At 38.9% G+C, this 144,179-nt stretch overlaps 6 protein-coding genes and 1 non-coding gene across 14 annotated transcripts; 2 read left to right on the top strand and 5 right to left on the bottom strand.

Annotated features, from left to right (window-relative positions):
* Positions 1-25,906: 25,906 nt before the first annotated feature.
* tmtc3 (transmembrane O-mannosyltransferase targeting cadherins 3) lies at positions 25,907-52,918 on the bottom strand. Of its 2 annotated transcripts, none has more exons than XM_085412963.1 (14): positions 52,812-52,918; positions 51,628-51,841; positions 51,260-51,478; positions 47,995-48,094; positions 44,319-44,434; positions 43,706-43,878; positions 39,699-39,951; positions 36,719-36,867; positions 36,389-36,509; positions 36,109-36,220; positions 32,130-32,233; positions 31,286-31,455; positions 30,819-31,045; positions 25,907-28,900 (listed from the first exon to the last, which is right to left on the bottom strand). In XM_085412963.1, exons 2-14 carry the CDS (start codon positions 51,814-51,816, stop codon positions 28,002-28,004), a joined length of 2,832 nt encoding a protein of 943 aa, XP_085269089.1. In that variant the 5' UTR covers positions 51,817-51,841; positions 52,812-52,918; the 3' UTR covers positions 25,907-28,001. The 2 variants fall into 2 exon arrangements, with proteins under 2 accessions (XP_085269089.1, XP_085269088.1); XM_085412962.1 differs by lacking the exon at positions 52,812-52,918 and adding an exon at positions 52,512-52,650.
* cep290 (centrosomal protein 290) lies at positions 52,650-96,176 on the top strand. Of its 6 annotated transcripts, XM_085412961.1 has the most exons (52): positions 52,805-53,085; positions 53,527-53,604; positions 53,813-53,882; positions 53,972-54,018; positions 54,543-54,677; positions 55,012-55,065; positions 55,761-55,907; positions 56,188-56,370; positions 56,748-56,837; positions 58,346-58,468; positions 61,402-61,525; positions 65,074-65,246; positions 65,617-65,779; positions 65,913-66,013; positions 66,105-66,171; positions 67,816-67,937; positions 68,180-68,255; positions 69,282-69,397; positions 69,830-69,994; positions 70,905-71,054; positions 71,148-71,263; positions 71,348-71,450; positions 71,866-72,096; positions 72,361-72,534; positions 72,636-72,747; positions 74,810-75,015; positions 75,360-75,511; positions 76,006-76,117; positions 76,410-76,865; positions 76,951-77,115; positions 77,713-77,820; positions 78,250-78,384; positions 78,491-78,760; positions 79,085-79,192; positions 79,487-79,686; positions 83,252-83,465; positions 83,908-84,045; positions 87,307-87,528; positions 87,998-88,120; positions 88,618-88,760; positions 88,926-89,081; positions 89,751-89,874; positions 90,346-91,119; positions 91,364-91,498; positions 92,311-92,397; positions 92,549-92,713; positions 92,820-92,942; positions 93,102-93,271; positions 93,595-93,736; positions 95,447-95,520; positions 95,623-95,717; positions 95,911-96,176. In XM_085412961.1, the coding sequence occupies exons 1-52, from the start codon at positions 52,972-52,974 to the stop codon at positions 96,153-96,155; spliced, it is 8,076 nt and encodes a 2,691-aa protein (XP_085269087.1). In that variant the 5' UTR covers positions 52,805-52,971; the 3' UTR covers positions 96,156-96,176. The 6 variants fall into 6 exon arrangements, with proteins under 6 accessions (XP_085269083.1, XP_085269082.1, XP_085269085.1 ...); XM_085412957.1 differs by lacking the exon at positions 90,346-91,119 and having other exon boundaries at positions 52,650-53,085; positions 67,828-67,937; positions 95,911-96,155; XM_085412956.1 differs by lacking the exon at positions 90,346-91,119 and having other exon boundaries at positions 52,650-53,085; positions 95,911-96,155.
* On the bottom strand, positions 95,808-103,155 carry rlig1 (RNA 5'-phosphate and 3'-OH ligase 1). Its single transcript, XM_085412965.1, has 7 exons — positions 102,948-103,155; positions 99,365-99,482; positions 99,169-99,264; positions 98,738-98,854; positions 98,367-98,564; positions 98,027-98,196; positions 95,808-97,856 (listed from the first exon to the last, which is right to left on the bottom strand). The coding sequence occupies exons 1-7, from the start codon at positions 103,035-103,037 to the stop codon at positions 97,686-97,688; spliced, it is 960 nt and encodes a 319-aa protein (XP_085269091.1). The 5' UTR covers positions 103,038-103,155; the 3' UTR covers positions 95,808-97,685.
* Positions 103,156-103,566: 411 nt separating this feature from the next.
* Positions 103,567-106,608, bottom strand: lyve1b (lymphatic vessel endothelial hyaluronic receptor 1b). Of its 2 annotated transcripts, none has more exons than XM_085411135.1 (6): positions 106,458-106,608; positions 105,754-105,922; positions 105,173-105,312; positions 104,538-104,939; positions 104,315-104,393; positions 103,567-104,196 (listed from the first exon to the last, which is right to left on the bottom strand). In XM_085411135.1, exons 1-6 carry the CDS (start codon positions 106,540-106,542, stop codon positions 103,986-103,988), a joined length of 1,086 nt encoding a protein of 361 aa, XP_085267261.1. In that variant the 5' UTR covers positions 106,543-106,608; the 3' UTR covers positions 103,567-103,985. The 2 variants fall into 2 exon arrangements, with proteins under 2 accessions (XP_085267261.1, XP_085267262.1); XM_085411136.1 differs by having other exon boundaries at positions 105,754-105,903; positions 106,458-106,596.
* A 2,646-nt stretch (positions 106,609-109,254) lies between these two features.
* On the top strand, positions 109,255-116,098 carry LOC146665349 (uncharacterized). Its single transcript, XM_085412964.1, has 8 exons — positions 109,255-109,647; positions 110,325-110,465; positions 111,366-111,566; positions 112,576-112,763; positions 114,737-114,950; positions 115,250-115,348; positions 115,458-115,525; positions 115,704-116,098. The coding sequence occupies exons 1-8, from the start codon at positions 109,255-109,257 to the stop codon at positions 115,861-115,863; spliced, it is 1,464 nt and encodes a 487-aa protein (XP_085269090.1). The 3' UTR covers positions 115,864-116,098.
* A 72-nt stretch (positions 116,099-116,170) lies between these two features.
* On the bottom strand, positions 116,171-132,216 carry eif4g2b (eukaryotic translation initiation factor 4, gamma 2b). The gene is made up of 21 exons (XM_085410935.1): positions 132,102-132,216; positions 131,433-131,541; positions 129,170-129,235; positions 127,670-127,795; positions 123,860-123,962; positions 123,597-123,728; positions 123,202-123,268; positions 122,950-123,101; positions 122,703-122,813; positions 122,209-122,391; positions 121,844-121,985; positions 121,589-121,752; positions 121,324-121,437; positions 120,751-120,879; positions 120,461-120,565; positions 119,786-120,001; positions 119,303-119,561; positions 118,466-118,670; positions 118,061-118,269; positions 117,776-117,897; positions 116,171-117,602 (listed from the first exon to the last, which is right to left on the bottom strand). The coding sequence occupies exons 1-21, from the start codon at positions 132,214-132,216 to the stop codon at positions 117,537-117,539; spliced, it is 2,895 nt and encodes a 964-aa protein (XP_085267061.1). The 3' UTR covers positions 116,171-117,536.
* LOC146665348 (small nucleolar RNA SNORD97) lies at positions 120,976-121,149 on the bottom strand. Its single transcript, XR_014912883.1, has one exon. It is a non-coding gene; the product is annotated as a small nucleolar RNA SNORD97 (small nucleolar RNA).
* Positions 132,217-144,179: the final 11,963 nt, after the last annotated feature.

Raw genomic sequence — 144,179 nt, 5'->3', positions numbered from 1 at the left:
TCGACTGTAGCTTTGTTCGTGTTTTCCTCCGAAACAATAAGATCCGTTGGAGCAGCCTTTCAACGCCTCTCTCGGTCTCTCGCAAGCAGAGTTGACCCAGACAACAAAGTAAAGCTATTTTTCGGCTACGAGCCCGACACGGAACCCACTGTATTAGCCAGAGGTCCCTTTACTACGGTTCGGAGCCGCGGACCTTCAGTAATAGTAATAAATCACACAGCAATAGTACATTCACATAGTTGTAAAATGCATGATAATATGTTAAGTAATCCAAAGTATTCAGAATACGTTACTCTCATTGAGTAATGTAATGGAATACGTTACAGAATACATTTTAGGGCATGTATTCTGTAATCTGTAGTGGAATACATTTTAAAAGTAACCTTCCCAACACTGTCCTAATGTAATATTTAAGTAATGGTTTTCATATTGTTGTGGTTTGTTTTAGCACTAGTTGTTGTAATTGTAGCCAGTATAAAAGGTGGACGTGGCTTCTGTGAATGAAAACTGAAGCCACTGCAGAAGTAGTTTAAAGCAGGAGGACGACTAGTTCCAAAATATATATGCAGAGAGGTCGCTTTGCAGGGGAGCAAAACCAAAACAACCCTTTACTCCTCTGCTCCAGCTGTAATCCACAGATCCAGTTTCATCATGTCCAGTTTCAAAACACTGAGATGGCGGCAGGAACAATGCTCAGCTTGAGACTTCATAACTGAAGAGTCACGTTACTCTGTGGTCATAATGTAAACAGTGTTACATGCAATGCCGAGATACAAGCTGAGATACAAACAAAAATCTATGACAATGACCACATGTTAAGTTTGGCTAAGTTCCTACAGTGGAAATGTAGTTAGTTGTCAGCACTGGAGGCCTGAGAGGTACAGATGATTGGTCAAAATTAATATTGAGTCTCTGGTTAAAGAAAAAACAGGAAAGGAAAATCTTCTGAGAAATTCAGCTCGTTTTAACACAATTCAGATGTTTCATCCTCCCATTAGTCACTGGAAGATCAAACAAGAGTCACTCATAGCAGATTTTGGTTGTAAGGAACGTCAAGCATGTGCTCCAATTTTAAATAATGTTGTTTGTGTGGTGTGTTTTCAGCAAAACAGTGTGGGATTTAGAGTGATCTCTGTTGTGCATCTTCTAAGTCTTATCTGGGATTAAGAATAAAAAATCTCCATCAGATTACTTGCCACCTGGGCTCTCTTTATTTTTTGCAGTCTCAAGATTGCATCTGCTTTTGCAGAGAACTGAATAGGAATTTCAGATATGCAAACCTACCATCCCAAGGGCTGAGGTTTTACAAAAGTCTAATATGTTGTTCCAAACAGGAAGCAAATTAAATCAAATCTTCTGATTTAAATAATGGGTTGATTCATAAAGCTGTCATACTTGTGATCACAAAATCACGAGAATGCCATTTGCTCACAGCTCAAAAATAAGCAAAAGGCATTTACATCAAAACATCATTGTGTACGTATACAACAGGCATTGTATGTTCATTTTAGATATATGGTTTCTTTGTCTTTCTCAGTTATCCATAATGAATTAAAGTCAAGGGAATTTAATGAAATTGGTGCTGTTTCCTTTTTATATGTCTCAGCCTTTGCAAACTCAATGAAAAGTGGTTTGTGAATGATATGTGACCACAACAGCAAACTGAATTCTATAATAACTTTTTACCCCTCAGCCGTAAAAGGCTGATGAGCTATTGTCATCACCCTGACACATAATTGTGTGGATGCTTTAAGCATCCACACTATTGAGTTCCTCTTGGGACTTCCGTACACTTTTTGGCACTTAACTACTTCCACAATTTTCAGCCGATTTTCACCGTTCAAATTTTAAAATATTCTGCTATTTCTGCTAATTCCTGCTATGTCTTTTGGTATTTTTCACTATTATACTTTTTAAAATATTAAGCTTAATTTGTCCCATTGAAATGAATGGGAAACTTCTGCAATTCTGCTAAAATTTGCTTGTTTCTGAAACTTAACTACTTCCTCATATTTTCACGTAGAACAACCATTCAAACTTTAAAATGTTCTCAAATTATTGGGCTATTCAGGTATGATTCAGCTTTTTCAAATCTTTTACCGTTTTACCTTTATGCCTCTTAAAGTTTTCAGTTGCAAAATTGTGATTTTTCACAAAATACATGCGTTGTTATGGTTGCTATGCACTTGGCTTCCAGTCTGCCACTGAAGGTTTTGCAGTCTTCTCTTCATGTCCGAACAACTTCTTGCTACTTGCTCAATCTTCACTCAACTTCCACAAATTATACATCAAAACGTAGGTATTTTTGCTGGGTTTCCGAAAATGTCACTATCATTGTTGTGGGATTTATAGAATTTTGGCAAATCTCCTCAGACCAACACAAAGTCGCAAAACTCTCCATAGAAAGTCAATGGAGAGCTTGTTCAAAATCACCGCTTGATTTCTGTAATGAGAGGCATATTCGAATCGTCATATCTCCTCAACGAAGCAAAGTTAAGACATAAGGCTTGTCCCAGTATATCTTCAGACACTCCTGACGCTCACAATTCAAGAATTATTTTCTCACCTATTACCGTTCTGAAATGAGTTAGACTTGTTTGAGGGTAGGAAATTCGTCCTTCGCTCAGATTTCTTCAGATTTCAAACTCTGGAAATGAACCACTTTTTTCTCTCGTCATATCTTTTTAATGGATTTCCACAGAGACCTGAAAATTTCCATGATTGTTCACCAAAGCCTGCTGTCTCTTACGGTGAAAGAATGATATTGATACTCCAAATAGATTTAGAGTTAGAAAGCGTTGTTTGAGGGCAAGTCAAGGCAGTTTTTGCTTTGCTCTACTCAGTTATGGTGCATTAGAAGTCAATTATCTTTAATAATTCATATTTTAATGATAAATTGTCAACACTTTAAGATTCCCCCATCTCTTCTGAACAAAACGGTGTAAGAATGACCGTTCTAGCCCCTACGGTTAGGAAATTATGGTCATTTGTTTGAGGGGAGTCGTCATTATGAGAAATAGACTGCAAAAATCCTGTGTCTCTCTGTGCTGCATGCACCTGTTTTGGCGGGAAAAAGTGCACAGGCTCTCTGATTGGTGGATTCAAATTCAGCAGCTCCAAGGCTGCTTGACTGAGCTAGAAACTTACTTCTCTCTGTGTGTGTGTGTGTGTGTGTGTGTGTGTGTGTGTGTGTGTGTGTGTGTGTGTGAGAGAGAGAGAGAGAGAGAGAGAGAGAGAGAGAGAGGAAGCCTTTTTATGGGATGATCTCATTGTAAGATTCAAATTCAATATATTTAGACTGGTTGACTGAATTGGATCTTGTGTGTGTCTCTCTCTGTGCATGTGTGTTTCCATATGTGTCCATATTTGTGATTGTGTGGCTGTTATATTTTTTTTTGCCAATTTTTTTCATTTAACAAGTATATTTGAGGGACCCTCAGCATGTTCAGCATTTTTTCAGCTGTCCATTTTGCTTTTCCAATTTTTCTGTTTAAGTTATTACTATTGTGCTAAATCATACTATTTCTGCTATTTTATAAGATTTGTGCTAAATATAGTATTTCTGTCAAATTATAGTATTTGTGCTAAAACATAGTATTGATTTAAAATTACAATATTCATAGTTCATCACAGTGTCTCTGGTAAATCACAGTATTTCTGCTCTGTTGTACTATTTTTCTAAATCATAGTGTTTCTGTAATGCTTAAGTATTTTTGGCTAAATATATTCTTTCTGTTATCTTATACTATTTCTCCTAAATTCTTGTATTTTTGAGAAGTTATCATGTTTCTGGTAAGTTACAATATTTCTGCTAAGTTCTGCTATGCTATTGTATTTCTGCCAAGTATTATGTTTCCTCTAAGATATTGCAGTTCTGCTAAGTTATTCCATTTTAGCAAAGTTCCTTTGCTTCTGCAAAGTTTTTACAATTTCTGCAACTTTTCAGCTTTTTCAGCTAGTTTTTGCATACAGCTTCAGCTTTAAAGCATCCACACTGCATTTTCGCAGGAAATGCAAATCTTTCTAGTTAAAGATCAGCTTGGACATGACATGACTGACAAGGGCATTTTATAACAACTGTCATAATTTTAAAAAACACTTGAAAATGAAATTACTACATGTCAAATTCTGTGAGCCTAATGATTGCCATCCTGATCTTTGTACTCCTGATGAATATTTTTCTGAATTCGCATGAGCAAATTAAAGACCAGAATGGATTCCATTCTTGTAAGTAGACAACTTATTATAGAGCTTATTAAATACAATAACAATTCACTTTAGTTTGACTTTGACTTTGTGTGATGCTCCGGCCTTGTTATTGGCATCCTGCCTGTTTGTTGGGGGGTTTTCCATGCAAATTCAGTCATCACCAGCTCAATTATTCAGCGGTCGAAAGGAAAACACTGGCAGCTATTTGTGCATTGACGTTTTTCTGAAGTGTATGTTGGATCATCACTGCCAGTAACTGCGTACATAGATCATAACCTGTTAACATTTTTATTTAGCATGCACAACAGCAATCAGAGGCTTATGCATTGGTTGTTGTCCTTCAGCCTCATACACTGGAAGTGCCTTGTTGGCACCTAACGTTTCTGTCTTTCAGCTTTGGTTTTTGGTTCTGTTTGAGTTCTTTCTAATTTCAGTCACATGTTGTTTATAGGATAGCACCTAGTTTTCCTTTGTTCTCTTTGTTCTCAGTTTACACTCAATAAGTGAACCTAGTAAAACTGTCTCTGTATGACTCTCCCTTCTTTGTTATGCCCTGAATGAGCCAGGCATAACATTTGTGATGGTGGCTACTTGCCTAACAACACTGTGAAGTTGATTTACTCTTTTGTATACACTCAGTTAACCATTGCTGTAGCTGTTTTTCAAAATAATGACCCAATTTAAAATTTGAGGATACTGTAATAAATTATAACAGAAGGTAATGATTTTCAAATGACGGTGCTTAAAAGCTCTGAGCACAGAAACAATACTAGTGGGGTTTTTATTTGCATTTATGACTGCAGCAATAAGCAATGTGTACTGACAATGGGCTTTGGAAATGTTCCTGAGCCTGAGTTGCCGTGTCTTTCAAGCATTCCAGCCCGAGGACACAAAGATCACAGCCAGATCCCACATTTGTGCAGTTTTACTAGAATTATTTCTCCATGCAGCCTCTCACCAAATCATAACCTCCTGCATTAGTACTGTATGTGTTATGGTCTCAGGATGTTGTGTTGTTGTGCTTTGACTCTCTGTTAAGTTTGTACGTTTATTCATGTTAAGTGCTCAAAGTGTTGGATGAGTTTTCAATTCCTACCTTTTTTTTGTCCCTCTCCTTTTTACAGAAACTTTCAAAGACTCACATTAAAGTCACCATATGACCTTAATCTACTTCTTCTTTAGCCACTCATTTGTTGCCTTGCCAGTATGTTTTGAGTCATTGTCATGCTGGAAGACCCATCCCAGACTGATCTTCACTGTAAGGAAGGAGGTTGTCACCCAAGGTTTTACAGTACATGGCACCATTTGTTAGACTCTCAATTCACTGAAGTTGTCCCGCACTTAGAAAAATCCAAACCTCAAAGCATAATGTTTCCACCTCTGTGCTTGACTGTTGAGATGGTGTTCTTAGGGTCATACTCAGTATGTCACTTCCTGCAAACACAATGGGTCAAGTTGATGCCAATGAGCTCACTTTGTGTTTGGGGTTTTTTGACCACAACACTTTCTCCAATGCCTTCTCCAAATCATTTAAATGTTCACTGACAAACTTAAGATAGGCCTGTACATGCATGTGACTTCTTGAGCAGGAAGACTAAGTGGGCACTGCAAGATTTCAATCATTTACAACACAGTCACTGTGGTCCCTGCTGCCTTCAAAATGTTAACAAATGTAGATATGAGCTGGTCCACCACCTTTCTCATAATCATCCTCATTTCAAGGGGAAGACCAAAGAGGAGAGTGATTGATGGTCATTTTATATTTCATCAATTTTTGAGTGATGCCACCAATCATTATCACCTTGTGACTAAGTTTTTTGCTGATGGTCTTGTAGCCTATTTCAGCCTTGTGCAGGTATACACTCATGTCCCGAATGCGCTTTGAGAACTCTTTGGTCTTGCTGGTGGAGTGTTTGGAATTGACTGACTGATTCCATGGACAACTTTGTTTTCTACATATAAAATGGTTGTCTGAAAGGGCGCGGGTTGGATAAGTTTCTCTCTTCTCCATGTTAATCATGGTGACAGGGGTGAGAGCATGTGCAGCTGTAATTAAATGATTGTAATCTGTGGGCTACGTGGGCACACAACCAATCTGTGGGAGGCAGAATTCTGGCTGGGTTGCAGAGGATCAAATACTTCTGTGATGTGTTTTATGTCACGTGTTTTTTCTGGATTTTTGGTTGATATTCTGTCTCTCTGTGTTAAAATTAAATTACCATAAATAATGTTCACTTCATTGAGCAAAGTTACAAATTCGTCAATCAATCAATTCCCCACTGTGAATGACTATTTTTGCCAACGCTCCTGTTTAGCGTCTGTGCAATCTTGGGTATCAGTTCAGATTGCCTTACTCTTCTAGTGTTAGTATAGAATTATTTGGTTTTTGGTTTTCTATTAAGATTCCTATTTTCTCTTGATTCCTCTTTTTTATCCGTAAAGTTTTTTGTTTTGTCTCATTATAGTTTTAATTTTTGTTTGGCTTTGTCTTTTTTCCTAACAGCATCAGGAAGAATTTGAATGCCAGCTGTGAGCCAGGCTTTTTCACACAACATTGTTGGTTGACCTCAGTGGTTAAATGGAAGCAAATGTCTGTAGCTGGATTCCAAACTCTTGTAGTCAGCCCTCATCTGAACAGCCCTAGCAGCAGTGTGGTGGCCATGGTTTTCAAATTACATATTAAAATATGTATATAGGGCCCACACTTTATGTTTGCAATCAGTTAATCAAATTGTTCTTTTGATGCAATTCATCAGCATATTACATAACAGTGCCCCCCCCCCAAAAAAAAAAAAAAAAAAAACCCAAACAAAAACAAAATCCCTTTAGTAAGGTCTGCATTTTTTGGTTTGGTGTTGTAAACACCATAAATCTTGTTCTGCCGGGTATCTTCACTCAAAGTTATAGTTTTTATGGGTTTCTGGGTGAGGTGAAAAGTTGTCTGCAAGTAAAAACCCAGCAGATGTTGTACAGTTTATTTCTGTCATTTCTGTCAGTCACTTGACTGACAAGTTAGTCGTCAGAATGATTGTTTAATAACAATGCCAAGTCCTAACCTGCTGTCTTCAGGGGCATTTGTTTTTAACACAAGGGACTATAAAACTTCCCAGCACACATGTTAAACAGGTGAACTAAGCAGAGTTACAATAGATGACTGATAGTCGCTCTCCCTCTTCTACAGCATCTGGTCTGTCATCTTGCGGATTCACAGTGAAACAAACGTAGCAGCTCATTAGCAAATCCTTTTCCTATACTATCAACATAGCCAATAAAGGCAATAAAATATGTTTCTGAAATACATTTAAGGCAAATAACAAGCTATCCAGTATCTGAATCTTCCTGAACATGTATCTACAGTGGGGCAAAAAAGTATTTAGTCAGCCACCGATTGTGCAAGTTCCCCCACTTAAAATGATGACAGAGGTCAGTAATTTGCACCAGAGGTACACTTCAACTGTGAGAGACAGAATGTGAAAAAAAAAAATCCATGAATCCACATGGTAGGATTTGTAAAGAATTAATTCGTAAATCAGGGTGGAAAATAAGTATTATTATTATCATTATGTTTCCACCCCCATGCTTCACAGTAGGTATGGTGTTCTTGGGATGCAACTCAGTATTCTTCTTCCTCCAAACACGACGAGTTGAGTTTATACCAAAAAGTTCTACTTTGGTTTCATCTGACCACATGACATTCTCCCAATCCTCTGCTGTATCATCCATGTGCTCTCTGGCAAACTTCAGACGGGCCTGGACATGCACTGGCTTCAGCAGCGGAACACGTCTGGCACTGCGGGATTTGATTCCCTGCCGTTGTAGTGTGTTACTGATGGTGACCTTTGTTACTTTGGTCCCAGCTCTCTGCAGGTCATTCACCAGGTCCCCCCGTGTGGTTCTGGGATCTTTGCTCACCGTTCTCATGATCATTTTGACCCCACGGGATGAGATCTTGCGTGGAGCCCCAGATCGAGGGAGATTATCAGTGGTCTTGTATGTCTTCCATTTTCTGATGATTGCTCCCACAGTTGATTTTTTCACACCAAGCTGCTTGCCTATTGTAGATTCACTCTTCCCAGTCTGGTGCAGGTCTACAATACTTTTCCTGGTGTCCTTCGAAAGCTCTTTGGTCTTGGCCATGGCGGAGTTTGGAGTCTGACTGTTTGAGGCTGTGGACAGGTGTCTTTTATACAGATGATGAGTTCAAACAGGTGCCATTCATACAGGTAACGAGTGGGGGACAGAAAAGCTTCTTACAGAAGACGTTACAGGTCTGTGAGAGCCAGAGATTTTCCTTGTTTGAGGTGACCAAATACTTATTTTCCACCCTAGTTTACGAATAAATTGTTTACAAATCCTACCATGTGAATTCATGGATTTTTTTTTTTCACATTCTGTCTCTCACAGTTGAAGTGTACCTCTGGTGCAAATTACTGACCTCTGTCATCATTTTAAGTGGGGGAACTTGCACAATCGGTGGCTGACTAAATACTTTTTTGCCCCACTGTATATATATCTGAATCATCATATCTTTAATCATCCATGTGTTCCATATCTTGATGTTGAATTTTATTAAATGTTCTCCGGTTCCAGTCCAAAAAAGACTTGGAACATTTTTATTCATGTGTAGTTGAATATTTGGATATCAAATCATCCAAATTCTGTGAATGTGTTCTCTGAACAGCTTTAATTCATGCTACAGATTCTGTGAGGTGTTGGAAAAAACACACTCCATATGTGCGTGTTTGCATCACACTATTACACCCTATTTGTCAGCTGCAGCATTCAAACTGCCAGTTTACTTATTAATCAGGTCTTCCATTTCAAAAGTGTTTTTTTATAGTAGCAGTTGTAGTAGTACATATCTGGTATCTGGTGAGGCCACTGAACTCATTGTCATGTTCACAAAACCAGTCTGGCAACTTTGTGGTAAGGTGCATGGTTGTGCTTGAATTGTAAACTGACCATAATGATATTCAGATGGTCAACAGCTTGTCTGATGATGGCCAGCAATAGTCTGATACAACGTGTTGTTTAAATCATGATTGACTGGGTGTGAAGTTGGCCTAGAAGACAAACTCCACACTTTATACCACCAGCAGCCTCAATTTTTAGTACTTTTATCAGGTTAGGTCCATTGTTCACAATGTTGATACTACAGAGACCTCTCCCCACTCTCCTACCTCCCTCGCTTCCCCCCCTTCCTGACACCATGACACCCCCCTCCTCCAATCCCTCTCTCAGCAGCAAGACATTTCCCCCCCTCCCCTCCTCCCAAACATCTCCCAGTGTCACAGTGGATCAGGTCAGGAGACAACTGAGGAAGCTTCGCCCCAGAAAGGCAGCAGGCCCAGACAAGGTGTGTCCTAGGATGCTAAAGGCATGTGCTGCTGAACTTGGGGAGCCGCTACAACGAGTCTTCAATCTCAGTCTGCGACTGGGGAGAGTGCCCGCCCTATGGAAGACATCCTGCATCGTCCCGGTCCCCAAAAAGAACCGGCCCAATGAGCTGAATGACTTCCGACCGGTGGCACTGACGTCACATCTTATGAAGACTCTAGAGCGGCTCTTCCTCAACCTCCTCCGACCACAGGTACAACATGCCCAGGACCCACTACAGTTTGCATACAAGGCGGGTGTCGGAGTGGAGGATGCCATCCTGTACCTCCTGCATAGAGCCCACTCACACCTGGATGGGGGAAAAGGCACGGTCAGGATCCTGTTTCTTGACTTTTCCAGTGCCTTTAATACCATCCGGCCCTGTATGCTTCAGGAAAAACTGAACAGGATGGAGGTGGACCCCTGCTTGATGGCTTGGATCTCCGACTACCTCACCGACAGGCCACAGTACGTCAGGCTGAAAGACATCACGTCTGACACTGTGGTCAGCAGCACAGGAGCACCACAGGGAACTGTGCTGTCCCCTCTTCTCTTCACCCTGTACACCTCTGACTTCTGCTACAACTCTGAATTATGCCATATTCAGAAGTTTGCAGATGACACAGCCATCATGGGGTGTATCTGGGATGATCAGGAAGAGGAGTACAGAAGTCTGGTGAGGAACTTTGTCGCATGGAGTCACACAAACCACCTGCAACTCAACACCTCAAAGACTAAGGAACTGGTTGTGGACTTCGGGAGGTCCAGAGAAGGTCCACTGCCGGTTCAGATAGAGGGGGAGGAGGTGGTCAACAAGTACAAATACCTCGGGCTGTGGGTGGACAATAAACTGGACTGGTCATGCAACACAGAGCACCTGTATAAAAAAGCCCAAAGCCGACTGTACTTCCTCAGGAGGCTGAGGTCTTTTAACATCTGCAGGAAGCTCCTGAGGATGTTTTACCAGTCAGTGGTTGCTGGAGTACTTTTCTATGCTGTGGTGTGCTGGGGGAGCAGCACAGCAAAGAAGGACTCATGCAGGCTGGAGAAACTGATCAGGAAGGCTGGCTCTGTGGTCGGCATGAAGCTGGACACTCTGGTGACAGTGGCAGAGAAAAGGACACTAAAAAAACTGCTGGACATTATGAACAATGCTGGGCATCCTCTGCACACAGCCATTAACAACCAGAAGAGTCTGTTCAGTGACAGGTTGCTTCTCCCCAAGACAAGAACTAAAAGACTTCAAAACTCCTTTGTCCCACGCGCCATCAGACTGTTTAACTCCTCTCTGGAGGGGAGAGGGAGGGGAAACAGGAGGACAAAGGAGGGGGAACAACTAAGCTGTAGTGCCTCTTCACCTCACTGTGCAATACCTTTGTAAATAGTCAATGGTGCAAATAGACCTCAATACTTGAAATGTGCAATTCACTTGTATTTTTATTTTTTATTCCTATTTATTCTATTTATCCCCTTCGTATATTTTATTTTTATTTTTATTTGTCTCTGTATTTATATTTGTCTCTGTATTTATATGTGTGTGTGTGTGTGTGTGTGTGTGTGTGTGTGTGTGTGTGTGTGTGTGTGTGTGTGTGTGTGTGTGTGTGTATATATATAACATTCTGTAACTGTAACTTCTGTCGGTGCTGTGCTTTTGGAAACCGAATTTCCCAGAGGAACCCACCCGAGGGATTAATAAAGTTCTATCTTATCTTATCTTAACTTAAGTTCAAGCAGGAAGGAAGTTTCAATGGGCAACACTATATTCTCCCAGTTTGCAAATGTTCATCACTGATAAGAAGCGAGGCAGAAGAAGAACACCTATCATGTGTAGTGCCTATTGTGAAAGCCTGTGAGCTCGGGTCAGGTCTGGGTTCAGCAGTGTTGACTACCAGAATATACTGATTTGGATTTTTTATTTATTTTTTTATTCCTAATGGCACAAGCATATTCCAAGATGATAATGCCAGGATTCATCAGGTTCAAATTGCAAACGAGTGGTTGTGAGAGCATGAAACATAATTTTCACACATAGATGAGCCACCACATAGTTTTTATTTAATCCCATTGAGAAACCTTGGGATGCACTGCAGATGACTTTACACAGTGACCTGACTCTCCCATCAAAAACACAGAAACAACAAGCAAAAGCAGTGCAATAACATAGAGAGCGGCATAGACTTGGCAACCATTGGCTGTAAGCCACTGCCATGACAAATTACTTTTTGTTCCACGAGAGTTACATCAGGAGTTTTTACTTTTTTTAACAATGAGCTACTCCTATAATCTGACTTTTTTTATACACCACTTCATGATTCCCAGATTTATCAACATGCCAGCATCCGACCTCACACTTAACTCCTGTCATGTGAAATGGCCTCAGTACTTAACTGACTCATGACTGTTAAATCATAAGTCAGTGGAAATGAACAAGCTTCTTAATTATTTCATTAAACTTCAACCCAATGAAATACTAGACAACATGCCCCCTTGAAAGGAAATGTAACTGATTGTGTACAGTTGTCAGCCTCTAACTAGCTCTGGTTCTACAATAACATAGAAAATATGATCTCACACATACAATAAGCTGAAATAATTGGTGAAGAATGTCAAAGGTTGTACACTTTGACTTTAAACCGTACTTGAGGTAGTTGACCTGCTTTTAGCCATATGGACAGCATTACTGCATTGTTTATGCATGAGGCCTGAATATCACTGACAAAATCTTTCATATTTCTTACAACTGGGCAGTAAGTATTTACTGAAAAAGTCTTTATTTGAAATGTTTAAAAAGAGTTACATTTTAAAATAAGGTAGCAAAAAGTGTTCGGATTTATCCTTGAAATATAAATGCAACCATGAACAAGTTTGAAAGTATATGAAATATTTAAAATCACCTTGACCAGATAATTATTGATTGTAGTAAGGTGCATTGTTGCTTTTTAATGTTACTTACTTTTTAATGGTTTTTGTATAATTATGTGTGAGCAATTTCGTTACACTTTTAACCCTGTTTGGCCTCCACCAACTCCCTCAGGGAAATATCTGACTATATAGCAACTAAACTCTAGACTAAAGTTATAAGCTACTGGCTCAGCAGAACAGGTTTGTGAGACTTTTTTTTGCTAAAGAGGTCTCTGTTTCTTTTGGAAACAAGAAATAAAAGGATAATGAGCTCAAACCGTTCTGTTTCAAACAGTGAGCTGAAGGCTCTCTTAAAGTGTGTGGAACTCCACAGTTAAGTGATATATTTTTTTCTTCACGATCTACCACTTTTACATTGTATTTATAGCAATTAAAATTATTCAAAGGATAATTAGTTGAAGTAAATTTGAAATAAACCTATTATGCTTCTCTTTATTTTCTTTATATACTGTTAATACTGGGTGTTCATATTTTTATACATTTAGCTCTGTGGGGCATCATATGGTTATATAAGCACATTCGCCTCCTTTACCTACTGTGTTTGTTTGGAAGAGTCTACCACAAGAACCTATTAGGTTGTTGCTATTGTTTGTAAAGACTCAAATTGAGCAGCTGCACAAATGCCCAGAGTAATATTATTAATATTATAAAGTAGTGCATTTTTTTTAACCGTGGCTCATGCAAAGTGACTCAAATGGAGTCCATAAATAAAATTACAAAGTTGATAAGATAAGCATAATCAATTCCCTTGTAAAGATTTAGATTTTTCTCTTTATTATTAGCTTTCCCAGCATTATTTTTCTATTTATATCACTAGAAGCTTTCTAGTGAGACAGCAATGAATTTAGGATATCAATCTATTAATCTATTCATTTGTAATTGTATGATTAAGTAAGTCAGGCGTTCTATTAGTATGGTAGTCATATTTTGAGCCTTTCAATATTTCTTCAATTTGTTAAGCTCTTCAAAATTTGAGGTAGAATAACAAAACAAATATATGACAGTGAAATGTAAAACTTTATCTAATTTTATTCCATTCTACATGAATCTTGAGTCTTCACTGAGGCGCTTAACTCTACTGTGGTTAAAAGATTATATCTATGTGATAAACTGGGCACATGAACATCTGCATCCATGTAATTTAAGCCCATCTGTTCTGGAAAAACTGCAGAGATAGAAATCTAACATGAAAAATGTGTTGAACATCCTGCGTAATTTAAACCTCGGCACTATGTATCAGAGTCCACAACTGTTTCTCACAGAATTCAAGGAAGTCGTTTCTGGTTCAAAATATATTTAGATGTGTGGTCAGTAGCCTGGTCTGATAAAAAAAAAAAAAGTGCCCCAAAATAAATATAGGAACTTCAAGAATACAAGTTGGAGCAGAGTTTCTACACTCATGTATCGCTCAGAATGCATGACCAGGGGTCAAAGTACTTCATTCACTGCTGCCAGAAGCATCTGATGAAGTACTGCTTCATTCACACAAACACATTTGTACTTATTTAGCTACAAGAAAAATCTCCTTGCTTGCTTTACTACAACAGAACGTGAGAATGTAATGATTGGTCCATTATTTGTCCCATCAAAAGAAAAAAAAATTAAATCTCACTTTAACTTTATTTAGGTTGGTTAAACCATAATATCTTTTAAATAGCAAATGCTGAGTTGTTTTGTGAGGGGTTTTAAACAGCAGTGTAATCATTTGCAGGCTTTTCCTGCTTTACATAGTTCAGAATAGAATATATCTGGATTTGAGCTCTGAGCAAAACAATTTATGTAATTACAGCTTTAGGTACATTGAGCCTTTCTCATCATTGATAAAGAACAGAATGTCTGCTTTTGCTCCACATACATAAGATCACACTTTGTCCCCATCACTGTCTCCGTCTGAAAGCCTTAACTGAGCTCCAAGCTGGACATTGACAGCTTTTTGCCCATGTTCTCAAAAACAGTTATTCTTGAGCTTAACAGTTTCACTTACTGGGCGTTTTCATGTCTTCATTCCTTGAAAATTAAAAGGGAGACCAAATGGGCATGATCAGCTTTGTGTTTGATAGCAGTTGGTTTAGTATTAGAGAACACTATTAGTTTCTTTTCATACTTTCAAGTTCCCTGCAAAATTTTGGTTGCGAAGAGTAAGAAAAGCATAAATTGATGATACAAGTCATGTTTTCAGGTCAGCTCATGTCTTAAGAGGAGCCAAGCTCTCATTTGCTTCTGGCAAGTTCAAATTTTGACCTTCCCAGACACTAAGCTTTTGTCCAAATTTAAAAACGCTATTGCATGAGTTAAAAACAAGACATCAAATAGCTGGGAGGAAAAAGCTATGTGAGAAAAGATGCAAAAAGAGAAGTAGGATTACTACTAAAAGTAAACTAGTGACAAATGAAATTTAAAATATAAATGCAATTAATCAAATAAATTAATAAAAAAAAGTCACTCTAATTAAAAGCCAGGCTAAAAGTCAGTTATGCAAAAAAAATTTTAAGATATCTCAGATTACGAATAACTGGAAAGTAAAAACGTGGTCCTTTGATAAATGAATTCAGCCTGAAGAGGGAACGTGTAGAAGTTAACTTAATTTAACTTCTGATGTTAGCATTTAGTCAAACAGAGTAAATGACTACTGAGTGGAAATCTCCAGTATACTCCAGCCCACTCTCATTTTAACAACTGTTATCTTTAGTGGGCATAGTTACTATGATGATATCACTATGATGATGAATTAAAAATGGTCAGTATTGTAGGTCCCAGAAACACTGGTTAAAAAAAGCAGTTGGTTGAGAAGCAAAACTATATCCACTTAAGCATCTTGGTGTAAAAAAAATCAAGTGTTGTTGTATCTAACCTCATGTATTTATCCACAGGAAAAAGACCACAGTCTGTGTTTGTATTTATTGCTAATTGCCAGAGAAATATACAGCTCTGGGAGCAGGCAAATATTGTTTGCAAGGCAATAATCACTCTTGCAATGAGCTGGAAGAGCTAGAAGAATAACTTTCATTAAACTTTTATGATACATTGAGCAAATATGACAAGCTGTAACACAAAAACAAAAGTATCAGACTGTTCTGTTAAAAAGGTTAACAGGTTTACAGATGGTTCTCTAAGTTCCAATGGTTGTCTGTCTCTATGTGTTAGCCCTGTGATGGATTGCCCACAATGATCCACAATGATCAAATTTTAGAATATTTCCTGCTCCATCAACTTCTATTTGCTTAAAACATCTATGTCTGCTGTTAATTTTTTCCCTAATCATTTCCAATGGTTAGAGAAAAATGCAATCTCTTCTCTGAGCCAGATGTTTCTTCCTGTTAAAAGAGTTTTTCCTTCCCACTGTTGCCAGTCATAGTGGTTTTCTTCTAATATTGTAGTCTATACCCTACAATATAAACTGCCTTGAGGTAATTGTGGTTCTGAACTGTCATTACATGAAGAAAGTCCTAAAAGCCCCCACTCGTCCACATTCAGTGACTCAAAATGATTTAAAAAGAAACAAAAACCAAAAAATCTTTAGTTTAAGAAAGTTTGTTGGAAATTTCTTAAATTATAGGTACAGTTAGAGTAGTTCTGTTTTAATTCACATTGTACAACTGGATTTGGATAGTTTATACAATTCTATCAAATTTACAAAGAGCCTGATTTCTGATTTATTATTTCAAGTTTGGAACTTCAAAGATATTATCTACCCTATGCTTTGATGTTTCCCCATAATAATTTTTCATTCTGCACTATTCTAGGACACATGGGCTCTGTTCTCTGACTTGATTTTTCACCATCATACAGTTTGATCCTCTGAGTAAACAGCGGTCACATGGATTCCCACTAGACATGTTTTACTGAAACATGTAAAATTGAAAATTTTAGGGTGTAATACAAAAAATCTAAACAAATACCTGCTTTTATAGCCATTCATGATGTCAGTGAAGTTGTGAGACAGGTAGAAATTTGATTAAAATTAACTGGTATATTTGTTACAGAGGAATAACCTTTGAACACATTTCATTTCATTCATTCATTTATTTATTCATTTCAGGCACAACAAAATATATATATTGAACATAAAGTGCACAAAACAAAAAACAAAAATTACCTGAAAAGGAGTGGGACGAAGAAAACTTATTAAATCCCACCCCTATACTCACTCATCAACAAAAAAACAATAAGCTTCCCACAGCTACGCCCATCGTTACAACCAAACAAACCATCAAACCATCAACAGCCCCGGGCTGCCGGGCACATGCAAGCATCTCAACGGCAGCTCGCAAACAACAATTAGAACCATCATAACTAAATACAGAATATATAATAATTATAAATTGCGTTACCACAGGTAACAGGCAATAATAATTACATAGTGACAAGCACACATACATATACATACATACATATATATCTACACACACATGTACATATATGTGCATACATACGCACATACTTTTTTTTTTTTTTGGAATCCATACCAGCAATGGTAAGAGAACAGACATTACAGAGCACACTAAAACATCATTGAGTATACTGTGACCAGATCAACTGTTTGTAGAGGAATTTAAATCTATGAATATTTTTGCATTGTTTCAGTTGTAAACTCAGACTGTTCCAGATTTTCACACCACATACAGACACACAAAAACCTTTACGGGTTGTTCGAGTTCTGGATAATTTGAATTCCCCGAAGCCTCTCACATTATAAACCCTTTCTCGAATTTCAAATATAATTTGTAAATTTGTAGGTAGAAGTTTATTAAAGGCTTTGTATAAGATTATAGATGTATTGTAATTAACCAGATCCTGGAATTTAAGTAACTTTGCCTGAAGAAAGAATTTGTGAGTATGATCTAGATAACCAGCCTTGTGAATAATACGCAGTGCTCGTTTCTGTACTGTGACTAATGGATTAGTTGTATTTTTATATGTGTTTCCCCACACTTCCACACAATATGTAAGATATGGAATAACCAGGGTACAGTACAGAGTACGAAGTGCATCTTTATCAAGGTATGGTTTCACTTTGTTCAAAACTGTGAGGCTTCTGGAAATTTTGGTTTTTATGTGTCTGACGTGGGGTTTCCATGAAATTTTGTTATCAATTACGACCCCCAAAAATTTATTTTCACTCACATTATCAATTGGTACACCTTCAATGATAATTGGTAATTCTATATTATATTTTAAATTACCGAAAAACATTGCTTTAGTTTTATTTATATTTAATGATAATTTATTTATATCCATCCATTTTTTTATTAATTTTAGCTCCCTGTTTACGGTCATTACAAGATCAGTATAATCATCGCTACTGAAAAATATGTTGGTGTCATCTGCGAACATTATGAGTTTAAGTACTTGAGAAACATCAAAAATATCATTTATGTATACATTGAAAAGTTTTGGTCCCAACACTGACCCTTGGGGAACACCACATGTAATACCAAGTTTCTCTGAGTGGTAATGCCCTATGCTAACATATTGTTCCCGACCCGTTAGGTAACTTTTTAACCAGTTACCAGCTTTCCCTCGAATACCATATCTTTCCAATTTATCCAATAAAATTGAGTGATTGATTGTGTCGAAGGCCTTTTTGAGATCAACAAAAATACCAACTGTATATTTATTTTTATCCAGTGCATTAGTAATTTCTTCTACTGCCTCAATTATCGCCAATGAAGTGGTTCTTTGCGTTCTGAAACCATACTGACCAACATTTATTATTTGATGTTTTTCAAGGAATTTTTCTAATCTTGAATTAAAAAGTTTTTCTAAAATTTTTGAGAATTGAGGCAGTAGAGAAATAGGCCTATAATTGGTAAAACTGTGTTGTATAGTGGTATTACTTTCGCAATTTTCATTTTTTTTGGAAAACAACCGGAATGAAATGATAAATTACAGACATATGTTAAGGGACTAGCAATATTCAGAATAACCTGTTTAACTACAGACATATTTATGTCATGATAATCCATTGAAGACTTACTTTTACATTTTAATGTGATATTTATTACTTCTTGCTCATTTGTAGCTGAGAGGAACAGTGAAAAGGGATTTGATTTTATATTACTGATATTTTCATTTTTTTGACACGGGATGTCCGCTGCTAGTTCAGGGCCAACATTTATAAAAAATTTATTGAACCCATCTACAATGTTACTCATGTTATGATTTTCACCATTTGCATCAATGAAACATTCAGGATATGATGTTCCAGAAGATCCTTGTTTAATTAAGTTGTTTAACACATCCCAAGTTCCTTTTATATTGTTTTTATTTTCATATAATCTTCTTCTATAATAAAGTTGTTTACTTGTTCTTATAATATCAGTCAATTTATTTCTATATGCTTTATATCTTTGTTCCACTTCTTTTGTTTTTACTTTGATGAACTGCTTATACAGATTGTTTTTCTTTTTGCAAGCATTGATAATTCCTTTTGTGAACCAAGGACTTTTTATCTTTTTTTTTCTTTGTCTTGTGTTCATTTACAGGACAATGTTTATTGTACAACATAGTGAAAATGTCTAGGAAATTATCGTAAGCCTTGTCCACATCTGACTCTTCATACACCGAACTCCAATCTTGTTGTGCTAAATCGAAATTGAAGGCATGAATTGCTTCTTCATTTATTGTTCGCTTTGCTATCGTAATCTTGGTATCTATTTTTTTTTTTTTTAAATCACAGTCACACAAAGTAAAAACTGGTAAGTGGTCAGTTATGTCACAGACAAGCAGGCCACTATTAATTTGGAAATCCATGACATTAGTAAAAATGTTGTCATTAATAGTGGCGCTATGTGATGAGTTTAACCTTGTTTCTTCTACTTTTAGATTTAGGAATGTTGTAAGTTGGAATTTGTTACATATTGCAAACAAAATAAATATGTTTTTGTTTCCAAACAAACAAATACCATGCACAGTGCTTTATAGTGTATCCACAACAACCTCAATGGTCTGCTTTCATGATGGACAGATAAAAAACAGCAGAGTGTTCAGAAAATGGAATTGTATTTAGCTGACTGTATAATCGTAAACAGTCCTTGTTTTCACCCCAGCCCCAGACACACACACAACACTGTTTGACATGAAAAGCAACAGAGGAAGCTCTACTTGGGCACATGGCATCATGAAATACAAAACAGGTGCTCCTGGTGGATGAGTGAACATGTTTACCAATAAAGGGAAACCAATTTTCCAGGAAACACGCATGGCTGCTTCAGATTGGGAGACTGTGGGAGACTGCGGCACCCACGGTGTGGGACGGAGAGATTTCGCAGGTCTTTCCTCCCCACTGCTGTCAGACTCCACAACAAAGACTTTAACTGAACAAACACACACATCCACACATGTGCAATAACACTAAGTGCAATAATCTTTTCTGGCATCGTTGTATTTTTACTCAGTTGTATATAGCATTCGTATTCTATTTTTATCTTATTGTATATTTTTATTCTATTTTATTCTACTGTATATAGTATATTATTTTATTCTATTCTGTACAGCTGTGTACTGTATTTATTCTTATTGTATTCTAATTTTTGCGTCATAACTTTTGCACTGTCCACTTCCTGCTGTGACAAAACAAATTTCCCACGTGTGGGACTAATAAAGGTTATCTTATCTTATCTTATCTTATCTTAGATTATCTTATTTATAATCATTACTAACATTAATGATAGGACTTTGGGTATTTTATGTACCTTAATAAATCAGTTTGTCCTAACATTAATTGATACCCTCTTTGCATTAATGTTGGACATGAGCTATGAAAATAGTTAGTCACACCCGATTGGGTTCAGATGTGGCTTTTTCCTGTAAACAGAGATTAATTTTACACACATGCACACACATATATGTATTATATGTGTATATATTCCACACATAAATATATATTGTGCACTAGCCCTACACTAGCTTCAGCCTCCCAGGAGCTTCCTGCGCATTATCTTTGCTATTCCTAGGACTATTCTCTTCTGTACAAACATCTCAGATGTCATTCTTTAATCTGCTGGAGCAGTGGGCGAGTTGGTGCTGCTGCCTTCGTCCTCCACTTCTTCTCTAGCTCATCTCTCTCATCTCTTAGCGCTTGCTTGGTATTTCTCAAGCTTCACATGATCTTTCTTCCTGATGTTGCTATTACTACATCTATCACTACGACCTTCTTCCTCTGCTTGCCCACTACTACTGTGTATGGTTGGTTAGCCATTACCAGCTTTCCCTTATGTATCTGGAAGTCCTACAGGATCATTCTGAACTCTTTGCACAGCCTGCAACTGGGGTCTTTCTTGGTATGGTAGACCCCAGCCTCTATTGTAGTGGCTGGCATTTGCTCCATTTCGTAATCGGTATCCGTATACAGTCTTGATAATCATCTGGCTGATGGGGTGCAGGACAATGGAGGACAGCAGTGGGGACAGAGCATCTCCTTTTAAATCCCACACTTAATGGTGACTTGTGCAATTGGATTGAAGCTGGCCTCTAGTGTTATTCGCCATATTCCCATGGAATTCCTGATGAGGGCTCCTAGGCTCTTGTTGAGCTTGTTTTAGGCATTCCATGTCTGAGGCACTGAGTCATAGACTTTCTCAATCCAGATAGTGCACAGGTTGGTCAGTCAGGTCAAGAGAGCTGGACAATCTCAAGTGACTGCTCTGTGTACCTGTAGCCTCTCTGGTGTCTCTGCCTACTTCTTTCAAACAAACAAAGCTGGAAAAAAAAAAGAATTCTACTAACAGATTAATAGAACTGATTAATTAATAATAATTACAGAAAATTGTGAATTGTAAGCCACAGAAAACTCATACAGCTTTGTAATATACTTTCACTACATATAGGGATCATGTAGGGAAATACGCCAAACCAAGTGCTTTTTGTTTAAACAGGGGTTCACTAACATAGCAATTCGTCATCAGTCCAGCATTAGCATCTTTAAAAAAACTTAACTGGCGCTCCGTCTCTGGGCTGGGGCCCGGGCCGGGCCTCGGGGGCTTGGGTCCTGGTTGGTGTGTTGCCGGGGTTGTGGGCGGGTGGGTGCATGGGGGCCCAGCCCTGGAGCAGGGTGCCGCCGGTGCATCGAGCCACCTGGGGGGCTCTTCAACTGGTGGGGGAGATTGTCACATCTTGCAGGAACTTTCCTCTCTTCAGGAACTCTCTCTGCAGGAGGGGGAGATACAGGAGAGGTGGAGGAAGATCTCAGCTTGGGTGTTTATTGTCTTATGTAGTCTGGAAGATGAGTGGATTGTGGGGTGGGTGTAGTTTTCTCTGTGGTGGGGTTGGGTGGACTGTCCCGGGCTCTGTGGGGCCGGGAGGCGCTGCTGCACTGGGCCCCGGTCTGGATGGGCCTGGGCCCCCTTTCCCTGGCGGGTCGTGGAGTATGGGGGTGCCTACTGGGGTCAGTGGGGGAGCTGGCCCCAGGGAGGGGTCACTTGCCCCTCCCTTCCTTCTCTCCCCATCTCCAGCTGCCTCCCCTTTCCCGCTCCACCACAACCACCCACACATGCAGGACCTTGGAGTAGGGGTATGTCACCAGGGTGCAGAGGAGGCTGGTGTGTCCAGGTACACACCAGCTCACTCCTTGGCGGCCGCTTATCGGGGCCTGGAGCCTGGGGCTCGCTCGGGCCACTTCGGAGGTGGGGTGCGGTCACTCAGGCACGGCTGGCTGCCGGCGGAGCTCACGGGCGCGTCACTGCAACTCCCCCTGGCTTCTGCTCCGCGGCTGCTGAGTGAGCCCTCATCTGGGACTCTCCTCAGCTCTTTCTGGGACAGTGGCGCGGCTGCCCCTCTGTTGGTCTTCCTTGGTCTCTTGTGTTCTGGGGGCCTCTGGATGTCTGGAGTTTTGATCTCCTCCATACCTGCTTCATACCCTGGAGGACGGGGCTGTGGCCCCCCCACACCCTCTAGCAGATCATTACATGAAGGAACCTTTTAAAAAAACAAGCGCGTCCATGCTCACAGGTGTACACACGGGTGATCACACGCACAAACTACACCCTTTTTGGCTCCTACCTCAAAGCACACTGTGTTCTGTTGATCTTATGTGCTGCACAATAATGTTTAATATTTAGTATTTACTGTCATATTCCCATATATCATTGTGATGTTGTTTATTCTATTACTCTTGTTCTCTTCTGCTTGTTTTCTTTTTTCTTTCTCAGCAGGTGACCCAGGTGATTGATATATGCATTTTTTTATTTTTTTTATTTTTCTGCTCACTCTGTTGGTTTTTGTTTTTTGCCCTTCTCCCCCGTCCCTCTTCTCAGCTGTTTCTCTTTCCCTCTTTCTTTCTCCCCTTCTTTCCCCCAGTCAAGTCTGTCCCGTATTCAGTAAGTGAAAATAAAATAAACAATAAAAGGTGAATCAAATGGACCATTACGGCAAGGCTGGGATGGTCAATTTGGTAAAGTAAATCCGTTGGGCATCTTTCTTTGCCTTTAGACAACAATTCTGATGACAAAAGAGCCAAATAAATAAATAAATAAATAAATAAACTGAACATCATGTTATTTCATCTGTGCAACATTTTCTTAGCCTTTGTGTGTCAGTTGTACTGTTTGGGAGCAACTGGAAGACTTTCTTCGTTGCACTTCCTGTTGACAGTTTTGTGGGCAATTAAAGTCAAATTATGTGTGTTGTTTGTGTGTACTCTCATCATGGTGGCATCAATCAGTTTACACAGTCATGTAACAGCTATGAGAGGAACTCTTCTGAAGATCCCTGTGTTGTTTTAGTAGTATCCCATGATGAAGATTTTTCAGTCACTGTCTGTGCATGTGCCATGTGCAGAATACCTCCCCCTCTAGTTTTTGGATGGTAGTGCACACAACGTGCCCATGGCCCCCGTGTGTGGGGCTGCACGGCGCTAACGCGTTCACGCCGTGCAAACAGTGTTGGGGAGTAACGGAATACATGTACCGCCGTTACGTATTTAAAATACAAAATATGAGTAACTGTATTCCGTTACAGTTACCGTTTAAAAAGGTGGTATTCAGAATACAGTTACTTTGTTGAAATAAATGGATTACACTGCGGTACTTTCCTGTTTAGTATTGTCGCGGGTCAGGACTGTTTGGGTTTTGTTTGACAGCTACATTCTTTGTTCCAGGCGGCAGCGTTACGGTTGCCATGGTTACAGGGCGATGCTCTCTCTCTCTCTGCGACTGTGTGTTTCCTGGGTGAGAGAGCGCCTTTTCGTTGTTGTTGTTGTTGTGCTAAGCTAACAGGCAGAATGCTACAAGCATAGCTCTAAAGAATGTAGCATCATGGGCAGTGTAGTCCGTGCTGCAGGGAGAATGGACTGCCATACACGTTACGGGTCTGTGAGCGCGAGGAGGGAGAAAAAGGGGAGTGGAAAGGTACGAGTTGTCATCGAGCAAAAACGGGAGCTGGAAGCATGTAAATATAATAATAACCACTGCAGCCAAGAAGAGTGCCTGACGAGCCCAGTTGTAAGTAAGCTATTAAGACTCGACTGTACACCGTGTTCGTGTTTTCCTCCGAAAACAATAAGTTCCGTTGGAGCAGCCTTTCGACGCCTCTCTCTGTCTCTCGCAAGAAAAGTTGACCCACACAACAAAGTAAAGCTATTTTTCGGCTACGCGCCGACAGGGACCCCGTCGTATTAGTCAGAGGTCCCTTTACTACGGTTCGGAGTCGTGGACCTTCAGTAATAGTAATAAATCACACAGCAATAGTACATTCACGTTGTTGTAAAAAGCATGATAATATATTAAGTAATCCAAAGTATTCAGAATACGTTACTGTCATTGAGTAACGTAACGGAATACGTTACAGAATACATTTTGGGGCATGTATTCTGTATTCTGTAATGGAATACATTTTAAAAGTAACCTTCCCAACACTGCGTGCAAAATATATGAAATAGAAATGTTTATTTTGCTTGTTTGTTTTGTTTTAAGTGAATGTGTGAGAAATAAAGAAAAACTATCCCTAACAGTGGAAATGTTTGACTTGTAGGTATAATATGGATTGGAAATCTGACAATAAAGCACACATTTTTCTAATCCTTTGTGATTCCTAGAATAATGCTTAGAGAAAAACAATCATATGACCTCCTATGAGCAAGTACTTTGGCAACAGTGGGAAGGAAAAAAACTCCCCTTTAACAGGCCATCTGCTGCAACCGGTTGGGGTGAGAGAAGGAAGACAGAACGAATGACATGCTTGCTGCTCCTGTTCTCTGCTGTAGAGTATCTCGCCTGGCCGCTACTGAAATAGGAAAGACATTCCTGCATTTTAACTAATTGGTGCGTGTTATCTGGCTTCATGGATAGATAAAGTTGTGTCATCTGCATAGCAGTGAAAATGTATACTATACCTTCCGATGATACTGCCTAAGTGAAGCATAAACAAAACTGGTCCTAGCACTGAACCCTGTGGAACTCCATAATTAACTTCAGTGTGCCCTCTAGTGGAGGAGAATGTAATTGCTTTACCCGTTACTCACGCCGATTGCTTAGAGTACTAATCAGGTGGAACCAGATAATCTTCCATGGCACACCTGGTCATTTCTCACAGCACACCTATGTGCCACGCCACAGTGGTTGGGAAACACAGATATAAATCACTCTTAAAGGATATTATGATCGACAGTATCAAACACTGCACTGAGGTCTAGCAGGACAGTGAATCCACCGTAAGAGGCCATAAGACGATCATTTGTAACCTTCACTAAGGTCACTTTCTGTGACATTATGAAAACCTGAATGCATATGACTTTGCAGTCAGTTTTTATGGTTGAAAAGAAAAGTTCTTGTGAAAAAAAAAATAAATCTCAGAGTTTTTCACGTATCTTTTGACAAGATAATCTCAAAACCCACAGCCGGTATATTTGGACAGCACAAGGCTTTGGGGCCAACAGTACATCACACTGAATGAAAGGCACATTTTGACTGGCAGCTACTGACAGTTACACTCTGTTCCTCTCAGGCTGACAGATTTGGCCCTGGCACAGTTCAAAGTGTTGAAGAATTCTTGCTTTGTTGTCATGTGATGTTTTATTCCTACACTGTACAAAAGTTGTTTTTTTCAACCCCAGGTCAGACTAATTGACTTTTGCTTCATACTGTTGTGGTGAAATGTTATGAGACCGATCAAAACATCTCCTTGCATGTCACCCTGCAGTTAAATTCAACAGCAGTGGGGAAAAAATAAATTACTCTTTAAATTTTGTAATTTTTGTTTACTTTAGACTTCTACACAACCTTGAACCTTTTTGCAACCACAGGACTCCCCCCCCATTAGAAGAAACAGGTTTAAGGCACCTCTAGCAATAGCTTCCTTTTTCAAAGACTGAAATTTTCTGCAGCAAATCAGTAGGATCAATCCATTTCAAGAACATTTACTGTACGTTAGTAACACACACAGAAGAACAGGCACAGAGTTTTCAGCTAGTTTTATTTAATAACCGACACCCCCACCACCAACAGATAAAATAAAATAAAAAAACCACCAAAAAAAAAAAAAAAAAAAAAATCTTACAAAAATTTACTCAAAATGAGGCGAAACAGAAGTCGTGGCAAACTGGATGCATCCTTGTTCCAAACTGTACTTGTTTAACTGGACAGCCAGTTGAATGATTTCGTACATGTTTAACACTGACATGAACTCTACTGAAATACAGGACTTTAAAAAACAAACAAAAAAACAAAAAACAAACATGTGACGATACACACAAATTTGCAGAGACTAAATAACGCACCTTGAAATGAAACAATTACCAGTGGTAAACAAAAACATCTAGCGCATACCAAAATAATAAATAACACTGGATACAATATCCTGTAAATGTATGTACATAGGGTCACGCAATGCATAGCAAGATTTTGTAGTACCACTACAATACTCCTAATCTACAGTAATCAGATCTCCTATTTGAAATTTAAAAAAAAAAAAAAAAAAAAAAGTACCAAGCAAAACAATTTGCTGAAACAAATTACAGCACTGTGAAGAGGAAACCACATGTAGTCAATAGGCTGCTCTTCATGACTATCATGGCTTCTGTAGATGGCTGTGACAGTAACAATTTGCAGTACCAGGTAGTATTCAAGCTTGTCACTTCCTCACCATTACTGATTTAAGCATCAGACCTCTTGAACAGTAGCCAATCAGCCACAGGGTTTTATAGTGGTGTAATGACAAAAAATAAAAATAAAAAGAGCCAAGGACACAAGAGGGAGAAATCTGTGCACTTTAAAAAAAACAAAAAGAAACAAACAAACTAAAAACTATGTGCGCATGTTCACCAGCAGATCAAGTGTAGTTTTATTGTTGATACTTCGGGGCATTTTTGATCCGACTGATCACATAGCTGTAAATACTGGAAAAACAACCCCCGCCCCCCTCCAAATACAAGGTCTATTATCAAAATTTGAAAATGTTGAATACCTCAATGTTTCAGTCCCAGCAAGATAAAACAAAAAAATAAAAATCATGACTGCAGAGAAGTGTGTCGGGAGATCCATTTTTGGATGGATTTTCAAATGTGCTCTGAAAATCCCCCCCTCCCCCTTTCTTCTGATGTGAAAGGACCTTTGGCAAATGAAGAACGCATGACGCTGAGGATGACCGTGCGTCACTGTTGACGGTCATATAAAATGGGTCTCGCCAATGTCAAAGCAATGTCTATGGGAGTTTACTGGGAAAGACGGAGGGGGAAAAAGCAAAAAAAACAAAACAAAACAAAAAACCCCAAGACATCCAAAACATCTCTAATGGGGCCATGGTGTCTGAAGCATAGGAGCCAGCTGTAGAGATGTTAGGGGGAGGGATGGGTAATGTGACAAAAGGAATAAGATAAATATCTTTAGATAGGTTCACAATGAAATTTTGAGGTAAAGACTGCAGTAGCAGGAAGTACTGAGTGAGATCAATAAAGATTAACAAATGTTGCTGCAATGGAATACACATATGTAGATTGATGTCAATGTAGTATGGAGTCATTTTGTTCACTGTATGTTTTATTTTGAGGGGGCAAACTCTGCAGATATAATCCTGCTTTGAGGAAATCTGCCAAACATGTCACTTCCCTTAATTGTCCACGATACAATCATTCTGTTTTTAAAAACAATAGCGCAATGACTCACATCTTGATGAGACCAAAAAAAAAAAAAAAAAAAAAAAATCCAGTGATAAACAATGATTACAAATGAAAAAACAAACTACTACCGATCTATGATATGTGATCCCATTCAGATAAAGCACATATGCACACATAGGCATCTACATAAGCTTTAAATAGATCATCCCAAGTTTGCTTTGTGCTTAATTTTACTGTTAATGTTGTGAATTTCATGTGCAGATCAAAATTTCCCTTAAATAATTAATGTTAAACCAGCAGACAATACTGAGTGGCCTGTGAAAGCAGATAAATCAAAGAAATAAAGTGATAATTGATTATGATTACACATTGCTAAAGGGGAGAAGTCTTAGTTGGAGCATTAAAGAGCTCCGGAAAAGTAGTCCAGCTAAAAATGGCAACAATGTCAATCACCACTCAATATGCGCTCAATCTCCTCTAGTCTCTTCAAGGCAGCTGCTCTTTTTTTCTCTATATCTTTAATGTCCTTCGTGGACTTACCCTTAGTCCGCTTGTCAGACTGGCTATTATCTAAAGATTTTGATTGGTCCACACCCACACCTCTGACACTTTCTGTAGAGGATTTCCGCTCATTCTTCTCATCCCCAACCTCCTTTCCAACTGCATCAACACCCCTCCCTTCCTCTCCACCCGCAGCAGCCTCTTCCGTGCCCTCCTTAACACTCTGCAGCACTTCCTCCTTGGATGATGCAGCTACCCCCTCCGTGGTTGCTCCTTCAGTGGTAGCTGAAGACAGTGGTCGGCCTGCTGCACTCATGGCAGCCATTTTACTACGTACAATACTCAAGTGGCGACGCACATACTCCTCATTTGGTGCCAGGTCCAGCGTTTCCTCCAGGCATCGCTCGGCCCGTGGCAGGTCGCGCTCCTCAAAGTAGACCACGCACAAGTTGTGCTTCCCTTGGACATTGGTGGGGTCCATGCGTAAAATACGCTCAAAACAGGCCTTAGCACCACGGGTGTCCTTCTTGTGATTCATGAGGATGTCACCCTTAAGGATTAGGCCCTTGATGTGCTCTGGATGGTGGTGTAGCAACTCATCCAACACAGGTAATGCGTCGACTTCACGTTTTGATTGAGAGTAGAGCAAAGCTAGGTTAAACAGAGCACTGCGGAAACCAGCCTGCAGACCAATGGCTTTGCGCATCCACTGCTCAGCTGCTGCATTTTCATTTGCATCCATGGCCAGCATGCCAAGATTGAAATAGCCATTGGCATCGTCAGGCTCCTCCTCCACATAGGTGAGGAATCGACGGTTGGCCTCAGGCCAGAACTTGGGCTCACCTGTCACAGGAAACAGACACAAAGCACAGGGTGAATTTGGGTAATCAAACGTTGATATTCAACCACAAAAGGTGCTTTTATGTGCATTGTGCAAGATTTTGTTTACCCTTAGCTGGTATGAAAAAGTTTAAAACAATAATGGCTAAATGTGACAAAATCCATTGGAAACAAACTTTGTAAATCATGTTTACTGCAATCTTTTTTTACAGTTTGAGGTTTTGTGATTTTGTTATGTCTCTTTTCCACAATCACTTAAGGGCACTGAGTGGATAGTCAGCACCACCAGTGATTGAACCAAGGTTTTTCATGTATTGAAATGTGGATTAATTGACTTTTCTCCCCCAAATATTTGCTAATATTGATATATTAGTATGGAATCCACAATTCAAAAACCTGAGGGATGGAGGTTTGTGAGAGTTAATATGTGCATGGGTTTTCAGCTTATTTAAAAATCAGACTGTAGAATTTATGAGAGACTGTACTGGATGCTAGGACAGTCTATTTTACAACAGCACACTGTTAAGCTAACCTTTATTGAAATTAATTTGTCTTACAATGCATGTCTATTTATCTACGGTAGAAAAGATTGTGGACTTATTGGTCTTGGTGTCAGAACTGACAATGGATCGTATACAGAGCTATCCATCTGTCCATCCTTGCATCCATTTATCCATGGTAGCTGGGATAGGCTCCTGCCAACTCGCAACTCTTACACAGGGAAAATGAATATTTGCCTCCTTCTGGATCTTTTGTTCTTTTTGCACATTTGCATAAAACTAATCTTAATATTAGACAAAGATACTCTGAGTAAAAACAAAATGGAATTTTTTTAAAATGACAATCGAATTTATTCAGGAAAAAAAAGATTATCTCAACTAATCATAATGCATCCATTTTTTGAAAAGCTGAATTCGATTTCATTTGCTAGAGCCAGGCCGATTATTGCCAGACCTGTTGAACCAAGAATTCCCCGAAATACAAACTGTTTGACAAGGTGAAACAAAAGGAAAGTGGAAACGTGCTCTGATGAACTTAACTAATAAAGTAATTGCTAATGTTTTTCAAATAATTTTGCACGAAATATATATATATATTTTTTAAAAAGTGCTGTACTTGATATGTTTAGCCCCTTACAATCAGTAAGGCGTTCTGATTGACCTGCGGCAGCAATGTTCCAGCAGCAGTTTGGTGGGTCATTTAAAAACAGAGGTGGGAAGTAATGATGTACAAAGACAGGAGAAGAGAGGAAGAAGAGAAGTTAGATTTGATAAAATGGAAATTTAAAGCGCAAGTCCTCATGTTTTAAAATCAGATTCTGGGTCGTACATGTGACATTGTTTTTTTTTGTGATATTGTGAAATCTGCTGCAAAACAAACAAAGGTAGATCAACTGTGTTATTTAACGGTTGAATGGAAATACTCTGCAAGTTGGTGCAGGATAAACAGGTTAGTTTGCTGTTCGCTGATGGATTTAAAGTAAATAACAGTGTTTATGACCAGTACACAGTGTCTGTCTAGTATAAAGTTAATATGACCAGCAGGTCAGCTAATCACCTGTACACTAAGAAAACCTAATGGAGCTCTCAATAGAAATTATTGTGAGTTGTGTTTCTTTTCCCATGCTGAGTCATTACAACTGATATTATGGTTTTGCCATCTGTGTTTAAAAAAAATAAAAAATACAGGGGTGGAGAAACTAGTAAACACTTTTATCACTGAGCTGATGAAGGATGAATGAACAGAAACTTGGCTAAGAACATCTGTCAGTACATGCAGTGTGCGCTTCAAAATAAGCATCTGGTTACACCCTAAAGGTAATACAAGGTTATTTCCTTTAACAAGTGACAAGTAAGGCTCTCCTCATTCCTCTTATGAGGAACAATCATGCTTAAATTATTTATATCTTCATTACACTCACCAGACTCCTGCATGAGAAGTGCTGAGTTAAAGAGTGCCAGCTTGTGGCGTGGGTTGAGCTCCAGAGCATGGTTGAAGTTCTTCAGGGCTTCAGATGGGTCTTTCATCTCAATGTAGACGATGGCCAGGTTATACCACAGGTCAGCATTGGTGCGATCAAGCTCCAAGGCTCTGAGATAGGCATCCCGGGCTTCTGTAAGCTTGTTCATCTTGAGAAGCAGTTCCCCTCTGAGTCAAAAAGAAAACAAATAAATAAATACATATAGAGGTGATAATGCAAAAAACACTAACACATTACTACATTACTTGACCAACAAAATTTGAGATAAGGGGAATGTCTCAGTACAAATCTTTGACAGTAATACATTTAAGATCAAGATTTTATTCATTTATTAAAGACTATGTGTGCCATTTTAACTCTTTATCTGACAGATAAAGAGTTTAAAAAAAAATCAAAACAAAACTTGCCTGCTGATGTAAGCTTGTTTGAAGTCTGGTCTCATGCTTATTGCTTGCCGGTAGAGCTGATCAGCCTCCTCCAGCCGCGAATCATTGGCCCGGATCAGATTTGCTAGGTTTATGTAAACATTGAGATGGTTTGGGGCAACACGCGTCGCATACTTCTTACCAGGAATAACCTAATGTGTGGACAAACAACATTTCATTAGAATCAAAGCTTGTGTAACATCAAATAAAGTAGAGAATTTGAAGGGAGTGGAAAAAAATCATCATATTACAGTCTGTTATGAGAGATTAGATTTTAATGCAGATTTCTAGTCCCTGTTTTTTGGCTCAGGCCTTTCTGGGTAATGCAACTTGCAACTATACCTCTTATCACTATCATTGCTTTTATCCTGGGAAGGTTGTTTTCCTGAATAGAAGAACTTGGTACCCCCAGTAAAAGTTTGCATTATAAGAAAGTTATTTTTGCTTTTTCAACCAGTTTTGTTAATTGTTGTTTACTTATTTACTGAAAGTGGAGTTAAAATAACAAGGATATTTACTTAATGTTTCTGCCATGTAAGGTATAGTCACCCCAGAAACCCCATATCTGAGCCAGGAATAATCCTGTAAGTGTTGATCCTAACATTGTAATTAAATAAGCAAAATAACTATAATTCATCAACATCATGCCCACGTTCGTTATATATAATTAAAGTTTTCCATGATATGACTGAAAGGCTGTTGTATGCTGCATGATCTGCCACCATCAGGTGGTAAACAGTGACTACAATGAACCTTACAGCCAGGAATGAGTAACAATTGCATAAAAGGAAGCAGAAAAAAACAAAAAAAGCAAATGATTAAATACCTGCGGCATGAGGGATTTGGCAACCAAGTAAGCCTCTTCTGCCTCTTTGGACTTGTTCAAATTCTTGTAGGTTCTTCCAACATTCATGTGAGCACCAATATCATCTGCAGCAACAAGAATGAGAAAGAGCAGTGAGAAAACAAAATCCTACTCCATCTGTTTATGTGTGTTTTAACACATTTACTAAACATGACTATATTAAATACCAACTAATGCTAAACATGACTAGAAAATATAAATGATTTTCAACTATACCATCAATAGTGTAAGACAAAACAAGCAACATTATTTTGAGGAGCTTATTTAATCCTTCTAGGAAGACGTAAGAAAAATTAAACTTTAAAAGAGGTCAGTTTGTAAAGCCAGAACTGATGCTTGATTAGCAGAGCAGGAAATCCTCGCTGGGAAAATGTGTTTACATTGCTAATCTTGGGGAAACACTTGTGGGTGATGAACCGGCAAAGCTGTGGATATCTCAGTTTATGGTAGGCTTCCTCTAAACTAAGGCATTAAGCACAAATGAAAAAAAAAAACAAAAACACAGAGATGCCCAAGATATCGAAATGATACACTTTAGATCATAGGTGTCAAACTAAATTTGGCCTGCAGCCTAATTACATTTGGCCCGCGAAGCCATACCAAATTACTATTAGAGCTGGCCTACTGGTATTATACAGCTAATATATATATTGTTTAGTATTAAGCTTTGCTTGTTCCATATTCATATTCAAAACTTATTTGAGTCCATAAGAAAAGATTCATTCTTATATCTGGAGGAAGATTTTTTTTTCAATAAATATTAACGTTAGCCCGCGACTTTGTTCCAGTTTTGAATCTTGGCCCACTGTGTATTTGAGTTTGACACCCCTGCTTTAGATAGTAGGATTATACTTTTGGCCTGTTTGACTGCAGTCATGAGATCTTAGAGTAAAATGAATGGACTCATAACAACTGACTGCCTATTAACTACAGTGGGGCAAAAAAGTATTTAGTCAGCCACCGATTGTGCAAGTACCCCCACTTAAAATGATGACAGAGGTCAGTAATTTGCACCAGAGGTACACTTCAACTGTGAGAGACAGAATGTGAAAAAAAAAATCCATGAATCCACATGGTAGGATTTGTAAAGAATTTATTCGTAAATTAGGGTGGAAAATAAGTATTTGGTCACCTCAAACAAGGAAAATCTCTGGCTCTCACAGACCTGTAACGTCTTCTGTAAGAAGCTTTTCTGTCCCCCACTCGTTACCTGTATGAATGGCACCTGTTTGAACTCATCATCTGTATAAAAGACACCTGTCCACAGCCTCAAACAGTCAGACTCCAAACTCCGCCATGGCCAAGACCAAAGAGCTTTCGAAGGACACCAGGAAAAGTATTGTAGACCTGCACCAGACTGGGAAGAGTGAATCTACAATAGGCAAGCAGCTTGGTGTGAAAAAATCAACTGTGGGAGCAATCATCAGAAAATGGAAGACATACAAGACCACTGATAATCTCCCTCGATCTGGGGCTCCACGCAAGATCTCATCCCGTGGGGTCAAAATGATCATGAGAACGATGAGCAAAGATCCCAGAACCACACGGGGGGACCTGGTGAATGACCTGCAGAGAGCTGGGACCAAAGTAACAAAGGTCACCATCAGTAACACACTACAACGGCAGGGAATCAAATCCCGCAGTGCCAGACGTGTTCCGCTGCTGAAGCCAGTGCATGTCCAGGCCCGTCTGAAGTTTGCCAGAGAGCACATGGATGATACAGCAGAGGATTGGGAGAATGTCATGTGGTCAGATGAAACCAAAGTAGAACTTTTTGGTATAAACTCAACTCGTCGTGTTTGGAGGAAGAAGAATACTGAGTTGCATCCCAAGAACACCATACCTACTGTGAAGCATGGGGGTGGAAACATCATGCTATGGGGCTGTTTTTCTGCCAAGGGGACAGGACGACTGATCCGTGTTAAGGACAGAATGAATGGGGCCATGTATCGTGAGATTTTGAGCCAAAACCTCCTTCCATCAGTGAGAACTTTGAAGATGAAACGAGGCTGGGTCTTCCAACATGACAATGATCCAAAACACACCGCCCGGGCAACAAAGGAGTGGCTCCGTAAGAAGCATTTGAAAGTCCTGGAGTGGCCTAGCCAGTCTCCAGACCTCAACCCCATAGAAAATCTGTGGCGGGAGTTGAAAGTCCGTGTTGCTCGGCGACAGCCCCAAAACATCACTGCTGGCAGAAAAGTAAATAGGCCTGAGGACTGTTATGGGTCTTTTTGGCTACACCATGGGTAGAGCACTAATGGGCTAGAGCAGCGGTCCCCAACCTTTTTTGCACCACGAACCGGTTTATGCCCGACAATATTTTCACGGACCGGCCTTTAAGGTGTTGCGGATAAATACAACAATATAAAACTAGTACCGGTACCGAAAAAAAGAAGATTTATTCATAACACACGTGAACAGACCCAGGAAAACAGAGTAAACGATAAAAACGATAACAAAATAACGCCGAAAACCAATAAAAACCCTGAAAACCATACATTTCACACCTGAGCCTCAACTCTCGCGGCCCGGTACCAAACGACTCACGGACCGGTACCGGTCCAAGGCCGGGGGTTGGGGACCGCTGGGCTAGAGCACAAAGGCTAATTTCCTTCATGTAGACTGATAGATGGTTTAGTCTACCATAAACAATAGAAAGAGCAGCTGAACAATGTAAGGGATTTTTCTTTGATTCTTTTTCAATCAACAAACATTTTCATGCTCACCATGGTTAATGGCAAGAATAGGATCTCTCTCTCTCACTGAAACATATTCTAATTACAGTTATATAGTGGACATGGACACAGTTTTCCTTTGAGGGTATCCACATTCAAATTGGACGAAGGGTTTAGGAATTTCAGCTCTTTAACATGTGCAACCCTCTTTTTAAAGGAACCTATAGTAATTGGACAGTTGACTCAGAGGCCATTTCATGGGCAGGTGTGGGCAATTCCTTTGTTTTGTCATTATCAATTAAGCAGATAAAAGGCCTGGAGCTGATCTGAGGTCTGGTGCTTCCATCTGAAAGACTGTGCTGTGAACCGACAACATGCGGTCAGAGCAGCTCTCCATGCAGGTGAAACAAGCCACCCTTAAGCTCTGAAAACAGAAAAACCCATCTGAGAAATTGCTACAATATTAGGAGTGACAAAATTTAAAGCTTGGTACATCCTGAGAAAGAAAGCAATTTTTAGAGCAGTATTTAGAGACCTATTGTCTGCCCAAAATGAGCTGAATGAAGTTAAATAATTGGGAGGCATTTCACAAGATACAGCCAAAACAACCCAGGAGTTTATTAAAGCAAAGAAGTGGAATATTCTTGAATAGCCAAGTCAGACATTTGATCTTAACCCAATTGAGCATGTATTTCGCGTGTTGAAGACTAAACTTCGGACAGAAAGGCACACAAACAAAAAGCAACTGAAAGCTGCTGCAGTATAGACCTGGCGTTAAAATGGAGGAAACCCAACTAAGTATTTGAAATGAAGTTTCATTAGAAATGAAATTTTATTTTTAGTTACTTAAGTTGAGTCCCTGAAATGAAGAGATTGTATTTAAAAATGCTTTAGTTCCTCACATTTTTATGCAATCTTTTTATTCAACCCACTAAACTAAAGCTGAATGTCTACACTTCTGGGTCTTTTTCATTTAATATTAGTGTTTAAAGCAGTTATACTGTATTATACGGTGTTTCTGTTTTTGTATACCTGTTGGAACAGGTAGAACAACAAGTAAAACAGTTACTCTCAACACAAAGAAAAATACTGTAACCTCATTTGGTATCCTCCACCAAAAAAAACAAATAGTTTGTAAGAAGATCAACTATTTGTTGATCTTCTTAAGAAAGAATTTTGCAAACTGTAGTGGATTTTTCATCACTTCCATGAAACCATCCTTCCTTTTTCAATGATTTATGAATGACATCAAAGTGTCTCACCTGGTTGGACTCGAGTAGCCTGGAGAAAATACCGCAAAGCCTTTGCATAATTGTTCTGATTTTCTAAAGCGTGGCCAACATTATTCCACAACTTGGCATTGTTCTTGTTAACCTGAGTAGATGACAAATTAAAAGAGACATAACGATAATAAACATTCGTCAGTTTTGTGAGTGGATGATTAATTCTGGTTTACTCAAAATTTTTAATCACAAGGTGTTTACAGACATTGGCAAACTGACATGACACTCTGCCACCACAAAAACAGCATTTCCATCATACCTTCAAGGCAGATGTAAAGAGAGTATATTCTGACTCCCAGTCCCAATTTCTATGAAAAGTTTTCACTGTGTACGTAGTTAGCAGCAGTCCAATCATCAACCAGGAAATCTTCTTCAATTGTCTACAAAGGACATTATTAAGCAGATCAATGTAATTTTAAATATACATTTTCACAATCTTCACAAAACCTAAATATCTGCACCAATATTAAAAAACAAAAAAACAAAAAAGGGTAAAAGTGTAACCACAAACAGAAACTCATAATTTCACAAACAGTTTTGCACTTCTGAGGGATTCTTCTTTTAAACGTCATTTTGGACAAGAACCTACCCTTTATGTGAGATCATCTTGAATCCATGTGCAACAAGAACACAGAACCCCATACTGGGAACATAAAGTACTCTCTCTGCTACGACAAACCCCACAGGGAAGAAGAGGTTGGATGCTGGAATAAAAGGCAGGACAATCAAAGACAGGGCCTGCAGGACACACACAAACACGCACAAAAGAAAGAAATAATATGTCAGTTCATATGACAAGCTCAGAGCTCTTTTTTTGAAATACTTGAACACTCAGAAATTATCATGGAGACGGACCTAAGGGGAAAAAAAAAGTCTGTCTAAAAACAAGAAAACTGGATTTTGACGTGTTCAATTTGGCAGCTCTTTTGATGTTTAAATCTCAGAAGTTCATTAATACTTCATTCACTTGTAGGTAGCAGGTGGTTAGGTTAAAATCTGTAATTTGTAAAACTTACAATAATTTGCAGGATTTCTCATCTTTGTATGACAAACAGGTTAGCTTCATGTTCTTCACCAGTGAACACCTAAAGCACTCTTTAAAAGCTTGCTACATGACGATATAGGAATGACATTTACTGTCTGTCTATCTACAAAAGGATTAATTTAAAAAACAAAAACAAAACAAACAAAAAACCCAAAACCACCTCCCCCCTCAAAAAAACCCACCTAAAAGGTAAAACTGATGTCACATTAGCCACAATGCCACCAAGTTCACACACTACATCTCTTTGAACTCAGCCTTAATTTTGCTATCAGCTAAACGCCTACAAAATTTGTCTATGATTTCATCTTACAAATATGCAAAACTACTGGACTGACCAATCTCCAAAATATCAAACAGAATTCCAAATAAAGACGGGCTTCAGCACTAAAAACTGACTCTGTGATAGTTCCTGCAGCACATCTACAATCTAGAATGGGGCTCCTCAGTGGACAGTGGTTGTCTAAAACTATTTATTAATATCTCATGCTCCATGTTAGACAGCTGGCAACCTTGTAGTGATGCAGTATGTTAATGTGTTGTGATATTGTTATGCAACATTTTCCAAAAGGCTCTTAGCAAACCAGAATAAACAATGCAAAAGGTCATAATTCAGTGTTTTGTGCTGACTTGTGTTCCCCTTTCTAAAGCTGAAGCTTAGAGCAATATTGTGAGCAAGTTTACTGACCTTTAAGCATGAGAACAATGAACCTATTGCACAACACATGCTAATTTGTTTCTATGTACCTCTGTAAACATTCACCACCCATTCATCCCTTCAAAGCTCAACTAAGAACTTGTGTTTCATTGCTCATTTCTGCTGGCCAACTTCATTTGCTGAAAAAAGCTAAATATACACAAAGAGTGGTAATAAAAATTGTCTTAAAAGAAAACAAACAACAACCCCCCCCCCCCACACACACACACACACACACACACACACACACAAAACATAATGGTAAACTATTGCATCAGGTTGTATGTTGAGCCACTACCCAATTTAGCAGGATAAAGTATCGTTATCTGGAATGTCTACTAAGCAGTGGATATGACCAGTGGACACAAGGAACCACTTTAGCTTTTTATTCTAAAGTCAGGGCTCTTCTATGGTACTTTGCATTTAAAAAAAACAAAACAAACAAAAAAAAACACACACACACAAAAATGAGTTCTAGTACTTAGAATCTGTTTACATCCCATTAAGCTATGCAAACTGTATGCAATGTGAACCCAGGGCACTACAGAGGGGGATAAAGGGCCTACAGTTAGAATGTAGTAGAAAGTAATTCAAGTCAGCATGTTATTCTTTTCCCCACAAGCAGACAGATGCTATTAAAACAAAAAAACAACCCCCCCCCCCAAAAAAAAGAACAAAAAAAACTAAAAACTATTTTGGCCAATGCAGATCATATGCTTAGGCTATTACAGATACTCAACTCAAAATACTGTTGTATTTTGAGTTGAGTACAATGAATACTGTACAATATAAAGCACTTTGAGGCAACTGTTGCTATATAACTAAAACTGAATTGAATTGAAGTCAATATTGTGCAAATACTTCAAGAACCTTGCTATGTTCCCCAAGAAAGGAAACCACATTTTGTTGGTCATATGTCTCACTAGTAATACTTTTGATTTTTCTTTTTACTGACCTCCAAACTTTCCTAAATACTTAAGAACAATGGTTATAAAGAGTGCTGTTCAAAAGTCTTACAGTACTGAAAATCTATTATTTTGTTGTGTGTTATTTTGATGTAAAGCTAGAAATAAGGATTTGGGAATGTTTAAAAACAGAAGATGTGAAAAGGAGACATTTATGATCCTATACATTTCCAATTCCATTCAAATCCAATTGCCATTTCACTATTTTTCAACAAAATGAAGGAAAACATAGATATATTTGTGTTATGTGTTCTATTAAAGTTTTATATGTCAAAGGGCTTCTGCTTTTCAGCAACAAATAAAAGCCTGTCACTGGTCAAGGCCACACCACCAGAAGACGAATACCTTAAGCTTTGTTTACTGGGAAACAGAAAAGCTCTCTTATCACAGATACAAAAAATAATGAAGGCCAAAATCCAATCAGCAGAAGTACTGTCAAAAGACGGCTTTTAGCAGTGGTCTCAGGAGAAAAAAAAAAAGGGCCAAACACTTGGGGTTGGACAAGACATTAATATTTCACAGTGGGTGGCTAGAAATAATATAAATAATTACAAGTTTTAGATTTGTGGCAGTAGCAGAAGAGTTAATGTAAGGAGACTAACAAAACAGAATAAAATGCAATATATCAAACCCACAGTGAAACAGGACGGTGGGTATATTTAAGTCTGGGGCTCATATGCCCACACTGGATGTGGAGATGATGCATCAAACTGATTACAACCTGACCAAGCAGAGGTAACACTTTAGTTTTCAGAACTGCCTAACTGTCTGGTTTATTTTTGTGAAAAAAATAAAAATGTACATGCACGCGCACACGCGCGCACGCACGCACACACACACACAATTTAACCACATTTTCTCTCACCATGATGACTGTCTTGGCAGAACTGTGTCTGTATCGCAGACTGTGATAAGCAAGCAGTCCTAGAAAAATGTAAAATACTAGTGTAGCCAGGTTACGCAGATCTACAAGTGATTCCACCAGGGGGATTGTGCCCATAGTCCAGTCACAACAGAGCTCTGAGGGATTCAGCAGGAGCCATGCATTTACAGGAAGTAGGTAGTTGAAAGTCAGTTGTCTGGTGGGTGTAGTGCTGACTGCTGCAGGGTTATCAAATCTGCAAGAACATTACATAGGGAGAGAAGGAGATGATAAACATTACATATTATCCACTTTCCCTTTCCTTGGTGTTATCATGAAATTCTTAAATCATGAATGCTTTATTCTATCTGATTGGAAGGATCAAATTACTGCAAAACAAGTAAAGAAAAATGATTCAGAATTTATATTTTATTTTTGATATCAGATGCTGTGGATCACATTATATTCTTCTTGAAATAAAGTATATAATAAATGTGGAGGGTGAAAAAAATAAGGAAAACCATAGATGTCATGAAATGTGGGAGTGTATATAATAGTGTGCAATACAATATTATACTGTAGTGTATTTGTATTGTATCTAAGTTTAAGTGTTTTCTATCTGACAAATGAAATTCTTCCAGGACACAACACAAATCTACATAAATCACTACACTTCTGTCGTACGCTGGTTGTGCCATAGTCCTGCCCCCCTTGACTTCAATGCATACAGAATTTAATACAGAAACGGTTATCTAAGAATATAAACAAGGGTGATTTCGTATATTTTAAATTACATTGTATTTTGTTACATTCATAGTGTTACTCTGGCCCTTCGAGGCCAACCATTATGTTGATGTGGCCCTCTGTGAAAATGAGTTTGACACCCTTGCTCTAAAGGAATCTCAAAGTGTTTATAGTTCAAATTACCAATATGATGAACAGTCGCTACTGGTGGTGTGATCTCATAACAAGATGGTCTCTGGGTTTATCTATGCAGCTGCCAGTAAAGACGCTACAATAGGAACCGCAGGAGTGTTTTGTATCTGAACTGTTTGGGCAAAGCACATTGCCCAAACTTGCTTTACAGAGGCGTTTCAGTCCAAAATAATCACAGCTGGGGATTTTATAATCTAAAGGTGTGGTATTGTTATGGCTTGAACACAGAAATCGTCTCAGACAATCGGAGACAGCTTGAGGATTATAACTAGAGGATTAGGCCCTCTAGGAACTGGATCTTATCTTTCCTGTCAAATGGCATTAGGCTCAATCCTGTGCAGACAATTCCAAGACAGTTTAGGCTCAATAAATGCATAATCTAGTTGAATTATTACTAATCTGGCATTTTTATGGTGTTCTAACCTCTTAGAATATCCCAACAATAGCTCCATATTATAGGAATTTGGGCATTAAATATCTGTCATTCATCTGGCTCTGTGTTTTAAAGAGATTTACCATGAAACTTCTCAGCTACATTACAAAGGACCTATTGTAAATTGTGTTTAAAAATAGTTAAAAACCTTCCAATGATGACTAATAGTTCTGTGTGTTACATTTAAGGTACATCAGCTAAAGTTTAAACAACTTTACGCAGCACATTCATGTAATACAATTAAGTACCACAAAAAGGCTGTTGTTCAGATTAGGATGCAGTCCCCAAGTTCAACAGTGAAGCATACTAATGGCAGGGTGGAGGAAACACATGTTAATGCTGAAAATCAGTTAAAGGTAAATGGATTGATTCTTGTATAGCATTTTTCTACTGTTCAATATGATACTAGATGATAGGTTGGGATGGGAAGTTCAATTGCTTGGAATTGTTAGTCTGCCTTTCTATCGATTCCGCTTATCGGTTCTTGCACTCTCGTTGCGATCGGTTGATTTCTCCAGTGTTGGAGAAGGAAAATAGTGGCGCAGTTTACAGTGTGGATATGGACATTACTTTTATTTTTATTGCATTATACTGTTAACACAACTTTAGCTCTCTGCAAGCACAGCATGCTAATGCTACATTAGCCAAGAGCCCAGAGTGATGTTAAAGCTGAGTAAATGCTGACCCCAGCCCAGCACCGTGATAAGGCGAGCTGGCATTTGCGGTGAAGCCAATCGCTGCTGAACTTCAACGAGTAACAAACTAATGACCAGTCAGGCTGCAGCCTCTATTTCTACCTGTTCATGTTTCTACAGTAGAATCACCGTAAAGATCGCTTTAAAGTCTCCTTAAAGTCTCTGGTTTTCATCTTTGATTTATGCTGTCAGCTTTGTGTTCATATTTAAATACTTAGAGAAAGGTCACGTGTCCTCATTAGGGGCCGTAGCCTCTAGGCTTATATTTTTAATTGGTAATTATGAGACAGTACGTTACATAAGATTTTACAGAGTAACATGAAAGTAAATAAGCCAGTAGTATAACGGAGTGTTTCCCAACCTTTTGGAGCCACGACACACACCCCCAAAAGTCCCAATATTGCTATTACGCGCTGCCTTGTCTCACAACATGACTATGGCTACGTTCACACTGCAGGTCTTAATGCTCAATTCCGATTTTTTGACCAAATCCAATTTTTTTGTCTGCTCGTTCACACTACAAATAAAATGCGACAGCAAACGCACTCTAGTGTGAACGCTCAAAGCGGCCCGCATGCGCAAAAGAAGACGTCATACACAATGCGCTCTGTTTAGACCCAGAGCAAACAGTATTGTTTGACTGATGGCCCTTAATATAAAGACTTCGGACTTTACGTTTCCCAATTTTTGCTTTAAGTTATTTTGTTATTTACATAATAATGTGGATAACCTAATAATCCTAATAATAATAATTATCCTTATTGCTGTTTTAGAGGAGCGGTGCTTCAAAGGATAGTTGCAGATTTCTGTCAGAATCGGCAGATTATGCAGTACAAATAAAATGTTAACGTTTCTCCAACATTGTCCTCCCAGCAGTTTCACCGGATGGCCAGGAAGCGGTTTGTAAAAATGCTGCAACTTCAGTGGTGTGGAACTGGTTTAGCTTTCGTCCGTCAGATACACAACAAAGCACTATTTTTGGTAGAGCATGCTAGCGGGCCGTCATTATTACCGTGTTTTTTGGAAAATGGCACACTTAAAATCGATCCTTTGATTTTTCTGAAAATCGACAGTGCCCCTTTATAATCCCGTGTGCCTTATGTATGAATTCTGGTTGTGTTTACTGACCTCGAAACGATTTTATGTCGTACACGGCGCTCGAAAATCTGTCAAATGTTTTAGTAGGACTTTGCTAAGCTGAGCATCGCAGAGTGATATATATATATATATATATATATATATCAGAATCAGAATACTTTATTGATCCCTGGGGGAAATTATTTTTTGTTACAGTGCTCCATTTTAAACCAACATTAAGACAAGACAGACAATATGCTAACTAAGAATAGTACAATATATACATATATATACATACATACATACATAAGTCACTTATAAATAAATATTTGGAAAAGAAACATGTGTAGTTGTAGCAGCAAACAGTGTGTTAAGTGGATGCGTTGTACAGGGAGATGGCCACAGGCAGGAATGATTGAGATATATATATATATATATATATATATATATATATATATATATATATATATATATATATATATATATATATATATATATATATATATATATATATATATATATATATTTTAGTGGCAGCTTCTAATTTATTTTTCTTTTGTCTGGAGAGGAAAAACAAAAGATTTAATGACAAATCAATTAAAACAAACTGAAAATTCTTCAACACATCTTTTTGCTTAGAGAAAATATATTTTTAAATTGTGAAATGTGTGCCTTTTAGCAGGTCACTAAATGACTGAAACTGGGCTTTTCCTTCCCCATGAAAATGACCTTTGAGCAGAACCGTCTGCCATTCTTGTTATTCCTGTTATGTTCACTTGGCTTAGCTTAATAAATAAATAATTAACAAAACTGGCTAAAGTTTATTTTATTAAAATGCTGGTGAGTTTTCCATCCGTAACACTGCCTACCTTGTGAAGACAGGAAGCTGCGACTGAATGACTTGGACCCTGATTATAACGAGCAGCAGGGTGCTGATGACTAGAACAATGAGCTTCAGAAGAGTTTGCAGGACAGCATAGGGAAACCCATCTTTACCCTGCAGAACTTGCCATATCGTGTCCACCAGCATCGGCAATGTAAACTGAGAATGGCAAAAAAGACAGAAACAATCAACTTACCATCATCATGTAAAGCAATACCCATATGACATATACATTTATTCCAGGAAGCAACCTCTGAATAATGAAATCTATGCCTATAGAAGAAATAAAAAACAACAACAACAACATTATGAACACTCAAAGATAAAGCATTGATAGAAGACATGTCAAGATCTGAACAGTCCACTCTTGAAGTTGGTGCACTTGGTTCTAAGGGTCAAACTGTTTATAGCTTGATAACTGAGTGTGAGTATCTCCAAAGCAGAAATCTTGTGGTCAGCATGGGTAAATACAAAAAGCTGGATGACTGTGATACAGTGTGTGTGTGTGTGTGTGTGTGTGTGTGTGTGTGTGTGTGTGTGGTCAGATGTAGATATAATTTATAGAATGTTTTATGACACAAAAAGTTTCTGATCCTTACCCCCTGTGCAATAAAGATCTCGTAGACACAGCAGACACCAACAACCGTGATTCCCTGTTCCTTACACAGTGTTGCCGCTGCCACTAAAACTACTGTCAGAGCAATGGGAGGCCAAACTGAACAAAAGAAGAAAAAAACAAAAATATATATATTAATATATACACATGACAACTTATTAACCTTGTAGCCACTGGTGCATTGGTAACTTAACAAATGCAACAAATTCTCTTGATCCATTATGAACATAAAAACCTCTGAGATGTCATATTAACGTCTCCATATAGCACCAGTTACAAGTTTAGAAACACTTTTGTCTTCAGTGATAATAAAACTGAACAGTAAAAGGTGGAAACCTCATAAAGAAGATTCTATAAAAAAGTAATTTGAACGATTGAATCCACTTTTTACTTCATAATTCTTGGTGTGTTATGTTAATAGTTTTATATTTTCAGTATTTGTCTAGACTGGGGAAATGGGAAAACTCATACATGTTAAATTGGGTTACTTTAATAGTTTGATTTATTGTGATACATATAAACAGAAGAATGATTAAAAAAAATAACATAACAGCTCACTGTGGATACAAGTTAAAAACCTGAGGCTACTGTTATAACCAATTACTTGATCTTGCATCTTCAGAACTAAATATTACTGCCTCACAGTTATGTGTGTTCACCAGCAAACATGCAGGTCCAGACTCGCACACAGTGATATCTTCTTTGAAAACTAGAGCAATTTAAAAAAGGAAGTACCACAGATGAATACAACTGGACAACTGATACAAACTCAATATCTCAACAAAACAAACATTTTATCTCCTCCTCTGCTCCTAAGCTTTAGTGTTGAATAACTGCAGAAATTGTTTTTTTCCAGAACATTATGATGTTACAATAAAGTTTAAATTTGAACTCTTGGATACAAAATGCTATCACTTTCTAATTTTATCCAATAAAACATTTGACGGAAATTGTGTGCGTGTTTACCAAATTCAACTGAATTCCAAATTTTAAGAGATTTCTTCCACGTGGTCTAGAGAAATTTGTTTTGGGAGACTGGTGAATACATACAGCTGCATCATCTAGAGGCATCTAGATGAGCATGGTAGGTGTAGCCATACTAAAAAGAAAGTACCCTCTGTTAGGGCTGGGCCATATCATGCCGTTCGCGGTATAATGTTGGGCAACGATAAGAAAATAAAATATCGCGATATAATATGGGTAAAATGCGCATGCGCAGTGCCTTTGTTTTCATATGCACATGGTGAAAAAAAGCATGAATGAGAAGAGCGAAAGCAGATCGGTGAATGAAACAGATGAACCAGAACTGGTTTGTAAAAATGGTTCAACTTCAGTGGTGTGGAACTGGTTTAGCTTTCGTCCATCAGGCACACAACAAAGCACTATTTTTAGTAGAGCATGCTAGCGGGCCGTCGTTATTACCGTGTTTTTTGGAAAACAATGGCACACTTAAAATCAATCCTTTGATTTTTCTGAAAATCGACAGTGCCCCTTATAATCCCGTGTGCCTTATGTATGAATTCTGGTTGTGTTTACTGACCTCAAAACGATTTTATGTGGTACACGGCGCTCGAAAATCTGTCAAATGTTTTAGTAGGACTTTGCTAAGCTACGAAGCCGCACCGCTTGATGGATTGTCGGAGCATTACGTCTATCATAGGCAGGAGCCTCGCGGAGTGATACGTACTGTGCTTCAACATAATATTACTGTATTGTGTGTGTATAACCTCTTTTTAAGTTTTGTGGATATTATACATGGTTATGCTGAGGATATGTCGGCCAATTTCCACTGGAAATGCCTTTTGGTTAAACTGTCAGCAAGGAATTTGCATTTGCACCGTTACATTTTTATATAACTTTAATGCACATAAAAAACAACTGCTTAATAATAAAGTTGTAGAGTTGTAAAGTATTTTGTCTAGTGTCAATTATATCATTATCGCAAATTCTCAAATGTATATCGTGATAAATATTTTTGGTAATATCGCCCTGCTCTACCCTCTGTCATTTCCAAGGTTTTACATATCAGGACATCATAAAAACTGACCTAGTCTTAAAAATACAACCTGAGATGAATATTATACAGCGTCATTATTATTTAACAAAAACTTTCCAAAACATATGCAGAAGCTGTGTGTGAGAATCCAGACGCATCCCATAATTCAGCAGCTTTAGAGCTACCTTTAGCAGCAGCAAGTTAAAGTCATACAGAAAGCAATTACTTAATCAGTCTTTTACATAAGATAATTGAAGATTGCAAACACTCATTTATGCATAGCTCTTACCACAACATTTCAATCAGATTGAGGTCTGGACTTTGACTAGAGCATTGCAAAAGCTGGATTCATTTCTTTTTCAGCCATTCTGTTGTGAATTTGCTGCTGTACCTCAGCTCAATGTCCTGCGGTGTGACCCAATTTTGATTAAGCTTTAGCTGTCAGACAGAGGGCCTTTGACTCTTGAATACTTTGGCATATAGAGGAGTTCAATGACTGGAGAGTACCCAGGTCTGTGGCTGCAAAACAATCTTAAATTGTCACACTCCCATCGCTGTGCTTGACAGGCAGTATGGGGTATGTTTGCTGAGGTTTTCTATATACAGCACTATGCATCATAACCAAACATCTGCACTTTGGATTTTTCCGTCTAAAGGACATTGTTCCAGAAATCTTGCGGTTTGATGCCACTTTGCAAACCTATGCTGTGCTGCCTGGGCTTTCTTCTAGAAACCATTCCAAACAAGCCACACTTGCTTCATCTTTTTCTAATTGTATTGTCATGGATTTGAACATCTAACTGACATGAGCTGGAGCGCTACAGTTTTTTGATGATGATCTTGGGGTAAATTTCCTGAGACATCAACTCCTGGGAAGATTGCATGTACATGAATCATCTTTCTTACTATAGAACTGTAGACTTCAAATTGCTTGGGAATAAAAAAATCTTTGCCAGATAGATTACAACAACAATTGCTTGCTTAAAGATCATTGCAGATACATTTTCTACTTGGCAATGACAGGCATGTATTCTACTCTAATACATGCCCGAGTGCTCAAGATCAGCAGACTACCAAAGGTACTGCTTTTACACAGGTGGTAAAAACCTGCTGATGATCATTTAATCAACTGCATTTAATTATTACTCCCTTAGTTCGAATATAAGCAGCGAGAGTGCACTTTCACACACCACTTCCATATTTTGGCTTAATTTTGGATACATAAATAATGAAATATATCACAAGTTGTAGTATAGCTAAAGTTTTATTTACCTAATTTTAAGACCTGTTAACAATCAGGTCTGGATACATAAAACCTTATACTTGACAGATTTATTACCATGACTATAAGTAATAAGTAACACTGAACATTCCATATTAATTACCCTCAAAGGGAAGTGTTTATTTATATCAAAACATTGGTGGAAAAAAATTGGAAGTTAACACCCGAATAGCCAGGTGTTTGATCTTATCCGATCTGTTGCCACAACACTTCCACTGCCTCCATCTTGATTTTTTTGTATTTGCTTATTTTGGCAATTAAAATAATGAAATAATGTTAACAGACAACAGCATGTTGAAAATAAGTTCATACTTAACGACCCAGTAGATTTTGCACATGAGACAGAAATAAATAAAGGCCAGGGAAGAACATTATACTTACCAATGGAATGGTCTGGTCCAGTTGACTTTGTATACGCCAGGAAAGCAGCCAGAAGAAAGATTGATGAAAGAAGTTCAGCTCTGCCAACCACACCAGTGACCTGATGATAACAGTCGATCAACACAAGCGACCCAACCATAAAGATTTGGAAAGATGATTTCTTAAAATATACTTAAATGTTCATTGTTTGGTAATTCAAGTTGAAATGTAGATAAAAATTTCTGAAATAAGTTTGTAAAATAATACAGAAAAGTTTACTTTTCCTATTAGGAGATGCTATTCTATACCCATGCTACTTTGCCTCGACTCTGAAGCCACCACCACATGACCTCCATGTCTCAGACAACATATCTAATAACTCTGAGAACATTACACATGTGTCTTTGACTGGCACGAACCAGAGCTCATGGTCTAAGGCTCTAAAAATAAAAATAAAAAGTTCTGTTCAACCCAAATCAACTGATGGGGAAGCAATTATATGTAACATAGTCTCTCTGACAGCAACGTCTGTCATTTAAGTACATGATGACTGCCCTCATGCGGAAGAAATATCATTATTAAGTTCTTGGAAAGAGACATACTCTAAGAACATAAAGGTCCCACAAATAGTTCTACAAAGCACTCACTAAAAGAAGAGGGGATTGTTTACACTTTAAGAATTCAACTGGCATCATGAGAGGGCTGCAGCTTCCAATAAATAGGGCTTGCCATGAAGATTCAAAACAAGCACAGGCACTGTGCTCTGACTGACCTATTTGTCAACTGGTGGGAGAAGGAAAAAATGCTGGCAGCATTCAAGAGCCCCCTAAAATGTCTGATCAGTGCAATGTTACTTCAACAGAATCTTAGAAAGACTGATTACAGTTGGCTCAATTTCTTGAAAATATTCAAACTACAAATTTAACTTTCCATCTATACAGAGTTGGCAACTCCATCCATCCAGATGGATGGAGTTACAAATTAGATACAAATTATTTAGTGTCATTTGTATCTAAAGATGTTTGAAGATATATATATATAAAAAAACTGAAGTCTTCATTCAAAAAGACAGATCACCCCCCCCCCCCTCCCCCCAAAAAAAAAAAAAAAAAAAAAAAAAACCTACTGAAAAAGACATGGGACACACAGGCACTCTTTGTATAAGCTTATAATGTAGGGACCTTCAGTGCTTGAAGCATAATTCAAAAAACAAATGATCCGTTCAGTGAGAGATTCCAGACGGTGATAACATGAAGGGCATTTGCTGGACTAACACTAAAGGCTCATTTGTGAGGCAAATTGTTTCCATTCAAGAAGTCTGAAAGACTGTGCATAGATTAGAGAACATGATGAGGAAGATAGGAACAGTGATGCATGCTGTGTAACAGTAGCACTCCACACCCAAGAAGCAGAATGTTTCCTTTGTTTTTTTACTCTGGTCAAGGCCTGTCTGGTCATCAGTTCAGCTATGTTCAAAAGGATGAAATACAAGTCCTAATTGGGGAAGAGGCTTTTCAGACAGTAGAATGAGATAAAGTTCAAATAAACAATAAGCTAAAGGGTTTTGATTTCCTATTAAGTTCAATAAGCTTTGTGTTACAGACAACATCCATGATAAGCTATAATAACTATCTTTATATTTCAAGAAGGAAAAAAAATGGAAGCAAAAATTTTAAAGCATTTAAAGAATGTTAATGCAGCCTTAAATGACAACAGTAAAAACAGAGGTTTAATGTAACGTGTAGCACAAGTAAGTTAATGTCATGAGCATGAACAAAAGGGTTTACTTGAATAAGGTGGAGTTCCTTTTTGAGCAAGCCATAACAGGCAAGATGTGACAATTCAATTGCTGTTTATTGTCTGGTTCACTCTGACGCAATTTTAACAATCACTGAAATGCATTCAGATTGTATGCCACAGTGGACATGTTGGTGCAAAGCTAAGTTTCTGATTACTCTTAATGTCCTACAACGCTCCATAAAGACACAAAGTCTTTACATGTAAAAACTGTTTCTATATTGAAGTCTCTTTAACACCTTATTGCACATGTAGATTTTCAAACTTCAAATGATCTCTGACCCGTTCCTAATTTCTTTTAATGCTTTTGACTTAATTCATATTTGTATTAGATGACCTAAATAAATAAAACATTCCACTATTAAATTACAAACTCATTTATTAAGGGAAAAATTTATCTAAACCTGTCTCTATGTGGAAAAAAAAAAATTCCCCCCCAAAACCGAATAATTTGTTGTACCACCATTGTAGCAACTGTTTGCAAGAACTGGTTTTTTCCATCTAAAGGAATTTTGGCCCATTCTTCTATGCAGAATTCTTTTAATTCAGCCACATTTACAGTGCAGTGAAAATACTTCTACAGCACTATCAAGTGAATTGCTCAGCTTAAGTTGGAATATTACAGGGCTACTCAACGCATTTCACAAAGCCAACTTTCTTGTTTTAAAGGAAGAGTGAAGGTGCGGCTAACATTACTGCTTATTTGGTTTGCGGTACTAGAGATCAAGTGAGACATCCAGTGGTTATAATTTCTGTGGAAAACCCAGTGCTTAGCTAGGGCAGCTTAGCTGGCTATGTTACCTCATAGCGAGAAGGACCTAGCTTCCAGTTCAGTGTTAGCACATTGCATGCTTGTATGAGTTCTCTCCAGAGACCCTGGCTGGATCCCACTGTCCAAAGTTTTGAAACTCTGTACCAAAGACAAGCATATGTAAGTTTAACTGGCAATTCTAAATTGGCCAGAAGTGTTTATTTAAACTAGAACGGTTGTGTATCTGTGTTATCCCTGCAACAGATTTGTGAACCATCCATGACAGGTCGTCCATGATAGCCAAGTGGAATGCTTAGTTATACAAACCCAGACAGATGTTCCTAAAGTTTAAAAAAAAGTTAAAAAGTGACCTTGTATTCTATCTCATTTTTCCTAAAACTTTGCCTAACAAATGCTCATGAAAATGGTTAAAATAGCACATGAGAATGTTGAGGAAGTCAAGAGTTGGATTGCAGATGGGACTCAAGGACCACCTAACCAATGCCAATCATTTGCCTATAATTCCCAGTGGGTCTGTCCCATCCGGTGGAGCATAACTTGATGAGATTACTTTAATTTAGAAAGTGAAAGATAAATTAGGAGTATTTCCAGTTACTTCTCTCACTAATTTACACTTTTTCCATGGACTTGTACGTGAACATAATTCTCAATTAGGCCAAATTAAATTTAATAAAACACATTTTTTAACATTTGCTCACAAAGCAATTGTACACTTACAGCTTCAGTGTGAATGGGATGCACAGCAAACAGTAATGCTGCCACTAAGCTGGAAGTCTTGTCCAGGAACAATCGGCACACTCGCAGGAAAAGCACACATACAACAGCATGTAAAATGACATTGAGCAGGTGGTAGGAAGCTGCGCTGAGTTCACTGAAGAGGTAGTTCAGTCGAAAGGTGAGTACTGTCAGGGGTCTGTAAGATTTATGACTCCGTTCCTGTAGTGGGACACATGTTGAAGGTTTATTTCTTTCTAAATTACTTTGAGTAACGACAAATGACAATGAGACAAATTTGATCCATAATATAAAATTCTAAAGAGAAATTACATAATCCCGTATTGAGTTTGAGTCTTCTTAAAGCTTACCTCAGCCATGGGTGTTCCCCAGAAATCATTGAGAAAAAGGTTGTGGATTGGGGTTGATGGGCGCAGATCCTTGTTGTCAAGGATTGCTGAGACATCATCAAACACAAACCCGCATGACAAGCTGTTCCAGTAACACCCCACCACCAGTCCACTCAAAAGTAAAATCTCCTTCCATGACACAACAGCCATTGCTGACCAAAGCCTTCATTGATCACTGTGCAGGACAACAAAAAATTTAGTATTATTACAATTTTGATGGCATGACGATTTGTGAAATAGACACGTATGAGTTCAAACTTATTTCATCATTGGACACATATTTTCACTTATAGTGCAACTTTGTGATGTACGGTGTATGTAAACAAGTCTTCTTAGCCCGATTCCTCATCACAGCACCCAGTAAATTAAATAGCATGCAAGCATTACTTCTTAGAGTGTGCCTCCCTGGTTTGTAGATAAAGCTACAGAGTCAGATGTAACTGGAAATATAACAGCTAAATTATAGAACGAATAAAAGTACAAGTGAGTAAATTTGTGCTTATTTGTTGAAAAAACGAATAGTTACAGCTGGCAGCAAAAGCAAAGGAGGGCGTACTCCAACGCGCTGTCGTGGCCAGCTAATATTACTTGAGAGAATTAGCTACGAGAAATCGAACACCAGGTGTTTGATAAATGAAATTCAGTCGGCATTGTGACCAATCATTAATGGTTACATAATGGCACAAAAAGCCCAAAACAGCATGTAATGACAATTTCAGAGCCACCGTAGCTGCAACATAACATTAGCTAACGATGAAGCTAAATTAGCGGCTACAGCTAACTACCTTGTCGCCTGTGTTTAGGCTGGATAAGGTGGGAAGAGAAGTAGCTTAGGTCTTTCTCACCGTGTCTATAACAGGGCTGGCAGTTGAGCTCATAAAACACACTTTAGCTGACAAAACGTAGACGGAATACACAGTTCATCAAGCGGCGTTCCATATGTGCTAAGTAGCTTTGGCGAATACCCACTATAACTTCCGGTGCAGAGGTGACCGCGCAAGTTGAACCTAGCCAAATTTGATGCTTTTTGTGGACTAACTGACGTAAATGTGGACAGTACCGAATTGCAAAACTGCGACGATACACTTTAATAACTTTATATTCACCGTCTCGCTACGGTTTAGTTAAGTTTCCGGGAACTTTACCGATTTTTTTGTAGTTTTCTTCTGGAGTAGCTTCATTAGCTAACTGTTGTTGTCAGCCGTAACCTAGCAGCCAATGCGTCTCTATTCTATAACCGTAAATTTAAGTGCCACATCGATGTTATATCAGTTCCTATTTAGCTAAGTCTTTTAAAAACACATCATGGCCAAGATGCCTGCAGCTCTTAATTGGGATAAAATGTTGAGAATTGACCCAGAAACCCTCAATGAACGCGACAAAGACGAAGTGGATAAGGTCTTCGATCTGTTAGTTTTGGTAATGGCCCGTCGATGACATTATGCTATTTACTTCTGGACAAGAAGCAATGTTTTATATTTTTTAATTTGCAAATTCCATCAGCTCACTGAATGTCTGTCTTTGATGGTCGATGGAATAAAGACAGACTATAGTCCTGCTCATATTATTTTGAGTATAGCAATCACTTGATGATTGGTCAACAATTATGTACTTATGTATGCTAAATTTTTCATGCCTTCGGTGACCATTGGATACAACACATAACAATCTAACTTATGCTGAAAGCTCTTGATGAATTTGCCGCATAAGCCTGAGTACTGCGATTGAACCTTGATCAGTCTTTGTACACCTCGTCATATTACACGTATAAATATAGATTGTTTTGGTCTAGGCAGTTGTGTCGTACAAGCATTGGTATTATGAGGTTGAATGACTCTACATTTGACTTTTCCCATGCAGACAGAAGAATGGGGTGTGAAGGATAAAGCTCCAGAGAACATTATTCAAGTCCTCAGGGTGTTTCAATCCCTCCTGAAGGTGTTCAGTTTTATTGTTTTTATATTCTGATCTCTCCCACGCACATCTGTGAACCACCCTACCAACATCTGTAATGTATTTTTAGGAAAGAAGAATATTCATAAAGGAGTCACACTACTGACCTTGGTGCTTTTACCTGTTTATGCATGAAATATTTCCTTTGAAATAATATTTGTTTCTCAACGTCTTCTCTACGTTTCTGTGTTAGATTAGAGATCGAGAACTTTCTGTTGCCTTCGACTTTATCGATGACATTGGTGTAAAACATGCTAGAAAAGGTTAGTATCATATAAAGTTTGTTAGACATTTTTCTTTTTTTGTCTGTGAGGTTAAAAAACAACATCTGCATTATTTTTCTGTGTTTTAGAAAAAGAACTCTTGGCTAAAGTGTCACAGTTGGAACAAGAACAGAAGGTAAAACAAATCTAGTTTATATATATATATATATATTTAAAAACTGTATATGTTATTGCTTACACATTATATATTGGGCATTTTTGTTGATCTGCTGAACTGTTATTTCTTCACATGGTTGAACTCAACCATCATTATGAATGTTTATGTTGTTGATATCACTTTCTATGCTTATTTACGTCCTTTCAGCAGTGCCAACTCTTTCAGCCAATCATTGAACGTAACCCTCCTTATGAAGGGATTTGCTGTAGTGACCCCTAAGAAGATTACAGCTAATTCCTTGCGCACTCACAGAAATTGCTTATCGTTTGGAATTGTTAACCATTTTCAATTTTCCCAGGGTTGTGGATTATCACTACTTATATTCTGGTTGTTTTTATGCCTTAAAACGTGAACAGAATGTTGTTTAACAACTTGGTCATGGAAATGAACACATATGAACAGATGGAGGTAATAAGACACTAAGAGATTTCTTTGTGGGGGTTGTTTGGGTGTGCATCTTGTCTCCTGTTTATACTACTCAGCTCCACAGCACTGTGCAGAACACCGGCTTTATTAGAGATCAGATTTGGCACCTTGAGACCCAGTTGGAGCAAAGGGAGAATGAGGTGACCCAGTTAAAGAAAGAAATGGGGAAGGAAAAGAAAACCAATGAGGAGGTATGAGCACTTTACTTGCCGTAGGTAGACTTGCAAATGTTAGCTTATTAGTTTGCACATGTTATGTTGACAAAGCGCTGGTAAAAAAAAAAAAAAAAATGCTGGTGAAAAGATTGAATGTTACGTTAAACTGAAAATATTTATGTATGGACAAATTTATATACAAAAACAACCAATACAAGAATACGATACAAATGGTTTGACTCATCTGTTGCTTTGCTAATCTTGTTTGACATTGTTTGCTTCCACCTTTCTATCGTTTTCTGATGGTTACAAGGCAACAACAGAACGCTTTCGATGTTTCTACATTGTAAAGTTGGTTTTGTCTTTCTAGTTGGTTGTGCAAGTAGAGAAGGCTGAGGAAGTCATCAAGAAGCTGAAAAGAGAGGTATTTGATAGTTGACATTACACTCGTCATTTCATTTCATCCCTTGTTTAGTTATGATCCATTCGCACTTCATTTAAAACTTTTGTGTATTCATGCTTTACCTTCATTTTTTACTCATTATCTCCTTTTAATCTAGTCTTTTTTTCTGTCTCCATCTGTTCCGTGGTGTAGTTAGAAAAGCTTAAGAGGAAGGTAAGAAACAAAGGTAGTGTAGTTAAGTAAAATGAGGAATAGTTTGTAGGTTTTGTAGCAATATAAAGGTGTACATGAGGCTTTTTTGCATCACAGCTTTTTATAAATGTACATACAAAAAGTGAATAGGATGATGATAAGAAGTATATCATATGCAATATGAGATCCTTAACATAATGGAATTTTAGCAGAATTTAGGGTTTTTTAAAGGGTTTAATTTTTGATTTTTGTGCACAAAGTGAACTTGACTAACCTGATAGATTATAAATTATAACACATTTTATATTTAATATAGCATAAGGTGACACCTTCTAGACTGTGTGTTTTCTTATAAACTATCATAGTAAAATCCATCGCTGTTCAAAGTATACTGAAAAGCAGGACAGGCTTGTATTTCAGGGGCTTCGAAAGTCAATTTAGTGTTTCCATATTTGTGAGTGAGCAGAGGAAATTTTATTTGGTTCATTTTCTGAACTGACGTCTGTGTTGCCGCATCACATCAGAATGAGCAGCTCCAGCAGGATGTGGACTTTTATCGCGGAGAGCTGGACCAGAAAGAGCCTATGTCTTCAAAAGATGAGAATGCTGAGACTCAGAGGAAGCTCAACCTTGCCAACCGCCAGCTTTACCAATGTTTAGAAGACCTGCAGGTACTGAAAATCTGTTTGTTTACTATAAAATCTGGTCAACTAGGCAACAGACTATTTTGTGCCAAGCTTGGCAATGGTGCCATGTATCGGATGCCCAAGGCCATCTTACGCTGCCTCATACATGCAAGATTAGTGCTGTTTGTAATTGTTAATTAAGACCTTTACTGCATATATTTATGGCTTTCATTTTTTTTATTACATACTCTTTGTACTGCTGATTGATGTGTCTTAGACTACGCCCCCTAAAATGATGTTTATTGAATTATATTGTGTTTATTAGCGAGCAGAAGATGAAAACACACATCTGAAGACTGAGAATATGCAGATGCAGAGAAGCCTGGAGGAATCTGTGAAGGAGATGGAGAAGATGACGGATGAGTACAATAAGTTGAAGATTGTGGTGCAGCAGACTGACTCCATTATGGACCAGCTTAGGAAGGAGCGAGATCATACAAAGCTTCAAGTAAGATCCTTCTCTTCCCATATGGAAAAGATATATATAAATCTTATAAAGTTTTTATCTGTCTTGTATGAAACTTGTATGAAAAGCATACAAGAGTGAAAACACATATAAGATCCATTGAAACATTATATAAGGAAACTTGTATGTTTGGTATACTTACTAAAAAAATATATGAAAGTAATGAGAAAGTGGCCACTTTCATGAGTAAATCATATATGTTTTTACTATTTCTTTTCCATATGGGTTCACATACTGTTTTTTTAATGGAGATAAGTTACCTGAATCCATTTATTATGTCACACTCTGCAATTTTTTAAGCTGATAAAATAATGTTTGCGTGCAAGGTACAGAATCATGGCTCCACTTTTTATGTGCAGGTCAGAGAGTTAACAGATAAGATTCATAGCATGACTGAAGAGAACGACCCTATTATGGCAGCTGTCAATGCCAAAGTGGAGGAGTGGAAGGTAAGCATTTAAACTTACTCTCCAAAGGGCAAGTTTTATTTGTTTAGTTTATTTCCTTTAAGCAGGTGCATTCAAGGAAAAACCTGCAACCTTAACCCTTACACCAAGGGGCTTCTGGTGCCTCTGTTAATCTTCACTTCTCCGCTTAAAACAAAGGATCACTGAACATTAATACTAATATTGATTAATACAACATTTACCTATGGGTATCCCTACATATGGGACTAGTCTCTTCACTGCCTCTTCACATAGTTTAAAACTACAACCCAAATTGTAGAAAAGACTTACAAATCTCATTGATCAATGTTTTACTCACAGTAGAACACAGAAAACATATCAAATGGTTAAACTGAGAAAATGTAACACTCGGAAATAAGGCAATTTTGAACATGTTGCAAAATATTAGACAGGCCTATATTTACCACTGTGTAACAGTCATTTTCATAAACATCTGATAATTGAGAAGACCAGTTCCTGGACTCTGGGAAAGTAATATTGTCTCATTTTTCTCTGATAGAGGATTCTAGCTGTTTCACAGTTAACAGCAGTTTATTTTCTCATTTCATAATGAGCCAAATGTTTTTGGCTGGTAAAAAATCGTTCACTCTTTGGAGTCTTCAACTTCAAAGTTATAACAGATGAAGTATGGGGCTTAGCATTGTCTTGCTGAAATGTGCAAGCCCTGTGTTGCTCTATATTTTTTTTAATGCGGTGCTGTCTGTGGGGCTGAAGATCAGAGGCACCCAGTACTGGTATTCAGCCGTCTCTTCTGGATTTCTCCAAATTTTCTGAATCTTTTGATGATGGTATGTGCTGTAGATATTTAAAGTATTTAAACATTTTTCTGACTTCCACAATTTTTTAGACAGACTGGTGAAGATCTTGCCCATCTTTATTTCTGAGAAACTTTGCCTCTATAAGATGCTCTTATAATAGTCTGGTGTCTCACTGACCTGTGGCCAGTTAACCTAGTTAGCTGCAAAATGTCCCTCCAGATGTATCTTTTTGGTACCATTTCAAGTTTTTTGTTGCACTCATCCCACCTTTTTAAACATGTGTGCTGCAATTGAATTCAAAGTGAGTTTCTATTTTTCGGGAAATACTAAAATGTCTAACTTTAAACATTTGATATGTTTTCTGGTGAATGAGATATGGGTATGTGAGCTTTGCAGATTCTGTTTTCATTTAAAGTTTGAACAGCATCCTAGCCTTTTTGAAATTGTGATTGTGAATAAATACTTTAGCTATGAATCTTTCATCTGTTTTATCTGGTTCTTACAGCTGGTACAGTGTTCTCAGGTTTCAAAGTCTCACCTTTACTTTTCCAAGAACACTGCTTGTCAATGTGGCCAGATTGCTCAGTCTTTCTCTTCTCGCACCATTGAACCTTCTTCTTGAAGGCATTGTCCATGTGGGCACCTGCAAATTTCAGTCACTGAGTTCATCACTGAGTTTTGTTAAACTATTCTACAGGACTAACATGAGTTTACTTTTGTTGTTCCTGATAGCTAGTGCTGTCTGGGAAGGACGATGAAATTTTGGTGTACCAGCAGATGATTCGTGACTTGAGGGAAAAGCTGCGTTCAGCACAGCTGGACTTGGACAAAAGCAACATTCTGGCCTTGCAGCAGGTCTGTTCAAAAATAGGGATGAAATAATCTCATTTGTGTATAAACATTTCTGACTTTCATCTCCTGCCATTGTGGTGCACTGAATGTAGGTGATTGTGTAATCATGGCGACAGTTTTGTTTACGTGAACACAAAAACCCGAGCTCAGCATAGGAATGCAACTTTTACCTTATCTTAACCTTCCTCTCGTGTTAGCTTTCTGTTATCATCTCTTATGTTAGCGGGTCGGTTTTGACCCGTGAATTAAATCAGCTATAAAATATACTAAAAACAATAAGTTCTCATCCAATTTGTTTCTCATCTCTTGGTTACCTTGTTAGGCTTCCTTATCCATGAAAATGTTGGTTTTAATACCTTTGGCGTGGGCCTCTGGGTCTTTTTTTGTCACTATACCCCTCGATTTCAATAACAAAAAATTGTAAAATTAACCTCAAGAGAATCATATTAATAAATAAAAGTTTTCTGTGTTACCTGAGTATTACTGAGGGGTATAGGACACACCTCTTAAATAAATCTGTTTTATTGATTTTTTTCATTTTAAGATTAATAACTAAAATGACATCTATGGTGTTACGGGTCAATTCCGACCCATAGACATTTACATCAAGAAAAGACAAAAAAAGTTTGTTTTTTTCAGCAGTAGACCTTTAATATAAACTGGAAAAAAAAGAAAAAGTCCTCTCCTCCTTTGTTTTGGTTATAGCCGTGGGTAATTGTGGGCTTTTTATCACTTCCCAATGATACAGCTTCACCTCAGTTTCCTTTGTGAAGTTCTTGTCCGAGGTCATATCTGGTAAAAAATAAAATAAAATATCACAGCTGATATTGTGATCCTGCAGTCCAGTGGTCATATGGAGGACCACACATTTTCATTGTTTCTTCTCAGGAGTGCCACTCACAGCTTTGACTGTGAAAATCTGTACATTCCAGGCATAGTTGGTTTTTGCATCACAGGCTTCCCAGATTTTTCTGCTGTTTTTCCCTGGCTTACTGGGTATATATTGCCGGAAGGGGCATTTTCCTGAAAAAGTGGACAAGACGTTCATCCACTGTCACTGGCCCTGGGATGAACATCAGTGGAAGAAGCTGCACTCATCTCTCCCAGACATCCCTGATGGGAGCAAGCTTGTCAGACCTCGGTCTGGTCTCTCTGTTGTCAAATCTGAGGACTCTTGAATCAAAATGATATCAAATGTGTGAAGTGACATCGTTGCCCAGAAAATATTTCTGCCTGTCGATGCATCCCATAGACGATCAGTGGCCTCATTGCAGCATCTGTACACTCCAGCAAGAAGAACACCAATGAAAGCATCCAGGTATTCCTCATCATGTCGCCACGGACTTTTTTCCCTTCAAGGTTTATCATAGTAATGATGATTCTTTCTAGTGACAATGGCATAAATATCTCAAAACATCTCTTGATGTCACTGACTTTGGTCAGAGCAAACCTTGTGATTCCAGGGGTCATTTTGATGACATTTGCAGCAGCTGCCCTGCCATGTACATCATGAGGTACTGAGCTCCAAAAGATCTTACCATTTTTGGACTTGAATCTTTCAGCAGGAGTAGCTTCAGCACCAGCGACCTCCACCTCTGATCAGATGTGTCTGTGTCTTCTGGATGATAGTCCACATTGCCTTCCTCTGTAGAAACCTGCCCATCTGAATCGCTATGCTGCTCTGTGTCCTCTCCTTCATTTTCACCAAAAATATGATCCTGAACTTAGCTCACTGTGAATCTTCTTCTCATTTTTTGTATGCTGCAAATTGTAAATGTGCACTCTGGAAGTCAAATGGCCACTCAAATAGTGAATTCACCTCACATGCCCGTGTTTATTTTGTTTTGTTTTTGTGTGGGTATACTGCAAAAAAACATGCAAAATAAGAATCCCCTAAAGCTCATATGATTAGGAGAGGCGCTTGCTGTAAGTGTTTTAGCTGACAGTGCACTTATGATTTCAGTTTTGACTTTAATTATTGCTTTATACTCATAATATTATACCTGGGTCGAAACCGACCCTAACAACACAAAGGTCATAATTTCAACTAGGGCATTTTATAATTTAGTGAAAATATTTTTTTTTTGTTTTATTTTGTAGAAATAGAGGTTCCTGACAAAGTCAAAAAGCCTTGATACAATAAACAAATGTCTGTGATTTTTTTATGCATTTGAAATTTAAAATGGGTCGGTGCCGACCCTAACACGAGAGGAGGGTTAAAAGTGATTTGGGGACGTTTTATAACACATTTCACCACAGACTTTGTTATTAATGGATCTGAGTGTTGTGCTTGGATATACATCTATGTTATTTTATGTCACCTTATCATAGAAAAGATTTTTATTTTACCCACATTTTTTTCTGAGGACGTTTGCTTAAATAGAAAGAAAAGCATACTTTTACTTCACTGTTGCCAAAAAAGTAAAACTAAAACAAAACAGTTTGTTACAGATATAATTCTTATCAACCTTATATGCATAAATAAAATACTGTGATAAAATAACCCTATGTACATCTTAAATGCTCGGGGGGGGTCATTGTTTATACGTTTATTTTTATTCTTTGGAACAGGGGCATCCTAATTTGGAGGTTATAGTCATATCTTGTTTTCCACCTATCTGTATCTATGTGTATGTCATGTTTCTTCTTTTGGTTCTCTCTCTTTGCCCTGTCTTTACATATAAATCTATCCTTCCTTCCATGTCTCTTGCTGCCCTGGGTCAGGTCATATATGAGCTCTGCGCTGTAAGTTTCATCCATCGTGGGCCTCTTATCTTGTAACCTCCCGTTGTTTTCGGTCCATAACGTTCTCCAACAATGAATGTGTAAATATTTATGTGTGCCACAGCTGTGTAAAATGTGTCTAACATTGAAATCCTGATAATTCTGTGTTTTGTGTTGTGTTGTGTTTTGATTTTGTGGTGAATATCCTAAAGGTTGTCCAAGAGCGTGATAATCAGATCAAGATGCTGAGTGAGCAGGTGGAGCAGTATACAGGGGAAATGGAGAGGCACACCCTACTTATTGAGGAGCTAAAGACATCTACGAAGAAAGACAGAGGTTTATACATCCCTGTTTAATTTATCAAATGTTGTTCATTAGCCTCTCTTCTGACAGTTGTTGATTGCAGACATTTGTAGTTACGGGGGAATGCCCAAAAAGAGCAAACTGTAGACCAACAGGTTAAGTTAACCTTAAAAAAATACCAAACATCAAAATATAATCATCATAAAAGATATATGTTCTGAATATATCTGAATTTTTGAGATAGATGTTTTGGTTTTATGTTGTTTTTTTTTGTTTGTTTGTTTGTTTTTTACATTTTTGAGATTCATGATTAGACTAAAATTTAAACTGTTTAAATTAGAACTGATAAAACATGGTTGCATGCCTAAGAAGGTAAATGGCTCAGAACTTGCAGGTGCCACTGAGCAGTTTATGTATTTTAATGTGAGTCAGATTTTTCCCAAGTGTTTTTTTTTTCTTTAAACAGAGCAAGGGATTTTGGACATAACATTTCTTAGCATATTAGCTTTTTGGATTTTTTTTTTTGTTACCAGTGTCAGTGTTATTAGCCCCCAAAAAACTGACCTTTTAATGAGACATAGGAGAAACCACAAACCACTGATGTGCAATGAAGAGCTTAAAGCTTATGCTCAAAGCTTGTAACATCGAGTTAAAACTGAGTGTCATCATCAGTGTTTCCAAGTATCAAGAACTGGAGTAATCATCAAGAATTCCAAGGAGTTGCCACAAAGCCTGGAAGTGAAAAATTTCAAAGAAAGAAAACTAGTGAGAAATGTGCTCAGACATACAGTGGGGCAAAAAAGTATTTAGTCAGCCACCGATAGTGCAAGTTCCCCCACCTAAAATGATGACAGAGGTCAGTAATTTGCACCAGAGGTACACTTCAACTGTGAGAGACAGAATGTGAAAAAAAAAAAATCCATGAATCCACATGGTAGGATTTGTAAAGAATTTATTCGTAAATCAGGGTGGAAAATAAGTATTTGGTCAATAACAAAAATACAACTCAATACTTTGTAACATAACCTTTGTTGGCAATAACAGAGGTCAAACGTTTACTATAGGTCTTTACCAGGTTTGCACACACAGTAGCTGGTATTTTGGCCCATTCCTCCATGCAGATCTTCTCGAGAGCAGTGATGTTTTGGGGCTGTCGCCGAGCAACACGGACTTTCAACTCCCGCCACAGATTTTCTATGGGGTTGAGGTCTGGAGACTGGCTAGGCCACTCCAGGACTTTCAAATGCTTCTTACGGAGCCACTCCTTTGTTGCCCGGGCGGTGTGTTTTGGATCATTGTCATGTTGGAAGACCCAGCCTCGTTTCATCTTCAAAGTTCTCACTGATGGAAGGAGGTTTTGGCTCAAAATCTCACGATACATGGCCCCATTCATTCTGTCCTTAACACGGATCAGTCGTCCTGTCCCCTTGGCAGAAAAACAGCCCCATAGCATGATGTTTCCACCCCCATGCTTCACAGTAGGTATGGTGTTCTTGGGATGCAACTCAGTATTCTTCTTCCTCCAAACACGACGAGTTGAGTTTATACCAAAAAGTTCTACTTTGGTTTCATCTGACCACATGACATTCTCCCAATCCTCTGCTGTATCATCCATGTGCTCTCTGGCAAACTTCAGACGGGCCTGGACATGCACTGGCTTCAGCAGCGGAACACGTCTGGCACTGTGGGATTTGATTCCCTGCCGTTGTAGTGTGTTACTGATGGTGACCTTTGTTACTTTGGTCCCAGCTCTCTGCAGGTCATTCACCAGGTCCCCCCGTGTGGTTCTGGGATCTTTGCTCACCGTTCTCATGATCATTTTGACCCCACGGGATGAGATCTTGCGTGGAGCCCCAGATCGAGGGAGATTATCAGTGGTCTTGTATGTCTTCCATTTTCTGATGATTGCTCCCACAGTTGATTTTTTCACACCAAGCTGCTTGCCTATTGTAGATTCACTCTTCCCAGTCTGGTGCAGGTCTACAATACTTTTCCTGGTGTCCTTCGAAAGCTCTTTGGTCTTGGCCATGGCGGAGTTTGGAGTCTGACTGTTTGAGGCTGTGGACAGGTGTCTTTTAAACAGATGATGAGTTCAAACAGGTGCCATTCATACAGGTAACGAGTGGGGGACAGAAAAGCTTCTTACAGAAGACGTTACAGGTCTGTGAGAGCCAGAGATTTTCCTTGTTTGAGGTGACCAAATACTTATTTTCCACCCTAATTTACGAATAAATTCTTTACAAATCCTACCATGTGGATTCATGGATATTTTTTTTCACATTCTGTCTCTCACAGTTGAAGTGTACCTCTGGTGCAAATTACTGACCTCTGTCATCATTTTAAGTGGGGGAACTTGCACAATCGGTGGCTGACTAAATACTTTTTTGCCCCACTGTAAGTGAACGACTTAAAAAAAAAGTGGGAATTGTAGTCTCAAAGAAGACAGTCACTAGAACCTTGCACAGGAGTGAACTCCTAGGTTGCAGTCAGCCTGGAGAAAGATTATGCACACTGGAAACTCGGCCTTTGAGACGAAACTAGAGCTCTTTGGCCTCAGAGATGTTGTTTATGTTTGGAGGAAGAAGGGAAAAGTGTAAAATCAAAAGAAAATCACAGTGCCATATAGGGTGCATCTGGCTTGTCATTTTGTCTTCCAGCACATCATGATCCCAGCACGTAGTACACTACTGGAACTTTAACATTATGCACTCCACACTGTATATAAATGCCACTTGTTTTGCACATATTCAACTCTGTATATTTTATATATTTTATTATTATTATTATTATTATTATTATTATTTTTTTTTTTTTTTTTTTTTTTTTTTACTATTTAATTTGTAAAAATGTGTATACACACACACACACACACACACACACACACACACACACACACACACACACACACACACATACACAGGAAAATATTTAGTATACACATCCAGAAATGCATACACTATTATATATTGTACATATATTTATTAGTTTCAGGTTGGCCATTCTTGTATTTTGCTCGTTTGTGTTGTTGTGTTTGCACATCTCTGTTGCTTGTGGGGCTCGCACACAAGAATTTCACTCGCATGTGCTGTGCCAGTGTGCCTGCACATGTGATGTGACAATAAAAGTGATTTGATTTGATTTGATTTGACGTAGTAGCATCCAGAAATCCAAAGTGAACTTTACTGTATGGCTTCCAGAAAGCCCTGACTTGAATCCCTTTGAAAATGTGCATTGTAAACTGAAGACAAAATTTCTGCCAGAAAACCATCAAATCTGGAGGAACTTGAAAGATTTGCCAAAGAACAATGGGCTGAAATTGCTCAGGAAACATGTGCGAGACTGTTGTTAAAAGGCTGTTTATTCAGCAAAAAAAACCCTGGTGATTGGGTTCATCATTTTGACCCTGGTAGTTTTAGCTTTTTGTAAAAGAATTTTGCCTCATATATCTGTCTGTCTATCTATCCACACACACACACACACACACACACACACACACACACACACACACACACACACACACACACACACACACACACACATATATGCATAATTGCAATTACATTTGTCATTTGTTCTTGAAGGCCTCCCACCTACCTTACAGCAGAAGAAAATGGAGGGGCTGAAGTTAAGGCTAGAAGCTGCAGAGACAAGAGCAACGGAAGCAGAGCATGCGGTAAAACTAGCAGAAGCTCATGCTGAGGAAAAAGACAAAGCACTTATTGAGGCTTCAAACCGCTTGAGCCAATATGAGTCTGTAAGTCTGCAAACATATTTTTTGTTCCTCATTTTTTTCTGTTTTATTTTGGCTTTCAGTAAAATGTTTGCAGCCAAATTAAATTATTTGTGACTTAATTTCCAGGAATTGATGCATGTGATTTTTTTTTTTTCCTTTCCCCATCCATCCTCACTTTTAATAGAGACATTGAAATGACAATGTGACTATGGTGTGATCCACGTGCTTTTTTTGGTCTACAAACATGGTGTTTGTTTTTCACCATGCCAAATCACATCCTGATTTCCACAAAAAGCATATGAGTTAAAAACAAGGAAAAAAGACATTTAGACAAGACTTGCTTTTTGGTGAATGAAACACTTTGAACAACAACTTGGTTTCTGTTTTACAGGGCACTTATGGCCTGGAAGCAGCCATTGCAGAGATCAAAGAGTGTAAAAATCTAATTAGAGAGAGAGAATGTGAGGCAGAGGCCATGACCAAAGAGATCAACCAGCTTGAGATGAGAATCAATGACCTCATGGACGAAAACGAAGGTTTTAGAGAAAAACTAGGTCAGATGTTTTTTTTTTTGTTTTTTTTTTTTAACTTGAATGGTCACATTGCTCAGTATATTTAGACAACACTCACTGACGTGGAACTATAAAATTAATTTAGCTTTTGTTTATACTGATCTTGACTCCGAAGGTCTGGAACCAAAGCAGGAAGTGGATCTGACAGAGTTTAGGCGTGCCACAGATCTCAGACAGCGCCGGTACAAAGCAGAAAACCAAGTGCTCACCAAAGAGGTATAGTGGGAATTATACTGGTTAAAGCCAATATTTTTATATGTAATTTTGCTCATGAGCGTCTTCTACTAACACCCTGATTATTTTCTAGATTGAACGACTTGAAGAGGAAAGACTGGAATTAAAGAAACAAATCAGACGCATGGTGAAGGAAAGAGGTGACATTAAAATCACTCGGTTTAATTCCACAGATTGTTCCTTTAAAAAGTATATTTGTATATCAGCAACTCTTTTCACCCATTCTGAAAAGCTCATGTGTAGTTGGTTCACCACATCTATCGTGTAAGGCAGGGGTCGGCAACCTTTCTGATGATGAGTGCCATCTAAAATTTTATCAGAAGTCAGTGTGCCATATGATTGCATTAGCAATAAATGTAATAATGCTCTATATGAACAGTTACACACTATATAGAACCACTTTATAGAATTATATTTGTTCGCAGATGTTGGCAGCTATCAGTGAATAGTTATCAGCTATTTTGAAACAAAAAAAAGACACTTTTTATCCATAACAAGAACTCCATAACAGCAAATGAACTGTACAACAGAAAATGTGTGTTTGTTAATACAGGGATACACATGTTAATGTGATCTCTCGTCTCCCACTCAGAGACACAGGTCTCTGTGTGTCCAGCATTCAGACGGCTACCTGAGGACACTCATGTGAGAGAAAATCTGTTCACACAGATATGTAGAGCCAAGTACTCTCAATAAGGCCTCTGCAATGTTCTGAAGACAGTTAAACTTGTCAGGTAGTGATGTCCAGCAGGTGAAAATATAAGCTCCATGAACACGCACAGTTGTGGATTCCAGCTGCGTTTGTAGTTCTGCAAACTTTGACCCCCACAGAGTCGAGCTTTTCAGTTCAATCAGCTGTATTTCTATGTCCTCTGTCCAGCCAGTTAATGCGAGACAAATCTAGCTGCTCATTAAAGCTTTCTGGTTTGATCAGAAAAGAAAACATTGGTCCATACACCTGAAAGTCCTGAAAACGCATTGTGAATTCTGTCTTGAGTCTACGGCTGTATTGGTGTATTTCTGCGGTGCTGATGCTGCGCTGAGCGGACAGCTCCTGAAGCATTTCAGAATCAGAATCAGAATACTTTATTAATCCCGAAGGAAATTTGAAGTGTTGGAATGTGGAAATTTCAACATCGCTTGAAAAAACTGCCAGCTAGCCACATCCCTGTTATTTTTAGCCAACTATAAGTTGAATCTGGTAGTTGGGGTTGTTAGCTAAAATACCGTCATTAAGAATTGGCACAACTATGCGAGCTCATTTGCGATGTGCACCACTGGCCTGGCCAATAATTTTTTAATGCACCTTCTCAGATTAATTCACTGTGCGTTGTGCGCCGTGCCATCAGTTAACCCAGCTGGCGCACGTGCCCAGGGTTGCCGACTCCTGGTGTAATGTCTCCACAAACAGGCACATAGGCCTCAGTAAGGAGCCTTGTCCACTATGTTAATGTGAAATTTATGTCTCTCAAATCCAGTTGTCCCCTATTATATACACAGACATGAAACCTACAACACTCCTTTAAGGTTCCCGGTCAGACCAAACTCATTTTCATCCTTTTGTGACACTTGCTGTCAGTTTTAATGGAAGGGACATATGAACACATTGGCCCGATGATATCTTTTCCTTGCAGGGTTTTTCCACCTAAAATGTATTTGTTTGAACCAAATCTATTGGTTTAGCTTGTACAAAAGGAAGACATTTAGCTATTTTTCTCCTGACTTCTCTTGAATTTTGAGTTTTGTTTCAGACATACATTTTAAAAAATGTTGCTCTTAATCAGCTGTGTCTACAGGGATTCCACAGTCAAGCTTACTGCTGGAGGAAGATGTTAGACCGAGCAGGGCGGCACAGCTGTCGCTCAATCAGAGTGGCATGTACACAGATGAAGAAACCAGGCGCAAAGTAAGACTCTCAGTAGTGACATCACCTCTTGCCACCTGACTTAGTGCCCTATATTAAAAAAGAAACATTCTCATCAAACAAACTAAGTGAGAATTATAATTTTATTTCATATTATTCAGTGAAGAATGCACCCTTTGTTGCATATTGCTTCCCATGGAATACCATGGTATACCATGGGAAAGGGTTATGTCAAAGTTTTCAGGGTTTTTAATTTGAAACGTTACGTTAACACTGCATTTCAGAATGAGTACCTTGAAAAAGAGTTAAGCAAAAAGGAGCGAGAGCTGGAACTTCACCGGACCCAGTTTCAGGTCAAATGTAAGTGTAGTCCTGCTCTGACTTCCACTTAAAGTTCACACAGATGTTTTTACACTTGAGTCACTGTAGCATCTGTACATTATGTAATGAGACGATGATCAATGCAATATATACTGTATTGCCAAAAGTATTCACTCACCCATCCAAAAGATTGAATTCAGGTGTTCCAATCACTCTTAGGCATAAAGACTGCTTTTACATATGTTCATGAAAGAATGGCTCGCTCTCTGGAGCTCAGTGAATTTTAGTGTGGGACCGTGATACAATTGGCAGATTGTGATTGGCAATCCATAATCTGATGTATGAGTCTAGGTTTGGCGGTTGCCAGGAGAACAGTACTTGTCTGACTGCATTGTGTCAAATGTCAAGTTTCAAATCTGGTGGAGAGGGGATTATGGTGTGGGGTTGTTTTTCAGGAGTTGGGCTCAGCCCCTTTGCTCCAGTGAAAAAAAAACTCTCAATGCTTCAGCAAGACATTTTGGACAATTTCATGCACCCATGCAGTCTTGTGGGAAGAGTCTGGGGACGGGCCCTTCCTGTTCCAACTTGACTGTGTACCAGTGTACAAAGCAAGGTCTGTAAAGACATAGAAGAACAAGTTTGGTGTGGAAGAACTTGACTGGCCTGCACAGAGTCCTGACATTAACCTGACAGAACATCTTTGGGATGAATTAAAGGGGAAGCTTCTGAAAGAATGGTAAAAAAATTCCCATACACACTCCTAAACCTTACGGAAAGCCTTCCCAGACGAGTTGAAGCTCTTACAGCTGCAAAGACATCACATTAAACCCTTTGGATTAAGAATGAGATCCCACTCAAGTTCATTTGTGTGTGTGTGTGTGTGTGTGTGTGTGTGTGTGTGTGTGTGTGTGTGTGTGTGTGTGTGTGTGTGTGTGTGTGTGTGTGTGAAGGCAGACAAGCGATTACTTTTGGCAATATAGTGTATTTAAAACATTTTTATCTGAATGATTTATCTCTGGGGTACTGCTTCCCCATTGTTATTCATTCCTGTGCATGAACTCTTAGTGGAAGAACTTTCAAAGGTGAAAAAAGATCTGGAGGCTGCTCTGAAAGATGCCCTTCAAGCAATGAGGATTAATCAAGAGGCTGTTTCTGTTCCTAATCTGGAAAGGTTGGCCAATGTAAGTATGCATGAAAACTGATGTGAAACAGTGCTTAGTTTAAGACGACATTTGATTAATAGATAGTGTTTTTCAACGTGTTTCACACGGGCTCACTTTACATCATGCCTTTACACGTAGATAAGCTGAAAACTATGGACTTTGTCACTCGTCTGCATTTTACCGTTGACCTTGTCATTTGATGAAACACAGGGTTTGCCTCATAGCAACCTGATAAACAAATGTGGTTAGCTTCAAAGAAAAAGGCAAGAAAGCCATGCAACATACCAATCAGCAAGGAAGTAGCAGATGCTAGCACACACCAAACACATGAAAATCAATCTTGGATAGTGGCATAAATGTATTTTTATCCTCTACAACTGTTGCATCGAGGATTTGAGAATAGCTGGGGGGTTTTGGGGGTGGCAGTAAACTTTACTCATTCTCCTACAGGCTTTAGATGTCAGTGGCATGGGTGGCCAGTCTGAGTCAGCCCCACACTTCAAGTCCCAAATACACCAGCTGGTGGGGAGAAATGAAGAACTGAGGCAGGAGCTAAAATCAGCTCGTGAGGAGGCAACCGGCAGCTTGAGTCAGCTTGCCAGAGCCAAAGAAAAGGTAGATTAATATGATTTAAGTTAATTACACAAATTAATAATGTGGTGGACTGGCAGCTTTATTTGGCCATATTTCTGTCTTTAGCAAGAAAACAAAGCGGTATGATTTCTCAACTTTCTCAAAGCCAAGCATGTATTAAACTCTAGTTATGGAAGCCCAAATCCCAGTGGTAATGGTTGCGTGTTTCTTCTCCAAATCAAAAAAAATTATTTTCTTATGTAAAAGTTTGTAACCACTGAAATATAAAGATTTATGAAGATAGCTGCATGCCTGGCATGGGCTCCATGGCGGAGAGTCATTAACATGTCTAGAAGATATTTTTTTCCTTTTTTTTTGGCCTGGTCAGTCGCCTGTTTTTGATATCTGCTACTTCTGTTTCATATAATGAGAGAAACGAGGTAAACAAACTTCTGTCTCAACTGTTCAGCATGCATTCAGTTTCAATTTTCAAAATGATAAAACTTTCTTACAAATAACACTTAACAAAAGCCACATTATCCAGAACACAGACAGTAACAATTTTGTTTAAAATGGGGAAGCCTCCTTTACAGAACTCCTCTGCCATTTCTCCAGTTTTATTTTCAAATAAGATTTTCTCTTTTTGTTGATTATTCTTTTTCATTATTTATTCCTTTGTCTGATAATTTTTTTCACAAGTAGTGTAGTGTTATTTTAATCATCTATGTATTACTGCCTTTAGTCTCAATAATGTTTTGTTACCTTATGTTTGTGGTACATTACAATGGCCTCCTCACATTCAGTAATCAAGCAATCCATGCCGTATTGTCCCAAACTGTGCTAAATAATACTTTGAATCTAGAGACAAATGCAGGAACTTTTTGATAAACAACACAACGTTTAATAGCCAGGTTTTGCTTGTGATTTTTTTTAAATTATCTGTGCCTGTTAGATATGCCAACTTGAAAGTGAGTTGGAGTTGCTCAGGAAGTCTGGCAGTAATGGAGTCGTCCTCAGACCTCTGACCCTTCCCGAGGGCCTGGAGCCCAGCAGCACTGAAGTCATCAGTTCCCTGAATGAGTACGCCGTTCGACTCCTTCAGGTTAGTGTCGCTGTCTTCCAATAATAAGGTTGGGAAGAACTATAAACTAATTGTTTCAAGTAAAATCTAAATAAATTGATCATAATTATTTAGGAGCTCAAAAACAAGGAGGAAAAAATGCAGAAACTTGCAGGTGCTCTGGAAGAATACAAGGAGAAATTTTCTGTTATTAGCCATCAACAGGGACTTCTCTACAAAGAGTACCTGAGGTGGGTTATCATGAAAGGTTTTGCGCATTGTGGGTGATTTATTTACATGTAAGAATCTCAAATATTTTCCTGTGTTTTTCTCAGTGAGAAGGCAAAGTGGCAGAAGGAGAAGGAGACATTCACAGAGATGAAGAACAGGCTGGACAAACAAAAGCAGGTGGATGACGTTAAAATCAAAGAGTTCAGTGTAAGTCAGCTTTAAAAGGTTAATAATACTTAAATGCTACAAGATGCACTGTGTTTATTTTGCAAACACTTTCAATGTGGCTCTCATTCACTCACATAGACATATGGTTTACGATGATTCACTGTTAAAGGCTAATAACATGGAACTAAATGTGTCTCAGACAAATTACTGGAATATTTTCCTTTAACTCAATAAACATAAAATGCACATTAGGGGAACAGACAACTTGTTCTGGTGTGTAGTGTGCAATATCAGCAAGTCGACCAGCAGCTCTTAAGTGATTAAATAACTATGTTTTGACATTTTTACAAATTTGAGATGTACAAATATAAAATATCAGGGTAGAATTTTGCTGTGCTTCTTTTTCCTTCTGGTGTCAGTTTTATTAAGAGCAATTATTCACCTTATCTATCAGGATCTGCTGGACACACTTCAGAAGGATCCAGAGGACATCAGAAGACAGCTGAGTGAAGCAATTCGTAAGCTGACAGTGCTCAAAGTTAATGAGAAGAAACTGGCGCGACGCTACACAACCCTGCTGGAACAAGAACAGCACCTCCGCAAGGAAAACGGCAAGCTGAGAGATGAGAGCAGCCAGATGCAGGTTTCGGTCACTCAGAGGATAGGTTACCTTCGGAGATACAAGGTACCAAGAAGCTAAATCCCACCAAAAGCCTTGGGGGGGAAACCGATTCTTATCTATTGTCTTTTATCGCAACTAGGTGAGACTATATAAAACATTTTACATAAAAGTTTCTCACTCAAAGTTTTCTTTAAATAACAGAAAATAATTTATGAAATATTGTGAACATTTCTATCAGAGAGAGTGTAGCAAAAAGTTGTGTTTTTAGCACTACTGTATGTTCATTCAGCACCTTTCTAACGTCATTGCCTTTTATTTGGTCTTTAGGAAATGGCTGCATATAAAATAGCAGCACTACAGAAAGCTTTGGATGATAGTGTGCCCTCATCAGACCTGGAGAAGGCTAACAAACAGTACACAGAGCTAACAGTCAAATACAGAAACATGCTACAGAGAGACAGCCACCTCATACAAAGAACCACCAACTTAGAACATTTGGAGGTATTAAAAAAAACATTTCCTGACCAGGTTTGTCCCACATCTCATGTTGTGTTCTTGACTAATGATAACACTTTATTAATCTTTTTTTCTTTTCCTCTCAGAGTGAGAATGAGTCTCTCCGAGAACAAATCTCTGCCATGAATAAAGAACTGGAGATCACGAAGGAGAAACTTAATACTTTAGAGCAAAGATGGGAGAACATCCCTTCAACAGGTAAACTAAGGATATTGATCATTACAAACAGTTTTGTTTGTAACAAAATTCATCATATAATGATGTGAGTGTTGGCCACAAGTACAACATTAAAAACTGATTCCCACCTTCAACAAAAACAATGGTGGGTGGGGTGGGTAGAAGAATCAAGAATCACATCTGAACTGCATATCTGAAATAAATTGGTCTGAAAGAATTTTGGTTCAACCTCAGTTTTTATAAATTTGATCCTATTTTTGTCCATAAAGAGGTTTAAGGGAACATCTTGTAGTTCAATATAAATATTTTGAAGTTAGAATAAAAGATGTTCCAGCATTCTTGGATTCACAACAAGGTATCACAGTCTATGAAGGCTTTTACAAGCTGAAGTTTCCGCCATGAAAACATTTACTGGGCTGTGGTAAAACCGCTGGAATAAACCAAGGGCACAGGCTTCCCACAGGGCCAAAAATTACAGTTATTTATGTCTACTGCTTTCTTCCTGAGCTTTTATCTACTGTATTGTCCTGCATGCAGTGTTGTAAGACAGCTTGAATACATTTAGTGCTCATTGGATCTGAGCCATAGCTAGTGGGGTCATTGCATTCCTGTCTCAACAATGAGGAGGTTGGGTAAAATTCATCATATAATGATGTGAGTGTTGGCCCGGCTGCAACATTAAAAACTGACTCCCACCTTCAACATAAACAGTGTAGGGGTGGGTAAATTGTATAACAATCACATTTTTGAATTTCATATCTGAAAGCAAATTGGTATGAAACAATGCTCGTAGACAGTTGTGTATCATTTTTGCTGGATAACTGCTTGAAGTTTTGCAAATCCTCAGTTCACCCCACAGTTTGTCAAAGAGATTTATGTCAGGGCTTTGTGCAGGCCATTCAATAACATTCACTTTGGTCTTCTGGACATAGTTCTTGACCATGTTTTGGGTGTTTGTCATGCTAGAAGACAAAACGATGACCTAGACCCAGTTTTGCTGCTGCTTAAAGTTTTTCTCCAGATTCTTCACGTATCCTTCCTTCTTCCTGATTCCTTTCACCTTGACGAGATTCCCAGTTCCAGGCGTACTGAAACATCTTAACAGCATAATACTCTCACCTCCATGTTTTACTGTGGTATTCTTTAGGTTGTATGCTTCTCCATTCTTTTTCCAAACTATGTTTTAACGGTCTGTTTTTAATCTCATCTGATGAGCGTCAAGTACACAGAATCTTTCTCCAGGTTGCCTATAGCATGCTTCAACATTCAATTCATTCCTGTGCATGGTTCTAGTGATTGTCTTCTTTGACACTACAATTCCTAACTCTTTCTAACTCATTCACTAGTGTCTTGGCAGTTCTTTTGAATCTTCAGGCACATTTCTCATTAGTTTTCTTTCCAGAGTCTTTGAAATCTTTCACTTTGTACCTCTGCCAGGGTCACTCTGCACCGTGTGGCTCTTCCTTGAATTTCAGTTTCAATTTTCAGTTTTATTTGTCATATGCAAGTTAGCACAGGGTCAACATTGCAATGAAATGTGTTTGACGAGCAGCAGTCACTCAGCAGCATGAATTTCTTGATAATAGTTATCGTTCCAGTTCTTAACACTCGTAAACGCTCAAGTTTAAAGTGGTTGTTTTTGTTTTGGGAGTGTTGTTTTTTGCACGTGCCTAGTCAAAACCTTCCTGAGGTTTTTCTGCCTGGAAGATAACCCTCAGTTTTAACGTGGTTTTACATGCTTTGAGCACTACAAAGTCACAGCAGTCAGTTTTTCAAATAACTAATAATATTTGACCTTGGTCATTTTTGTTTGTTCTGAAATCATTCTGTTATCGTGTGCCAACAGAAGTAACTTGTGCTTTCTAAATAAAATTAGTATGATAAGAATTTCTATGTCGAAGATTGATTGCTCTGTTAAAAAACGCACTCAGGAAATTTTTGGCTAATAATTTTGTCCTTATCTGTATACAATGCCACAGTTTAACGTCATTTAAGTAAATTTTGCATATAATCTTTATATTTGTATTTAATATATTGTGTGTGTTAAATTATCATTCCACACTGTTTATTATTTTATTATCAGGAGAAGAAAATGAGATGGATAAGGCAGAAAAGGCATCACTCAACAATGAGATGATATCTGCTGCAAGACGAATCACCACTTTAGAGATGAAGGAGCTGAATGAGAGGCAGAGAGCTGAGCATGCCCACAAAATGTATGAGCACGTGAAGAACTCACTTAAGCAGGTGGAGGAGCGCAATGTGGAACTGGAATCCAAGTTTGTGGAAGTATGAGACCAAGGAAATAGACAGATATGTTTTTCTGTGGCACATGAAATGTGTTGTTTTCCCAGCCATCACCATGACCATCTTTTAACATATCTAAAAGGCTATTTGGTTCACCTGACACATAATGTTACAGTGAGAGAAGTGAATTCATTTTGATTGGACTGGATTTGCATTTTTATGCTATCCAGAACCTGCTCAAAAAGAATTTTTTATTTCATTATCTTAACATTTTAGTTCACAACCTTTGCGATATATCTCGCTTGTCAGTCTCTATCAGGTTGTGGGTGTTCAAAAAAGAATTTATATGACTCTTATCAAGAAGTCTTACTTCTGTTTCTCTTTAGTTGACTAAGATGAATGTGGAGGCCCAAAGGCTTGAGCGGGAGCTGAGAGATGAGCTGGCAAGCAGCGTGAGCAAAGCTGCGAGCGATGCAGACAGAGCCAAGATTACAGAGCTGGAGAAGGCAGAGGCTGAGCTTCGCAATGAGGTTTCTAAGTGCGTCTGACAGCGACTATGCCTTAGATTGATTTTTGTTTTTGTTTTGTTTTTTGCTCTCTATTGTGTGCTCTAAGTTTTGATAAGCACTGCAATCACAATCATCCCGTGTGTGTGTGGAGGGGGAGGGGGGTGGATTTATAGAAGCATAGGTTTTGAGGTCACAGCATTGTATTCAAGATCAAGCATCAGGATCCTATCAAAGATAAGCTTGTCCTTGTCAGGGGGGGTTCAAAATATTACAAGCAAGTTTGATTTTTATGATTGTTTAGTATTGATTGATACCACTACCACCATTTATCCATTCATCAATAATTAAAGACAATGATCACAGTGTTTCACTATAAAATACCAGATCATTAACAAAAATTAAAAAACACCTAAACTAATACGCAGCTGTAATGTTGGTATTTAAAGGGATTCATTATTTTATTTTAAAAACAAAACATAAAACATGTTATGTTGCAATTTCTATGCTTTTTTCCCTTTGGCAGGCTTCAGGAGGTCTCTGATGTGGCTGTGACACAGGTGTCTGCTCTACAGGCCAAACAAAAAAGCAACGAAAAAGAAGTGGAAACTTTGAGGAGGCAAATATTGGACTACCAGGTAACTTGGTTTTGCTTTCAGCTTCTTTACTTGAGTTTACGTTGTTTAACCTGATGACTGTGTTGATAAAAGAACTTTCTCAAGCAGGTCCTTTACTGCACTTTCTGTTTGTTGCCATTTGACAGTGAGAGATACTTTGAAATCAATCATTGCAACTTTTTATGGTGATTTGTATAGATTTTCAGATCTTTGCTTTCAACAAAAAAGTGGAACAAATGTCAGTGGTTTGTTAAATTCTCACATGTCTGCGAGACAAAAATCAAAGAGAAATCATGCTTTGTTTTTCACTCAGTCGCAGTCAGACGAGAAGGCCCTCATTGCAAAGCTTCACCAGCACATTGTGGCTCTGCAGCTCAGTGAGTCAGATGCTTTGGGAAAACTTGAGGCTGCCACCAATCACATCCAGCAGTTGGAGGCCTACAAGCTGCGAGCTGAACAGCGGCTCGATGCAAGTGAGCGTACTCTGTTTCTCGCTCGCCAAGAGGGCAGAAACCGCTCGAAGCACCTACGGCAGACTATCCAGTCGCTCCGTAGGCAGTTTGCAGGTGCGTTGCCACTTCCTCAGCAAGAAAAGTTCTCTTTGACCATGCTGAGCCTCCAGGAGGACCGAGCAAAAGCTCAAGAGGAGAAAAAGAGGGCAGAGCAGGAGAGCAAGAGAGTGGAGGGAAGGGCAGAGGAGCTGGAATTAAAGCTGCAAGGGCTGGAAGAGCTCGTCTCAACCCTAAAGGATGTGAAAGGGGCCCAGAAGGTTAGTGGGGAGTAATATTCTTGAGATCACATCTTGTCTTGTTTTGACAGTTGCCAAAAACCACACTGTCTATGACTTAAACCAGGTCACTGAGTGGCACAAAAAGATGGAGGAAACTCGCCTGCAGGAGCTCAGGAAAGGCAGGGAGCTGGTGGTCCAGAAGGAGGAGATAAAATATCTCTGGAACCTTGTAAAGGAACAGGAACAAACCATCCACTCACTGGAAGAGGATATTGTTCAGCAAAAGACTGTGAGCGAAAAATTTATTCTTACACACACCCAAATTTGCTCATTTCTCAATCACTATAAAATTCAAATTTTATTTGTCACATACACAGTCATACACAGTATGATATGCAGTGAAATGCTTACACAACTGCTCGTGACATAAAGAAAAAAAAAGGCTATGAATAAGATAGGAAATAAATATGAAAATTAAAAAGGGTAAATTTAACTAGGAAGGAATAAAATATATAAATTAAAGTTGAAAATAAAATAACTGTACAACAAAATACACAATACACAAATACACAGTATAGAAATATATAAGAATGTATGAAGAAATATATATATATATATATATATATATATATATATATATATATATATATACACACACACAATAACAGCAGCTGTACAGTATTAAGTGGAAATGAAGAAATATAATGTCCAGTGTTGTGCAATCCACACATGAGAGTTACACAGAAATTGAAATGATTGTGGGCTGATTAAACTGCAATGAGTGGAGATTTTTTGTGAATACATATTTAGGAAACTTATTAATGAGGTTTTAGGTGCATAAGCGCTTCGGGGTAATGCAGTAATATCTTCTCATTACTGTATAAAGCTTCACGAAGAATGCCAGCTTGCATGGGATCAGCGAGAGGTGGAGATGGAGCGTCAGCTGGACTATTATGAGAAGCATCAGGATGAAATTCTGAGCAATGCAGAAAAGGTAAACCATTGTTTAACTAATTAAAAAAAAAGAAAACACTGAAAACAAAACCAGCTGGATTTCCAGCTTTTTCCATTTTTAATCCTCAACTGTAAAAGGCTGATGGACCGGGCATGGTGGACATCCATCATGTGAGAATGAGGCAAAGTGATATAGAACAAGTTCATGCGTTTCCTTAAAGTCTCAGATGAATATTGGTGATCTTGACCTCATGGTGAGAGGTCAAGTTATCTTAAAATCTTGTGTACATGATAACTTGAAAGATGTCACCTAAGATTTTCGAATTGATACCATAAGTGTATCTACTAGGAGGCTGAGGGGCAGCACTGGCAGTCCAGTTTTTGATTATTTAATGTGCAATTTTACATGTAATTAGTTTCTTTAACATGCTATTGCAAAGGTAATTACTCTATTTTTGTCTGTTGTAAGCTTGATGAAGGTAAAGGATGGCTACCAGACCCAAGTCTACCTCTTGCTCGTCAGTTAGAGTTTACCTTGGGAAAAATCAGAGAGCATGTCCGCACCATTTTGGAGACACAGGCCACGTGCAGAAGTTTGGACAAGGCACAGTATTTTGTCCCTGTTCACATACTCAGCAGTCCCTATAAGTATATAGCAATATTATTTTTTATTTATTATTGTTTTAATTTGTTCATTTGTACATATGCAGAAATTGAAAGAGAGGGAAGCAGCTCTGTGGAAGGCAGAACAGAACATCGTGTCAAGGGATAAAGTAATCAACGAGCTGCGTCTGCGGCTCCCAGCTGCTGCCGACAGAGAACGGCTGCTAGCCGACCTTGCCAAACATGAAGAGGGGCAGTCAGACAGACAGTCTGCCCTCAAGCTGGCTCACCAGACCATCAAAGACCTGCAGGATCGACTTGACAAAAAAGAGGATATAATAAAGAAATACCAGAACCAGCTGGCTCAAGCTAGACAGGTACAGTGATATAAGATGAAATATTGGCTGTGCAGTGATTTTAAGCACAGCAAGTCTCTGATGTTGATTTCTTTTCTATGGGCTGAGGAGAATCATTAGCAAGTCAGTAAGATTTTATTAGTGATTAATTGCAGTGTTATAGAATCTTCAACAGGTGAAAAAATTAAAATCGCAGATCTTAAACAGGGTAAATATCACTGGTTAACTCTATACATGAAGTATTTCAGTTATTTACTTCATTTAAGGCACCATCACAACAGTTTAAACATGTTTTCTTTTTTAACCATTTATTTGTTTAATTGTCCTCAATGGTGTTGATACCAGGACCAAGAGGAACTGATAAAGAGACATCAGGAGGAGATGAAGATGTTGCACGAGAAGCTGGACTTGCACACAGACACCTCGCTGGATCGCTTCAGACAGACAGCGATGGTACTGGTGCCCTTGTTTCAGAACTTTTTTGTTCTGTTTTTGTAGATTTTGATCTTTGATGTAAGGCTCACAAGAACGTTAGACCACTGCAGACCAGATAAGGCATTCAGATTCATTTCTTGAAGTGTATTTCCACAAATAACTGGATGTATTTCACACCAATTTTCCCAACGTAACAAAAGATAATCAACAAAGGATGTGCTGTATTTGTATAAAGAAAGACCAGCAGAGAAAAACATGTCTCTAAGAGTCTTTGAGCTTATAAGGCTTCTGTTTAATTCTCTCTCTGTCCAGGAGTTGATGAAAAAGCCCACCTTAAGGGTACCAACCTCCAAACACGTGGAGCGTCTGGCTGAGCTAGAGCAAACAGTGGCCGAGCAAGACATTTCACTTTGCTCTCTCACTGAGAAGCTGAAAGTGACCACTGCTGAGCTGGAGCGACTGAAAGCTACCATGGAAACAGAGGCTAAGAGACACGCTGGCGAGACGTCAAAGTGATTATCACTTTTAGTTGGTTTTTTTGTTTTTTTTAAATGTGTGTTTATTTCAGTTTTTTAACCCAGTGTTTGCGACTAAAAGTTATATTAAAGCAGCATCGGAATGCTTAATGTTTCCTTAATGTAGTCTGTAAAGTAAATATTTAAGTACTTCATGGATGTAGCTACTCATATTGGTTGCCCATTTGTTAGGGAAGTCCCACGTGAAGGCACAAGATGTACATTTTTGCTTTTATTATCTTGGTTCACTGCACATTCAAATAATAGCACCTTGTGCAAGCAGAGCCTGTTTTATCCTTCTTAATTACTTTAATGAGAAACATAATTTATAAAATAAATATCCTACTGTATTCAGTATGGCTTAAATCTATCAATCAAGACCATAAATGCAACAGGAAAGAGTTTACTGGAGTCATTTATCCAGGAAGTTGAAGGATGTTTTAGACTTCTGTGCAATCAGACTTTTTCTGCAGCCAGAAGAACCACTTGCTGGTGGCCCTTCCAAAGAAACAGCTGTAAGACAATTTCTACATTAGCTTCACTATACAGGCATAACATTACAAGCACAGATTAATTCTTCTACATGGCACCTTTTAGTGGGTGATATATATTAGGAAGGAAGTGAACATTTTGTCTGTAAAGTTGATCTGTTAGAAGCAGGAAAAATTGGCAAGCATAAGGATTTGAGTTGTGATGGCTAGACGACTGGGTCAGAGTAAAACTGCAGCACTTGTAGGGTGTTCCCAGACTGCAGTGGTCTTGTATTTGCTTTGTATCTATAAAGGAAGTGGTCCAAAAAAAGAACAGCGGTGAACTAGCAACAGGGTCATGGACGCTAAGGTTCACTGATGCACGTGGGGAGTGAAGGCTGGCCCGTGTGGTCCAACAGACCAGCTACTGTAGCTCACAAGGAGCACAACAACAAGTTTGAGGTGTTGACATGGCCTCTAAATTCCCCAGTTCTCATCTGTGGGATGTGCTGGACAAACAAGTCAGATCCATGGAGGCCTAATAGGACTTAAATGATCTGTTGCTAACATCCCAGTGCTAGATACAACAGCACACCTTCAGGGCTCTAGCGGAGTCCATGCCTCAAAAGGGTCAGGGCTGTTTAAGCAGCAAAAAGGGTGACCACCAGTGCTGTGGACATGGGTTCATTTTAATGGATTCATTCATAACTATCCAAGAAAATGAGCATTGCCAGAAGTGTGTACCCATACTTAACCAAAACATTCAATTTACTGAAGAAGGACAGCATCAGTGTTGTGACTGAAAGGGTTTGGCTGGCTTAGTGCATATGTAAGAGTTTCTCTTTCAGAGAGCAACATGTTGGAAGGAGGGTGCTTGAATTAATGATGTAAATTTGATTTGCACTACACAGTTTAATGGAAATTGCAACAAATTTAATGCTAAAAAAACATGTTATACTGTGTCTGATGTGGTTGTGATAGATGCGTCTACACTCTATCAGAGTGATGGCTCAAAGCAGTGACCATGCCAGTGTCTTGTAACACATTGAGTCCTCATTCTGCCTGTTTAAAACTGAGCCTCACATATTTCTGCCCCTCAGTCATGCTGGTATTTTGATGGAAGAGTGCAGAACTTAATTCTGTTACTGAGTTACTTTTTATAGTGAGCTGTTGTGTCTGCAGTGCTTTAGATGTTCAGTCACATTTTGACACAATAAAAATGTCTCGTGCTGAGTGTGTCTCGTGCACGCACATGATAAAGTAGTTTGAAACACTGCTCTCCTCTGGGTACATCGAGTCAAATTAATACAGTGGACAGCTGTCCACACAAGAACTTCTAACAAAAGAGTAGTAAGAGCAGGTTTCCTGAATGTATGTGCTGTGTGGAATTGGAAGCCAAAAAATACATTAACGATAGTCTAAGGGGCTTTTGGGAAAAAAGCATCTGGGCTTCTTTAAGTTAACGTTTCCAAGTTAAGTTTAAGTTTAAACTTAAAGATGTCCAGACGCTTTTCTTTCCAAGCTCCTTAGACTATGATGACCTGACTGACTGAGAACCTTCACAGACACACATTAACAATACATTTCTTAAACAGAGGTGGTGAGATGCACAAATTATTGCGTAAATGATATCACTACGGCATTCTTCAAAGCAGTCATATGCTTTAGTGAAATGAGTAACTCACAGTTGTGAACAGATATAAGCACAGCCTTAATCTTGCGTGGGCCTCTTCAATAATGCAGCTGCAGTTAAGACTCGTGAGGTGATGATGCAAATATCTGGAGGCTGTGGTGGTATTGAATAGTACCGTGTTGTATTTTATAAGTATTTAAGCTATGGGTGCGTCCACACAAAGATGCAACTTTTCTAGACTTTTGTTCTCAAAAGGCCTTTAACACTACAAGCTTTAGCCATTTGCTCACATGTTCATACAGCTCTTATTGTAGACATATGACATTTTCCTTATCACACTCACATACCAATAGAAGCTTTGTTTTGGGATTCAGAATATTGCCCAAGGACACTTTGAAAATGCACACTGGATTAGCCAAGGATCGAACAACAGACCTTCTGATTAATGGGCAACCCAGTTTGTGACGTTTGATTCGACATGCTATCTGTAGAAATTAAAAAGAATATCTATGCTTGTGTCAAACTCTGACTTATCAACATTAGGTATTTCAATATTATTTAAACTCACTGAGTTAGAAGATTTAAAAGAGTAGAGATTTTTTTCAGGTTTAAGGATATGAAGTGTGAGACTACGCCCTAGAACTGGCATTAGACCCTGTTAACCCTTGATATGCTGCTATGTTGCTTTTCACACAGTTGATGCAATGGCTGAGATCATTATAAGCCTGGGATCAGAGCTGCATTAGTGCCTGACAGATTCTTTCCTTAGTTTACAAAGCATCATTCCACAGCTCCTTTGTCCTGATCTTGCAGACTAAAATACTAACGCCTACACGGTTATATCACTGGCGTTACTTCATATCAAAATGGCAAGTTTTACTGACCACCTTAAAGTACTTTAGAGTAGAAGCCACATTTAACAACAAAGTCTGTAACTGTGGGCACTTTGTCTGTCTCTTATACATGGGAAATTTAGAATCACCAGTTAATCTAACATGCATGTGTTTGAAGTGTGGAAGGAAGCTGGATTACTCAGAGGAAACCCAAACCAGTCACCAGGAGAACATCCAAAAACAGAGAGGCCCCACTTGTGGTTCAAACCAGTAATTTTCTAACTTTATGGCTGTAAAGTAACAATGCTAACTACTGCCCAGAGGGGAAAAAAATGTTGCTTTCAATAGTCCAATATTTTTTTTTTAAACTCATAACTAAATCCCTTTTAATGCCACAGACACAGCCTTAATCTTGCGTGGGCCTCTTCAATAATGCAGCTGCAGTTAAGACTCGTGAGGTGATGATGCAAATATCTGGAGGCTGTGGTGGTATTGAATAGTACCACAGACACATGTTGATCACATTTTTTTAAGTCATTATTCTCAAACTGAGGCAAAGTAATCCCAAAGGTATCCAAAGCTAACAAATTTCTTGTCTTAAAACTGATATGGGGGATTTGTTGCAGGTTGGAGGAATACCATGTCAGCCAGGTGAAAGCTCTGACTGCGGAGAATGAGGATCAGAGGAGCCAGATGGCCCAGATGGAGAAGGAGATGAATGATCTTCGAGCTGAACTGGAGGCCCAGAAGGAGGCTAATGTCCGCTCCCCCAGTAACACCATGAAAAATCTAATGGAACAACAGAAGGCACAGCTCACCCAGAAAGAGAAACAGCTAAAGGTTGTTGTTTTTTTTCCCCCCCAGTTTTTCTTTGAAAGTTGTGCACACATGTAAAGTGGTTGGCACTCAGTTTCAGCGTACTGAGAAAATGCTTTCCACTCATAGTTGGTATTTTCCCTGCGTACCGTAATTCCTGCCTACTCCAAATTTTGTGAAATAAATCTTGACTGTCTTCTCTCTGCACTGGCGGTGTGATGGAGTGGAAGCCTCACCTGAATATTTAGAGTTCACCCAGCATAATGTTTTTGTGACTAAATGATTTGGATATCTGTTACGGCTGCAGAAAGTCTTTTAAATGATACATTTATAATTACACCACACACATTGTAAAGTCAGATGTTTTTGTTTGTGTCAATTTTGCAGTTTGCTTACCAAAATGATGTGTATGGTAGAGGGCAAATAATCTGTTAATGGATGATGATGCATTGCGTATGCTTTAAAGGCTCTCAGTAAGGTTCTGTTGAACCTGCGTGCGGAGATGACGTCTGCTGCAGAACAGCAAGTTATAGCAAGTGCTGCACAGAAAGAGGAAAGTCTGAATGTCCAGATGCTGATTGACAGACAAACCAAAGACCTTAAGGTAAGAGCCCACAGTCATCAGAATGTAATCATTTCTGTTTTGGTTTGTTTTCTGTTTTGTGTGGGGTGTCCGTGTGTTTGTGTATGTTGTATTTCATCAGCTGTTGAGCTAGTTATTCAACACCACAAAATATGATTTATTGTTGGTTCTATACTTGCCAAAAACCTGCTTCTAGTTTGTAATGTTTTACAATGTTGTTCTGAGAAGAGTTGGTACGCTGTTTAAAAGTGAAAAACAAAAACCCAGAATGCAGGGATATGTAATTTATTTCAACACCATATTAAAATGAAAATAGTACAAAGACCATAAATCAAGTACTACTAAGACTTTTTTATTGTTCCTAGAAAATTAAATGCTCACTTTGAATATGAGTCCAGAAAGTTACAAAAGGAAGAAGTTAAATTGGCCACAACAGATGGTAAAACAAACAATGAAATGAGCTTTCTGGAGATGTTGTTTGAGGCTGTGTTTCAGAAGTAAAAAAGGAAAGATTTTTTGTCAAGCATGGTAAATAATATTAGAAAAGTTTGAGAATCTGGAGAAATCTTAAGAAACTGGTTATTAAAAGAGTTTCTGCAATCTTCTGGCCTCTCAGGTGGAAACAAGAAACAATTAGAGAATGCAAACGTCTGCCAAGACAGCTCACTCTCTGGGCAGAATTTACTTTTGAGGGAATAATTTTTAAAAGTAAGTTTAGTAGTGTAGTATAGATCAGACAGGGCAGCATGACAGATGTTTACTTTGATTATTTAGAATCTCCATATATCGTTCTTATATGCCTTTATGTTGTCAATGCAGATAATGGAACCAAGAAACATAGTTTTAAATAGCTCTATATAACATTTTCAGTTTGACTTACAGATAATTTGGTTGACGTTGACGGAGAGGTCAAATGTGCCATATTTTAAATATTTATATGATGCTTTTATTTATTGACAATAAACACCACATTTGTAAGATTCACAGTTTTATTGTGTTATAAGGCTTTTTTGTCAATATTTGACCAATAAATCATTAAGTTGACCTTGAACACTTTGGTGGGTGTAAGGCAAATTTTAATGGATTGTTAACATTACCCCACTCTACACCCCTACATAGCCATTGTGTTTACCAACAAACAGAATAACATGCTACCAAAAATATATCCTCCTAGATGGAAGTAATCACAGCATGGCTCATGAACACTTTTGAAAACCAGTGTTAATGATCAAAGTTTGTTTCTGCATCCGCAAATTAGACTCAAAGCAATACTATGCAAAGAAAGATATACTATATTACCAAAAGTATTCACTCACCCATCCAGATCATTGAATTTAGGTGTTCCAATCACTTTCATGGCCACAGGTGTATAACATCAAGCATCTAGGCATGCAAACTTGTGGCCTTCAGATTAGCAAAGAGCAGCATGCACCTTCATGGAACTTGTTTCATCAGATGCAGCGATGTAACGCATGCTGCAACTGGACTCTAGAGCAGTGGAGACGTGTTATCTGGACTGATAAATCACATTTCTCCTTCTGGCAATCTGATGGACAATGATCATTTCTGTATTTTTTTATTTACCTTAACCAAAAATGTATTACTAGTTTATATTGGTGAAGAGAAAGAGTATCACTTTAATACTTTTAATATTCTAAAGGTTCATAAGATTAGATTTTAAAAAAAGGAAAAGATATTTATAAATTATGTTTATAAACAACATCCTAGACTGCCTTCATGTTCTCTGAGCCTGAGCTCATTGAAGATGGACTGGGAAAGAGAGGAAACTGTCCCGTACTGTCACGGTTCTGGGTCAGTTTTGACCCAGCATTTTGAGTTTCTCATGTTTTGGTTTAATTTTGTATTTTGTATTGACTCTTGTGCATTGTTGATTATTATTAGTATTCTATGTTTTAGTTTATGTTTGTTAGGGGATTAGTTCTTAGGTTCTGCGTCTAGTCTCCGTCTTTGTGTGGTGGTTTCTTGTTTCCTGTTTTATTGTGAAGGTTTGTCTCATGTCAGTGTGTCTAGTTTTGCTCCCCCTGTCTCGTTAGCCCTAATCTCTCCCAGCTGTGCTCCCCTTCTGTGTCTCATGCCCTCGATATCCCAGTGTGTATTTAAGCCCTGCGTTTTCCCTGCTCTGTGTCGGGTCATTGACGTCCACTTCCTCCCTGTGCTGTGTTTGAAATTCATTCATGTTCTTGGTTCTGTTCCTGTGTGTTATCTTGTTTTAGGTTCCAGTCTAGTGTCTAGTTTCGTGTTCACCATTTATTGGTCGTGTTTGAGTAATGTTTATTTCTCTGATGAGTCACCCCAGTGAATAAACTGCACTTTAAGTTAACTTCTTGGTTTTGAGTCCTGCATTTGGGCCCTCTATCCTACCTGCATCACAGCACACTGCTCCGTGACATGTACCCTGACCAATCAAACGGATTCTGGAAATAATTGGATGCCAAGTATTCTGGCCATTTTAGGGAAACAAAGCCAAAGAGATTCTGCGTGTATTACAACAGCATCTCTTTCCGGTCTTTACTTTCCAGACCTGTAACCCATCACCAACATTTAGTATCGTATGACACATTATCAAGCAAATATGGAAAAACAATTTGCTTTTAGAACTACAATAACCAGATACCAGACAGTGGAAACTATGTCCCTGCTCCAACCTTTTTTAAACATGTTGGTCTTAAAAAAACCAAAAAAAAACTGTCAATTTCATATTTAATATTTGGTCCTGGTTGTATTTTTATATGGTATAGATTTGTAGATGATCTCAAAATCATTGCATTCTGATTTGATTGCATTTTTTATCATTCACTCAGTTTTAGGAGCCAGGCTTATACAGTCACAACCTGATGCTTTTGAATAGGAACTAACCAAAGATCAAATTGGTGAACAAGCTGCTTGCACTGGGCTTATTGCATAAACAGCATGTTTGACATCTGGCTAGCCTCAACCAACCCTTCCTCCCATCATTAATTACCATTAACGTCCTCATGGGAGGCTCAGTGTGATTTATAAAGGTAGTAGATAGAAAAAAGTTGGTCGTTATTTACACTTAAAGAACATTGTGTGTGATTGACACAGTATTTGTGGTATTAAAGTAAACTTCACCCAGCACAACACTATGAAACCTTTATGTGTTTTAATTGATTTGAGGAAAAATGTTGCTCTATAGAACAAAACAAAATGCTGATTTTGGCCACAAAATCAAGAGAATGGAAATAATATCAGACTTTTTGAATCGGAAAAGATTTAAAATTTCTTTTTCTTTCCCCAAAGGTGCGAATGCAAGAACTCAGTGAAGAACTTCAAGCTGCAAAGGAGTCTGCCAAATCAGCCAGAGGCCGCGAGAGCTCCTTGAAAGAGGAAGTGGACAGGCTGAACCAAGACATCCAGAAAGCTCAGAAAACCCAAAGGCGTCTGCAAGCTGAGAAGGAGGCGCAAGAACAAGAAATCGAGGAACTCAAGCAGCAAATCAAAAGGCTCACCAGCGCTCTTCAAGTTAGTGCCTCCAGAAAGTGCGAAATCACAAACCACATCAGGTTGCTTTGAGCCGCTACTTGTTGTTGTTAGAATCTAAGCTATGTGTTACATTGAAACCTCATGCTGATGTGCGACCACATGCTTTCGTTTAGGCGTCATATTCAGACCTTGCAGGTGATAAAACACGAGATAAGAGACATCCAAACCCTGTCGTGCTTATCTGTGGCAAAAACTGAAGCATTCATCAAGAATGGAATCTCACATGTCACAAAGCTCGTATGTCAGAACTGATTTAATTCTTTAGATATTCTCGTGGATCAGTACCATGTAGGAGTTTTTTGTAAGTTAAGTTTCAGGTTTATCTCAGGACTTGGGCTATAATTTATATTAACCAAAACTCCCCACCGTGACCCTAACCTAAACAGAAACGTTTCCATCTCCATTTATGTACCTGTCTGAGAAAAGGTGCTTTCGTGTTTGTTTTTAGAGCCAACGAGAAGCAGATGGAAAGCGACCAACTATTGAGAATCTGCAGAAGAAGATCTGGAGACTGGAGTCTGACTTGGAGAAAAGAGCTGAAATAAAACATGTCAAAAACGATCATGGAAAGGTATGAACATCAATTCAGTCGGCATCAAATATTTTGGGCCCTGTTTTCAAGGTGGTGCAGTGACCGGTGCCAAATAGTACAGCGATATTTTGCTCTTTTCCTGGCTATACACATCCTGAAAAAGAGGCACATATTAGAGAAGAGTCACTTGAAACTGAGTCAGTATAGTCGTTGTGGTTTTTCTTTCTTTTTTAGTGCAAAATAACATCAGTTTGCAACCAGCCCTGTTATTTTATCAATAAGCAGAACAAGATATTTGGAAGAAAGCATTTGTTTGTAAGGGTTGCACTGATCTCTGAAGGAACTTCGACCAAATCTGCTGCCCAAAGTTGCCGTTTGTCATTTGAAAACCTTCCCTTGCGAATGTGTTTAATCTCAGTGGCTCCCCGATGGCCTTTTGGGACACGACTGAAAAGGACTGTTGTTTTCTGCAGCCTTTTAATATATTATTAATATTAATATGGTGTACATGTAGTGATTTAATGCATGTTGGACAGACTAAAGAAGAAATTGTGCGATGGGAGGAGGGCAAGAAATGGCAGGCCAAGATGGAGAAGGTCAAAAATTCACTGAAGGAGAAGGAACGAGAGAATGAATCCCTCTCAAAACAGCTCAGCACTCTTAAAGACCTCTATGCCAGGTTAGTTTGGACATCACACACAAACAGGCTTTGCTGACCTACTTCTCTTCGTGTTTTCTGTCTAAAACCCAGAGGCACTTGTGTGGATGTAGAAGACGTTAATGTGTCAGTGGAACTGTCACTTAATTCATTTTATTTGCTTCTTGTGTCTTTTTGCGTTTATAGGCTGGAACAAGAGAAGAGTGCACTGCAGAAAAAGCTGAAGGCTCGAGGGGTCACTGCTGATCAGGTGGTGGGCGTGCGATCCACTGAGATGGAGAAGGAGATGGAGGAGCTGAAGAAGAGGAATTCAGACCTGGAGACAGAGATTCTCACTATAAAGTATCTGTCAGGCTGTTCAAATGTCCTAACGTGTAGATTGCATTAATGCGGGCATGTTTATAGTTTTCTAGGCTTCGTCTTCGTCTCTTTCTCTTCTTGATGGAGAGGAGGCCGTTCTTGGAACATGATAACTTTACGAAACAATAAAAGAATCTGAATCACATACACAAAATTCAATATTATCTGTAGTGTGCCGTTAAATTACATTTACACAAAAGAGGCAGTACACATGAACTAATTGGAGAATTAAAACTCACAATGAATTCTTTTAGTAATAAATACGCAGTAATAAACATAATAATATAATAAAACTAATTACAAACATACACTGTAAAGATTGACCAAAACACCAGTGGATTAGTTATGAAAAAAACATGCTTACACTAATCATATTCAGATTTCAAGACTATGCAGCTGGATGTCGTAAAGTTAACCACAAATACACTCTTTTAATTAAGAAATATCCAGGATTAATATGGCAAACCTAAATCAAGTTCATGTGTGCATGGATACATAAAGATGATGCCACTCGAGCACTGATGTCCTTGCTTTTGCCTGTACAACTATACGTTTCAGTGCTTGTAAACTGTTGGTAATTGTAGATTCTGTCTGATAGAGCAGCTTTACATAGTCCAAACCGAGGCTTTTGTTTTCTTACTCGATGTACAGACAGCAACAGGCTTTACCGCGTGACGGTGCCATTGAGGATATGATGCTGAGAAACCGCTTCCTGGAGGAGAGACTCCGTTCCTTAGAGAGCCAGGTTATCAAAGAATCTCCATCAAGACCTTCTGTAAGTATTTATTTGACTCTGAGATCAACAAATAAGATAATGTAAGAATTTCATCAAGCGAAAGGGCAGCTTCCAACTTTGAAATATGGAAATTTGTTGGTTTTACTCATTTTATGTCATTTTAAATTCATTATTCTTAACTTTGCGTTTGTTGGCCACACAGAACATGGGATTTAATGTTAAGGCCATTATTTTGTCAATTAATTTCTTTGGTCGCTATTCATAAGGGCATGGGTGTACAAGTAAACATCTGTTTATATGTTATTGTCATTGGCAGCTCTAATTGGAAGATTTTTTTACTCTTATTTATGAGTATGGACCTTAAGCAGAAGCCGAGGTTTGCCTGTTACTTTTCAGAAATAACATAATGAAAGGGGGTTTGTTAAAATTAATTTCATTTCTGCATTCACCCTTTTTTACGTCCAGTTTTCTTAATACACGTCTTTCATTTAACTGTGTTTGTCCACGAAGGGAAAAAGCATCTCTTCTCAGACTCTAAGAGAGATTCGTTCTGCTACTTTTGATGTGGACAATGGGTCATGTGAAGAGCATGTAGGTTCCTGTCCTGTCGAATCCTGCAGAAGCCTTCTTAGCACTGAAACTGCTGAAGATACCTTTGACCAACAGAGGGAGCCAAAGCAGCATTGGGTGAACAGAGAAACCCAGACCAGCTGTGCAGAAGCAGATGATGTTCACAGTAAACAAGCGCAACCAAGCTCTGAAGCTCCAGGCTATCTCGAACCAGATGTGACCAGAGAAGTAGATCTTAGAACTGATAATGCTGAAGATGATGAGAAACAAAGCGAAGGTGACAATTTAGAAGGCACAGAAGAAATTCATTGTGGCTCTAAAGTTCATACACCTGAAGACAAGGAAGAAGAACAGGCCACAAAGGCAAGCGAGCCTGATGAACTGTCAGGAAGACCGGGATCGGTTATATCACCTCCTCCAGCAGAGGCAGTTACAGATGATGAAATGAGTGAAGCGCCAAATAAAGAGGCTGTTGGCGACCAAGACTATCAAAATACAGATGATAATGATTATGATGTGGGAATCGCATCAGAGAAGTCACAGCAGGTGGACGAATGGGTTACACAGAAACATGAAACAACAAAGAATGCAACTGTGGAAAATCCATTACATGAAGATGAGGACCCCAGCTCTATTCATACCAAACACTTCATCAGGAACAAGATGGATCATGAAGTACAAAAACGTGAAGGCAAATCTGTGAGCTGTCGAAAGGTATCTGAAGGCTTCTGTAGTCACCCTGCTAGAGTGGTAATGCTGTGATAGCATTAGACATGGAAGAGCAAAGATTAGGCCATGGCTTGCTTTTTAGTGTGCAGTTGTTTCTTTCCCTCACACTGTCGATCATGGACTCGATGTTCCCAGTGGTTTCTGCACTCCCTTTGCAATATTTTGTTTCAGTTTAATTTGATAACCTTTATTTCCACCTGGCTCACTCTGTGCCCTTGCTGTCCTCTAGACTTCAGGACGAGGCACCAATACTCCATCAGAGAGAGAGCAGGACCGCCAAAAAGAAAACCTCAAGCTGGCCTCTGAGAACCTGGAGCTGCGCTTTCAGCTGGAGCAGACCAACAAAGACCTGCCGAGGCTCAAGGTAGACATTACCCAATTAGACTGAGGTAGCTGATCAGTTCAACACGAGCGCTATGGATATATGAAAACATACATACATCCATAATATATATATATTTTTTAATAAATGTTACAAGCTGAAGATCTGGGAGAGCCAGTTTGGCAGAAAGCTCTGACTGGAAACATTTCCTGTGTGAGAACTATAATTTTAAAATATAAAGAATGGTAAATGGCCTGTATTTATATAGCACTTTACTAGTCCCTAAGGACCCCAAAGCGCTTTACATATCCAGTCATCCACCCATTCACACACACATTCACACACTGGTGATGGCAAGCTACATTGTAGCCACAGCCACCCTGGGGTGCACTGACAGAGGCGAGGCTGCCGGACACTGGCGCCACCGGGCCCTCTGACCACCACCAGTAGGCAACGGGTAAAGTGTCTTGCCCAAGGACACAACGACCGAGACTGTCCGAGCCGGGGCTCGAACCGGCAACCTTCCGATTACAAGGCAAACTCCCAACTCTTGAGCCACGATCGCCCCGTGGAAGAAGACTATTGATGGCACCTGGAGAGTTTACCTCTTCATTAAACGCATTTGCCTTAATTGCTTTAATAATAGACCATTTACAAAAATACATAAAAAGTATGAAAGTTTGCTTTAATAAAAAGTGATTTCATCTGTAGGATAATTTTTTCTTTCAGCACCACATTAAGAGGTTTAAAAGAATGGAGCAAATCTATTGAATTAATACTTTGATTTGGAAACCCTGGAAGTAGTTTTTTGGGGGTTTTTTGCCAAAGGTATTTTGTTTTTTTGCTCCCTACAGAATCAAGTTGCGGACCTTAAGGAGATATGCAACGCACTGAAAAAGGAAAAGACAGAGGCAGAAAAAAAGCTGGCTCATATACGTGGAGTATGTTTTTTTTCTTTGCCTACACAATCTTTAAAACAACTGAAAATAAATCTGTACATAGGAATTAAAACAGAATCACCTTGAAACACAGTTTACAAAAAAATGAACTAGTTCTGATCTAATACGTTATTTATTCTGTGATCCTCATCAGGGTGGTCACAGTGGTAAAACGGTGCCTGAGCTCGAGAAGACGATTGGATTGATGAAGAAGGTAGTGGAGAGGGTGCAGCGGGAAAACGAAGCACTGAAGAAATCCAGCGCCACTGTGAATCAAGACAAAGTCACTGCCCTGGAGAAAGAAAATATTAAGCTAAAGGTTGCCAACGCCTGTGTCACCTTACACATCACAAACGTTATTTTGGGAAGGTTTATTTAGCATCTCTGTTCCGTGACTGCAGCTTACAGTAAGCGCTGTTTTCCAGGCCGACTTTGAAACACTGAAGCGTGAGGCTGAAACTGAGCTGAATTCCAAACTTGAATCCAAAACCAAAGGACTGGAGAAAATAGTGATTGAAAATGAACGTCTTCGAAAGGAGATTAAAAGGGTAACGTCTTCTATGACTTATTATAAGTTCGTTTTAATGAAGTTGGGTCGGGGCAGAATTAATTATTCCAAAAAAAAAAAAAAAAAAAACCAATCAAAAAAGTCTAAATGCTTGTTTTTGTCTCTTGGCTATGCTTGAAAATGTGTGTCACTGTAAAAGGAAATGGAGGCTGCAGAGAGGCTGAGAGTGACCAAGATGACACTAGAAGTGACAAATGAGAAGCTTGAGGCAGAGCTGGAAGACATCAAGCAAAGACTGAGGGAAGCTCTGTCCAGGCCCATCACAGAGGGGGTGGACACTAAGACCATGAGGTCATCTGTGGTAACCAGGTCAACAAAACCAATAGTCTTCCAGAAAAGGGCACTTAAAAGTAATTTGTAAGCTTTAGGGTTGTGCAGCAGGTTAAATCAGCAGCGTGTGACTTAAATGCACAATCATTATCATGCCCATGGGATTCAAACTCTGGTATGCTGCGAAATAGACTGTCGCTAACAGGCTTAGTCAACATTATGCAAACTCTTTGGTAATAAAGGCTGCTCATTTACGTCAGTCTCATGCTCAAGCTTTAATAAGACAATATTAACAAACAGCATGTTTATTTACTTTGGACACAATTTGAGATCTGATGGTCATTTGACTTCTATTTGTGCAGGATGTTTGAGAACAAGATGAAGGAGCTGGAGAAGGAACTCTCCCAAAAGAACATCCGACTGTCTGAACTCAAACAACATCTGAAAGAGATGACAGAGCGGGAGGAGAGAGCTCAGATAACAATACGACAACTCGAGGATCAGGTGGCAAAAACTTTAAAATGTGTTCCTGTTATTTAAGATAGTGCTGAATCTAGAAGTCATGACAATCTTTGGTAAGCAGATACTGACCAAAAATGTCCATTTTTCAAACTTCTTGTTGTTACCCAGGCTGTTTTTAATCCAGCATCTTATCCCTCTACTGCATGACTTTTTAATTTTTGGGGAGCTTTAGGGTCCCTAATAATATATCAATCATAAAATTTGACACCTTGCCCCCCAAACAGATATTGGTTTGTTGCTTCAAGGCAACACTGTGCGACAAGGGTAGTAAAACGCCAAGTTATTCTATAATAAGTTGCATTAGTACAACAAGGATGAACAAATAAATAAACAACAAATAAACTATGTAAACATTTCACAGAACAATAAAACACCAAAATACATCCAACATTTGACCCTAACCCCATGCACGCACGTGCGCACACACACGTTGTTTCTCCATCACTTTTGGGGACCTTAAATTAACTTACATTAATTTCCTGGAGACTTATCCTGACTCTACCCATCACAAGTCCCTGCCTGAACTTTACCCTAACCCTGACTCAAGTCTTCACCCTAAAATATAATGATTTACCTTGCAATTTGTCCCCATAAAGTAGGCGAGACCTCACAATGTGAGTGTGTAAACAAATTTGTGTCCCCACAACAATAAATAATACACGACCACACACACTAACACACACACACAGACACAGTTACTTTACCAACTGACCCCTGAGCTCCTAAGTGTCCCTTAAACCTCATTCAGGCATCCACTCTACTTCACTGTCACTCCCTGAAAGCTCACTGTCCTCACTTTCTGAGGACAGAAAGTGCACATTCCCTTGGTTTCCTTCCATAAAAGGTATTTACATCCATGTCCTGTAATTATGAGTAGATTGTGAAGTAAAAACATTGACTATGATCATATAAATGCACACAAACACATCTCTACACACATATGCAAATGCATTATATTGCCTGAAAAAAATTGGGCTAACTGTGCAATGTTGCCTTGAGGCAATGAATGAAAATTAAGTTTTACTGTATAAATGAAATTTAAAAAGTAGAACAATCAAATATTCTTCTTCACATATTCATGCACATACAAGTATTTTTAATATACATGTATTTCACTATAAACATGTAAAATAGTGATCTTTATCTTGCCTCCTAATGAGATGTCTCATGTAGTGCACCTTGCAGAAAGCCCCCCCCCCATGAAAGTCACACCACCTTCAACTCATTTTATTGGAAAGAGATGTGCCTGGTAGCATTATTTGAAGGGCCAGTGTAAAGGATGAAAATGTGGTTTGTTGCCTCAGGGCAACGCTATGCAGTAGACTAGAGGGTTAAGTTAATTTGGACAGCAAATTCTTTTTGTAGTTTTAATCATATTTTGACAAAAGCATCATTTAGTTTTAATGTCATAAAATTATAGTACATGAAATCTAAAGTTGCTTCAGTGAAATAAAATATAAAGTGTAAAAGTTTGTGTTTTTAGAGTTGCTCCACAGTTCATAACACGTCTTATTTTCCTTGACATTTTGTCGTGTTTTCAAGGGAAGCTTTAGTTTTTAGTAGTTATCGTTCTTTTTTCTGTGGAAAAAAGAGATGACAAAATCTATGATGTAACACGGTTATGTCTGTGACAAAATGTTTTGTCTTTTTAGGTGCTGTATTTGATTGATACTATCAGTTTGTCATTCTTAGGCTGACGTGTTAAAAACCTTTCCTGCTGCTGGAAAAGGTGATGCAGGAAGCAGCAAGGCCTTCCAGGAAATCCGGTACGTTAAACTTCGCATGAAAATTTTTTTTTTTTCCTTTGTCTGAAACATTCAACTTTACATTTTGCTTTTGACTAAACTCTACATGTCATGTATGTGAAGACTGGCCAGCACTCAGCTGGGAAAAGAGAATGAAGAAATGAAACGAAGGATGCAAGAATACAGTGAACGATACGGCGAGACGACATCTAAACTAGGCGAGTCTTCCAGCTACACTGTTTTGTCAGCGTGAATCTGAGGGAGGTTGGGACTTTTTTTTTTTAATATATATATATATATATATATATATATATATATATATATGCGCCGTCTTAACAAACACCTTGATAGGTATGAGGTACAGTACTGTCTAAGGAAGAATCATGATGGTTTCTCTTCTTGTGTCCATAGATTATGGGAAACTCAAAAAGCTTCTGCAGGCAGCTGAAACTGAAAAAACCAAACTTCAAGCTGAGGTCACGAAGCTGAAAAAAGAACTGGAGAACTTTGACCCAGCATTTTTTGATGAAATCGAAGACCTGAAATATAACTACAACTTAGAGGTGAAGAAGAATGTTCTGTTGGAGGAGCAGCTGAAAAAAGTGTGTCAACAATTTGGGGTAAAGGCAGAAGTGCCCAGTGTGTCTATCACTTAATGTGTGGTATGTAAGTCATGCTTTTACAGTCACATTCCTTGGAAATTTTGAGGAAGGAGTTTCCTTTTAACAATGAAATGACACAATATTTTTGTGTTAATATGTGAATACTAACTTATTGTTGTGAGAATGTAAATTTGTACGTAACATGAAAGTTTTTTTCTGTGTACTGTAAGTCACTTTTGTATTCTGTCAAATAAAAAATTGTTGAATAAAATGTTAATATTTATTCATTCATTCTTCACTTAGCAACAGATGAGTTTTGGGATACAGTATATATAAAGTGGTCATTTTTAAAGGGAACCCCGGCTATTAAGACATGTTTGTGCTAAAATATGCACTGTGCTTTCAATAACATATGTGGTATTAAAATATGCCAAATGTTTTCCTTTTAAGCACATTTTATATAAAACCGATTTACCAGTAGGCCGCCATTGTTATTTACTTCTCAATGTACTCTGGGTAGTGACGTCACACGGTTGCACCGCATCGAGTTCAGTTAGCAGCGCACTGGAACTGGCTTCAGTTCAACGTTTCCAGTTTGAACCAGAACAATCCGAGAGAGAGAGAATGAAAATAGTCAACCAGTACTTATTTTAGATGAAGATGAAAACAATCCGTCACACGAGGACGCGAGAGTGAGGGAAAACTACTGGTGTCTGTGCGGCTACTGAGAGCGTTTGTTGTAAAGAGCTCAGTTTTATGGCAGCAGCTATCCATGGCATCGCATAACCGCGTGATAAAAACATTAATAGAATTCTAATTTTTATTATACAGTGAAATTACGATTGGCACGGGCAAGCAGTAACCGCACAGACACCAGTAGTTTTCCCTCACTCTCGCGTCCTCGTGTGACGGATTGTTTTCATCTTCATCTAAAATAAGTACTGGTTGACTATTTTCATTCTCTCTCTCTCGGATTGTTCTGGTTCAAACTGGAAACGTTGAACTGAAGCCAGTTCCAGTGCGCTGCTAACTGAACTCAATGCGGTGCAACCATATGATGTCACTACCCAGAGTGCATTGAGAAGTAAATAACAATGGCGGCCTACTGGTAAATCAGTTTTATATAAAATGTGCTTAAAAGGAAAACATTTGGCGTATTTTAATACCACATGTTATTGAAAGCACAGTGCATATTTTAGCACAAACATGTCTTAATAGCTGGGGTTCCCTTTAATAACTTAACTTGCTAAAAAAAAAGCCAAGTTGGTCAGTTATTTTTACATTAAAGCAGTACACATCTCTGCAAAAACCATCTTAAGTTTTGATTCACTCCACCGTTTCTTTTGGGTGCCAAACGTTAAACTTTGGCAGTCAGTTTTCTCCTTATTTCTTCCACTAACAGCTCACTCACTGTAAGCTACTCTTAAGACTTTCATGAATTCAAAAAGCAGCAGTTCTTAACTGGTTTCTGTGGAATAAATTAATCTATATGAGTATAGGATTGTAAATCACTCGCAAGGAATTACAGATGAAATATCAGGGATCTATCAGCGAAGCGGCAGATCCTCACAAGACCGCATGGACTTATAGCTCAAAGTGAATGTCCTGAAGCCGGCTGAAGCAGTGTCCATTTAGTGCTACAAACGATGTAAACAACTCCGTGCTGCCATAAGCGTCAACACGGATGGCCGTCGGCTTGTTACCAAGGCAAGTGTTCGCTTCTGGCCACTTCAGTCCCAGGTGATGACGATGGACCTAACAACACACACAGAAGAGCTTGGTGCCTGATTTCACACTATTTAGAACACTGAAGCATGAAAGCATTGCTCCCTGTAAACTGCTTATGGCAGCTCAATCTTTTAATACAGATACTTAAATCTATTTTATGTACTGAATAATATATATATATATATATATTATCCCACCTTGATGAGAGTGCCGTCACTGCAGTGCCAGACTATGCCCTCAACTCGACCGTCTGGATTCTCATGAAACCAGGAGCACAGCTGCTGGAAGTCCACAGGTGGTGGGTTTCTGATTGGGACACTCCCATGTGTAACCAGGCAGTGGACAGGCTGTTTTTTGCTGCCCAGCCCTGTTTGTACAATATTAATGAACCTTGGTTTACTTCAGTTTTTCTTTTAAATCAATCACCCAATGAAGTTAATTAATCTTAATCATTTATTAACATAACAACATAATTAATTCCTAATTCCTAACCACAGCTTATATAAAAAAAAAAAAAATGAATGTAGTTTCTATTACCATAGGGGTTTCCATTGACATTGGTTCCAATAAGCTCCAGTGTTTGTTCCTGGAGCTCAGCTAATGGGACTGATGTGATTTCTAACATGTCTTCGTTGTCACGTCGAGGCCTGAGAACAAGAGCAAGCCCAACGTTGTAATCCACCACAGAGGAGTGCCAGCAGTACTGCTTGTTGTCTCTCTCCACTGGAACCCAGCCTACATATTTATAACAACAAAGAAAAGTACTCGTCATGCTGATGGTTTCCATGTGAAGGACGATACTTGCTGCTTATCATCACTTTGACCCTTACCCCCATTTTTCTACATAAACTCTTTTACATAGACATAGGTGAATTCACTGCACACAAACTAAAATGAGAACTAAGAACCTGGAATATGTCCATGTTCATCGGGCACTGGACGGCCGCTGTGATGTTTGACTCCATGAGCTGGGATCCATGTTTCTGGCACCGGTTTAAAATCTTCCTCTATGTTCCACGTGAAACCTGAAAGAAAGCCCGGAAAAATAAAACCCTTCCCCACTGCTAAATGTGTTATGTATTAACATTTTCCAGGCCTTTTCTTTTTTGGTCCACACTCAATATTATCACAATTAGCCCCATAGGTTTCTGGTAATTATGCTTGTGTATACCAATACAGTGGATTTTTAAGTAATACTGTTATTAAACCCTTTGAATTGAGGCTCAGAATCTGCTTCAGTCACTAAAAACCCACTGTGGTGATGTGTAGAAGCAATATTACCAAAAAGAAAACGTGTTCAAAAATCTTGGGGGAACTGTTTTTGACAAAGTTAATCTACCTTTACAACTTTTGTGAGAATGTTGGTACTTTTTAAACCTCTTCTCTGTTTGTTTGTTTGGTCTTCTGTCAAGTCGAGCCCACAGGTAAGGCTGCCCTAAAGAAAACAGATCAATTCCACTTAGAAAACTACAAAGTAGTAGCAGTTTGTAGATGCTGACTAGGAAATGATCAGTGTTATTCTGAGATCTTCTCACCTTTATAAACTGTAACATAGCAACAGGTGCCATCAAGTTTTTCAGTGGCAAGCGCACTATGTATGTTAGCCTGCAGAGCAACAGGGTTCACATTTTCTGTGGCAACAACCTGAAATTGCTAAAGAGAAGCAAAACCATGTTTGATCAGTGCAAGATATAAATGAAAGTGACTATACCCAACATTAGTAACGGTACCATGAATGCATAAATCAGTTATCTACATATTATATAGCATCAAACAGAAGCCCCACATTATAAACCACCACTTTTCAATTATAAGTTTGGGCTTGATTAAAGAACCAACAACAGACTACATGACTGTGCTGACACTGAATCAGCTGCACAATTCATCTAATGCAATTTGAGAATAATTTCATGACTGCAAAGTTTTAGCAACCAGAGAATCAATTACATGAAATATAAGTGAATCCCATGAAAAGCGATTCTCTTAAAGTATATCTCCTATATATCTATTAACAGGTGCTGATTCAAACAAATGACGTTTCAGTTTCTGGCTATTTTCAAAAAACACACATGACTACAAGACTACATTTATCACAACATAAAAACATAACATTAAGGAGATACAAATGAGGTGCCAGTGATATGAGGCCCATGATCATCAGTATAAAGTGTCATCATTATGCCAAGATTAAAGCGTTCTCTACAGCTCTAGATGGATGGATGAAGTATATCAGTTTGGCAAATGATTCAAAAACACTTATTTGAAATCTATCACTCCACTGAAAGCGAAATTATCTTCAAGTGGTGTAGAGTTTGAACGAATGCCAATGTGCTCACGGCACATATGACATGAATTAGCTGGTTGCTCCAGCTAATTCAGAGAAAACCTGTGCAAAGGAAACAGGCCTCCAAGAGCCACAAACTTTAATCCCAGGCTCTGCAGGGAACTCTTGCACCTGGTGGTTTTAAGGCACATGCATTTAAAAATCAGAGAGGGGAAAAAATTTGAAAAACATTACAGTTTGCCAGTTAGCCTTATATCAAGTGGATAAGTGGATATGGCATGTTGAGGCTTGGGTGTGAAATTTATGGTTTTCCGGGGTTTTATCGTTAACTCGGTTATCCTGGGTCTTATCCCGTGTTGTAGTTGTGTGTCTTATTTTGAAAGAAATATTTACGCGTTACCATAGTGACCAGAGAGCATTAAGGGGCAGAGAGGAGGATGTTACTCTCAATGTTGTTGCCGTATTTCACGAGGACGCTGCTAATAAAGTTACACAATTACACAATGAATTTGCGTTTATTATTATAATTACAAAATATCATTGTTTTTGTCTTGGTTGTTTCATTTTATTTTGCTGTGTTTATCTGAGACACCTTAAAGGCCGGTCCATGAAAATATTGTCTGACATTAAACCGGTCCGTGGAGCAAAAAAGGTTGAGGACCGGCGTGAGTAACGGGCAGAACAATTACAATCTCTTCCACTAGAGAGCAGTACAGCTACCTGCTCTAATTAAATAGGTTGCCAACTGCCGGGAAAACAGAAGATGATGAAGAAGAAATTAAAAAGTCATGCTGTGAGACGACGCAGCACATCATAGCAATAGATAAATATCTGAAAAGAAAAAGTAGTCAATCTGACCCAGATGAAGGCCCTAGCATGAGTAGTGGTTCTGCTGTACCTGGTGCACAGGAAAAATGATCAATATGCTTTTTGTGACATTTTTGTTTGGTGGTGTGCCATGTGATTTTTCTAATGTGAAATATGTGCCGTAGCTCCAAAAGGATGGTAAACACAGCCATAAAGTAATATGGTGGTAATTATATTTCTGTTCCATCAATAGGGTAACCATTCTGAACAAATCAAGTCATTTCTATGTTGTTTGGGCCTTGGACAGGCTGGAGACCTATGGATGGATGTTGTTTGATGCATCGCTGTGGAGAAAAATCTGGGGGGCCAGCTAGCATCCTAAAAGACACTAACAACACTTTTTCATCTTCTGCCTCCATTTCAAGCATCCTCCTCTGCCACAAATAGCCTCTGCATGGCCTTGTTCACTCTGGCCGTCCCCTTTTCTTCCCTGGCTCCATCCTTCTCTCTGTCTTCGAACATGCCTTCCAACTTTCCTCTTTGGCCAGCAGCAGCACAACTTCCATCCACACCCTGTTGGCCAACAGCACCGTAGGCGGTCGTTCTTAACCCAGGCCTCAACTGATCTGCTATGGAAATCTCATTCTTGATGATTCACATGGTTGATTTACACCAGATGCCCTTCCTGACACAACCCTCCCCATTTCTGCTGGGTTGAGAACGGCACTAGCACTACATCGGCTTGTGGCCCCCCTGTGGTAGGGTTCTAAAAGAAAAACTAAACAACCGCTAAAAAATGAATAAAGAAAATGATAGTATTAAGTTACTGATTATCTAGGGAAATGACTGAAATAATTCTTTGCAACGATTTAACTTAAGGGTAAACAGCTAATGTGTGAAAACAGACTTTTCCTGTTATATGTAGTCCTATCCTGACACCTGCAGATCTCTCCTTTGAGCTGTGTATATTAACATCAGATAGTAATACCTCTACAAGATCCCTCAGAGCTCAGTGAGTGAATAGTAACAGTGTCTAAAGTCTTTCGGTAATGAGCATCAGTAATTAATATCAATTCTCAGAAACAACTTTATTCATTGATTTTTTTCCTGTAGGGTTTTAATGTTCTACAAGTCTCACTGACTACAATCCTGAAACAGGCCATCTATTTGCACTTCCTTATATCAAACTTGCAGTTAGGTTTAGCCTACATTTGAATTATGTAAAGATGCTCTCAGTCTTACACGTTATGAAACATTAATTTAATGTCAGGTTCTTCCATGCCCTTAACGATAGAGCTGAAATGTCCATAAGTCTTTTAACTGGCACGTTCTTCCTCTCTTCTTCTGCTTTCAAGTAGCCCGGCCAAAATTTTCTTCATTCCAGAGTTTGTTTGTTTGTTTGTTTGTTTTTTCCAGACTTGCAGTGACTAAGCCTGCAAGAGTGGTCTGCATATGTCTGTGTGTTACCTGACAAAGAAGATTTTGGTGCTTTGGTAAAGCTTGAGTAAGTAGGAAAAACCCTTCATTCAGCCATGCAGGTATTTGCTCTACTCTATTCATCACACAGCACTGGCTCTACTCGACTCACTGTTAAAAACTGGAAAGTTGGCACAGCAAATAACTGTTTGATGCCAGATTGCACCACATTTACAATAAATAAATAAATAAATCAGACAGAAATTTCTCTGCTGTTGAAACCAGCTGCACAACTATTTGTCACGACGACCATGTGTCAGTTAATTTGTTCAACCTGTTGTCTACATTATGCAAATCAGTGTGGTCCTCTGCCGAGGAAGACCTGAGGTGTGTCCTCGTGCTACAGGCGAAAGGACAACAGTTAGCCACCTCCCCCTGCTCTGGCTCAGACATTTACTCTGCTTACATTTCATTTCCAGTAAAAGATAAAAAAAAAGACACGACTAAGAACTTGTTCACGACGGGTGCTTCTCCGTGCTAACAACTGTAGCAGCAAGAGATACCCATAATAAACCTACTGCGCCTGATAATGTGTCTGCAGATGCATTCACCTGACAGTCGCGTTTTCTGGACTGTTCTTCCATCACGTCTGTCAGAAACACACACGGTATCTTCTGCTGTACGGAACCCAGGCGTCTCATTTCGTGTGCTTTCTACCAAAGCTGTAACTTAACGTTTACAAACATGGATGAGCAAAGCAAAAAAAAAAAAATCAACAACGGTTTGGCTCTGGAGTTGTCGTCTTCTTCGCTGGTTTTATGTCGGTGAGTAAATACCGAAACGATTCATTACCGCCGCCATGTTGCTGCGTTGGTAACAACATGTACCCATGTGTATTTGGAAGTATATATTTTTTGCTATTTTACGTGAAATAAATGCAAATAAATGTACTTTTACTGGATTGGCAGAGAAGATTTGGTAAGTTTTTCATACTCGTCTCTGCTGCACAATCCACACATGCATTTCTTTGGGAATTAAATGGCGCCCTTTAAGAGGAAATAAACAGGCTTTGCAACAGTATTTATTGCCAAGATGCAAAGTTACAAAGAAATATTTGCCCAAACACAAATTACCCGACTTTTTGTGCTAAATCTAGATATGCATATGTCTATGTGTGTGTGTGTGTGGGGGGGGGGGGGGGGGGGGGGGGGGGTAGAAGACACTTGTAAATAACATTAACACAATTTATTTTCATAATAAAAGTAATAATAGTATTACTTTGAAAGCTTGTTTGTTAGTATCGGTTGTCTGTAATACAGAAATACAGGTCACACAATTATTATTGTATATTTTCAATATTATTTTACAATATGGTCTGTGTCAGTTACATATTTGTATTGTTTTTTTCTCCACCACCAGGAGCGAAGCATATGTTGGCTTCCACCTTCATTCATGTGTATATGACAGCAAGTCTAAACATAGAGCCAGAGTCAGTTGTCTGTAGCCAGAAGAGTCCTGCATCTGGCTGTATAAAGGATTTTTATGAGTACAACAATCAACCGAAGAGTTTATGACGTAAATGATCTTCTAATCTTGTTTTTATCAGACAACACAGCTGTGTCTACAAAAACTTGCACAAAATGGTCATATTACTCTGAAGAGTTTGCTTTGATGTCTGATTTCACACACAGAGTGATATCACTGGAGTACTTGTGGTCTGATTCTTCTTCATCGTCATCATCATCATCTCCTTGCGGTCCATACTGGCCGAGTTGGTTCATATCATTATCAGTAAAATTCCACATCTCTGTCTCGATGTTATCCATCTGCTGCCAGTGAGACAAGCACCTGAAAACATTCCTTTTCCAAAAAGACAGAGAAAAGTGTTTTTAATAAAAGACAACATATGTGGATTACACCACATTATTGCAAACAAAGAAACAAAAGTTGTTCCTTAAGTGCTGAAAACATTACTCACACTTGAAAGTACCACATAGCGCTTGCTGCAGTCAGGAGCAGAAGAATGATGCCAAGAACAATAACTGTTACATGTAAAGCTGATAAAGAAAAACAACAACAAAAGAAAACAAGTAAATAAGTTAATTTGATTAAAATCATTTATCCAAATGTTTGGGTTTCTTTTTGCTGAAATGATGTTAGCAAAATCAAACAATGAAAAAAGAAGATATTGCAGAACATACCTCCTAGAGATGGTTTTGTGGGGCTCTCAGTCTGTGGCAGCACCGACTCAGAGGAAGCTGGGAAATTGAAGGCATGAGTGGAAGCAGAAAAGGTAAAAGTGGTACCAGGGGGGTTCAGAGTGGTAATCGGAGGCAAGGAAACAGGAATATGGGTTGAGAACGTTTTAAAAGAAGGGGTGGCAGAGGAAGAAATCCTTGCTGACTGCGATGTCTTGACAAGCACATCAGAAGCTGAAGTTGAGGGTGTGGGCTGAAGTGTCGGCTGAGATTTTCCTGTTATTGACTTTTTTGTTGAGGACATGGACTTTGTTGTTGATGTGACCAAATGTGTGGTTTGAGTTGTCAGTGGAGTTGGAGATGTGGGGGATTGTGGGCTGGCTGTTGTCTCCAAATCTGTTAATGCTGAGAAAATCAATGGTTCAGTTCTATTTAAGTGATCAGATGCTGTAATTACAGGCAGTAATTAGGCACAACATGAAAACCACTTGCGGGTCACAATCACACTGATCATGTCATTACATTGTTATGTGCCACTCAGACACTTTGGTCTTGGCATTAGACATTTGACATCTGTGATGGATGAATTGACGTTTATGGCATATATTAGTCTCATAAACTAAGAAAATAAGTAATACCGGATGCATTGAAGCAGAAGACGCCAAACTCTTTATCTGCTGATGTCTTCCATGACACTACCCCGATATTGCCTTGGCCACAGTTTTGTTTAGGGGAAATTCGTGGGATGACGGCAATCTGTTCAGCTATCCAGCCATATCTGTTAAAATAGTAACAGTAATATAGTAATGGTTTTTATCCACATATTAAACAACAATCATTATGGTTAAAATTAGGTCAGTCTGTCCAATTAGTTTTGAGCCACAGAAAATCAGGGATTGTGTGTAATTTATAAACAGGGAATGCAAATGTTAAACTCCTTGATTTAAATAATCTTTGGTTTAATTTAAAGTGTGATGGTGTAAGAAGGCAAAATTACCCCAAAAAAGTGCCACTAACCAAATATATATGGACCCAAGTGCTTATGCAATACATCGATCTTGTGTATTTGGGACAGTTAGTTGTGTTTTCTAAAATATTTTTATGTTATTACTGGGAAACGCATTCGAGTTAGTCGCCTGTTTTTGTGCATGATTTATTAATATGAAAAATGCATATGGGTCAACATGTATTAAACCCTAGTTAAATGCTTTCTGCTTACTTGCACGTTTCCAGTCCATGTGTGATTGCTTTTGATATCTGATATTCCGTCGCCATGGTGACATTTAGTGAAAGACAGGCATCTCTGGCAGCTGTGAAGTTCAAGGTGTAGTAGGTTCCTCCTTCAATAAGCAGGAAGACTCCAGTGGCTCTGTAACTCTCAGAAATTACTAACAAAAAATTTTTAAAGCGAATTTTCTTTGTAAATAAATTACATTGAAAAGATGGATGGATGTAAAAGAAGAACTGACTGTCCTGTGAAAAGCCTTATGATCTGTTACTTATGATGTAAAGTATACATATTAATATACAGGTAACCACAGTGTGTACATCTACTTTACAAAGAAATAAACCATAATATGAGCACACACACACACACACACACACACACACACACACACACACACACACACACACACACACACACACACACTCCGTGTGCGACAAAGAATACTCAGAAAAACATTTTAAAAAATCATTTTTTTAATCTTTTGCTAATATATTAAAGTTTAATATCACAGAAGGAGCCAAACATCTTCGTCTTCTTAACAATAAAATCTGATGGCAGTCTTAAAAGACATTTCAAAAACACAAGTTAAACTTCTTAACAACTATGAAATTTTAGAATTTGAAACGCTAAACTTGTGGGATATCCCAGGATTAAATCTAAAAGTGAATGAAGAAATAAACATACAAAAACCTTACCTCTATTTAAAGTGGATTCGCAGGTTTGTAAAAACAGGGCAAACATCACAGGTAATACTGATGGCAAACAACAAAGTCTTGCCATGTCTTGTATGACAAAGTATACCCAACGTGGATGACGGTGGAGGATCAAATAAACTGAAGCAGAGGGAGAAGCCCAAGAACAAATGTGACAGGGAAGAGAAGAGGAAACAGGAAAAACAAGGTCAAATCTGCTTTATGGCCTGTTAGGAGATAGGACACGCATCCTCATGAGAAAGACCTTCACAGTAACTCTCTAAACGTTATTGTTTGGGTGATCAAATTGCAGATGCATGACATATATGACATTTAAAGCACTAATCTTGTACTAGTGATAACATATTAATGATTTCCAAAGCAGAGATATAGGAATATGGGTTTCATAAAAGAATCAAATAAAAGGATGTAATAATCTAAACTGTCAATTGGGTGAAGAGTTTATTCATTTTTAAAAAATCAAACTTTACAAGTGGATATGGTTAAAGAAGCCTTCTTAAATGTTGTTTTGTACTATTTGTATGAGTTTGAGCTTTTCTGCTTCGTAAGCATCTCTGATGAAGGTATTTTTTCACTCCATAAGCTGTAGGAAAAGGAATTTCCTCCCAACTTTTCCTCTGCTGTCCTCACTCTTGCTGTCTGCTATTGGAACCAATTTTATACGTATAACCAAGTTTCCTCTGTGTTTATATTATGTTTCAAATCATCACATTCACGGCACCTATCAAAGATCAAAAAAGGAAAAAAAATCACGACTCATGGCACATAATCTTTGAACTACTTGTATATTTAAGTCTGTCTTTCACAGTAATGGTGCAAATGTATTTAGAATTGTTTAAACTGCTGTGTGCTTGTTTACTTTTTAATTGTTTTAAGTCCTACATCGATTATGCATTGATCAATCATTTGTTTGATCTTTTCATTTCCTAAAGCGACTCAACATGTAGCACTATATCAGCCCCAGCCCCTTTCCATTAACAGAGCTTACAAAATACATACATAATGTTGATATTATACAATTTTTTCAAAATAAAATGATCAATCAATGGACTAAAAAGTGTTGTATACAAAAATATAGTGTTGTATATTTTAAAAAGTATAGAAAAAATAAACCAGTTTTAATCTATTCATACAGCACCAACCCACGACAACAGTTAACACAGGGCTTTTATATTATAGAGACAAACTGCAGGAGTCCCTTTATGAGGACTGTATATACACTTGCAAACACTGAGAAGAAAAAGATGCTTAAAAAAATGTTCAACTTCAGGAAGGGTGCACAGCTGGAAAGCAAAGCGACAAAAAACATGTGTAGAAGCACATGTTATTTATGATTTGTGACCAGTAAGTTTTTTCCCTGGTGGTTAATGCATAGTAACATAAACAAGAGAGCTTCATGGTATTCTGCAAGGTAATTTATATAGTATATTCCACATGGACAAAAAAAATACATAACAGAATTTTGGGATCAAATCTTTTGGGATAATAAAAATAAGAAGTGGCACACTAAATGCTTAAGCCTGGAGCATCATGTGAAACGCCTCACTGCAGTTTAGTTTCTATCTTAGTAAATACCAAAAAACCCCAAGAAAAACATTCACACGGGTTTTTATCATGAACACTTGAATAATGCACTTTCATGATTAGATGAGAACATCTAATCATGAAAGTAAAGTTGAATGATTTTCAGTGAAAGGACTCATGAATATTTTTGCATTAATTTTTTTTATGATTAAAGTTCAGTTCAATTCCATTTTATTTATAGAGCGTCAAATCACAACAACAGTCACCTCAAGGAACTTTATATTGTAAGGTAGACCCAACAAAACCCAACAATCAAAGTGTGGCATTTTCAGTTAAGTATTAAGTATTGAGTATTAAGGTTATTTATTAATTACGTATTGATTGCATATGGATTATCAACTCAGCTGACGCATTTAACTTTTTGCACTATTAAAACTAGCCTTTCAATAAAAACGATGCATGCTTTCTCATGTAATCTCTAATCATGTGATCAGACCTGGCATTTGGTACCCTGAACACATCATAATCACGAGTTAAAGGCAGGTTAGAATGACGAGTACTTTCCCCTGTTGTGTTAAAACTTGCAGTATCACCACTTTCATTCTACTGCAGGAAGCAAAACAGTCCAGTGTGTCCTACTGCAATGACTCAGTGACTGTTGTGTAAATAATGGTGCTTCCTGCCTTCTTCAGGCTGAAGCAGTAATGACTGAGGATAGCGATAGACTGCTGGTCCACTGATAGGCCCAGGAAAGATGTTAAGTGGTCACACTTCCTCGGTTGGGTGTGTCTATCTTCTTCTACAGACTGTCAGAAAATCACGAACCAGTAAAAAAAAAGTGTGAAAACATGAAAATGAAATCTGACATCAAAAGAATAGGTCTCAGTGACCTTTCAAGTATAGATATGTGTGTGTGTGTGTGTGTGTGTGTGTGTGTGTGTGTGTGTGTGTGTGTGTGTGTGTGTGTGTGTGTGTGTGTGTGTGTGTGCTTCTGTTGTTCTGATATGCTACCCATGGTTACTGGTCCTTAGTTAACTGAAAAAACTTTAAATACATAAAAATAAATTGACACCACTGACTTTTTCAATTTCACATATAAAAATTATTAATAATTTTAAGGCTTTTTAAGGAATAGAAAGTGTCCTCTTACCAAAACACAGAGACTGTTTGCCTCAGTGCGTTTTCTGCTATCGTGTTGCCCAATAAATGTTGAATGAAGCTGGGCTGGTGATAGGATCCACCCAGTGAACCAAACATGAAACTGAGAACTTTATTCAGGTTGCTGGCCTATGTTCTAACAACAAACCGGGAGCCCTTGTTTTCCTTTGGTGACAGTGACATTTTGGCAAAACTGCATCAGTCGTTTTGTTTTTTTCTCTTTTTCTTTGAAATGTCAATCAGGGCCAGATCGCACACAGATCTGCAGATGTCCTCGCTAGATGACAGCCTGTACAAATCTTTCTCCATGAGCAGCAGTAACGTTAACAGAGGCAGCCGGTTCAAGGATGGGGTAACGGAAGAAGTTAAAGTCCTCTCCAGGCCGTCCAGGAGGCCTGTGCGGGCGGTCAGGCCAGTCAGCGCCGTCAGCTCCAATGGCTCCTTCCTCCAGCTCAATCATCTGCAGGGGGAGCTGGTCAGAAAGAGGAAGGTAAGAAGGTAGAAAAGGACAATGAATGTTTTCTTTACAAAATGTAACGTTAAGATTAAATAATTCGTATTAACTTTGATTCAGCATTCAAATATTCAGGCAATTGTAAAATCAGTTACAGAGCTAACACACACTTTTTTCACTTTTAGAAACATTTTTATTTGTATTTATTTATTTTGTAGATTTTACTGCTGAGTTCTCATATGATTCATAACAGCAGGTGTAACATTTAACATCCTCCAGCTTCACTGTAAGAGCATCCTTACAGGAAATGTATGATAAATATTAATAATTCATGTTGTGTAAGCCAGTGCACTCGTGACCTCTCAGATATCTAAGACCTTGGTTCAGAAGCTGAATCCTTCTGGGAAAACCTGAAGGAAAAGAGTTTCCCAGACGAGCGTAAAAAATTATCACACTCGTATTATTATTTCCAAGGCCAGTTAAATGATCTTAAAAAGACGACATGAACCATAAACCATAAAACGTAAAACAAAAAGCATGATGAATGTGAAAAAAATGCTGTAAATATAATGAGAACTTGTAAAGGTCATAATTTCTCATGATGACATAATTCATTATTTTATGAGTTTGTATATTTCGGGGTGGGTGGTGGTGCTGGGGGGCGGCTCCGTAGCTTCTAGTTCACACTGTGTGTCACTAATAAATTCTCTCAGGAATGTGAGGACCTGAAGAAAGAAAACAAGTATTTATCAAACGAGATCCACATGGAACGGATTATGATGCGCACAGAGAGTGAGCTAACCATGAGGAACCTCAGAAACTTGAACCAGGAGCTACAGGCTCAAGTTAAGGAGGTACAGCCAAACAGTGTTATTAAATGGCACTAATAACCAAGAGATGAAACAGTAGGCCACTTATGAGCACAAAAACGAAAGTATAACCACACGCCTATATGGTAGTCAATCAGACTTTTTGGAAGGAATCAAGACATGTTCTTCTTTCAAACCTTGTCTTTACATCTGTTGGAAAACTTTAATTCAGTTACATCAAGTTACAATTGGCTTATAGCAGCTTCCTGTTCTCCAGGACATTAATGTTAGATTCATATGTTAAAACAGCAGCAAAACAGCATGTGCTTCTATCAAACAGTGTTTACATGCCAGCTTTAAATGTCAGACTAAATTTACAGCTTTAATAAAATATGTGACCTTTTTATATTTTGAAATTTATGTGTAAAGAAAACCTGCTATGGTCAGTTAGCCATTCCTCACCATGTTTTTGACAAATGGGCAACTGAATGTGTAGCATAAACCAGGAGAACCGTACTGCTTGACCCTACACAGAGAGGATTATGTGGCTGTGGTATGCTGGGGGAGATCTTTGTGGCAGGAAATGTGACTGCCTTTTCAGAACTGCCATTGTGTCAATGAGGGAACATGAGGGATCTTTACAGTAGGCATTCTTTAAATAAAAGTAAGTGTTATAAATGAATTTTTTATGTCCAGAAAAGCTTGTTAAGGTGTTTGAAGTCTTAGATCTAGTTTTATATAAGACATCTTATATGAATGTATGAAGGAGATGCATATTATTCCGCTAACCTATATAACCTAACCCATTCATGCCAGCTAAAGCAGACCCTTGTCACTCCAAAGGGTTAGAATCACGTTACGTTGGTAAAACAAAGCAGGCGTCTACTGTTTCTCGATCATGTCACTGCAGCACGCATTCACCTCTCTCTGTGTGACCCAAATCAGCTGAAGCAGAAGCTGTACCAGAGCCAGCAAAGGTCGATGTTATGTTCGCGAGCTGCAGATGAAGCAGAGGAGTCCAGGGCGGAGGCAGAGAAGGGCAGGGCTGTGGCTGAGGCTCGGTCCCTGGGCTTTCAGCGGGACAAGGATGCAGCTGAGGCTGACAGGGGACGTCTGAGTGAAGAGCTGCAGAAGCTTAAAAAGGAGGTAAACACATGACAGAGAACGCTGATCTATTAAGCTGAATACAATTCCATCCATCCATTCACTTCGCTTGTCCTTTTCAGGGTTGCGGGGAGCGCTGAAGCCTATCCCAGCTGTCTTAGGGCGAGAGCTAAATAAAAAATTCCTTTGATTGTTTCTTGTTATAAGACTAGAAACAGTACTTACAGTATTCACATAGTGGAACCTGATTAGGTAGCTATTTGCCAATCTGTAAGTAACGGGAATTATAATGACAGATAAATGAAAATGAAAAAGTAAGGAAGAAATTGGAGAAACACCCTTCAACCATGTTATGAGTGTTGATGTTGCATAGTCGTACCACCAGAGGGCACTCTGCAAAGCGTTTGGAGCACCAAAAACGCAACAGCCAGTGGATCTGAGCAAAGACGGGCAAAACAACTGTTAGACAAATCTGTTTTGTAAATTTAAAAGAAAAAAAAACCTATTGGATGATATATGAGAATATCAGATTTTTAAATAACTAAATATTATCAGTCCTAAAAATCTTGTGTTGGTTGGGATGTATCACTTAGCTTGCTTTGCATCAGTTTGTTGACGTGATATAATATCGGACATGATGAGTTAGGAATCCTAAATAGATTGAAAATGACTTTTGATCATTAAAAACAAGCATTCTAAAGTTAGCTATTTTGGGAACATGGGAATATTTGACATGACTACACCATCGATTTTCCTTGATGTCACTTTGGGGCTTAATGAGTTAAAGTGAAGGATAAAGCCTTAAGAGGAGCTTTCCAGGATATGTACATGGTTTGTGACGCCCGTGTCATCATGGCAATCCATCGTCCAAACTGCAGATGCAATCTCTGTGGGCAGAAATAACTCAAAGTGCTTTTAGACGCAGTTTTCCAGCTCAGTTCCTTTTTTTGTTTAACCTCAGTTAATGAACTTCCTGAATCAAGCGGGAAGATTAGTTCATTCAATCAAAGCCCGTAACACTTAATTTGACATCTGCTTTTTCTTTCTGCAGCACGCGAACATGCAGCTTTTACTGGCACAAACAGAGAAGAACTACTTTGAAAGTAAGCTGAAGTTGGATCGGGTGTCTGGAGAGAAACAGGCCCTCCTGCAGGAGAGCAGGAGCCTGGAGGCAGACAGAGATGACCTCCGACACAAGCTGAGGAAGCTCACCCAAGAAAATGTCCAAATTAAAGAGGGGTAGATACATTTTAGTGACACCTGGCAACTGTGATTGATTTTCTTACATCCCACTAAATCATCTTTAAGTACTTCTCTTTTCTGATTTTTGCTTTCAGGGTTTTGTTTTGTTTTTATCATTAATGAAAAATAGGAGTTGTGCTTTAGTCCTAGCTTCTTCTACATAAATAAGAAGTTGTACTGCCTTAACAAGAGTAGATGAGGGAAGCAATAATCCATCCATTCACTTCCACTTATCTTTTTTCACGGTCGCGGGGGGCACTGTGGGGCCTATCCCAGCTGTCATAGGGCGAGAGGCGGGGTACGCCCTGGACAGGTCACCAGTCTGTCGCAGGGCCAACACACAGGGACAGACAACCATTCGCACTCACATTCACACCTATGGGCAATTTAGATTAATCAATTAACCTTTCCCCACAAGTTGCATGTCTTTGGACGGTGGGAGGAAGCCGGAGTACCCGGCGGGAACCCACGCAAACACGGGGTGAACATGCAAACTCCACACAGAAAGACCCCGGCCAGATGATGGGGTCTAACTCAGGACCTTCTTGCTGTGCGGCAACAGTGCTAACCACCGTGCCACTGTGTTGCAAATCTATGTATAACAGTACACTGTGTGAGCCCAAGAAGAAATAATTTAAACATCTTAGTTAGAGATGTCTTCTTTATTCCTTACTTTCCTGTCAAAAAAGTGAGATTTTTTTTGAGTGTGATAAAAAAAAAAAAACTATTCAGATTTTTTGATTAAAATGCATTTTGTACCAACCAGTGCTCTGTGATATACCAAATACACAAGCTCTTTTTAAAAATCCAATCTAATGCTGGGAATATAGAAAAGAGCAATTCTAACATCAGGATGTTAGACCTATGAACATGTTTGTATATGTGTGTGATTACTTTGACTTCTGTTTTTAGAGGGGTTTTTTTGGATTTCCCATTTATCTTCAGAGGGAATTTCCCAAAACTCAGTGTCATTGTCCATGACCGTCCGTGGTGCAACAATAACGGCCTTTTAGTTGATAGCTCTGAGAAAATTCAATTCAGCTGAGTCACATCAGCAAGGCAGAGGAGGAGAAAACAGAAACAAAGAGAAAAGTCAGAGGAAGCGTACTTGACTCCAAGACAAAGGAGCTTGCAAAGAAAAGCGTCTGGACTTCTTTAAGTTGCTTGAAGACGTTTCACCTCTCATCCGAGAAGCTTCTTCAGTTCTAAGGTCAAATGGTGGAGAGTCCCAGATATAAACCTAGTGGGAGTAACCCCCCCACAGAGGGACAAAAGGACCCCCTGATGATCCTCTAATCGCCTCCACCATTTGACCTTAGAACTGAAGAAGCTTCTCGGATGAGAGGTGAAACGTCTTCAAGCAACTTAAAGAAGTCCAGACGCTTTTCTTTGCAAGCTCCTTTGACTACGATGACCTGGATGACTGAGAACCTTCACAGACATATTGACTCCAAGACGTTCCGTACAATATATAAAGGACTTTAAGAGGCTGCTCTGCTAAGTAAAAGTGTAGAAAGTCTGTAAAAGTGTACTTATTTACCTTCACTGCAGTTTTCACATGATCTCTGTGTTGTCCCGTGAACACAACACAAGATGACTCTTCTAAGAGTGTGAGGAACAGTACCAAAGACCAGGTGTGCTTATTTTGCACAGACTTCGAGTCAAACAACAAATACCTGACTGGACAACACAGTTAACAAAAGTGCTTTGAGTACTCAGAGTAGAAAAGCACTATATATATATATAAGCACTATATAAGGACCAGTCCATTTACCATTTTCAATTCACGTCTTAGGGATTTTCTTTATTTTCTTTATTGCTTTTATCCTGCAGACCAGAATGAGAGTACGCTTCACAACAGGCTGAAGACAAGACGGTTTAAAGATTTAACTGGATTTAGCTTAAAGGTGCATGAAGATGCAGTCTGGCTATGATGTTCTAGCATGCAATTTCATCCTGTCCCTTCTCAGTGAGATGAACTGGAAACGCAGAGCAACAGAATCAGAAGAGGGGAGCAAAAGAGCTACCCAGGCTCGGCGGGAAGTCGAGGCAGAGAGGCATCTGGCTGAGAAGGAGAGGCAGGAGAGAGTGGCCGAGTGCCTGAGCTGGAGGGAGAAGTACCAGGAGCTGGCTGACATGTTTCAAGTTCAGGAAGACCTGAAGGCTCTGAGGCAGAATAAAGCAGTAAGACAGCACCACTGCTCTCACGCCCACTGAACAATTACAAAACAGTGGACACTACTGTGCTTTTGTGCCATCTCCCACCTTTTATCCCCAAACAGTCACGGAAGAAATTATTTGAACTGAGCATAAAATATACTGTTTAAATGATTATTTCCATCTTGAAAAACGTCCCTGAGTGATTCACTGTGGTACAATATTGCAAGTCACACGTTTGCAACAAGGCTGAAAGAAAAAAATTTTGTTCTGTACATTTTCATCTCTTTAAAGTAAAATCTTTAAGTGATTTTTTTTCTCAACAGTGTCAAGCCCACATCAAAAGCTACTTCCTGTGCATGACTGAAAGCGACCAGAGGGTTAAAATTCTCAAAAATCCAGATGGCACTCCGAGAAATTTCACAGTGAGATGATCCTACATCTCATACTCACATGAGAGCTGTGCATGTCTAGGTCTACAATACAGGACATTTAAAAAGTAAATCAGAAGCTTATGTTATGGTTTTTGTTCAGGAAGGAGATCCTGTATACATCTCCACTCCAGAGTCCAGTGTTGAAGAGCCTGAAAGGAGTTCATCTAGGTAAACACAAACTTTGGCCACCAGGGGGAAGCCACACAAACTACAATCGTTCAGATATAGTAGCAACATAAGATTAAAATTCTAATTTACAAAAACGTGAAGGCAAATAGGTAAGTGTAAAGCTTTTCACTGGTTGAAGACCACTATTAAGAATTAATTGTGAACTGTATTCACTCAGGACCATGCTCAGGGTGACAGCACCACACATGGGGAGAGATCTGGGTCCGAGTCACTTTGATGAGCTGCCTGCCTATGGAGGAGAGCGACCCGACTCAGGCCCTCTGCGCAGAAGCAGGAAGGTGGTGGAATACTTCTGGATTCCCACAGATCAGGACTGACCACGAATGTAACCACATGCTGCTGGGAAAATCAAAGCACTCCAGTAGAGCTGCTGCTTGGAAGATTCAAACTGTTGTTCAAGTGTGAAGTATTTTATTGGACAGATGGAATATGTAACTGTAAAGCAGAGTAAATACAGGTAAACAGTAGGTGCTCATGTACTGACTTTATTGACATTAAAGCAATAGAGGTGCACAATAATTCTGAATACCTTACAATAAGACCCTAATCATATGTCTTAGACATAATCATGGCTTGAGAGTACAATTCTTGGTTAAGCCTGATGGTCATTTGTTTAGCTTTAGAAGGGAAATGAATTACAATTTATAGTTTGCCAATTTAAGAGCCAGACAAATCTAACATTTATTATTTTGAGCCCTCAATATAAAAACCAACCTCATCAGGGCCGCTTCAAAATCTAGTCGACATTACTCTTTTGATAAGTACACATTTCATCATGTGGGTGAAATTTAAAAAAAAAAAAAAAAAATCCTAATGAGATATTAACACTTGTAAAACATGCAACGGCATCATTGTTAATGTCTGCTTCAATACATTTATTGTGCAATTAGGCCAGGATTAAACCAAATACTTCAGCATCTGCATGGGCTCAATATTCTTCTTAGTGGATTTCTTTATCCCAGCACAAAAAAAAAAAAAAAAAAAAAGCCCATCTAACTAAGAGGTAGAAACACAGGCAATTTTGAAACGTGACGACAGCAAACCAATGATTACAGATTTATTTTTTCTCTTTTTTAAATATTGTAACATTTGGAGAATGGGTATTGCAACCACTCATAATAATGATAAAAAAAAAGACAGGAAGAAAGGACAGAACAAAAAGATTAATGCTAATGAAAAAAAAAAAACAAAGAAAAAAAAAAACCAACATGCTCATCATCAGGGACTATGAAGAGCACTTATTAAAAAAACAAACAAACAAAAAACAAAAACAAAGTGGGAATTTAGTGAGCACATGTTGAATAAGAGACACCTTTATCAGTCATGAAATGTTTTGCCAGCTTGTGCTTCATTCAACTTCAGCGGGCCATCTAGGTTTAACGTGTGGTTCACGAGAAGGATCGCTGTGCAGCCCGTTTGTCTACATCCCCGGTGCTGTTTTTAAGCATGTATGATAAAAAGCAATCCAGGCTAGGCCCTGATAGAAGATCACAAAAGCAGCTTGCTGACAAGACCTTATGTTAATGTTTCTAGTTGTTTGCTTTGTAACTAGAATTAGCAAAGATCGTGAAAGATTTGTCTTATTTTAGAGAGGAAAATCCTACATGTTCTTACCATAAAGCAGTTTCCTATCTGGGGGAGGTTTAAATCCGTAAGAAAAAGCAATACAGTGAAAATAAAGTTACAACCTAACGGAGCAAATTGAGAAAAACAATACATGGTTGAGCCACTCTAGAATTCATGTAGCTGATTAGGAAACAGATCTCAGAAAATTAGGCAACAGATTAAACAATGCTTCTCAGCCTATCATCACGGTGCAGGTGGTAGCACATGAGGCCCTGTCGGTAAAAGCTTTCGGTTTATATTTGCAAGACACAAGCAGCCGAGTGCCACATCGTAGTGGTTAAATTAAGCATGGAGTTTAATAAGGTAACACAAGTCTAACAATAAGATTCGGTTGATCTACGCCATGATGCTTCCGCTTGGTTTCTTAGTCTGCGTCGTCCTCAGATTCCTCCTCCTCTGCCGTCTCCAGCCAGGTGAGCCACTGGTTTACCTGAATTTTTTTTTTTTTTTTTTTTTGGGGGGGGGGGGGGAGAAAAGAGAGAGAGAGAGAGAGAGAGAGAGAGAGAGAGAGAGAGAGAGAGAGAGAGAGAGAGAGAGAGAGAGAATATAAAACTTGTCAACTCTTGTGTTTTCTTTCTAACAAACTAAACTGCACTACTGTACCTGGAATAAAGCTTTTCCTTTTCCAGGGAATTCTTGGGTAATGTCTTCTTTCCATGCAAGGAAGGCTTCCTCTTCAATGATCTCCATGTCGTAGAAGTTGACAAAGTAGCGCAGTAGCATGCCTTGTTAAAAACAATAAACAAATGAATTAATATGCACTTAATTCACAACTCCTGCATTATTTATATTTCACTTTTGTAACTAATCAGAGTAATCAAGATTTCACATCCCTGCACTCCCCATTTCTTGTTGCTTACTAGCTAAACTGTACAAGATTTGCTTTACCTTTAGGGAACCCCCGGGCATTGCAGTGCACCTGCAAGGCGTAGAGGGCGCTGACCTGCAGCTCGGTATGGTCGTGCAGGAACTTCTGCATGACGGGCTTGAAGGCCAGCAGCAGCTGTTTCTCTTGTTCCAGCATCTCTTTAGAGGGCGCTGCCAGTTGCTCATCACCCTCTGCCTCGCACAACTCTTGGGAGATGTACTGGAGGAAACTGAAAAAAGATCAGAGGACAAATGTTAGTTAAACTAAAGAACTTCGTTACAATGCCTTAAATGTGTGACCTTGCGGCTATATATTTAGTGACATCGCAGACAAACCAACACTTGCATGCAATTTATAACTGTTATAAAAACAGACTAAGACTATCCTGGGAAAACAGATTCAGTCAAGTCCATCTGCAAATTTACCTGGTCATGAGGATGTTGACAAAGCCTTTATCAGTATGAAACTTGGGTGAAATGTTGTCTTTAATCCACTTGTAGATGGACTGTGGAGAGGGGTCTGCCTTTATCTGCTTCAGCAGCTCCTTCTCCAGCTTCAGCAGAGGGAACAGGAAGCTCAGGCCTTTCCCCTCCAGGATCTCCAGCATGCGGTCCTTGTTCTGATCAATTTCTACCAAGTGGGAGAGCAAGTCATGTATTAGCCAGACAGAACGTGCTCCTGATATGACCTAGGTAATTAAGGTTTCAGAAAGTGATCATTTTAATATGGTCAGGAACAAATATTTAGCTCCATCCTATTAAGATTTCATTTACTCACAATACTCCAACATAACATGCACAAGAAGCATCATTACCTACAAATCTCTTCTGACAAACTGACATTTGGCAGGACTGTATGTTACTGTAACTTCATTTAAATATGAATGTAATGTTGTCTCATTCAGACATCATCGATGGGGGATGGGGCAAACTTGAATATTCACTGGGTACTGTACAACTATTCTGGTGATCGTTATACTGTAAACTGGAGGGAAATGCTGAGAATATAAAATGACAGAATAAAAGAAGCCTAATAGATGAGGGGAGAAATCACTTTGGCATTTTTTCCCAGGAGGGGGTAGAGTAACCCTGTGCTCTCTTCCATCTGAGATTTTATTCCACACTTGCTTCTCCCCCTCCCTTTGCCACTATTGCCAAGTGCTTATTGGTGATTTTAAGATTTATCTGTTGTGAATTGTTGCTATATTTAAAAAATAAAAAAAATAAAAAAATCCTGAATTGGTAGATGGATTGGGGGCCTACCTGGGAGCATCTTCTGCATATTGACCTTGCTCTGCTGGAAGAGGTCAGTGAGCCACTCACGATCCTTGAGCTTGGCCGTCTGCTGCAAGCAGAGCAAGAAGAGTGGGAAGTGGGTTCCGTTCTCCAGGGGGTGAGCCAGCTCCGCCACGCTCACCAGCTCTGCGATGATAGCCCGAGCCGCAAACTGGGCCAGATAAGACTTCACCAGGGGCACGTCCACCTCGATCTTAGGGCACTGGTCCAGGACGTTAAGGAAAGCCTAAAATGAGTGAGGGGAGAAAGAAAATACCTCAAGCATGAAGAATAACACTATGCCCTTCTGGGTTCAGTGACATACGATGTAATTAGTCACAAATAATTACATCAATCTCAGTGAAATAATTGTGAAATAATAAAAGAGCTTTTCTTGTCTTTAAACGTACTGAATGTGTTTGTGCTCAAACACAGAAATGCTCTCCAATACTGAATGAACAGCAGACGTACCTGCATGAAGTTCTCCCCAGTGATGAGGCCCTCAGTGCGGAGTGTGTGAATCAGAGTGCTGGCGTGCTCTTTGTCCTCATCTGGACAATCCAGGGAGCACACAATGATCTTACTGAGCATCTCTGGCAGGAAATGCTTTGGAGCCTTCATCTCTCTCACGCCACTCACAGCCTCAGTCAGGTTCTTAGTGTTCAAGTACTCAGTCATGATTGCCTCCTAAACGGAGTAGGCAAGCACATGAACAGAACTGAACCGTGGTCACTCTGATCACCCAGCATAACAAACTCATCCGTAGGTCTTGTGGTTTCATCTACTCTGTATGCACATGCTGAGGAGGTAAAATGCTTCAAGTCTAATTCATCTTTTTAGTAGCAAGCAGATTATCTTGCAGTACACCAAAGTGCTTACATAAATATATTTTGCCACTTCTATATTTCACCAGTGATGAATAGAAACTGCTAAACAGGGAGGCTTACCAATATTTATAAGTGAACTGCTTTGCTGTTATGGTTACATCAGAGAGTGTAGCAAACCTTTTGGAAAACTGACCTGCAGTTTTAATTCAATTGTGAGTATGCTGTGGTAAAGCTTTTTATTCATGAGGATTTTACATGATTGTCAAGTGTTGCTTCAGCCTGGAACATATGCTTATGTGACAGAAACTGTTCTCCCTACCGTCATTTTAAGAAGCTCCTCCTTTGCAGGAGGTGGTTTCTTGTTAGTCTTCTGCGGTTTCTCTTGAATAGGTGGAGGGTTGGTCTTCAGGCCAAGCTGTGGAGGCTGAGGGCAAAAGTCATGTATTTGAGTTCACAGATACAGCTCTCCAACAAAACGACACTTCAATCTGTGATTTAATGTTTGCTGTTTATATGCTAGTTGTACAACAACCAGTTTTTTTGTTTTTAAAAACTCACCAACTGTTCTCTTAGATTAACTCACTGACAAACAAGTAGACACTCTCATACCTGTCCCAGAGGGGGAGTCTGAGTGCGTGGGGGTTGGGCACTGGGAGGCATCATGGTCGGGATCTGGGGCTGGAGCTTGGGCACCTGGTTCTTATTGAGGAGGAATGACTGAGCAGGCCTGAGGCTGATCTGTGGGGCCATGAGGCATCATGAACAAAGGAGACAATAGTATTAGTCTTTGTATGTAACAAAAACAACTCAAGTTCCATATCAGCTATAAATAAAATGCCCTCATATCTCATAATCGCAGTCAGCGGACCCTGTTGCCAGTTTGAATAAAAAGGAGAAGTGGAGGAGGGACAGAAAAGAGGAGATTAAAGACAGAGACGATAGTAAAAGAAAGACTAGCAGCAGGTTGGATTCCTCAGAATAACGCGTCTTTTTATAATCACTGGGCATCACGACTCAACACAGGACATTAGGAGAGCAGAATGCAGCCTTTACAGGCTAGTGTAAAACATTTGATGTTTTAACTTTGTTAAATCTTTTTTTAGTATGACACACACACAAAAATAAAAAAAATAAAAAAAGTTTTTGGCAACAATTAACTCAGCCACGCTAGGAGCTACTTACCTCGTCAGCATTGAGCTGTCCTTTCTTGCTGAATCGTGGAGGCATGTCCTTGGACTGGACCTGCTGCTGGGCCATGTGGTTCTGGTTCTGGTTGAGGAAATGCTGGTTCTGAACCTATAAGTGTTCACACAGGCAAAAGATTCAAATGATCAAAGACAGTCAAAAGCAGCTAAACAGGTTCTATAATTTGTTTCCCCATTTCCACACAGCTTTAACCTGGAGAACTTTAAGACTAAACTAATGTAAACTTTCAAAAGCAGGCTACCTGGTTGGACTTAACAAAAGACTTGGGCCCCATGTCAAACTGTGACTGAGGTGGAGGGGCAATGTGGCCACCGTGGCCATTGAAGAGTGGGTTGGTGCGATGGCGTCCCATAGTAGGCGAGTACCTGTCCTGAATAACCCCCGGGCCAGTTCCAATCCCACTGCCTGAGAGAACAAAGATGTTTTAAGATGGCCTCGTACAACAAAAACAAGAAAGGAAGTGCACAGGCATACATGATACAGGAACAAAACACACCTGGCATCTGTCCAAACATGTCAGCCAAACCCCCAAGAGTCTCCCTGTCCAGTTTCATTCTGCTGGGCATGAAAGGGCTTTCCAGGAAGAAGTCCATCCTCATCCCCTGAGACATGGGTGCTGGGATGAAAACACCCAAATCCTACAACAACATGCATGACAGAATCAGTCAATAACTGTGCCACAGTCCAGAATTCAAATTCAATATTAACCATTTTGAAAACTCTGAACTAAATTAAACACATTTCAGAGTGGAAACCTTTAACTGTCTGCTTACTTCTCGCATCACATTTATCACAAGGGACTCCTTGCTAATGTACAGAAACGTAAACAGAATGAACTGAACCCTTAAATAATGGACTCGCCTTCACTGCATCTTGACGGATCTGGTTAATTGTCTTTGGTCCGTTATCGATGAAAGCCTTGCGGGGGACCCAGTTGTTTTCTCGAAGTTCCACTGTATCTTGCAGCAGGAAGCGGATCCTAGCGGGCAACTCCTTGTTGTTCATTAAGGATCGCATACGGCCAAAGTACTGATCCATTAAAGACTGATGACAGGATGGAGAGAAAAAGGAAGTGAGCAAAGAGCAGTTCGTAAATAAAGTTTTAGAGCTGATTTTATATCAACGCTGGCTGGGTCAATTGCCTTCACGGTTCTGTCTGATGGAGTAAAAACAATAAATGCACCTACTTTTCTTGCATTTAACAAACTAATGATTCAACTTTGTGACCTATGAATGTTAGTTACACAGTCATTTTTAATAAATAAATAAAAAAAGTGTTGAATTGAGATGTTGTGTTTACACCTTAAGCCTATACACAGCCTCTCCAAACAGCTATAGTTTATGAAAGCTGTCACCTTTGCTTTCTCATGGTCGAGTCTCGGCCCCACTGTTCTCATTATCTGACAGAGGCATTCCAGATCCTCCCCCATATCCTTGAGCTGGACTCTCTTCTTCTTTTCCAGAAGCTTCAGAGCGCAGGGAAACAAGGGAGAATTGTCATGGAATATGTAATGGATCTATATTCTGGTTTATCTTGCAAATAAGAACCCCAGAATTAAAAGATAAGATTATTAAACACAATTTAAAAAAATAAATCCATACTGTCTTGATGCATTTATGAAGGATAGATTCATGGATGAGGTCAAGTTTGCCAAGTTCCCCGATGAATTTAATGTTGCCAAGCATCTTGATCTTGGCAATGGCACGCTGCTCCTCCTCCTCCGAAGTAAGAGGGTTGTCATGTTTGTCATAGACTGAGGTGAAAAGATTATCAGAGGTAAGCAACAAAAAGTTTATGTAACTAACTACACCACGAGGACCTCTTGGGAGATTCACAAAGACAAACGGACTTACTTTCAACATTTCTGGTGCGGTTCTCAAATTCATCTTGAAGCTTGGAAATCAGCAGTCTTCTGAAGGTCTACAAAAACCAGACAAAACCCAATGTTTGAACAGTTAAAAAAAAAAAATGAATTCAAGGCATTTCCATAAAGGTTAACAAAAAGTGTTAGGACTTGCTTTTTTCATCTGAATAAATGGGGATTTTAAAAACAATAGTCATTTTTAAAAAAAAAAAAAAAAAACAAAAAAAAACCCCACACAATTATCCTTTTCAAAAGTAAAGAGTTCCTAATGACTTTAAACTGTGTTGAGCAGGCCTAATAAAACAGCAAGGTCACAAACAGAAAAACTTTGCTGTATCACAGACTGAAAAGAATATTTTGCAGCAGAACATCAGTGAGACTCACTGTGCTCTGCTTTTGGGGTGTCTGGATATCAGGTGAAGTGCCATCAAAGTTTGGTGCGTCCTCTGCCAAGCGCAGACATAGCTGAGCATAGAGCGAGCTATATTTCGGCTCTTCTAAGGCTTTGTCTACAATCTGAAATGCAGAAACAAAACCAGGGAGGTCATTAAAGCACGTAGTGTATGAATCACTCAGAGCAGCCGGCCAAGTATAGATGCATACATTTCCATTTAGCTTCGTTCCAAAGAATACAGATAAGTGCTTACCAGCAAGATGATTCCTTTAAGGACGAGTTTTGAATCTACGCCCACATTCAGGAGCTCAAGGCATAGCTTGTCAAACTTCTCAGGCGTGAGTTTGTTGAGTATGCTAACAAAAGAAAAGAAAAAAAAAAAAAGAAAAAGAAGAAAGAGAGGTAGCAAGACTAAATATTAGAATCTGAACACTTATTAGATTTTAAGGATTTTGACTGGATATAATGATTGCCCAAGACCAAAAAGTAGGCATGTGATATTGCCAAGAAGGTTCTGTTTATTGTAAGGGGGGGAAAAAACAAAAACAAAAAAACAACAACAGCAACAACAACAACAACAACAACAACAACGACCAAAAAAGGAAAAAAAAAAAGAAAGAAAAAAAGACAGAAATCCTGAGCTCAGATCCTGAGCATTCTGTGGTCAACACTGGCAAGCTTAGATTGCCAGAGGAAACACTGTCACCCGATCTTTTGTACTTGTGAACATCTCCTGATACATACAAAGCAGAGCTTAAGTGCCTTTAGCAAAACACATGCCATGTAAGTGACTCCAGCCCTACGAAATTCAATACTTCATTTCTAATCAAGTTGGAATAATCTCAATAAGAGGTATAAACACCTTAATGAAAACCAAAATTATATTCTTTTGGTAAGTCCCTTCATGGATTGCCACAGCAGATCATCAGTAGGGCTGCCACGATTTGTCGACTAGTCACGATTACGTCGACTACCAAAATCGTCGACGACTGATTTAATAGTCGACGCGTCGTTTGAAGCTTTGTAAGATCCCAAAAGACGCAGGAATAAGTAGCAGGATTTAAGAGTGTAATAATGGACTGAAACAGAAGATGGCAGCACAGCATGTACAAGGATGCCAGCTGCCGTTAAACCCCGAAGAAGAAGAAGAAGAAGCAGCTGTGTCCCAGAATTCATAGCGCGGCCCAGCTTAGTTTCCAACAATGGCGGCAGCTAGTTAGTTTTAATATTAGAGATGGCACGATACCACTTTTTTATGTCCGATACCGATACCGATATCATAAATTTGGATAACTGCCGATACCGATATGAATCCGATATAGTGTTTTTTAATAAACAAAACTGTTTTTTAAATATCTTGCTGCATTTTGTATAAGTTCATACTCAAGTTTAAAACAACAACTACACTAAAGCTATTCTGTTATACCTGTATGCAAAAAAAAAAATTTCATAGTACAGCAATACTGATCAATCTAATAAACTTAAACCTACACCATCCTCCCTATTCTGGTATTTTAAAGAGTACTTAGCATAAATATTAAGCAACCTAACTAATAGGGTTCCAACTCCCAGCAACAACAAAAATAAATAAATAAAAAATAGGGAACCACCCCTCACGCTCCACCTCATGATGCTTAATCGACGTAATCAACCTTAATTTGATGCAGTGTGAAAAAAAATGCACAGAAATCAATTATTTTTCAAGAAATATTAAATAGATTCAACATCTTTCTTCAACAAAATTGCAGACTGCACAGATGGTACCTTCCCAAAGGAAAAAGTACTATAGCTTACTAGGGTATATATATTAGACTTAATAGTTACTATATACAGTAATTGACTTCTATTCATTTTACATCAAATTAAAACTTTGGGTGTAAGATAATTATTTATTAAAAGCTAGACATTTTAAATGAGAATAAGAAAGAAAAGTATTTCTTTGTGCCCCCTTTTCCCTGTTAATGCCCTATCGGCCCCCCTGGCTAAACTTTGCTAGATCCGCCCCTGCACAGTTACCAGCGTCAGCTACGTAGAAAAAGATCCTGGAGTAGAAAGTAATATTAAATAAATTCTAACAACAGCTGATCAAGCTTAAACGTGCTGCTGTTGTTTATCCGCTGGTTTCCTCTTTCTGGTGCAAAGTGGGCCAAAAGCAAACTAGAGAGACGGACTCGCCACAGAAAAGCCGATCAGCTGATCGTTAAGCAGTTTCATGATTGAAGTAGCAGCAAGAAGAGGCAGTCGCTCCATATATCGCTTGTTAAGCTTAACGCAGGAATGCTTTACAAACATTCAGAGATGGACTTACACACTTGCTTTACTTCTCTTGGGATAACTTTGTCGGAGATGAAATGCCGGGTTGCTAGCGAAGCTCCAAATGCTATCCAGACCACTGACAGGTCGGCATGCCACAGCCGCTCTATCACGTGATGCATACTGCTCCGACGTGCTAACGTTCTGAGGTGAGTTACGGTGTGTTGCAAGTTTTGTGAGGTGCTTTCGTGATATTTAATGGATCGGATTACATTTTTTATTTTTCTCCGATATCCGATCCAGTAATTTAGGTCAGTATCGGACCGATACCGATACGTAATATCGGATCGGTCCATCTCTATTTAATATTACTCTTATTATTCTTTCTGGGTCACAAAATAAACGTTTAACATATTTTCAGGCGAGAATGTAGCTGTGTAAACCTCAAATATCGGCTCAGTTTATCAGGACACCACATATTTTCAAAAGCGCTCCGACGTTTTCGGAGACGTCTGTTACCCACTAGCTCGATAGCTAGCCGGGGGCTAGGTCACTAGCGCGGTGAGAACACCGGACTCCCCGCAAATTGTTTTCAAACCCACCGCCGTCTTTCGCTACTCAGGTTAAATATATATGAGTCACTTAGATAAATTAAAAATGTTGTTGTTTGGCTTTTTTTTTTTTTTGTATTTTATTTGTTCCTGAGTAAATCAGTTTGTCTGAGATTAAAGTTATAGTTTTTACACAGCTGAATAAACGTCAAGCAGACAGCTGATTATCAGAAGTGAGAGATGCTGGAGAATATACTCCGTTGTCCTGTTATATTTTAGATAGCAAGGAGTTTATTAAACATCTTGTCTTTATTTTTAGTTAGCACCTTAAAAGCTTAAAGCTGTAAGCTAATGATAGTTATATAAGAGCAGATGCTGCTGGTGCAATAAGCTGTAGTTTTACGTCCAGTGGATGATGATCTGATTAGTCGACTAATCGCATAAATAATCGGTGACTAGTCGACTATCAAAATAATCGTTTGTGGCAGCCCTAATCATCAGCCTTCATCTCACCCCATCCCTAGCATCCTCCATCACACCATCCGGCAGCATGTCCTCCTTCACTACATCCACAAATCTTGTTCAATATATCCACTGACCCTCCTCTGCACATATCCAAACCATCTCAGCCTTGCCTATCCAGCTGTCCCTCTGATGTACTCCTCTCTAATCCTGGCCAAACTGATCACTTCCAATGGAAACCATAACATCTTCAGCGCTGCCAACTAACTCAGGCTCCTGTCTCTTTTCTTAGTACCGCTGACTCCAAACCATCATAGCAGGTCTTACGTCTTGTAAATCTTCACTTTCACTCTTGCTTCTATGCTTTTGTCACAAATCACACCTGAGAGTCAACTCCACCCTGCCAGCACTCTCTTCCTCACTAGTACATCTGTCTCACTCTCATTCACACACAGCCCATGGAGACTCCTGCCTCCATCTTACCTATTCATCACCACAGTAAACAATGACCCACAAAACAAAATAAATCAATACCAATAATAAATTAATTAATCTTAACTCTTAAGCTGGTATTTAACAGATTCCACAGAGGTCTGCACAAAACAAAAGTATAATTTGGATGAAGATTAAACTTGATTTACAGACAGGTTTACTGTGGCATCCAAACACTGATCTGTTTAGATGAATTTGTTTAGTTGTTTAGTCTGAGCACAACTGAAATGGGTTAAGTAGCAATTAAAAAAAAAAATCTCTCTCTCAGTCAACGCTTTAAATATGCATCGGGAGTTGAACCTTACCCCCTCACTTTCCTGAAGATTGCATCGTGTCGCTCTTTTTCGTTGCTGGAGTTGACATCTCGTCTAGTGCTTCGTGAAGGAACCCATCTCTGAACGCTTTGCCCTGGGGTTTTCCCCAGGAACTCGCTGTAGAAATACAGAGCAAGAGATTGAGTATACTGGCACAGAATCTCAATTTGTGGTGGGTAAAGTGAAATGCGCAATTGTTCAAGCATAGAGCTTAATACCACACACTCATCACAACAGTGATCCCCGCAGGTCTATCTGCCCCCTCAAAGCATGCAGCAGAGCAGCAATAATTAAAATTAGGTGTTAAATAAAAATAAGTCTTGGTAGCCGGGGATCAGTCCACCAGGGCCTCCGGCTCCTGGCCACTGCCCGGCACACAATGCACCTACGGCACCTCCTGCGGGTGGTGGGCCTGCGGGAGGATGGGCCCATGTCCCCTTTTCAGGCTGCACCCGGCCGGCCCCCATGGACTAAGGCCCGGCCACCAGACGCTCGCCCTCGGGCACCCTCCCTGGGCCTGGCTCCACAGTGGGGCCCCGGTAACCCTATCCTGGGAAGGGTAAACTGTTCCCTCAACGTTTTCCTCATAAGGGTCTTCTGAAACCCTCTTTGTCTGGTCCCTCACCCAGGACCAATTTGCCATGGGAGACCCTATCAGGGGGCAAAAGCCCCCGGACAACATAGACCCTGGGATCCCTGGGACATACAAACCCCTCCACCACGATAAGGTGGAGGGGTTTGTTCTCTCAACATCCTCGAGGTCTCTACAGGAGGCTCCTTAAAGGCACTTAAATAGGGGGAATTTGTTTTGTGATATCCCTTATTTCGTGATCACCCTTAGAGATAGGGTGAGAAGTTCAGCCATCCGGGAGAGGCTCAGAGTAGAGCCGCTGCTCCTGCACATCGAAAGGAGCCAGCTGAGGTGGTTCAGGCATCTGACAAGGATGCCTCCTGGGTGAGGTGTTCCGGGCATGTCCTACCCAGAGGAGGGGACATGCCCGGAACATGTCCCCTCCTCCGGGCAGACCCAGGATACGCTGTAGAGATATCTCTCGGCTGGCCTGGAAACGCCTTGGCGTTCCCCCAGATAAGCTAGAGGAGGTGGCTGGAGAGAGGGAGGTTTGGGCTTCTCTGCTTAGACTGCTGCCCCCGCAACCCGGCCCCAGATAAAGCGGAAAAAGAAGATGGATGGATGGATGGATAAAAATAAGCCTCTCACTAAAAGCAGTCAAAAATATTTTTAAATGGTCAACACAAATGTTAATGCATTGCCAACTTGTTAAATACTTTTTAAAACTCCTTTGTTGTAAAGTGATCTCAGGCTTCCCAGAATGGTAAACACGTTTGGGCAATCTGCAGCTATTATGTTGCATGACATCAGGGTAATCAAGATTTTCTAGTGAATCTCTTCCACACTGGGGGAATGAATAATACCTACTGATTCCTTATTACAACCAATTAGTTTATCACATATTAAGTACACATACAAACCTGTTGCCGACAGTCTTGGGATAGTGCTGAGGTGCACCCCTACCACCTCCTCCCCCCGAAGAAGCACTGCAGAAGTAAACAACACAGTGGAACACTTAAAATTCATGCAGCACTGGTGTGCTTTTTCATTCAACCTTCAGTTGCACTAAAGAACACACTGAGAGAAAAGCACTCACTAAAAATACATTTTTAAAACTGCACAGTTGGATAATTAACTATTGTAAAGAGCTACATAGATATAAAATAACACACCGCACAACACAAAATATCTTTCCAATTAAACTGTAGCACCGCAACTGATCACTGGATTTACAACTATCATCTAGTTTTTGTAATCGCTAGAAGAACAAAGCTCGCTTGAAATCCTATAAGGCACTAAATATACAAATTAATAAAAATTAAACTAAACTGAGAAGTAGTAAAGGTTTGGCAGGGCCAAGAGCTTTATGAATAAGACTCACTTGAGGCACTTATGCCAGTTATTAGAGAGCCAGTAACAGTTTGTGTTTGCTGACAAAGAATTGTTATATTTATGAATTGCATGACAAATTCAATCCATTTGCAAGAAGAAAGGTTAACTCCAAATGTAAAGTCAGCTTGGTAAAAATGCAGTTCTCTGGTATAGCCCTTACTTTTATGTTGTATTGTTGGATCGAATTTAGTTTCCTTCTACTTAATTTATGTGGATTGCATTCAGAAGTTGCTCAGCAAATTAACCCATTATTGGTAAATGGCCTGTATTTATATAGCGCTTTACTAGTCCCTAAGGACTCCAAAGCGCTTTACATATCCAGTCATCCACCCATTCACACACACATTCACACACTGGTGATGGCAAGCCACATTGTAGCCACAGCCACCCTGGGGCGCACTGACAGAGGTGAGGCTGCCGGACACTGGCGCCACCGGGCCCTCTGACCACCACCAGTAGGCAACGGGTGAAGTGTCTTGCCCAAGGACACAACGGCCGAGACTGTCCAAGCCGGGGCTCGAACCAGCAACCTTCCGATTACAAGACGAACTCCCAACTCTTGAGCCACGATCGCCCCCTATAATGTATAGGCTCCACACTCAGGGGTTAAAGTGGGCAGAATGAGCTGGAACTGCAACGTTTAAATGAACAAATATCAGCAAACACAGTATCAGCAAAACTGTCTCTGTGCAGTTTTTCCTCACTGTCTGTCTGCTAGCTAAAGGTACAGCTACTTTATTTCCCAGGGAGCTAAAAGAAGGAGCGATGAAGCCGCTCAGAGACAAAGAAAGAAGAAGGTTATTTCTAAAGTTAAGGAGTACTTTGTGACATTTGAGAGGGAAATTTTAAAGATTTTGTGTAAAAGTATGACAATTAATTAGGTTTTTTTAATGAACAGATATTGGTCAGATATAAACTCTGAAAGGACAATGTCAGGTTACACTATGTTTAGATGGAATTAACTTCAGTTACAATCATTTTGATTCACTCACTGAATTCCACCTTTATATTGCCTGGGTGCTGGAAATTAGCCGTGACAATCCGTGTTAACATCTGCTTTGCTGTTTAACGCAAGTCAGTTGATCACAGCCTGCACACAAAATCTACTAGTGGTCACAACAGACATTAATGTGACATTTCTAAGTCATACCCCCCCACTCTCCACCACTACAGATGATCTACAACTGCCAAATCCCAACCGTACTCCTTTCTCTGTTTAGATGTGGAAGCAGCATCCATCTACAATGCAAGCAACAGCAGCTAGGTAGTTTTTATAAAATTCTTTTAGTTTTTACTCTGCTTGGGTTCTACACAACAGATGCTCAAGCTTTCATTACCATTAAGGTTGAACAATTGTTTCTATTCGTGTGACTTCAAAATAGTTTTATTATTATCATTATATTAACACATGAGGTTCAGCTTCCTTTGCAAAAACAAACAAATTTATTCATACAAAAGACCTTACTTTTCCCCGTTACCTCAGTCAAGTATCTGTACCTCTACTCAAGTGAAGAATGACTGTAACTTTGGCTACCTCTGCCTGCAGATGTGCTGCCTTTATCAACATCCAACCAATAGGACAGAAACCCTTTCAAGGATCAGTCTGTATACCCAACCCCCTTTTTCAAAAGGTCTCACAAAGAATTGCCTGACAGCCATTTTGAGCCTTCCCACATCCTGCTTTGTTCTATAGGCCGGAAGTTCCTGCTCAAAATGCTAGCAGAGGGCTAACCATGGGGAGAAAAAGAAAATTCCATGTTGGCATTTCCTGTACAGGCCATGACTTATTACCTGAAACGAGAAGCACCCCCTTCTGCAATCACACTCTCCACTTTGGCGGCTTGAGAATGAAGAATACTCAAAAGAATAAGAAGAATAGGAAGGGATGGGGAAAACGGTGCTGAGGAAGAGAAAAGGGAATGCAATTAGCCACTATAGGGGCTCTGGGAAAACAAGACAGGCACGGACTACACGATTAGAGAAACGTTAAACAGGACACGATTGGGTTTTTTTTTTTTTAAAAAAAAACCTAAAGACATTTACACGACTGATAAACAATTCCGTGACTAGGTCTTCCGAGGCCCAGCCACTCACAGAAAAGAATAAATAAAAATAAATAACATAAACCTGCCTCTTTACTTAAGCAAGTTATACACGAACCCACTACAGATGTGTTTGCTGAACACTGATTAAGTGGCATGATAAAACGATATTAAATGTCGAAATGTAAACATTTGTGCAGGTCTTTGCTCGGCTACAACAAAGCAAAGGTGCGTCAGCTAACTGGCTAACCTAATTAGCTAGCCTGGTGGGTCTCTAAAGCCATAGACTACGTCACGACATTGCTAAGATTTTTAGAATTTTTTCCATAAACCGTGTTTTAACATTATAGTTTTCTACAATTTACCAAGTGTTAAATGAGAAGCGTGACGCTACGTGGAAATAGATGCTTGGGGTTACACTGGCTCTCCACAGTTGGTGCTTTGTGTTGCTTTGCTGCTATAGCTCGAAAAGAGGACCAGTCTGCATACCCAGCGCTGCACCGTGTTGCAGTGAAACAGGGCAGGGCAAGCATGGCTGGCTAACGTTTACAGCCGATTCTTCGTGTCGCCATCCCTTGCTGAGATTACTTATACAGATTTCATACGAGTGTTGAAGCGAACTTGGCTGAATCTGTGTGGTGGGACTCGTGAATTTAATCATTTAGCGGACCCATTAACACGTTTGTGTACTTTTAAGTTTTCGTTGGAGTAGCTAAAGGACGACGCCATTTTCTACCTTTATTTAAATTAGCCGAGACATCTGCAAGCTAGGCTATCCACCGGCTCTTAAGCTAATATGCTATAGTTAGCTTAAGCAAGCTGTTGGTAGACGTTTCAATTTTAGCTTACTAGCTAGCAGAAGCCATTTTGGAAAAACCAGTGCGGTCGTGTAAAGGAAAGAAATGTCTTACCTTCACCAAAGCAACTTCAGTTTTGTTTTGTTGTATGACTACCAAAGAAGAAATGAGAAGATTTATAAATAAAGAGGGTTTTGCGTTGGGTATTAGGATAGCTAATAGCAGAGAGATAGCCGCATAAACACACACACACAAACCCCTTACTGGCCGCTTTGTTTGCATTAGCTAGCTGGTAGAGAGCCCAAAAGCTAGTAGCCTTATGGGGGCAGAAATGTCACCAATTTGCATCACCACGCATCTTGTTGCCATGTCAATTCTGTCCAATCACACCAAAGATATGTTTTTAAGGCGTTTCTACTATCCAATGAGAGCACCGCCTTATTTATTTGATTGACACACAATTCAACCTATGGCGCACAGGGACAAATCAACTAATCACTATATTTTTTTCAGTAATTTACAAAACTGACGAATTTTTAAAGTAAAGGTTTTAAAAAAAATTGTACAAAACGGATTTGATTATATTTGAGTTTAAGTTATGAGAAAATAATTCTTACTATTGACCACTGGCTATTTCTTAATAACCTTATTTTGCTTTTCTGTTCTTTTTTGTAAATACTTTTTTGAATAGTTTTGGGAGAGCTTCACACCATACATTGTGAGTGTTTTCACACTGGGGGAAGCCCCATAGTTCTGTAATGTTTTCCCTCAGTATATATTTTAGTTGGTCATGTTGTTCAGAAAAATTACACTTCACATTTATATGGACTTCACACTCTTACCCTTTTGACTCACCAATCAAATGAAAGTATTTTTTTTATTAGTCTTCTGTTACTAATGGCTTAAAGTCCACTGACAGTCTTTGAAAAGTTTCATTCATTTTCATTCTTATTGTTACATCCCCTGGCTAGTCTAGGGGGTTTGAAGGGACAAACATAAAGGTGGAAAGTGAAGGAGGAGCCAAGATGGTAGTTTTAAAAAGGTTTATTTAATGCTAGTGATGAAATTTGGGTTCAGACTGAGGTATAACTTCAGGGAGAGCCAAGGCCAACATAACAAACAAAACACCCCTGATGTGAAAATAAAAGAAACTTACCTAACTCCAAAGAAAACCAAATATACAACCTATAACCATAACCTACCTAACAACACGTAAACAGGAGAAAACAGGGTGTCAAAACAAAAGGCAGCTCTCCCCTACAAGCAGTCTGAACATGAAAACAAAAAAATGCACATACAAGTCACAAAGGCATGCACGCCTGTACAGGTATGGAAAACAAAATGGCCAGAGGGCACAGAAACACTGCTCCACAGGCCTTAAGTATTCTGATTAACAATTAGCTGGACTCTGAGCAGCATCCAATCAGGACAGAGGAGGTGGAGCTTAGACAAAACATAAGGAGTTAGTTGAGAGAAGAAAACCAACATCCTCCTGTGGGATGTAACACTTATATATAGGTTAATCTCCAGGAAGGAGTTAATCGTGTATAAAAAGAAAGAAGTGTCTCATGCAAACCTTTATGTTTGGATTTTATTTTCGTCTTGTTACTTCAAGTTAGATGAGTGGTTCAGTCACCATGAGACTTTAACCAATGGCCTTTTATTTAAGAGCTCATTTGCCCTGCTACTTTTGTATCTGCTGAATAAAATCCACTAGGAAGTGGTCAGTGGATTTTATTCAGTCCAGTGCCAAACAGTTATGTCACTTAATTCACAACTGCCAAGTTTGGAGCTGTATAGGCCCAGGCCAAGGGCAAACCACTCACACTTATAAGTTGGCTGAAAAGGGGTCTTGACCTCCTCTTCTCCATGCAGCCAGGAAAGTAATTGGGAACCTCCATCACCCCAGACACCCCCCCCCCCTCTCCAATACTTGCAGTTAATCAAACTCCCACCTCTTCACCTTTAGCAGCACTGTTGCTAGGAAAACAACATCCAGAAAAGGACAGAAAACAGGAAATAAAATGGGCTTCCAAGAGTCAGTATCTATTCCTTAAAATGAAAATAATTTTAGTTTATGTTTTGTTTATGTAACCAGTAGGCTTCATGCAACTGTAATGGCAATTTTTATCGGTGAAACCAACTTACGAGGTTGGGCTTAAATGTAAACTGTGTCTCGTTAACTGAAAACCACACACCCTTAGCAGTCTAATTTTGCCCCATTAGATCAGGATTAATAATGCACACACAACTGCAAATGCCACGGATGAATACTCGTGTGAATCCCCCTCTCTGGTTTAGTAGCATCTGGTTGAAAGAAACGCTGTAAGAAAGGTGACTTTGGATGTTGGACATGGCATTATAATAATATCTGTAACATAGGATGTATAACATCATCAAAATCAAACAAAACATACAGCTTCGAATATTTCAGCCACCTGCTGGTATTTAAGTAAAGCATACAAGGATGACAAAGAAGAAGCAGTCGGCCTCTGTTAAATTGTAGAAACTTTTTATTTGGCATTTTTTTCAAGTGTTATGCTAAACATATGTAACATAAAATTATTTCAGTGTTTTTAGCATGAATACAAAACACATTTGCTAATATTTGACATTTCAGCTGAAGTTGTTTTAGGAAAATAAAATAGTGTTGACCATTACACACCCTCTATTTGTTTTGTTTTTTCATTTTTGAAACATGCTGGGAGATTCTCACTTTATTTTGTAATATTACAGGGTATGCATTGTTTATATTAGGACATTACAATCTTATCCTTTTGACTCAACAGACAAATGTCAGTAATTTTTTCATTAGTGTTTACTTGGCTTTGAATGTGGTATTACTATCTTCTTAAAGACCTCCTTTCTTTTAGGGAAAAAGGCCCGAATGAACACAAAAACTGTTTGTTTGGAGGATATAGAAAGCCCATTGCAGAAAATACCAGAGCATTTATCACATATTAATTAAAAAGCCATTCCAATAGTGTGCTACTTAATTACTTGCTGAAGAAAGTAATCCATTACACTACCCATTACATTACTTTTCCGTTTCTCCATAACATGACCTGAAATGCATTGTCACATAATTACCAGTTAACATTATAAACCTTGGGCTATAGTTTCACACACCGACACACCCCAACAAACACAACAATGTCGACGAAACGTTTTGTACCGTCAAAGGCAACCGCGGGTGCCTTTGATTTCATTCTATAACACTGGACTTATTTTTCTATGAAGGTTTGAACTTTGAGAGTGTTTAAACAAGAGAGAAAAGTGTGCAAATGTTCGTGCCTGTCTGAGAAAGGTGTATAAAGTGTGTAGTGAGGGTAAAAAAAAAAAGTTGGCTACTTTGCGGATTTCACCTATTGCGGGTTATTTTTGGAAGCTAACTCCCGTGATAAACGAGGGACCACTGTAATAGCAAAAATACAAGTGTATGAATGTTTCCCAGGACTAAAATCTTCTGATGCTGAAATACATCTTTTAAAATTAAACCTCCCACACTAAACAAAGAAGGGGAGAAGGGCACAAGATGATGACTTAATACTGCTGCATGTGTATACCAAAAAGGATGATGTTGCATTGGTGTTTGTGAGAAACAATACCTGGAAATGAATAAAAATAATTAAACAAAACTAAATTTGCCCAGAAACATGCTAAGAGGAAAGTGGAAGAAAGGGATGCTGTGTGATACAAATGAGAATTGCATTTTGATGCAGGTTTTTCAGATTCCCACTAGAGGGCAGAATGAGCTCTTTATTTGAAATGGAAAAGCCTTTGAAGTGTTCACTGACTTCTGCTGTCTGCTGTTCAGTCCTCCATTAGGTTGCACTCTCACCCAGGATCCTTCCTGAAACTTATTACCTCCCCCTCTCAGACCCACTGACTTCAACCCCTGCAGACAAAATAGAGCACCTATATTCTTGACCATTGGCAAGACTATCATGTAGTTCTCTCCAGCCTCTTTCTCAATTCTCTCTCAATTATTATCCCAGCTTCCTTGAGGAAAACTTTCATCTTGCAGGTGTGCATGAACCCGTCTTACTGCTAAAGATCTCTGACCCAGTTAGTTATCCTTATATAATAATAGTCCACAGGCCCTCATTTAAACCACCAGCTGAATCTTATGCCAGCCTCACCCTCCGTTTGTGTTGTTAAAGTACAAAGTGATTACAGATTTAATTAGCTCAGGACCTTGCTCCCATATCTGTACTGATATTTGTGCAGAGTTTAGAGATAAAAGTCTCAGCTGTGTGGCAATAAGTTGCAAAAAGAAAGTAGCAACGTTTCTGCTCTGCTTATCTGAGACCAAATCACTGCTGTAAGGTGGTAAAAATCACTTCCCACCCTCAATCAAAACACAAAAAAACATCACTTTAAATAATTTCCTAATCTGTTTATCAGTTTTCGGTTTTAAAACAAAACAGGCAACATCTGCCAAGGAGATTTTGCGTAAAACAGTCAGCATGTAGAGCTGTACTTTACTGACACATCTCCTAAATGTATTTGAGTGGGCTTCCAAAATCTCTGTTCTCTTCGCCCACACTAAAAACAAGTCAGTTTTCAGATTCATCTCCTCTAGAGGCAATTTTTTAAAAAGCTGGGCTTTTTGAGTGGTGAAATGGCTTGATATTCCAACCAGTTATGGGCAGCACAAGGATGTCTGAAAAGAGGCCCTTTACAGAAATCATAAGCATAAAGTTAGCATGGACACAAGGTCAAAAGGAGGGAAACAAAGACGAACTATGAAATCAAGAGTCTCAACTTAAGGGTTGTGATAAATACTACAACCTTCCACCCTTCCAGTCATGTTCTATAGGTAGATAGTTAAACATAACGTACAGCATGTCATTTTTAAATAATTTGATCATATAAAAGTTTATGTTGTCATATATAAAATATACTGACCGAAGAAGTAAAAGAAGCACTCCCAGTAAAATCAGATGAATGGGGTTATCTCTTCATTCCAAAATTCATTATAGGGCTGTTATTTTTCTTAGGCATCAAACGTTGTTTTTATTTGCCTTACTCTCAAAAGAAATTCAAAAAGAGCTTTTTTAAAGAACCAAGTGCTGACAAAGGTCTGTGAGGACGGCTGGGGTTTAAAAAAAAAAGAACCACTGTGACCTTTTCAAAAGACGCATTTATTGCTAAATGACAGCCACAGTATTATTTCTTTCTTTTACTTTGCTTGAATTTAGTTTGACTTAACATGCTTATTTGTACTTCAAAAGATGAATAGGGTCAAGGAAGGTCTAAATGTGTAAGACAGAACGAAATAACGCATAACATGCTGAAAAATATTGTTATGATTTGTAACTTTCCAAAAGCCCTTTAAACTATGGTAATTATCTAACAGAGAGCTGCCAATAACTCTGGATCACAGCAGTGTAATTATCTTCTTCTATGGATGGACAAGGTCGTGCTTTGCACCTCTCCACACCAGCTATTTATATCAGCTTCACCTTTCACCTGCTCCTGTGTGTATTCATCCCTGACCTGAGAACATTCATTAAAATATGAATGAAACATTCCTTCGTCTTCAAGGGAAGACCGAAGTGTACGACCTTTCTCGCACATCTCAGAACTTCTATTTGTCCAGGGAAGGGTTTTTTCAGCATGCTGTTTTTCAGCTCCACAAGCTCTGTGTTTATACAATATTCATAACTGAGAGAGATACCCAGAACCGGGAAGGTCTTTTACTGCCAATGAGTACCAAGAGTAGTGTGAAAACTTTTTTTCCCTGCAGACTTATTAAAATCAGATGTTAAAAATTATTCCTGTTGTTTTGCGGAGCAGCTGTCTAATTGCTGACCTGTCACACTCGAAATAATTATTGGCAGCAGCTAATCAGCTGGTTAATACCTGAAAATGACATGGTAACATTGGCCTCTCTTGTGCAATGACATTAAATCATCATTCAAGGATAAAACCATCATTGCAGAAGATGATTCACCAATTATCAATAGTGACCTTAATAAACATCAGTGTACTATGATAAATGCATAAAAAATATACTTTGAGGGACCTGTTGAAGGGTGATGGCTAAGTAAAGCTAAGCGAAGAAGTCCTCGAATACACTGACAATTACAAATGAATAACATCTAATAACAGAAGTTCTGAAGACGTCTAGAAATATTTGCTCCACCAAACACGTGACATTTTTCCAGGCTGAGGAATATGCACTTCACAAATTCTACAAAGGTTTTTAAATGTTTGTCAGGACACAGTGTGGCACTGGCGAGCTGACTTCCCCCCCCTTTTTATTCTTCAGTTACACCAACATTCACTTTTTCCAATGCTACTGATATTTTGCAGAGTAGGAATATGAATATGTTGTCATTCTTATGCTGCTAGCGTTTTGCTCAAAGCGCTGCTGTGCTTAAATACAGCCTTGCAGCACCTTACACATGACTGTAGGCCCTTTCATTCCTTTTGCAGCTTTGCTGATTGACATTTTAATAGTCAGGTTTAGTATTCAGCCAGGCAACTTTCCACTCACAAGTCACTGTCACCTACATTTTCTCTTCTCCGAGGTAAATTATGCTGAGAAGTGTCTGATGTATTGTGCTCGACGCCTTTTTCAATGTGGGTTCAGTGTAAGAGTGGGAACAGGGCGTGGACACAAACTTGAAAACAATTGACTGAGTGCAACCTTTTAATATCTCCCCCTTGTCCCCAGGAGGGTTTTATAAAAAGTCTCCCATTTCCAGACTGTCTGCTGGGGTGCTGATAAACTGTGGTACATGTGACCCTCTTAACATGTGAATCAATAATGCACTGTGATATCTTCTTTTTAATCTCCCCAGTCAATTACATTGTACCTGACAGGCTAATCTAAAAGAACACATTACTGTTTGAGCGGCCTTTGGCAAAAGGGTATTGCTCGCCGCATAAGAAAGGGGTTTCTGGCTGCTTGTATGAATTGGAGTACAGACAGCAAAATGAGCATAAATCAAATTGGAGAGATGTGGTAGAAATAATTCACTCTTCATATGAAAATCAATATAAGCCTATGTTTGCAAACCCCCACTCAATTTCTTCTCCGTCACAAGATGGTGATCTGTTGAGCTGACTCTTTCAAAAACTTTTCTAAGTGGAGCAATTGATCACTCGTCAGCTATTTGTCAGTCCAGAATGACACAGAGCACAATCCAAGGATCAGTGTGAGAGAATTACTTCACCATAAATACACCTAACAGTATAGAGTGGATGAGTTTTCTCTGTGTGAATCTATACTAGTCTTTATGTCGAAAAAAAAATACAAATTTCTTTCATACAAAAGAAAGAAAATGTTATTTGTTTTTGTGTGTCTCCATCTTGGGAATACAGGATTAAAATATTAGCGCTTCCTATTCATTCTCTTCTCTCTGGTTCAAAAACAAAAATCAATATGAGCTCCATTATGTAAAAATGTTCAAAGAAACCTGGTCCCAAGGGTCAGGTCACTCACTCTGAGTATTCCAGTGCATTTCAACTTGAGGATGTACACCCCACTGATAGAACCAAAGATTACCTTTAGACTGAAGTTTTCCAAAAGATCACTTCAAAGTAAAGCCTTTCTGTTATTGAATAATACATTTTTAGATTTTTATGTGAAGTATTCACGATGCCTATGTGGTTTGTGTATGAATACTAATGGCACTGTAACAGTAGATGCTATAGGACTAAAGTGTTCCAGCCTCTTGATGCTGGTTGTACTGATGTCAAAATTATGATCTTATCTTAAAACGAAGAATCCAAAGCGTCCGAGCAAATCAGCTAAAGCTGCCAAGGTAAAGCTTTGAGATTGAGTGCCATACAACCACGGGAGGCTTTTGCCTTAAGTGAACAGAATGAAGATTTGTGTTCTTTCATGCCACGTCTTTACTCCCTGCCAAAATTAAATATGAATACAATGTGAGTAAAATGCAATTTCTTTCATCTCTGGACTTGGTCTGAAAAAGAAGAAGAGTAGCAGCACAAAATGCCACTCAAACACACAATTACTCCAGACCTCTGTGGTAATTCTGCGCGATTCCAATTACCACGCCCTGTCATTTGTGCCATTCACACTTTAATGGGCAGCCTAACATAAGAGAGCTAAAGTATCCAAAAATAATTTCTTGCTATGAAAATGGAGGAGACCACTGAGCTAGAAAGTGGTCTTGCTGCTAATTAAAAAGCCACCGTCTGCGCCAGTCGGCTTGCTCATTAATGCCTTCAGTCCTCCCTGGCTCGAGGAAAAACTGTGTTCCTATAATGACCAGGCATCAAGATGAGGGACAGTCAGAGGTTACAACTAAGGAAAAGCAAGGCGGCTTTTTGGAGGATGACATCTAAACCTAAATTAAGTTAATTTGAGGTTCTGCAGTGAGCCTGTCAAATCCTCACAGCATCAGAACTCCAGCACACATAAGACTAATAGGCAGGACAGCTCTGTGGATGAAACACTGTGAGGTGCAGCGTTAGTGTCACATTCTATCTGTGCCTCAGCCCTTCTCATGCCCTTCCCTGACACTGAACATGAATGACATTTTCAGGAAGGAAATTAGAGTTTATTTGCGTGAGGTGTATCTCCGTACATTTTCTCAGGGTTTCTGGTAATGCTTTAAATGACAAATAGTTGCTGTTGTGGGTTGCATGTTGTTATCTGTGCTACTGCACAATATTCTCATTAGGGAAATAAATTGACTTGCTGAATTTTCGTTGGACAATTGCCGTAGCACAATGATGAGGCATAAGCGCCAGACATCAACATCCTCCTTCTTTGATTTATATTCAAATGAGCTGTACACAAGGAATTGAATTTCATGTCATTTCCCAAAGGCTTTTTAATATTCCAACTCACAAATTAGAGGTGATTCTTCATTTTGCATTGCCATTTAAAAAAAGGTATGTCCACAGTGGAGCACAAACACAAATTAACGTTAATTCCACCCTCTTCATAGAATCCCTGCCTTTTCTTTTTCGTTTGTGATTTCCTGAAATAATTAATTATCACTTGGCTATTTTCACATTTATACTTTAAAGTCTTTTTTCCTGCCAATGAAAAGATCGTAGAATTAAAATGAAAACAGTTTGACTGTAGTTTAATATGCTGACATAAATTGTCTTTCTGCAAGGTCTAAATGTTAGCTATGACATTAGATATGCATTATGCTGTATATCATGTCATCAGTTATGATTGTCTGAATTAAAACAAGTGTAGATGCAAACTTGAAAACTACAGGGCACCTTTTTGAGCAGAGAGATTCCACAGTTGCTCTGGTCTGGTGTAAGAAATACATTTGATAATATCATTGAACTTCCAGGAAATCCCTTGAGAGCTCAAGGAAGGTCTCAAAACCCAGTACCCAGGTAACTAAAATTTTCTGCAGTTATCCAGTAACCTGTAGAGATGGCACGATACCACTTTTTTATGTCCGATACCGATATCATAAATTTGGATATCTGCCGATACCGATATGAATCCGATATAGTGTTTTTTAATCAACAAAACTGTTTTTTTAATATCTTGCTGCATTTTGTATAAGTTCATACTCAAGTTTAAAACAACAACTACACTAAAGCTATTCTGTTATACCTGTATGCAAAAAAAAAAATTTCATAGTTCAGCAATACTGATCAATCTAATAAACTTAAACCTACACCATCCTCCCTATTCTGGTATTTTAAAGAGTACTTAGCATAAATATTAAGCAACCTAACTAATAGGGTTCCAACTCCCAGCAACAACAAAAATAAATAAATAAAAAATAGGGAACCACCCCTCACGCTCCACCTCATGATGCTTAATCGACGTAATCAACCTTAATTTGATGCAGTGTGAAAAAAAATGCACAGAAATCAATTATTTTTCAAGAAATATTAAATAGATTCAACATCTTTCTTCAACAAAATTGCAGATTGCACAGATGGTACCTTCCCAAAGGAAAAAGTACTATAGCTTACTAGGGTATATACAGTATATATTATATTAGACTTAATAGTCACTATATACAGTAATGGACTTCTATTCATTTTGCATCAAATTAAAACTTTGGGTGTCAGATAATTATTTATTAAAAGCTAGACATTTTAAATGAGAATAAGAAAGAAAAGTATGTCTTTGTGCCCCCTTTTCCCTGTTAATGCCCTATCGGCCCCCCTGGCTAAACTTTGCTAGATCCGCCCCTGCACAGTTACCAGCGTCAGCTACGTAGAAAAAGATCCTCGAGTAGAAAGTAATATTAAATAAATTCTAACAACAGCTTATAGAGCTTAAACGTGCTGCTGTTGTTTATCCGCTGGTTTCCTCTTTCTGGTGCAAAGTGGGCCAAAAGCAAACTAGAGACACGGACTCGCGACAGAAAAGCCGATCAGCTGATCGTTAAGCAGTTTCATGATTGAAGTAGCAGCAAGAAGAGGCAGTCGTTTGTTAAGCTTAACGCAGGAATGCTTTACAAACATTCAGAGATGGACTTACACACTTGCTTTACTTCTCTCGGGGATAACTTTGTCGGAGATGAAATGCCGGGTTGCTAGCGAAGCTCCAAATGCTATCCAGACCACCGACTGGTCCTGCATGCCACAGCCGCTCTATCACGTGATGCATACTGCTCCGACGTGCTAACGTTCTGAGGTGAGTTACGGCATGTGGCAAGTTTTGTGAGGTGCTTTCGTGATATTTAATGGATCGGATTACATTTTTTATTTTTCTCCGATATCCGATCCAGTAATTTAGGTCAGTATCGGACCGATACCGATACGTAATATCGGATCGGTCCATCTCTAGTAACCTGACCACCATAAGCCGGAAAAGCACATTAGACCCTACAATCATACAGGGGAAAATTCCAACAATCCACAACCCCCTGTGAGGAAGCACTGTGTGACAGTGGGGGGAAAAACTCCCTTTAAACAGAAAGAAACCTGCAGATCAGGGAGGGACAGCCATCTGCCTCAACCGGTTGGCGGTGCGAGGACAGAGACAGGACAAAAGACATGTTGGTAGAGAGCCAGAGAATGACGACTACTGATTAAGTGCAGTGAGTTAAAAAAAAGGTGAGCGAGGTAAAAACACTCAGCGCATCAATGGAACCCCCAGCTGCCTATGCCATGTACATAAGCAAGAATTCTACTAAAAAGGGTCTGTCTCCCAAATGCAAACTGGGAGCTAGTTCCATTGACAGTAAAGTGCTCTAATACGTCTATTGGGGTATTATGGAACTATGAGGTCTTTAGGATAAGATTGAGGATGATTAGTCAATTTTTATTCCTAATCTGATGATTAGTTTATTTTTTAAAAACGAATTTTTATTTATTTATGCACAGTAATGAACTATATCTTGCTGAATGTTTCAAAGATATTACATATAGAAACTGGATGTCAATAAATATTCACCTGTAGCCTACAGGTGGATGCTCCTGGAGGGTGACAAACAGCAGGCACCAAGGCATGCCTGTGTTTAGGAACAGCCAACATGATAAATTCAGTGAGCCTATACAAATGACTTCTGGCTTTCATCAGTCAAGCAACATTCGAGGATGCTTTTGTCATGATGCTGCTGCAATTTAAGGAGCAGACTCAGCCAATAAAAAATTTATCTACCAACCAAATGGAATGAATGACAGACATGTGAGGAACTGGGCAGGAACTATTTCAGTCAGGAGGAAGACAGTCTGCAGAGGGAGACTGGTTATTGGTGAGGGGGACAAGTTAGCAACTCCAGCAG

Source organism: Rhamphochromis longiceps, linkage group LG7 (genome assembly GCF_057381845.1).
Source record: "Rhamphochromis longiceps isolate RC_006_pf linkage group LG7, R_longiceps_female_GT1.1, whole genome shotgun sequence".
In the NCBI taxonomy this organism is placed as follows: Eukaryota; Metazoa; Chordata; class Actinopteri; order Cichliformes; family Cichlidae; genus Rhamphochromis; species Rhamphochromis longiceps.
The sequence above is the reverse complement of the archived record's forward strand: the minus strand, read 5'-3'. Positions and strand labels throughout refer to the sequence as shown.

Coding starts and splice junctions, on each gene's coding strand:
- tmtc3 (XM_085412963.1), bottom strand. CDS start 51,816: ATGGCTGTTGTGTCATGGAAGGAGATTTTACTTTTGAGTGGACTGGTG. Junction 32,234..36,108: donor GGCTACTCGAGTCCAACCAG/GTGAGACACTTT, acceptor TTGTTGCTGCAG/ATGATATTGGTGCTCACATG. Junction 31,046..31,285: donor AAACAAGCTTACATCAGCAG/GCAAGTTTTGTT, acceptor TTTTTGACTCAG/AGGGGAACTGCTTCTCAAGA.
- cep290 (XM_085412961.1), top strand. CDS start 52,972: ATGGCCAAGATGCCTGCAGCTCTTAATTGGGATAAAATGTTGAGAATT. Junction 69,995..70,904: donor TTGCCAGAGCCAAAGAAAAG/GTAGATTAATAT, acceptor TGTGCCTGTTAG/ATATGCCAACTTGAAAGTGA. Junction 88,761..88,925: donor CTTAAAGACCTCTATGCCAG/GTTAGTTTGGAC, acceptor TTGCGTTTATAG/GCTGGAACAAGAGAAGAGTG.
- lyve1b (XM_085411135.1), bottom strand. CDS start 106,542: ATGGCAAGACTTTGTTGTTTGCCATCAGTATTACCTGTGATGTTTGCC. Junction 105,313..105,753: donor CATGGACTGGAAACGTGCAA/GTAAGCAGAAAG, acceptor CTATTTTAACAG/ATATGGCTGGATAGCTGAAC. Junction 104,940..105,172: donor CTTCTGCTTCAATGCATCCG/GTATTACTTATT, acceptor TGATTTTCTCAG/CATTAACAGATTTGGAGACA.
- eif4g2b (XM_085410935.1), bottom strand. CDS start 132,216: ATGCTTGCCCTGCCCTGTTTCACTGCAACACGGTGCAGCGCTGGGTAT. Junction 117,898..118,060: donor TGCCCGGGGGTTCCCTAAAG/GTAAAGCAAATC, acceptor GTTTTTAACAAG/GCATGCTACTGCGCTACTTT. Junction 117,603..117,775: donor AAGGAAAAGCTTTATTCCAG/GTACAGTAGTGC, acceptor AAAAAAATTCAG/GTAAACCAGTGGCTCACCTG.
- rlig1 (XM_085412965.1), bottom strand. CDS start 103,037: ATGAGACGCCTGGGTTCCGTACAGCAGAAGATACCGTGTGTGTTTCTG. Junction 98,855..99,168: donor TTCTCACAAAAGTTGTAAAG/GTAGATTAACTT, acceptor GCTTTCTTTCAG/GTTTCACGTGGAACATAGAG. Junction 98,565..98,737: donor TGAACATGGACATATTCCAG/GTTCTTAGTTCT, acceptor ATAAATATGTAG/GCTGGGTTCCAGTGGAGAGA.
- LOC146665349 (XM_085412964.1), top strand. CDS start 109,255: ATGAAACTGAGAACTTTATTCAGGTTGCTGGCCTATGTTCTAACAACA. Junction 111,567..112,575: donor TGCAGAAGCTTAAAAAGGAG/GTAAACACATGA, acceptor TTCTTTCTGCAG/CACGCGAACATGCAGCTTTT. Junction 115,526..115,703: donor CCTGAAAGGAGTTCATCTAG/GTAAACACAAAC, acceptor GTATTCACTCAG/GACCATGCTCAGGGTGACAG.